Below are 105,109 nucleotides of genomic sequence, written 5' to 3' on the forward strand. Positions count from 1 at the left end.
TACAGGAATAATGCAACTTTTTCAATCACCTTCTTATTTTTATGACAATTTGTGGGTGATCTGTCCAGGGTGTACCCCGTTTCTCACCTAATGTTACCCGGGACTGGCTCCAGATCCCTTGCCACCCTGGAATGATAAGCAGTAGGTAATGGATAGATGAAATCATCTATATTATTTGTACATGATATTTTGTGTCTACAATACTGTACCTTGTGTTTGCATATGTTCACACTGGTTGACTTCTAATGACTATAGAAATTGGACTGTGCTACTGAAAGGCCTAGGTAAATTATGGAATAGGTAAATTATGGAAAAGCAATAGAAAAAAACAGAGATCGAAGGCACCACTAAATAAAACAACAAAATATATTTTAATGAATCACTCCTACTTAACTTGAAGATGCATGTATATATTCACTATTCAAAAATCAGTCATTTACACTATTAATGAAAAAAAATGTATTTTTACAAATGGTTATTTAATTGTATAACTAAAGTGCAAAACTAACAGATGATTTCATAAGTTGATATTTAGATGCAAAAATTAATAGAGATTATAATAAAGAAGTCAGAATGTGATAACACACAAACTTTATTTGGAAAAAGCTTTTACTTTTTATAAGTGTTGCAAAAGTACACTTGTATTGTTAATAAATGTGACAGTAAAATCCATATTTCCTAGCAGCATCGAGCCAGCTTAGTTTTCATTATTGGAGTAGTAATGAGCTAGTAGTGTTAGACTTACTCCATATTTGCTACTGTTATGGTATTTAGTGTTTCAGAATTGAAATATGTTGGTCTGTTTAAGGTGTATGAGTCATTTTCAGATGCTGCTATGTACACCAGCACATAACATTATAAGTCTGACCAAGTTCAATTCTTTTGTCCTGTTTTCCCGGCTGATCGGTTATTATAAAAAGAAATATATAACAACATATATTTAACATCTTCTTTCAGAAGTTCAAACCTACTATTATTATTTTTAGAATAAAAACTATTATGATGTGATATTAAAAATTATATCATGTAATTGGGATATTTTCAAACTAGGCCAATTGTGTGTTATGAAAGTTGTCAAATCATTTCCTGATTGTCAAGAATAACAGCTGATTCAAGAAAAGTCTTGAAAAAGTAAGTCTGCATTTTGCATGTACTTGTCAGATATTCGAATCACTGTAACATTTCTTGTCTCATTATAATATGAACAATGTGTAAAATTGTATTATAAGTTTTTTTTTTGCAGGGACTACTACTCAGCCATTTTTAATCCATATTCAAATATTATATAATCATGTCTGGTTATAGGTTTTTTTTTTTTAATAGGTTTTTTTTATAGGTTTTTAAAACTGACTTTCTGTCTCCTTTCAAATCAACCAAATCATTGCAGAATTTACTCAGTGAGCTCCCAAGCTCGTCTTCTGTGATGCTATGTAGTTAATATTATATTTCTATTATAGATAGCAGATTTCAACATGAGGCCTTAAGTTTGCGTATGGTTTGTTGGGTTGAAATGTCATGCAGGTTTTCCTTGTGATCTTGGGATGAAAGTTAAATGCACAGAATGGTGTAAATATAAAGCGAACATTAAATCTTTAGAGTTGTATGTTGTGATTCCTAAATGATGTGGATGTTGACTTATTGAAAACAGGAGTATGATGGTCATTTTTTAAAAACACACCATCTAAATATATTTCGGACAACACAGTGACAACACAGAAAAGTTCAAAACACTTTCAAAGACATGAGGGAATCTTCTGAACAAACAGGCTGTATAACAGCTGACTGTATCCATGAAATTCTATCACCACTTTTCAGAAATAAAGACTACATGCAAAAATATCTCTATTAATGTATCATAAAATGACTCTAGATAAGTAATTTATCTTATATTGGCCTTTATAATTGTCTACTGGTCATGTGAATTAGTGCAGGATACACACTGGTGCCACACCTCCATGAATAACAAATGTGTCAAATATTCTGAATAAAAACAGACATGAAATCCATGTCATCAGTAATTGTTACATGGCACCATTAATGGATAAACAATGGTTTCTAATGCCTTTTCTCATGTTGCATTTCTTTGGAATTAAAGCAGTAAAAAATGTGTCAAATCTTTTTCTCTGATGTCATGTTATGTCTTGAAAAAGCAATAATAACCTCTGCTAATGAATCTGATCCTAAAATCATTAGCTGGAAGATTATGTGCTGTTTGATTTGTTTCCAAATGTGTTCAGGCTGTTAGATTGACTGTTTACAAGATAAGCAAGATCCTGCCAGAAAGTCATTTTAAGTGAACTGCATATCTCTTTACTCTACATGAATTTCATTAGGCAGCAAACAGAAGGTCATACAGAGAACTTTATACTCTTTCTGCAAAAATGCCTCACGGGTTCCTAGTGTCCTCAGAGCCATACACAGTAGTGGCAGGTGTGCTGAGTTGAATTCAGCTCAGGGCTCTTGGTCACAACCTGCCTGAAGCCAGTGTGATCTTTTTCCACAGGAGGCTGCATTAATCACCAAACCACTTCAGGGTCAATCGGTCAAGAGAATTGGGATGTACCAATTCATTAATGTTGACTGACTTGTTTCAGTATGCAAATCAAACTTAATTCTGATCTTCCTACTGGCATTGCAGAGGACAATATAGAGGTCTGATTGAAAATATTTTCTCTAAACAGTGTAGCACTTTATGCAGATTGTTTCCAGCCCATGATTTGAGATATGCAGAAGACTGTTCACTTTGATTGCATCCTTTGGGACACATAACCCCTGAACTGAAGTATTCCTCAACATAATTCTGGTAAAACAAAACATAAGCCATCTCTAATGAAAAAAAAAACTATTTATCCCAGGTGGTAAAAACCCACTTAAAAAACACAAAACAAACAGTATTATTTTGCATCAGTATGTGAAGTATTAGATTGGATTTGCACTGCATTTTTTAATCCTGTGAAGGGGATACTGGTTCCTGCAGTAGTACTGTGCAGCTTTACAGAATACCAAAAAGTAATAGAAGCTAAGAGAAAAGGTTTACTTAAATAGAACTAAAGTTAAAAGTGCAGATACAGGGAGACCACTTTTGTGCTTTACATTTCCACAGATTTATGCCTTTATATCTAAATAATTAATGATTGACTGCATAGTAATTGTCCAATCATTACTTTGCATGGCAGAGCAGTCAACCTTAATGAATTGGAACATCCTAATTCTCTTGACCGATTGACCCTGAAGTGTTTTGGTGGTTAATGCAGCCTCCTGTGGAAAAAGATCACACTGGCTTCAGGCAGGTTGTGACCAAGATTTGCACACTGAGCAGAGTGATGAACGTTTTGCAATGAAATAAGAACAATAGAAAGTTCAGTTCAGGAGCAGTTTTATGTGTTTTAAGCTTAAAGAAATCTAAATCCCAGTACGGTAAAGAAAGTTAACACAGTGGCATCTGTTTTATCTTTGGTCGTGACAATCTCTTGGTAAACAGCAGAAATATGGTGTGCACACAACAAAGGAATGCACACCTACATGTACTGTATGTGATAAACCAACGCAGGCCCTTGCAGGATCATGTCATGTCGAATGAGATCCGGTGTGTTTACTGCACAACACACTGGTTTTGCCAGCGCCTGGTCCCCACACCTCCTCCCATTCAAAAATTAATAAGTTCTACATTTTTTCACACACTGAACTCTCTGTGGATAAGTGAGTTAAAGTTTAGCAAATAGACAATTGGCATGTCCTTGATACCACAGAGACTCTGTCTGTTCCTCACCCTTTTAGTTTGATAGGAGTATGGCTGTATGGCTTTTTGTAGCTGAGACAGCTTCCAAATGTGTGTTTACTGTTCATAGGGTAACATAATGTCTCAGGTTCTTGTTACCTCTTGGAGTACAAGAACTGAATTCAAAAAGTACAATGCTGATGGTGTTTTTTATAAAAGTGTGAATTCCTTCTAATCTTCTGCTCCTTTGTATGACTGGAGGCATCCGTTAGCTCTTGAATAAGTAAATAACTTTGCAGATAAGACAGCTATATGCTTCAGGTAGCAAAAGATAAAGATGACTGAAACTTTTAGTTCACTCTGTAGCGACGTGCAGGGGGATCGACAGCAACAGCAACATTTCCTATGATATGGGACAATAGTAACAACATGTAGCAGACAGTTTATTGCAATCCAACCCATTACAAAAACTCCACCTTTTAAGCTTATAATGCTCATTTTTATTGACACTGTGGGAGAAAGAAGTTGATTCACTTCTATAGTAATGCTTAGGGGCTATTTGTGATAGATTGGATTAATTTTTGGAAGTGGCCTGTAATTGCATCCACTCCCTAAATAGACCTACAGAGAGACTTCTGCCACTGTGTCTTAAAGATAGAATCCAAACATTATGAGCATATTCAGGCAAATAATGAAGCAGTTTCTCTGTGATAAATATTCAGCTGGTGACAGCATTTATTGTTAGAGGAGGTGCCAGATGCCTTGTGAGACTTGAAACCTTTGAGTTCTTCCTTAGTGGAGTAGAAACATCCCGCCACAGAGTTCTTGTTATGGCATCGAGCTGAAGTATGTCTGGGTGGAGCGATGATGCTAAATTACACTTGAAACAAATGTAATACAATAGGAAGAGACAACAGGGGATAATCATCAGCACTCCTGAGCTTCAAAGCCTCACAAAGCTTTGAAAAAGTTTGTAGTTGTATGTGTATGTAATGGGTAATTTTTAGACCTCTTGGTTACTAGAGCTAAATCAGACAGATTTAAAGCTGCTATCACGTGTTATGATTTTAACATATAACATGACATAGCGAAGGGTGTGACTGATAAATACATACATATAGTGTTGAACATACATTCAATTATCACCAGACTCTGCATCGGTAGCTGGTAGCAACTGTGAGCATTTTTTAGCTCATTGTTGTGGTTTTCCCGATACGCAATTTCACTGTTTTCGTTCAGTTTAATCAGTGTAGCTTTCTATAGCAGCAGGAGGCATGTTAGTGAAAAAGCTCTAAAATAATCCATTGTGCTTTGCCAGTCTTTGGAGAATACAGGGGAGCATCTAAAAGCTTAAAAGAAGGATATTTACTTTTTGAGTGGAGATCAAAAACAGCTAAAAGGAGAGTGAGTACTCGATTAAATTCAGAAATTCAAATAAATAGCAAGGCTGCTCTGCTCTGCTCTGCTGGAGGTATAACTGTTTGCTAGAAAGTTTGTCATGTTAACTTCATTTGTGAAAATGTGTCTGTTTTGTCTACAGCTTCTTTCTGTTGTCCACAAAAAGTAATGTGGGTTTAAAAATGGAAAGGTCTTGCAAGGTTTTATAACAGACTGTAAACAAAAATACCTTAAATTTCCCTTCGAGGATAATATAATTTATTCCATCTCATCATCATCTCAATTACTTTGGAATTCTTTGGAAACTAGCTGCATGATTTCAGACTGTGTAAAACAATATATTGCATTGTGGAAAAGATTTTAGAACTTCAGTGGCCTTCCAGTACAGCAGAGATTAGTAATTTCTGTTAATCACACGATACCCATATCCAACTGCTTTTTATACTCATTATATCTTTGTTCAGGTTTAAAGCACATCACACTAGGTTTAAGTAGGTTAGTATAATTTTAAAGTCTTCTCATAGTCTTCTCATGACTTTCACTTGGTCAGACAGTATCGTATTTCATGCTTTTGGTCATTTCTGTTAGCATATTTTCTGGCACCTGCCACCTTAAAATAGTGTTTTTTCTATCAGAACCTGGATCTAATGGTGTTTCATTTTCCAGACAACCCTCATCATCTTTGTTAAACTTCATCTTTAAATTTAATACATTATACATCAGCTAGATCAAAGCACTGGTCATTAAATAATAACTTGTTTTGCTTCACACACAAGATATGCATGAAAGCATGAATCCAACTTCAGCTTAGCCTAAGTTTCTAACAGTTTCATGACCATCAAACAGGGCTGCTGTGAAATTTGTGCTTTCACACCATGCATATAGGCAGAATATGTGACTACTGTACGCAAATAGGTTTGGAACAGAATTGCCGATTTTTTTGGGGGGTGTAAGGATTGCAAAACCACCTTTGCATGCAGTGTAGTTCTTCAGAGCACCCCTGTGGCTACAACATGCCTCATTCTGATTTCTGAATAGTAAATGAAAAGCTCATTTGGTGAGGCTCAGAGGCGTGGGGTTACGGTTAGGGGGAATGCTCAGGGTAAGTCACAGCCGCTCTATATGATGAGATTTCAGTTGGTTCATTACTCACATTGCTACCTTTGTAATTCAGGCAGCTGTCAGTATCTAGGGGGACTGAGTACTGGGGAGAGGAAGCTGGATATTTTTGGCCAAGCATTTTTCAGGAAAAGAAAAAAAAAGTAGAAGCGTTAAGTCACAATATGTCCATCAATTCCCCAATGACATTTGTTTGTTTTTGTGAAAGTAAAATCTGTATAATAACACTGCAATTTACTTGCTTAGACAGCACATGCAGAACGTTGTATTATATGTTGCATTATCTACCACTGTTTTGAAGTTTCAGCTTTTCTACAAACAAGCATATAAACAAGTCTGACAAGAGACATTCTGCAAGTCTCAAATTCACTTCAATTCAGTTTAATAAATGCTCAGTAAAATTGAAAGAAAACTTCAATAAATGGAAAAAAGCCCCAAACATTCTCCAGCCTAAATTAAAATATCTTTTGGTTATCCCTTTTGTCATCATGGCAGCAATAATATGTCCCATATTGTTCCACCAGCAGGAATGCTGGATTATCATCATCATGAAAACAATCATGTACACGTGTAATTATGGAACCATCATAGTTTGGTAAGATCTAGGCAAAAACAACATGGTTAGGTTAAAGAAAAGCCTGTGGTTTGGATTAAAATAACTACTTATAGGTTATAGGCTCTTTGACATCATGGTTACAGTAATAAACATACATTTAGGGTGGAATAGAGATGGATTAAAAAGAGACACAAGAGTATCACACTGTTATTTTGTGGGAATGTCTGTTCTCACCAATCCATGTTCCCTTAACTCCCCCTAATGTACAATTGGCGCTGTACTTTGCCTGTGTCATAGGGCCAGAAGAGACATAATTGTGTTGGCATCGAAGGCAATTGGCCTCATTTTGAGAACAGTCTCATTAATCCCCCATGACACAATCAAAAAACACACATTTAACATCTGTTGATCAAGAATTCTATCTTTTAAGTAAATTTAAATTCCAGGTTGTATACTGTGGCACACAGTATGGCATATCATGGCATGAGCATCTTTGCATTTTACACCAGTGAAATAAACTGAGATGCTCCACTGCTGTATAGATTATTAGGAAATGGCATTTCTAAATCTGTTTTTGTACTATGATTTAGAAGATATAGCTGGTAATTTTATATTAAACACCTATGTTGAGGATTTGTGGAAAACCCAGTCATCTTACATGCAACTCTTCCTCAATGTCTTGGTGATATTAACCACAAATGACATGCCCACCTCTCAGGATATTGTACTTTTCCTCTGAATGCATTCATGAGTGAGACAAGCTGCATTATGTAAGGAAAAGAGCAGCATGTTAATGGTAATCTGGATGGCATGATGAAGATGAATTGCTATTGTCTCATCATCTGTCTCCTGTGAAACCCAGGAGCAAGAAATGGAGGGGAGGAAGGGACTACTTACTGGCATGGTAGCTCAAGAATGAGTCAAATCAGAAGTGCATTAGTGGCTTGATGGACAACAGGCTTGTAAGTTGTGAAGGGGGATGAATATATAAAACATCTTCCAGTTAGAAGAAGACAGAGCAATACACAGGTACGACATATGAGCAACTAGCAATGCCATCAACCAATCAGTCACAGACCAACAGCAGGCTATTATACTAACCCATTCACCCATCCATTATCCATACCGCTGGAACTAATTCAAGTCAACTTGGGTGAAAGGCACCCTGGACAGATCAGCAGTCTATCACAGAGATAAACACTTGCACTCACAACTATGGACAATTTGAAGTTCAACCTAATCTGTGTTTGGAATGTGGGAAGAAGCCAGAGCACCTAGGGAAAACCCACATGGCCACAGGGAGAACATGTGAATTCTACACCAGGTTCAAACCTTGTTGCCATAAAGCAACAGTGCTAACCACCACCATGGAGACAGTGCTGAGAGTAACACCTCACGTAATGATATTAGTTTCCCAGAGTGATATGGCACATTTCTTCATTATGTTTGGTAATATTAGTAAAGTAATTTTATGAAGTAATTCATTACATTCAGAATGTTTTTTCAATGTTTTAGCAACAGTACTTAATCTAAACAAAGTTTCTTTAAGCATCTCATCTGCTTTTCAATGGTCAGACAAACTTCTATCCATATACATTTTATAATAGACAAGAAATGCTAATGTACCAGTGTGAGTTCAGGCTATGAGGGGAGGTTGATTGAAGAGTGCAGTGTGAATTAACACAATCAACATAAAAAATAACAATGGAAAAATGTCTGTCTAGCTACAGAAACATACAGGAGATATGTGGCAAGTATTTTGGTAACTGTGTTATATTAGAACAGATCTTAGGATACTTGATTAGCAATTAGTAATACGTAATAAATTAGTTTTGATTATTAATTACTCCAGTTGTTTTAAGACTTTCCTGAGTAGATTTAGAGTATGTGTGTTCTTAAACAGCTTTATGAACCCATACAATCTGGTAGAGGTTACCAATAGATTCCTTCTGTTCTTTCTATGTATACTGTACATCATGGATACCAACCAACATTGGCTAGCATTATAACTGCTTTTTTAAATTGCCTTTATAAAGATTTTTTCACCTTTTTAAACAGAAACATCTTATCCATTGCCATGCATGTGTCATTATGGCATCATAGACCTAACTGCAGTGTGTTGACTTGTGTCTGCAGCAGGTCCTTGACATGATGAGCTTTGAGGGCGCAGACACATTCAGTCCCACTGACAACACTTAAGCCACTTGTTCAACTTCAACTGATTGCAGCTTCAGTAATGGTACAATTTCATAAATATCACATGATTCATTTTTATGCTTTAATGCAATTGATTTTAGCAAGAAGATATTCATAATGAGAGGATGTGATACTGTTAACCCTTTATGTGACTTACTGGCCTTTTATGAATTGCATTCATATTTGACTTTTGTGCATCTCACAATGTACAGTGCCGGTTTTCAGTGCCAATGGAGAAATAAAGCATTCTGGAAGGATTTGGAAAGTAACAGTGTTGCTTGCTTTTACCTAAGCCTAAACATAGCTTAATCATTGTTTAGAAGAAATAAGTACTTGCAAGTGAACAGCAATTATGTTTCCTGTGAAATGCAAATGCAAAAACAACTATAAAAGTGTCATTTCCAGGATTCAGGGCTGTTGTGTGGTAGTTTGTGTTTCTCAATATGAAAACATCCTTTTCTATGAACCTGCTATTTTGTTGCATAAAAAAACTGTTGATGATATCTCACCTGGCTCGATGTACTGATGCAGTATTGCAGATGCAAACCTATACACAATCACTAGCCAGTATAGGGGAGGGCAGATATTTATGAGGTGTAAACAGAAAGGGGTCTTTAACAGTGACTTAAAACATAACAGTATATTTGTTTATTAACTATAACTACAATTTGTCTACAAAGTGTCTCAGTCTGGTAAGTTCACTATCTACTCTGAGCTCCTCAGTACAGCAAAGAAGGTCTTGCAGGTAAACACAATCTAGGTAGCAATTTTCACCTTTTTTTTTTGCTAACCATAATTGGCAAAACAAACTAGAGGTATAACAGCATAATTTCTAGAAGGACAGGACTATTGTGTGGTAGCTTGTATTTCTCATATGGTAAAATATCCTTCTTCATAAAACTACACTTTTTTTGCATAGATGAAATCTCAAATCTAATCAGGCTGCATGCACTGGTACAGTAAGAGCTACAAATGTTAATTTGCTACAAGATCATTAAAGATCATTTGAATTTCTTGCTACATAGATGTTTACCTGTGACTTTATATGTTACTATTGAACTTGACAGGAATCAAAGTCATGTGCATATTCCTTTACAGGATGAACAAACAGCTTTGTGTTGATTAGCGTTTTACCTAAGTCTACCTTCAGCGTATTAACATATAACTGCAGTGAAATGTGTTTCATTAGTTTTTGTGGCACTACATACAGCAGCACCTATATGAGGGACAGATATATCAGCATGTGCTTGGTGTTTTTTAATGGCATTTGCTTTTAATGACAAAATATGCGAAAGATCTGCAAAAGATGGTCTAATCTAAAGGGTAGTATCATTTTGATTTAAATGACAGATTTCTCCTTCCCATGTGCTCAGTACTGGCCCACTCTTGTGCTTGAGAGCTCAAAGTGCCTCTTAATCACTCTAACAATCAATGGAAAATGTTCACAAGCAGTGACACGTGGACTGCTATAACATTTTTGAAATCCAGCAATTAATCATGTTCCCTAAGAAAAATTCAACTAAGGAGAAAAAAATCCTAAAGTTCAGTTCAAGTCATTTGAGAGTTTAACTAATAATTATGTGTATTTCTGCTTTGATTGAAACAGAATAGAAACATCTTTAATTGCCGATTTTGGACTTATGGTATTTGTCTGTCTATGAAAATCTCAGTACCTCATTAACGAGAACTATATGCAGTCAGAAGCTAAGCTGGTGTCCTGTCAAAACAGCGCTGCATCATCATGCCTTATTAGAAAAGTCCAGCACTGATGCTCAGCAGACTCTTAACTATTTTTGGAATGCTACAGACACTGACGTAAACTACTATACTATAAAATTAAAATTGAACTAAAAATGCATTTTGCTCTTTTTATGTGAACAAAATCAAGATCACCAGTTTATTACAGGGAAAAAATCTAATCTTTCCCTCTGAATCATAGTGGATTTAGCTGATAATTAAAAGTCGCAAGTAAAATAAAAGTACCTTAAATATACTTGTACAATACTTGAGTAGATGAATTTTTATTTTCCACCAAATCAGATATATATGCTGAATTCTTCACAGAGATGATTTATTTTGACAGTCTTTAAATTAAAAATAAAATGTGGATCTTCTTTATGCTGGGATGTATTAACAGTGGAACAAATTCTTCTCAAAAATACGTTTTTTTTTTTTTGTTTCAATTCTGGATTTATTTGTACTAATACAGCAACTTTAAAAACTCTTACAATAAACTGCAATAAATGAAGCTGTATATAGAAAAGGGAACTGCATTTTACAAAAAATTGTATTTTTTACGATCCACACTAAAATTAAATATTATATAAGAAACTTCAAAAACACATTTTTAAATAAATATGATTATAATGATCAGACATCATTGTTGTAAAATGATAACCAGTGCAGAAGACTCACCTGAATGAATGAGTTCATGGCTTTTCTTTATTTATGGGGGCAGGGCATTATTCTTGACTGTAGGTAAAGAAACACTTCACAGCAGGCAACCACTTACAATATACATTTTTCCACTGGTGTTAATGCACAATTACTCACTAACATCTGCTTCCTAAGGTTTTCATTGCCTCCTGTGGTGTTCAACTCCCATGTTTTCTAATAGGGGCCCAAAACAGTAAGAATCAACCCAATTATACTGTACCTTCTGTGGAGTTATCACTATCACCATACTGTGTTTCAAAAAAGGTACATGTAAATAAGATTGTAAATCAAACTATCTGAACTCACATCCTGTTCCTGTAAGCCGTTATAGAGATGAGCATGTCAGAACAATTAAATCCCAAATCTGGGAGGATTTACTAAATATGCCAACAGCTTTCCCACACAACTACCTCCCTCCATGGCAGCATCTTAGCCTAAAATAGCCTATGGTTGAATATCCAAGATGATGCCCATGTGACTTGAATTAGGTTAATATCAATTTGTAATTTGTTTAAATAAGTTGAATGTGACTTTCCCTCATCTGCTTATGTTCGGTTGCTGATTAACCTTGCTGTTTGTGTGCCCTGTGTGGGATTAAAATACCACTAAACTACTTGTGTTTGGCAGATCACATTACCTTACAGTATCTCTCACAATACAGAGAGCAGCACAGAAAACATGGCCCTGACTCTCTACGCCATATTCCAAAAGCAGCAGGTTAATGTAGCACATAGTTAGATGCCAATATAGACACCCATCTGCCCCGTTGAGGTGTCAGCAACATGCTATACCCAAAACTCATCTCTGTAGAGTGGGCAAACAGAGAGACCTCCCCGCTGGGCCCAGTAACAAATTGTCGGAACACTATTATTATTATTGGCAATGCAAGTGTGATTTGACTCCTACGGTGAAAAACATAATGTCAGTACCACTTGGACAATTTCTTTGTGAAAGCTAGTGGCTCAGCTTTCACTGACAATGCTGTAGTATTTTGCTGTGACTTGATTGCTGAATACTTCATAAGGAAGGTTTTTAGGTCTATAACTGTATGTGTGAGACTGATTTTCACCACCCTGTGTGCAAAGAAGCACACTGAGTGATCACGTGCTGAGATATCTTACATGGTGTAATAAAACAACAACATTATCTACATAAGAATAAAGGACCAACATAAACAGTTTGGAAATTGGCAGCAGAAACTCCTCTACATCTGGCTCACCTAAGCTGCAGAGTGTGCATGCAGGTTGAGTAGGACACTGAACACTGTTATTTACTGTACTGTTGGAAGTTCATTTCCCTGTGTCTGTCTGTAGATATTTATGAGGCTACTGTAGATAAAAGTGTGTGTCAGTTTCACTCTGTGCCACAATGATTCTTCATGTATTTTCATTGCCATTTCATAACTGAAGCACTGATTAAGATCAATTCAAACAGCTGAAATGCTTTCAAGGGCTCTGCCTCAGTTCTTTTATCTCACTGAATGAGTTTGCAGTCCTAAATTTCTGTTTACCCAAACATGGATATATGAAACTTTTTCATAGTACTGAAATTTTTTTGACTTTGATTCTCTAGTGGTTTAATTTTAACTACCTGACAATATAATTCTGTTGGCCGGTTCATCACTTTGGTCCTGAAACAGCTAATGGATTGAATGCCGTGAAATTTTGTACATTGTCCCAGAGGATACCGCCTATTAACCTTTTTTTTTTATCTAGGACAATCATGAAATTGACATTATTGTTTTTGGTGAAATATCTCAACAACTATTCATGAAATGTTATACAGACATTGGTAATTTGATGATAATACAAATCATTGTGTGCATGCTGATGTTAGCACAAAGCACTGCTACAGTATGTTATGTGCTGAAGACCTTTTCTGATGATTATATGGATATTTGAGGCTTTTTTGCAGCAATGCTTTAGTAACATAATGATGAGATTATTCCTGAGATATGTTTGTTTATGCTGGTATAAATCATTATACACTTGAATTTTGTCTAAATATACAATTGAGAATATTTTTCCACTGTAGCAAAACAGCTGAGTGTCTAATCCACAATAAAATCCTAAGGAACAGCAAGATATGAAATATAAAACCTCTCATAACACAGCCCAGCTAGGTTTTACCACTTTATGAACTGAACAAGGCATCAGTCAGTCATGCAGATTGAAGCAAATTTAAGATGCAAGCACCGTCAGGACATTGTGGCTTGTGTTTTTGACCCTGAGGAGGTAATGTGACTGGCGATGCCCCTCAGATGGCAGTTATTTTGGTCTCATCAGCTTTTTCCATAGTCATGAATCAGATGATGGGATGAGAATAACAGCACAGGGACCCTGCTGTGTGGGGGCTACAAAAAGATGCAAGACAGGGAAACTTTTTGGCAACTTGGCAGGAATCACAAACACTGTCCAGCAACAATTAAGTCTCCTGAGAAGGAAGCAGGAGGACGTGCTTATTCAGAGGGTCTCAACTAAGACTTTGCTGCCAAACCTTAAGCTCGTACACACCAAAAGATCCAAGAGCAGGTCTCCTCAGTCTTTCTGGAGCACAAAGAATTAGTAAATTGCTCTCTTTAGCTTGTGTTCAGTCTGCTGGGATGTTGTCTTTGGCTAGCAGGTGGAGGCAGACTTGAGGTGCAGCTTAGTCACATTTAGTCATATTGGTGTGGCGGCTCAGCTATACAGTTGGACACCAGTAAATACTGTGTCAGTAAATGAAGGATGAAGGCTTGTCCACAAGTCTGTGTGCGTGTGTGTGTGTGTGTGTGTGTGTGCGTGTGTGTGTGTGTGTGTGTGTGTGTGTGTGAGACAGTGTGACAAGAAGTTTGTATGTGGGTGGACGGATGGGTGGGCTTTCATGCATTTGGAGAGGAAGACTTATTGCTGCGATGTGAAGCCACTTTCTCCACCATGCAGGATTGCTTCACTGGCAGACTCCAATATTACAGTTGTAAAAATCATTAGATATATTCTGCTGTATCATGTCAGCATATTTGCTTGTACTATTTAAACTGTAAAGAAAAGTTAAATGTGAATGAATGTGATTCTTATGCTCACGCTATCTACAATAATAATTAAGACCTTCAAGTGATTGTGTCATTTAATTGTCTTACAATTGTTTTTATTTGCTTATAGCCCTCTAAGTGGGGGTGGTAATCTCTGATGGCTTGGACAGAGAACAATCTGTCTCTTCATAAGCATATTCAAGTCTCCCAAGATCCATCACTGTCTATTGTTATTATTAGTTTTGGCATAAAAAACTAATTTAGAAATCAGAGTCAGATAATTAAAAATCCAACTAAATCCATTCCTGTGGGAATGAGAGCACTGGATGGTTGAGGCTGCTGCCAGCCCAGCCAGAGAGATGTGAGTCTGCAGGCAAGATACATTTCATTTTCTGTGATCTATTTTCTGTTTTCATGTTTTACTGTCTTACAACCCTGATTCAAATTAGACTCAGTGTAGCTTTTTAATACAGGACAGAAAAACATCCTTTAATGTCAAGGTGTACATAGATCTAAATAAATAACAAATATTCAATTCACTGGTGCAGCTCAAGTCATGTAATGAGTTAAATGGAGATCACTTGTTTGCAGTTAAATGCAGTACAAATACACTAGTAAAGTACGGTTACATTAGCTGTTACATATACTTTTGTTATCCATCCAAGTTACACAGTAACATTCATGTACTTTCTTATATTTTCTTATGTGCCTGAGCTTGAGAATTACAGTATGCTAAATCTGAACTCTAGCTTTGCAGACACTAAACTGTTCAAGAGGTATTTATCCAGAGTTGCATTTTGAAGGAACTATAGAGCCTATTTCTCCAAGCAGGTATGTCTGTGTTTCATTTTGAGAGAAATCCATTTTGGCCCTGTGCTCAAGAAGAAAGAATCCATCCCAAAATGATCCTGAGAGACTCTTGAATTGTAGCGTCCACAACACATTGTTTATAAATATCGTGTAAGGCTGTCGGCTTGTCCAAACATTAATACCCCTGAGAAACAGCATCATGAAAAATGTAAGTTGTTCCTCTGTCTGGGCCTATTAAATCTCCTATTAAGCTTCTAAAGGCAGTCAATATCCAGCGCTTGAACCATTTGATTCACTTTAGAGATCACATCTCACCTTGCACATTCTCCAGTCACAATGTGTTTTTGCCTTGTAGCTCAGTGCAGACTGGGACACCAGACTGAGAAAAACACAACACTTTCCAACAGACACCTTTTAAGATTTATGTACATAAACTGCCCCCTTATGTAGTCAATAATTTACTGAAAGTCAACATCCCATACAATAATAGCTTTAATTTGACACGTTAATTGTCTTTTTGAAATATGCACCAACTGCAAGAATTGTTCATACATGCTGAAGTGGCTAAACTGACTAAAATGAGAACAAGGGGTTTGGTTTTCAGTCCTGAAGACATAAGAAGGTTATACTGAGATATCTGGAGTTATAGAGCCTAAAACAAACAGCAGCATAGGTAATGAATATATCTTGATGACAGCTGGCATGTATGGAGGTATTACATAACAGATGGCAACAAGCTCTCTATAACCAGGAGACAGCCGTGTATCTGTGCAGTTGTTTCTTCGAGGAGAAATCGTAGTGCATAACAGATCTATTTCTCTCACTTTAAGCACAAATCCCATCACCCCAGACTGAGACATTATCCTTTCCTCTTTTCAGTACTGTGACACATGCCAGATATCCTCACTGCAGCACAACTTAATCCATGACTCATTGAATGTGTGTGATAAGGTACTGTCTTCCAACTTTCTTGTCAAATAACTTCAGAAGTCTTGAGTTAATATAGAGATCAATCAAAGCTGGATTTTAATGGTTTCTGCTGGCCATTTGTGGTGAGGATTATTTTCCTCACTTCCTTCAACACCTCTGGAAACTCAAAGATACCATGAAATTATGCTGCACATCATTAGAAATGAATGATTTTCAAAATATAATGCACTGGCTCATGACTTATGCTTGTCAAATGGACTGTACAAAAAGTTTTAGGGGGAAGAATGGAGGTAGAGTTATATTTTATTTCATCATTTCCATTCATAATTTTTAATTCATAATTAAATCTAGATTTTGTGTTTTTAATATACATTTTTCAAGCTGTTTGCCATTACATTAACACAACAATGAAATGCGTAATAAATGTCTGTTTGGCCACATGTAGAGAATAACAATGCTGTCTCTGTGGTAGGGTTTTATTTCCCTCATTAAACTCAACTTTCAAAACCAATATGTCAGTTCAGAAAAACAGGATAGATGTGGGATTATATTATTATTAATGACAGACCATCTCTTGACAGATTGAATCAATTTTCAATTGCCTATAGTAGCTCACGGCATTATTGTTTCATTGCATTGTTTCTGCATCAGTAAACAATGAAGTAAAATGTGTCATGTAGCATTAACCCATGCAATAGGTCCTCCAAATCTGATGCCAAAATACATGCTGTAGCTTGCCCATGATAATGACATATAACAGCTTTTTCTGATCTGATGTCCCTGCATAATTTAAGTGTTTAAAAAATGAATCACTATTATAATATAACAGTGTGATTGTTTGTTTGAAGGTACAGTGTGTAGAACCCCCCCCCCTTTCCAAGTATAGGAGCCTAATATATCTGTTAGGTGCCATGTCATCATTGACGAATGCATCAAGTCGCCATATATTCACAAGGTGAATAACATATTTACTAGGTAAAACTAAAGGTCATAGCTTCCATGTTGTGAGAGAAATTTTCATACAGGTACAACACGATAATCATGTTCACAGACATCCTGACTGCAACTCAGCAAAGACCCTTCGATGTGTTAACATGGCAATGTTTTGTATTTTGTCTTCTGACTTTCTCCTTTGCTCCTGTCACAGCTGCTATAACCATTAGAAGGTCTTTTCTCTTTAATATGAACGTGTCATTTTGGGGTATAAAACAACTGATTCTGTTATTCTTGGGACAACGGTCTCATAATACTCAAATTGGGCATCACATTTTTTTGACAATGATCAATGTTTACAATTTAAATAAGATGAGCAGACAAACTGTTCTCAAATGTATCAGGCCGTAAAATAATATCATTTTATCTAAATCATATTTGTTTTCAGTATCGAGAGTACAGAGGTGGATGAAAACCTTGGATAAGTGAATTGGCAGCCATAGAGCTAGTGTCCATTCTGTTATTCGCTCACTAACTGCACAATTTGTATAACATTTATATTAAATATAGTCATTTACTGATTCAAAATTAAAGCGTGGAGAGAGGTTGTCTTAAACTTAGACAATTGTTTTAAGATATTCTGGTGGCTAACCGTCATGCGATAGCCTGTTCCCAACAGATTTTGAAAGCTAGGCAGGGCTGGTTAGTACTTGGAAGGCAGACTGCCGTGGATGATCAGGGGCTGCTGAACTCAGCCAAGTAAATTGAGACGGTGGTGTCAGGAAGGGCATCCGATGCATTCCCTTAAACATATTCTAGTTAAACCTGAATGACAGTAGTATAGTCATTGTTATTCTGTAAACAATTGAATTCTTGGTTCATTATCCTAAAATATTACAGAATAATTTTAAACAACTGTGTACAACAAGAGGATCACCCTACAGGTATTAGACGCTTGTATAATGGAATGCAGTCATTGTGGCTAACTCGGCATCAAGCTTGAAAGATGAAAAAAATTGATTACCCCATATTTCTCCTAATTACAACAGCTGTGATCAATTTTTTGGTTGTTGTGCTGTCCAATTACTTCCTTGACCAAATCCCCACAGTCCTCTTGCACTGGAGCTGTAGCTCAGCAAACGAGCTGCTGCCTAATATTATCTGGAACATTTATCCACGATGTAGAGGTTCACTGTGGTGTGAAAATATTTAATACCAACTCATTAGCTACAACTAATCCCACATTTGTCCCTGTAATTTGACTTCCAATCTTCTATGATAATGAGACCCTAATTACACTTGCATACATGTTTCAGTGTTATAATGTAAGCTATAATTTAATGAACCCAGTTAACACATCTCCCTTGTTACACTTTTTTCATTCGTCATTGTCTCAAAGTTGTCTAATATTCTTTCCTATAGAAAAACATACTTATTTTTCTTGAAATATAGTGAGTAATTGACCAGTTATTGAGTAACAAGTGCAGATTGTGCATTATGTCAGGTTCCTAAAATGCAGGAAATTGACAGTGCAAGATAAGCTATCTGTTTGTGTCAGTGCCTGACATAGCTTTGTTACTTGGTTTAACGTATTGGCCAGGTGTTGTCCTATGCAGTGATGTTCAGCAGCACAACCAAGCAGTAACTTTTCATGGTGCAACAAAAAAGATGAAAAGTAATTACTCAAGACAGTGGTGAGCAGTGTATGATGATGTATGAACCAAACAAATCTACTTCTGGCTCACACAATATAGCCTGATGCAATTCATCTCCATAATTGTGGTGCTAATATATACAAATAGACAAACCTGTTTACACACAGGCACAGTTTGTAATGTTGATTATTAACTTTGTTACAAGTTTGAATGTGTCATCAAAGTTTGCCTTAAGACATATTAACTCTTTTTCCAATTATAAGCTTGATGGCTTCAATCTCAGTGTGAGACAGATTAAAAACATACAACAAGAAATACTTGATGGTGAGTATGCATGCATGCAGAAATGTGCCAGATAATCCCTGCCCACACACAAACAACACACATGCGCACACACACACGCAGTCCCACTCTGAAAATAGTGGTCAAAGAGATGTTTTCCAATTAGATTTCTTGAGCTCATGCTTTAAAGAGAACCTGGTTATTGCATTGATCTTATATGTTATCTCACATTAGGACCTCTAGCCTTATAACAACAACAGATGGATGAAAAACCCCTTGGTGTTGTTATGTATATCCCCCTATCTAAAAAAAAAGACACAAACAAAACGAAACGAAAATTAAAGGTAAACTTGAACTGCCCTCATTAGGTACTCCAATTAAAAAAATCCAATTATCCCTCAGCTGTTGCATGCATGCATTTATGAATAATGAAATATCACACTATAGTTTGCCTTGCTTGAAAGTTTCCATGTTTTATTGTTTTACAATGTTGAATCAAAGTAGATTTAATGTAGCTTATTTGAAACTGAACAGAAAATGGACCATTTAATATTAAAGTGAAATCAAATCTCTACAGATTAATCTGAATCACAAGTATGAAATACAAATGAGATGTTTGCTTTCTATTATTGCTATCCATAGCATCACACCCTCTAACACAATAAAACCGATCCCTCCCTGGTGCAGCCCTTTGGTTTTAGAAGTCACAAATTAGTTAAATAAAGATTATCTATGTGTGGTTATTTCAGTTGATGTTCATTCATGATTCCAATCTAATTTGACAGAGCTTTAGGAGATTTGAAGAGACTGGCACAATCACAATTTCTCTCCTGGAGTAGTATCATACAAAAAAGACAGTTATACAAAAATACTCAATAGAATCATTTTTAAGCCTAAAAACTTAAATTATCCCCAAGCTAATGCTGCTTTCTTGTCATTCTGAATTACAGTTATTATAAGTTTCCTACTTTTTATAACAGTACTCATGTCAACATGTAAGTAGTCATTATGAAAATTATGGGAAAGTTACACCATAATCAACTCTGAGTTATATCTAACTTTGTGTTATAAATTAAAAAAATGTCAATTCATTTGTAATTAATTTACAATATTTTTGAAAGAATATATCTTGTGTTGAATAATAAGATAAAAGTCTGATTCCATCGTCAATATTATGAAAATAAAAAAATGAAAACGTGTAAAGTAGTGAATGCCTTTTACAGACATTATGACTAAAGCGATTGTGACTTTTGTGAGTACTTAAGGTTTTTCATTGAATATACCCAACAAACAGCAAGTGGCTCATCAGTGTAGCATGTGTATGAGAGGAATTACAATCAAGCTATCATTACCTTGAGGCCAGTTGTACTGGTAATTGTGAGAGGATGACAACAGGTTGGCCAGCATTAAGGCTCTTCTTCCTCTGGCTAGTTCAGCACCTGCCTGCTGGCCACCAGCCTAATTTTTTTCTGACAGCCTCAGCAGGAATGATTGATGCCCGAAGGCCTCTGATAGTATGTGTGTCTCAGTGCCAAGCTGCTCTATCCATACAGGGCTCCCTCTTGAAACTCATTTAAGCCACACCTGTCACTGCACACATTGGCTGCTTGATGTTTTCCCTTATGGGCTTAGTGTCTGTGGACACACACACTTTCAAGATAAGCAGGTACTGCGTGGTGCTGATAGTATTTTGAAAATTGTTATCATCTTTGAGGGATTTCTGAGACGATGTAGGTTAGGGAGTTTGTAAATGTGCATTGTTTAGCTGATGCTACACAATGTTTATGGCCAAGAGTAGATTTATTAAAAATCTACTGCTGGCATTAGGCAGTATTGTTTGCCAGAAGCACCTTGTTAAAACTATTTCAGAGATTCTAGCAGACTGTTACAGTTTTTGGGTTGAAGAAGAACCTTTCACCTCTACTTACCTCAATCCCTCCTCATACATACGTATCATAAGATCACCAATATGAAACTATTTTTCTCCATTGTTTAGTGTGGATAAGCTCAATATTTTCCTTGTGTACGATGACCTAAATGCATTGCAGTATTCTGAAGTCTTTATCCTCTTTTTATGCCACACACACACACACACACACACACACACACACACACACACACCCACACACACACACACACAACTCTTTTAGCTCCCAAGAATTTTAAACCTCCCAGTGCCCTGATACTATTGCATTTTTCATTGGTATTTTAAGCAAAAGGTTGCGAGGTCTTATAAGTCAGCTGGTATTAATTCCTCTGAGGCAAAGGGATTCAACTTTTCCCTGGAAAGAGGCTTAAAAGAAACTTCTAGTTTGAAATTTCACCTTTGTAACATGTTCTAATATATTTCTCTATTCATTAGTGGAGAGGAGAACAATAGGGAGTTGAATTTTAATATAGTTTTGTCTATTTATTGTCCAGTAACTAATGTAATAAAATGTCTTATTATTTTTATTCTTAAGCAAATTGTACATTCATTTGACCAAGTTAATCTCAGCTTTTTTTGTTTGTTTGTTTTTTTGTGGTTGTGAGCAATGGACTGTCAGGGGTGCAGGTGTATACATAATATATCAAGGAAAAATGAAATACAAGGCAACTAAGATCATTAATGCTGCTTTTAGGAAAGATTTATTGTATTTTTTTTCAAACTATCATTATAGTGAAAGGGAGATATGAGTAACCAGGTATTACCGAACAGAAGCATTAATTAGTTGAAATATTCTTAACCTACTGTATCAGATCAAATAAACTTCTCCATTCTGAACACAGTTATTCTGGCCAGCTTGGAGAACCAGTGATTTGTGTGTGTGTTACTGTGGGATGCTGTTTGAACAAAGCCAGACTTTTGGTAGAGGGAAATGGCTGCTGTCTGCGGTGAGCTGACATCAACAACAAGGCGCTCATAACTTCGCTCTTTACAGAAGTCCAAGGCCTTCCATGTCAACTGTGAGCCCAGGTTTTTGCGGCGCCATGGGAATGGAACCACCATGTGGGATAGCTCGCCATAACTCCCATCCACTGCATCTTGGGCAAACTCTGAGACTCCCCCATTCCAGTCATCAAAACTCTCCCCTTCTTCCTCTCCCCTCTTCCCCGTCACTGCCACCATGCCCACCACCTTGGACTGGCCGTTAACGTCTGCCTCTGCCACCCAGAAACCATTATCTGGGTTTTCCAGGTAGCTGGCTTGAATGTCGACCATGTCTGTACTCAGTCGCCTCTTCATGTAGCTTTCGTAGATATCGTGGCAGGAATAATAAATGAGGCCAGCCCATGCACTGCCAAAGAGTAAAGCTTGAAAGTAGGAACTACCTCCCAGCACATAGCCAGCCATACAAATACTCAGGGCAATGCCAACATGGTCTTGATGGCTCATGGCCTTGAAGAAGGCTGGGTATACATGCTCGAGTATCCCATCATGAAAGAGTGACATGACTGCATGTTGATCTGAGGGCCTATATTTCCTGATGGAAAACTGAACTGTATGTTAGAGAGAAGGAGAAAAAAGAGAAAGGGAGCAAATGAAAGTTCAGGACTAATCTGCCTGTTGTTGCAACAGGAAATTCCTGCTGGATTTTACATGCTCATGTAATTTGTTGGGGAAAAAAACAACTATTACAGAATCTCACCCTTTTCATTTTTGATTTTTAACTCCATACCACATGAATATAAAAGTTGGCATTTACGTATGACAATGTGCTGGGAAAATCACAACTGAAATTATTATGACATTGTTTCTCTAAGACTTCAAGAATAACTGACTGAAATGTAATCCAATTTGGTTTCAAAAGTGTTAATGATAAAAATCTAAGCAAAGTGAAAATCCTGAGGCGACAAATAAAATGTTAGTTTTGAAATGTGCTAAATATCATCTACACATCAGTAGTCTCATTCATTTATACCCCAACCATGTTATTAGCGCTGTTGTGCATTATCAAGTATTTGGAAAAAAAACTATTAAAGATTAATGCAAGAACATCAACTTACAGTTATTCTTCTGGGCCATGACGACTCTTTCCCCTTTGTCTGTTACTCACTAGCTGAAGGATGTAACACTGCTGCTCCCCCTGAGCTTACGCTACAGACTGTGATAATCAGCCATTCACCAAAGGAACTGAAATTAGTCTGAGCATGCTCACCTATGAGTACACACACCACACACACAAACTGCAAGTAATTGTATACCATTAAAAATATTGAGATATGACTGCTACACATTGTACAAAACATTGAGGTTAATAAGTTTTACAGATAGATTGAGATGACGATGGTTTGAGGCAGCATGCCTAAAGTTTCATTGAAATTAATCATAGTGTTGCTTTGATTATGAATTGTAGAGTACTTTTTAAAAACTTAATTAGCTTATTCAACAGAGTAAAGAAGTCTATCATTGGATTTCTCAAGGAGGATGAACACAGATCCTGAATATATTAAGCCAGAAAACTGAGCAGAATGTGAATTCAGTGCTTGTTCGAGCACTTCATAGATATTTCCAAGAATAAAATCTTCTTATTAACTTCTTTTTGGGTGCTTTGGTTTTGGTGATGTTTTCTCAGAAAACTGCTGTGGGTCTCCACATTGCTACTTTGCCGCAATATAAGGTGAAAGAAAAATTAATAATGTCTACCCTGACATAAAAGTAACCTATGGCGTCAGTGACAGTGTCTTGTGCAATAACCAGGTGGCCATCTGACATGATTAAATTTCCTCAGCCGGGGAAGGGCCTTTACACCTGTTTAAATCAATAGCACTGCCTCATGAATCCAGGAGTGTCGGAAGGTCAAGCAACTCTAGAATTTGGTCAAGCCATATCTATTGACCATGTGAATCCTGCATTCTGCATCCTGAAAGTGATACCTCCCCAAACCACTGTAATCACATATGCTGAGCATGTGTTTATAGAGGGTGGTACTGTATGCAGCCTCATTTTGTAACTTCACCTGCAGTCACCAGGAGGTGCTAGGACTGTGTGTTGGTTGAATGCAAACAAATATGTTGTGTCAATGAAGACTTATTATATATTAAATCAGACTATCTGTGAGTGGTTTTACATAACCACAGACAAGTTTAACAGTGCAGAAGTAACTCTAAGTGGAATCTGTCTTGCAAAATCAGATTTACATTGTCAGTTAACATTTGACTGATACATTCAGTATCAACATATTTGGGGCTTGCCAGATATGGAAATTAACATTTATTCATTATGTTAATAGAAAATGTAACCCTGTCAGAATAATGTGCCCTTCAAAGCTTCTTTACTGATTAGTTGTAAGGAAATATAACTTCTAGGAGACAAGGTTGCTATACATTAAAAACCATAAGTACTTTTCAGAAGAAATCATGGCCCTTGATAAGAATGAGCAGTATAAATGATGGATGGATGGATGGATGGATGGATGGATGGATGAATGGATGGATGGATGAATGGATGGATGAATGGATGGATGGAAGTCATAACAGCAGTCTCACATGGTTGTAAGTGAAACTTTCAACATGACGCATGTCTAAATTGAATGCTGTCAAATTAACGGAACTGCTGAAGCAGCACAGGTTAAATTCACAAAGATCAATCAACTCAAGACATTTTAAAGTTTTATAACTTTAAAATGTCTTGAGTTGATTGAGAAGTAGGCTTTTCATGTAAGTTATCTCCAATGCTCTAAGAAAATAAAATCAAGTTCAATAAACTTGGAATGAGATAATTTTATATTGTTAGAATTCTTCTCATGTCAGTTAAGTCTATAAAAATCATTTTTTGCAATAAAAAATGTTAAAAACATCCATCCGGCCACAATAATTGCTGTCTCCTCATGTTTTCAGTTTTCATTAATGTCTCAACTGCATGGTTGATTAGTCTACAAGAATATCCAGAAAAAAAGCTTTTGATAGAGCATGTCTCTAAATGCATGATTTAAAAATCAATTCAACATCAGTGTGCAATATTGGCTTAAATCTTATTGTAAGCATCAAACGTCTCTGTTTGACAACTGATAAAACTTGTGAAAACTTGGGAGATTTTTTATTTTTCACAAATGTCATACAGAGACTAAAACCAGCAATGCATTTTGTGTACTTACTGTAATGTCAGTGAATGCAGACCCTGGCATCCAGATCATGATCATGATCACTATGAAAACTTCCTAAAAGCACCTAAACTAAGAGTTATAAAAATTATTTGTAAATTAACATATATAAGCCATTGCATTAATCAAGTGAAATTTGAAATGTGTCATTGTATGAACTGCTTCAGTGCATAATACTTCATTATCACAGGCAACATTCATTTCACTTGATGAAATTAGCTGAGTGCCCTTCAGAGTTGATTGCTCATTGTCTTGAAACAAAAAGTCACAAAAAAAAAAAAAAAAAAAAAAGGTTAAAGTTGCCCTGGAAACTAACCACTGTCTGCAAACTACATGCTCCACTTCTGATGGGCCCATGAGAACCCACTGAACTGCATTTTTATTCATGGACATGTACTAGCACACAGATTGTAAGGGAAAGAGCCTGTTCGAGATGCTTGTCATAGAGCTATATGACATTAAAGGATTAAACCCGTACATTATTGAGTTTTTTTTATTTCCAGCTGACTGCCTCTCCAGAAGCTCGGAATTAAATCTGACTTACCTTGTGACTTGCTGTGCCTCAGAAGTGCATATATACAGAGTTAAAATACTCCCCAGAGATTTCCATTTAGTTCTAGCCATTTTTTATTATTATAGCAATGCATTTGGTCTTGTATATAATAAACAAGAAATACTTCAGCGTTTATGATGTGGTAATGTCTGAAAGTGCACCTGTCAAAGTAAAACATGGATTTTGAATCACATTGGTGATCTTCAGCTATGTAGTTCATGATAGTGTAATCATGCAGTAATACATACAGTATATCTGGAAAACATAAACTCTGCTACACAACACTGACAGTCCCATGGTGGTCACAACAATATTTCCTAAGATAAAGAATTTCAGTGACATTTTTACTGAGACTGTGTTGGGAGTTTCTTGGCCGGGAGCACTAACTTCCTGGCGTCTCCATTGGTTACCGGGCAACTGGTCCTCGACAAGAAGAAGTTTGGCATGCAACACCTTGAAAACTACTACAGTCTACTACAGTTGTTTTTACACTTTGGTTTTGGCTTGGCCAGGTTCTGTTTCCAGTTTTTAGTTAGCTGGGTGTTGGCTTTATATTCACCACACAGATATGAGGGTGGTATTGATCTTTTCATCTAGCACTCAGCAAGAAAGCGAATAAAGTTGTTTCCCAAAATATCAAACTTTTTCATTACTTTTGTGGAAAGAATGTAGTCTTTGTTCACTCAAGAAAGTCAAAGGTAACTTGAAATTATATTTAATATTTTATCTTTCCCATAGCCTTAATGAAAGTGTGTTTGCTGCCTAAACCTACAACAACATCCAGGACTCAGGATGAGGAGAACTCATGTCTAATGTCACTCTTTGCACACCCACCATCCACCCCAGTCACATCCCTGACTGACATTTACATCTCCGGGATCAGACATAACCCAGAGACAGCAAAACAGATTTCAGTATTATGTCTATTATATATAATACATTCTAATACAATTGTACAGTAGCTACATGGTTGGCAAGCAAATTTTAAGCATCTTCAGAAAGTAACAACAAAAAAAGAAAGCAGAGCATAGGGAATTCTCACCTTATGCGTGAAAGTTACTTCTCAGTTGTGTTTTAATCACACATCACAAAGTAATTGCTCTGAGAAACACATTGCGCTTTTGTTGACTCATAATGCTTAGATTATGTAAGTTATCATAATCATAATCAATGTCTAAAGTCACAACAGACCTACCAGGCAGTTTTCTTTCAAATCTTGTTTTATGATAATTAAAGCCTCCTTCTTGTAACTGCAAAGGCACTACACCAGTGTATGTAGACTAAGTGAGAAGCCCAGGTAATTTTCACAGTGAAAACAACAGGATGCTGACATAAAAAACTCCATTAAGATTCTACAGTATTTTAAATTTCTCTCAATAACAGCAAAAAGTTGTTCCTATAAATGGGACAGTGATGATGGGGTCAGATGTAAAGAAGGTGCAAACAAGAGACAGCCAGTACTGGACAGTAAGAAGATTTTTTTCTAAAGCTTACAGAAATTTCATGTTTTTATATGTTGGGTTGAGGATTTTATTCTGAAGTAGAATAAAAGTTTGTCCATCCACAATTATCCCATGAGCTTGTTGACTGCATAAACAATTGGGTTAAATCTTAGTCTTAGCCATCTGTGAAGCAAGAAATGTATAGATTGAAGGAATGGTGGTGAACAGTCAGTATACACCACCCATAGTGTCTCATTCAAAGTTATGTTTGCTGACAACTTTACCTTAAATCATACTCATAACAGATGGAGAAATTTGTTTTCAGGGAAGGACTTATGGGTACTTAAAGTAACTAATGAATGCCTGTTTGTGTTGCATATAATATGTGATAAATAGAAAACATTATCAACTAGATAATGTTTTCTATTTATCACATATTGTACTTCATGAGATGTAGATGTAGCTGTAGATCTAGATCTTGATACATTTTAATATATGCATGTCATTGATCACATTTTTCAAATTGGTGTTTTCCATATGGTCAGTAGTTGTCAACAGTAAAATCAACCTTATCAAAAAAAATGTTTTGCTCTGGTGTATTTGTATCATCTTACAGTGCAGGAACAACACAGCAAACATGTATTTATATCACATTTACATGAGACAAACATGTAATCACTGCCTCTTCTTTGTAAAATTATTAAAAGAAAACAAATACAAATGAATACACTCCATAAAACCAACAAATAAAAAAGCATTGAGCAAGGGTGGTACTTTTGCTTTTCTCTTGAATACAGATTGAAATACAACAAAGGACTTTTCAGCAGAACTATACTGTGGCTCAGGCTCATCCCAGGCTCTCTGGGGATGGCCAGGTCAGAGAAAGAAGCTGCAGCAGCAGCAGCCTGAAACTAAACTCCATCTATCACACTTAAAAAGCTGCCCACCTCCACCTAGCCACAAACATGCCAGGAGATGTAAGGGGATTACAGAGGGATTTTGCAGTGATAGAAAATTGTGAATAACCATTGGCTTGTTTTTCATTAGGAGAAGTTGTTAGTGTTTAAGGTTAATTATTGACTTGAGGACGTGTCTCCAAAGTAGACAAGTCTCTACATGGCTGTGGGTGATATTAAACAGCTGATTTGTCTCAGACAAGGTAGAATTTGACAGGTAGCATTTTAAGGCAACCCAGTTAAAAACAAAGAATGCAGAACAGGGGACAAAGTAAATTAGAAAAGGTAGGTAAAGAAGGATCCACATGTACTAGATTTAGTCACATCCACTGCAATGTGGTAGAATGAAGACAGGAATGTGGTACTACCACTAAACTATTATGTTATGTCCTTCCTAACACTAGGATTCTAAATACAGGAATTACTTGAAATCCCTTGAAGTGAAAACATGGCCAAGGTAAAGGGAGAAAGATGAAAGATTTAAAGTCTTTGTAAAATCCCCTCTTTTCTTATTTTTTTTGTATTTTACTTTTTTTTTTACAGTTTATGAGAATCCAACACAGCACACAGGCATCATCAATTACCAATTACATATATGTAAAGGAGTTACACATCACAGAAGTTATAATTGGACAAACAGGAATCCAGCTGTTATTATTGCACTCACTTGAATTTAACATATTTTACACATTGTGTGCAGCCCAGCCTCATTTAAAGACAAGTTTTTGACTGTAGCTTTAAGCTCAGCTCTTTACTGATTCTAAGATTCTTCACAGAAATTCTGTGTGTAAAATTTGCAACTGCTCAGTTTCATGTCATTAGTATTCATGTGTTGTGTCTCCCCATAAAGTTAAATATCATCATTTTCATTTCTCCTGCATTTCTGATGTTAATGCGTGACAATCTGATGGAACGCCCTGTTTAACATGGGTCTTAATTTTAAACAGCCGTGCTAACAGAGAAGTAGAGTCTGTTATTAGCCCTTTCACTTTTTTATTTTTCCATTACTTGGTACTGTGCATTTAAAATTAAACAGCCTCCTGTTTGACAGAGAGGATTTTTTTTTTTCACAGACTACCAAATTGTATTCCAAAATTGGATTAGATGGGGGGGAGAATTCAAGTGTCAAATGTTTCTATGCATCAAATCATTTTATCTGATATAGCATATTACAAATGCAAATCCCATAAAGCACTATGTATAAAAGCATGACTATTTTGTCTTTTGACAAGGTGAAAGCACTGTTTGAGAATGCAAATTGAACTCTGAAATTGAAAGGATGAGGGGGAAAGCTATTTACTCTATCATTTTTGTACTTTTAAGAATATTCATCAATGTTTAGCTGAGACTCCAGTAGCAGGGCAATATTTTAAAAAGTAAACAAATTCATTCACAAACATTATCATCACAGTATAGTAAAGGTCCTCTAAGTGACCTCCACCTTAGCCAAAGTTAACACTGTCCCTCCATCTCTGAGTTTTATTATAAATAGTGAGACAGCAGCAGCAAAAGTTATTGCTGTCTCATTTTGTCAGATGGTTTGGATCACTAAGGTTATGTACTGTAGATATTATTATCTTGCAAAAAAAAAATATATATATATATATATATATATACCTGTACCTAAAGTATATTTATTGTGCTAATTGAATTTTTGTTATGTGTTTGGGGAGCTGGAGAGAAGAAGGGGAGGCAGGACCCATATGCAGGACAACAAGGTTTTATTTCCCATGAAAATCTCCGGGCTCAGGATAAACACAAAGTATAACCGGATGAAACAGTATCATTAGCTACACAGCGCTCACAACAAAACACCATCATCAATGCTTCGACAACAACAAAGGCAACAGGAGCATATTTATAGAAGAGAATACAAAAGATAATTAAACACAGGTGAAAGAGATTAACATAATGAAAGTAAAGCTGCCAGGGACCAGTGCAAGGGAAAAACAGGAAGTCCCTTCAGAGTAAGGGTCCTGGCAGGAAGTCCAAAAGGGAACTCATGACAATTTTATACCTAGATTTTACAATAACCTGTTGTACAGGATAATCTAGATTATCTAGGTATAATCTATATTTTGCACCAGCATTACTATTGCCTGCTCCTAATTTTAGCTTTCATAATAGTATTTAGATTGTCAGATCCTTTTACACAGCAATGTTAAATATAATCAATAAGAACTTCCTTTACTGATGTGTTAATGTGTAAGCAATATTTTATGTTGTAGTTGCTCAATAAGCAGATAATTGAACTACTTCATATACTCCTGATTTGTTTAATGTGTAATAATATTTGTAACCTCATCGTGGGGCAGCATGGTTACAACAGGCAACAGTGGTTAGCACTGTTGCCTCACAGCAAGAAGGTCGTGGGTTCGCATCCTGGCCTGGTGGAGTTTGCATGTTCTCCCTGTGCTTGTGTGGGCTTACTCCGGGTACTGCGGTTTCCTCCCACAGTCCAAAAACATGTATGTTAGGTTGATTGGTGACTCTAACATTGCCCATAGGAGTGTGTGAGGTTGTCTGTCTTTGTGTGTCTATATGTGGCCCTGTGATGGACTGGTGACCTGTCCAGGGTGTACCCCTGCCTTCCACCCGAGAGAGAGCTGGGATAGGCTCCAGCAGATCCCTGTGACCCTGAGCCAGGAAAAGTGGGTATAGAAAATGGATGGATGGATGGATGGAACCTCATCATGTTTTTATGCAAAATCTTGATCTATAAAAAACTTTGACTCTGTAGCTAGTTTGATATGTGAAATGTATCATGAAATAGTAATGCTTAAGTAAGCATGTGTCCCTTCAAATTGTGCTTAAGCTCAGTACTTGAATAAATATTTTTTGTTACTTTCTGCCACTGTATTTTGCTGACTTCCTATTTGTCCCATATCTTGACTGTGCGCACATCACTACACCTCACTGACATATTCATATACTATATGTAGTAGATATGAATGCTCCACCAGAGACATGCTCATTATAAACAAAGGTGTGTCAGCAGACTCTCTATCAATCTTAATATAATTTATTTATTAAAAACACCATGTTTCCACCCTTTCATTTTACAAGTGAATCCACCAAATTTATTTAGTACACCAAGTGAAACTATATAAACAAAAGGTTTTGATGCAGGCCTAGTCTGTAAGTCAAGGCTAAGTAACAATTTGGCATTTTGGGAAATACATATATTCCCTTTGCTAAAGGGATGGAGTCTTAGGGCAGTTGTGCATTTTGACAGCCTTGTTCAAAAGGTACAAACAAGCATTCAGTCTTTTCATGGATGTTACAGCTATTAAAGGGCAAAATGAAGTGTTCACTCACCTATAAAATATTACATTTCTACTTAGTAAAAATGTCAGTACTTTAAATTGGAGACTATAATTTGTCATCAGACCTTTTATTTGCATTACTTACAATATATGGGTGGTGCACAAATCCCTCATTCAAATACTTTCCCAGAAACTGAGGAGAAAACCAATGTAGGTTTCTTCAAAGAATTTGAAAACACAGCGCGTAAAGGCTAAGGCTGGTGAATTCCTATTTTTTCATATTCCATATGATTCCAAATATGTGGAGTACATCTTATTTTCAAAAATGAAATCCAGGCACTAAGAACAGTTATCATTTTGTACAGTCTGTGAAGTAAGAACATCCAGTGTTTGTGACCTCTATCCTGTTTACACTAGTGCTCTGCAATAACCTCACATATTCCATGAGAAAGACACATGGTCTTACTGAAAACCAATCAGATATCTAATCAGATTAACCGTTATTAGTCTAGTCTAGTCTAGCAATGAGATGCGGTTGATAAATGCATCAGACACAGCATCTTTCAGCATGGTGTCACACCTATCCTGTGATAGATCTGATGGTTAACTGAGATTTGTCTCTTGACACCCATGTACAATGCAGTGAGTATGAATATCCATCTGCTCCAACGCAGATTCTACACTGAACAAACTGAATTTCTATTTACAATAAATATAATTTCCTCCAAACAGGGCACAAAAGTATTAATTGGTTTACACTGTCTTTTCATGCAATATCCAGTCTTCCAAACAGAGATGTTTACATGAGCCACATTGTATCTGAAAGACATTCACAGATCATACAGTGTGGTTTAAACATGACACAAAAGAAAGACAAAGATATTTGTTGCAGTGAAAGAGGGTGGATTTCTAATCCTCTATAGAACTGAAGAAAGTACTTTAACCCAAGAGGTCCATCTGTTATGGTGCAAAACATGTATCTGCCTGATTGAATATCTTCAAAAACGTAGACTTATAATAATGTTTTAATAGCCTGAGTTGCTATAAAAGCCAATCCAATTATATAGGACTAATTAAAGAGACTGCAGTTGAGGTATCATATTTTCTTTTTGTTGGATATATGGTGTCATGGTAAGTGTCAAAAATATTTATGAAAGTCTTACTTATTGCCTACTTAATTTTAATTTTTAGGTTATTGGTCTGTAAAATATCATCCAATTATCCATTATCTATCTATGAGCTCTACTGCCTATCCTATAGAGTGTGGATCATCAGTCTATTGCAGAGAAAGACAAACATCACACTTACATTCACACCTATGGGCATTATAGAGTGACCAGTCAACCCAACCTGCATGTGCCTGGACTGGGAGGAAGCTAGAATTCCTGGAAAAAAAACACGCAGACATTGGGAGAACATGCAAACTCCACACAGAAAAAGTCATCCAGCAGGTTCAAACCAAGAACCTTCTTGCTTATGGGGTCATAGTGCTAACCACTGCATCATCATACCACTCCAATAAGTCATAATACAGACCTAAATACAAATCATGTAGAACATAGTAGAGAGATCGTATCAAAAATATAATCAGTTATACATTACAAATAAAACCATTACCATTATCACCTACAGTATTCACAAAATGCACAATCATACAACTTTTGGTAGGGTTAACAGCTGAATCAGTTATGCTGCACTCCACCTTATTATTCTGCACATACACCTATACATAAGGTTTCTAATCATTGTCTTACCTGTGGCTGCATTTATGTTGATAAATGACTTGCATTACAAATCTTACCATAGAAAATAATATCCTCATGGATTCAGTGACTGTATGTCTTTGCATACTGCTCTTTATACTACACAGCAGCATAGATTCAGGTAGACTATTAACTAGAAAGCCATAAAACAGGGGGGCATTGTAAAAATGTACTTTTACTGTGATATGAGCTGTTCCACATTTTGTTAACACAATAATTTCCCAAAAGCTATACGCTTCATGACTAGTTGCTTCATTAATCTTAACTTCATTCCCTCAATGAAATCAACACCATCATTACTGCTATTCATATTTCTTCTTTCCAAAATCCCTTAGAGGTTAAGTCCAGCTAGGATTAATATAACATTTATTTTACATTTATAAATGAGCTCACCTGCCAGGTTATTGGCAATAGTGCCACAGAGTTAGCCTCTGTAGCCTATTTTATGCGTTTTTTTTGCATCTCTGCAGAGGTATCTCCACAGTGACATTCAAAAGTAGCTCTGCATTTACAATCATTGCAGCAGGTAGATGGTTCATGATTGCCATCCTGTAAAACGGAAGTGTGGGGCAAGCTATGGATAACAGTCTTTTTCCTGACAAAGGTAGCTATAACTGATCTCAAATAGCCACAATTTCTCTCTACTGTAGAGAATTTCATGTGGTTTGGAGAAAAAAAAAATAAAATAAAAAATAAAGTAATAAATAAAAATCAAAATGGCATACCTGAATGATAGATGTGAATAGTAGCTGGGCAGAGAGAAACACTAAAAACACTTAATTCCTATAAGCGATGTACTGTAAATAATAATAACTAAATAAATAAACTTAATGCTCTTAAACTTGTTGGACAAGAAAGTCTGTTGGTAGATTGGTAGTTTCTGTATCTTTTACAATTTGCTGTCAAGGCTGAAAACCTGAAACCCATTTTTCTCAACTTCAAGGTACTGCACTGTCTTTATAGGGCACAGGAATAAAAAAAAATCATACAGTAAACTCTAATACTGCGTCTGTTTTAGCAGGGATATTTGCCTGTTTGACCTGTCATCTAACTTCCATCCACCAACCAATGTTAAGCAAATGAATAACATTTTTTTAGACTGTGTGTTAGTGTTAGACTTTTAGTTGTATCGTATTTATGGATGATTTATCTTGTTTAGTTAGTCATGATTATTTTAAGTTTTAGAAGAAAACTTCACATCTGAAACCAAGTTTTCAGGGGCTTTAGAACAAACAGGCTTTTTATAGTAATACCCAGACATTTTCTGTTGTTAATACTGGTATGGATTCCCTTCCCAATATTACACCACTTTAGCCACAAGTGGCTGACATGCAAGGCATGTGTGCAGTTAGAAGACAAAATCCAGATTTTTTTGTTGTCTGAGCTCTATCCAATTAAAATACCTATGATCAGACTAGACATAACTGAGCAGCAATATTATGCATTCCCTTTTGATGGTATTCTCCTCTGAGCTGGTTGAGTGGCCTATTTGAAATTATTTAATAGAGGGTTTATTAGCAAGATAATATTAGCTTACTGGCGCACATCAAAACCACTTTTGCCAGTTGGAGCCAAGTAAGAGTTGAAACCAAAAATGAAGTGAAAACGCAGCATCTACCAAGGTGGTAATAGAAAAGATACAGTAACAAGGTGTACAACACGCACAGACACAACCCAATGCCAGAAACTTCACAAACCGCATCCATGAGGATTTAGAACTCTTATGATATGATGAGGCTATTACTGTTCTGCCACAATGCAGATCCTGATTTTTTGTTTGTGTTTAAAATTGGATTACATAATGACCATTTATATTTAACTAATGGAAAACAGACAAGTTATAATTCACCCTTGTTTTCCCTCTTCTATTCTCCCCTGTAATCAAGCTATGCATATGTTTCAACTAACAAGGGAAAACATGGACACCAGAATGATTAGAAAAATCACACAATCACAGAAAAATTTCACCCTAAAGGACGACTATATGAAATCCTCTCTGCTGTTATCTGCTGCTGTTGCACCATAAATTTAAGCTAATTGGGCAACAGTAGAGCTGACTCAGTGCAATGCGAATATGATGAAGGATCATTGGTTTAAATTTCTACTTGGGGGAAATCCTGCTGCCGGTGAATGTGGGGCATTTATCCTTCTTCAGTCAATGCCATTAAGGTAACATTGTGCAATAGCTACACAGAACTTTGGATTGTCTGAAGATGCTGAGCGATCATCAACTCAGCATATGTAGTGGACCTTGTATGTGTGTGTGTGTGTGTGTGTGTGTGATTAAAAATAACAATCTCTTAATGGGGTAATTAAAATATTACTCTTAACACCTTATTAGCAATAACACTGAGTTTACAGCCATCCTAGTGGTGTTGTGAGGCTCCAGTAGCTACATGCTAATGTCAGCATCCTAACATAATGGTGATAGCATGCAGAACTTCAGTGGGTTTAAAGGCTACCCTCCTCGCAATCTTAATTTATTAATTAGTTTAGTTAGCATGCTACTATTTGCTAGCTAATTAACACTAAACACACATTGTCAGTGGTGGGCAAACCTTCACAGTGGTCACTGCTCTGTATGAATGATGGCGTGGCAGTCTAGATCAACAGTACTATGAAGCAAAATAACAATGTCTAGATGTAATTCTACTTTAAATAATTGAAATTATATAGCCTGATCAAAATCTGGGTCTTAACCTTAAATCCCAAACCTACACCATGCACCTTTATGGCACAGCTCCCATCAGCTCCTTGCATAAATCCTAAATCCAGTTCCATGAATACTGGACAAAAGTTTAATCAAATGATGATGTTAGAGATAAAAGTGAAGAGCTCGCCAAAATTAAAATTTTGTACCAAACAAAAGCAGGTGCTGAAATAATTGGTGCACTATGAAAAGTCCCCAAATCATACTCTAAGGACCAGCAATATCTGAACCAAATGTGATGGCAAATTTCTGTTGAGACATTTCAGTAAAAACTAAAAATGTCAGCTTCACTGGTGGATATAGGAATGCATTTTTGAAGTAATATTTCCTGATATCAGGGACGTCTGATTAAATATGATAACTGATGGAAATCTACAAGCAAAGACTCCCACACATTTTAGTCATTCTAGACAGAGACTTGATGATACACAAGTGAAAGTTTTAATTTCCAATTCAGTAATTCATAAATTAAATATAAACAAATCTTTAAATAAACAACTGGATGTTGGCTCTGGGATGCCAATTTGTGTTTAAAGCACTTATAAGTCCCAGTTGCTGCACTGATGCCACACACACACAAACACACATGCACGCACACACACACACACGCACACACACAGATGCTCTCACATGCTCACAGAGGGATCAAAGACTTGTTTTCATCATTCAGATGATTCACACACTGCCGCAGTGGAATTGTGCCTTTATTGTCTTGGCTGATCAACTTGACAGACAGTAATCAAATGACTGACAGAAGATATCCCAGCACAGTGCTCAGCCTCCAAACATAAAGCAATTCTGAGTCCCTGTCCAAAGCAAGTGAAGAAAATGAATTCATTATGAAGAAATTAATTCATCTTTAAAGTCTCACACAAAACTTATCAGGCCTTTGGTGCATCTGCAATTTGAACTGCATGCCCTTTCCCTGGTTCCTAAATGATCGCTGATATTTGTTGGCACAGGTGTGACACTGTGTTGGGCCTCTCACAGCTCCTGACACATGATCTCTTCACTGCACTCAATCTTGCTTTCTGCTTTTTGGGCTTTTCTTCTTAATCCCCATGATAGAGCTTACTTGTCATTCTCTCATAATGTGCTGCACTACAGCTGTCAAGGCTAAGGACCCTCATATCCTGTCCAATCACTCACAAACTCTGTAGGGTTTTCAAACCTAGTTGGCTGGGTCATCCAGGTGGCCCAGTGCTTTAAGACTAGGGTTGAAACTGAGAGCCATTCTCACTGGCATTCAATCTGATAAATGTTATGGTTGACCAACTTCCTTAGTCTATGATGTTAAATAAATTAACACATTAAAAAAATACTGAAAAATGTCCATTCCTAATGCCTAAAGTGACATCTGATTCTGAATTTCTCCAATGGGGATGAATAAAGTCTCTGTCTTGTCATCTTCAAATTGTTTGCTTTGTCTTGCTAACAGCCCAAAACCCCAAAATACCCTGATTCCAATGAAAAAAGCTGCAAATCTTCACATTGGAAAAGCTTTGCAACAGACTAAAGAGTGGGTGGAAAATACTTTGCCTTTATGTTCATGGCAAAGTGCTTTCGACAAGGTTTTCTTTATTTTGAAGATATATAGTATTTATAGTATAATATGTTGCTGTAAGAATTGCATGTACTGTAGTATTTGCTTTTGTGTTTGTTCCTCTTTGAATTAACAAAGGCTGGATGAGACAGAACAACGGTAAGTGATGAAGAATGGCTGTAGCTGATACACTTTTTTTAAATTGTCTGGGTTGACTCTCTGACATTTACACTAACTTACTTACTTACACCTAGCAAACAGAATTTTTCACTGTAGCACCAGTGCACAAAATATGCACAAGCTCTTTGATGAAAGCACCAACCACTGGAACAGCCACCACTGAGCGCTATCAAATCAGAGAGTAATGGGTGATGTGATCTGGTGTGTAGTATCGCACATTTCTTTGCATTGTTATTCAACACATTTCTGTAAATCTCTATAAATCTCAATGATAATTTTTCTTGAGAATCTGTGACGTAGGACGATGTTTGACGTAATTGTCCATTTATTTAAAATGTGCAGCCATGTTCAATAAATTAAAAAAGCTGGACTTAATGTAAAATTACTGGAGAGACAGAGACACCTTCTGGTCTAACTCTGCTGTTACTGCAGTAAACTGAGCTGAGCTGAATACCACAGTATATATACGGTACTTCATTTTTTGACAGAAAATCAAATTGTTTTCCTTCTAGTTAATATTGTCTAACATTCCAATATGGACAGTAATGGGCAGATACAGTTTTAGTATCTATAGTGTTTAGTGGATACATTTTGGTCATAATATAGCCCTAATGTTTAAAATTTCTACTGCTGATGATCACTGGATCATCCTATTCTGGCACACTACATGCAAGCTTATATGACAATTAAGTGATACTGGCTGCGTCTGTGAAAATCACACCAATTTAAAAGCTGTCATACTGCTCCAAACACTCACTTCAATTGCAGAGTTGATAAACACGAACATTCATGACACTAGAGGGGAAGTAGGGGAGTGAGAGGACAGACAGAAATGAACAGAAAGAGACAGACAGAGACGATTAGGGACAGAGAGTAAACAAGGCCATCTGGGAAATAAGTTCAGTCGTTTCCATGTGTGTTCCTTTGTGCCAGGGTTTAACAAGCTGTGCATAAAGACAAGCCTGTGTGGGTGGAGTTCCTCTTAATCATAGCTATGAATGTTCAGCAGGAATCCTACCGGGAGGAGAAACTTGTTAATTGAGATCTTGATCCTCCAGAGGTGTCTGCTATAACTTCAAGCTTTCCATTTCTTTTTTCAGAGATTTTATTAGTGCATACAGGCCACAGTTGAGGGCACAATTTAATGAGGATTGTGCATTGTTGATATTTGTGGGAGACACCAACCATCCAGCATACACAGAGAATTATCTGGAAATATGAGGGAGGGAGTGTGTGGGGAAGATATTCAGAGAACAAAAGCTATTGAGGTTTTACCTGAATTCATTATTCTTTAGTGGGACATTTCTTTGTAAAATGCTCAATAATTTCACATTTCATGTGTACACAAGAAACTATTTACCTATGGAGCTCCAAAATGTTAAATAAACAAATAGGACATTATGAAACACCTAATTGTTTGAATAGATGTACACAATTTTATAACATGAAACACATCATTACACTTCAGCTCATGATGAGATGATGAGATAAATTTTATTCATCCCCAAAGGAAGACTTGTAGTGATAGTAATCAGTACTAAGTATTACAAGTATTCAGTAACAATCCAGTTCATGCTAGTTAGTCATCTGCCATTGGCTAAGGCTAGCCTGATGGCAGTGGGGATGAAGGATGTCCCGTATCACTCAGTCTCTTGTATCATGTAGTCCTGTAGTACAGTGAGGTGAGTCGTCCACTGCAGTTGCTTCTCTGCTCCATCAGAATGTTATGAAGGGGATGGTCAGTGTATTCCAGGATGGCCTCTACCTTTTTCTGTGAGCATCTCTGCACCACAGCTTCCAGTGAGTCTAGCCTCATTCCTGTCACTGAACTAGCTTTTTGCACCAGTTTGTCCAGCTGCCTTGCATTCTTCTGCTTTATGCTGTCTGCCCAGCAGACTGTAGCATAAAACAGCAACTTGCTACCATAGTTTGATAAAACATGTGCAGCATCTTCCTGCTGCAAGATTTTGAAAGTACAAATTTGATTATGAAATTATTTTCATTATGATTTAAAAATGTGTTCATTATGGCATAACATTTCATTATTTTGATCTATTAAATTATTAGTTAACCTAAGTCATGTGAGGCCTTATATTTTATCAACTATCAGAATAATGAGTCACAATAACAACTTGAAAAAACCTTGAGGAAAACGACTGTTGACTGGTTTAGTAAAAGTAAAGTAAAAAGTTTCAGGGCAAAAAACACTTAGGTAACCTTGGCATGTCTGTTCTGAGCTTTTTAAACCCAATGACAACAATGGACAATAAACAATTACCAATAACCAATTGACAATAATGAATATCATGAGACTGTTACATACCAAAGTAACATAATTAAATACTCAAATACGGTAGTGCAATTAATTTTTTTAAATTTATTTTGCATCTTCATACTTCTACTCAACTGAATTCCATAGCGAAATATTGTCTTTTTACTACACTACTGCTTTTTATTATACAGTTTTAGTTACTATTCAGAATACTATTGTACATGCAGTAAGACATGTATGATAAAATCTTTAAGTACAATGTATCTTAAAGATTATGCCAATGGTTGTGACCCTCTACTAACGGGCAGTGTGTAGATGGGGTTCTATTACTGTCAACTACCCACTGTGTCAAAGAAAATCACTATTTTGTTTTATTTTCAATGCTATTATCTCCCATCTCCTCTTAGTTATCTTATTTATTTCTGGACTAAACTATCTGATGGTATGTAAAGTAACTTAAGTAGCTCTTCCACAAAAAATTACATTAAGATGTTACTGCTGCCAAAGGTGGTTCAACCAGTTACTAAAACACTGTTGCCATTATTTTTTCCATCACCACTTTGTATTTTTAATAAATAAAGAATAAAGACATAAAAGATAATGAATGTTTGTGTTTTATCAGTCTAAAATTTGTTTGTTATTTGTGACTTTGATGAAGATCAGATAACAATCCATGACCAATTTATACAGAAAAACAGGAAATTGCAAACAGTGCCATCATTTTTTCTTGCAACCATACTGATGTAATACTTTATATAACAATATGCCAGCTAAGAGGCATTGTCTTGCAGAAGCAACATTTAGGAATAGTAAGTTGGATTCTACATGGAGACATTCACTTTCTTTACCATTGTGGTATTTAAACTTCTACTAATCGGATCTAAATGCTTCCTCTATCACTGGTAAAATCAGCATAGTAATAAACAGATACTCTCAATCACCCACATGTGCACAAAAAAAACTACAGAAAATGTCCCAGGTCAGTAGTTTGACCTTTCCCTTTTGAAATGGTAACAACATCAGTTCAACCTCTAAATTCTAAAAACTTGGGGCATGGTTTCCACTTCATTTGTGCAATCATGTGTAATTAGTCTGAATGCATGTTTACTTTTTTCTGACTACATTTCTGACTTACAGTAGTATGTGGCTCTTTATTTGAATAAAAAGACATCTCAATGAAGAAAGGTACTAATTTAATCAGCACTGACTTAATTTGAAATCGAGGAGCTTGAATGTATGACAGATTTTATTTTGAAGGAACCAAGCAGAGTATACAGTTTTGTCAAAAAGAAAACCTGTTACTCTGATCTGACATTTAAAGTAGTCAAACATGCAGCATGATGTTCCTCTTTTTTCAGGGGCAAATTAAAATATATTAGAAATAATGTGCATTTATTTAATCTCCAAACTTTTACCTTTGTTGTTCTTGTGAAACTGAACATACACGCACACACACATCATGTGTGTAAACAAAAGCCAGAAGCTACAATCCTAAACTGTTCATGTTGATGCTTTGTTTGGCCAAGTCCTGTGGATGTGATACTAGAGCCGAGTAAAAACGTCCATGTTTGGGCTGCTGTCAATGTCCATTTCACTGCTCAGTTTTCATCTGCCTCCAGGTTAATGTTGTTACCAAACTTGGCATAAAGCTGGACCTTCAGATCACCCAACACTTGCTGTATTGCTGACACTTGTTCCTCGAGGCCCTTGACCTCCTGCTCCAGTGATTCCTGCTTACACAACATGGAAACTCATTACATGACAATCACTGCAGTTTCCCCATGGCAAGAGTGAACAACGGTGGGTTTAAGACATTTCAATAAAACCACGTATAATTAAAGACTTTCACTAGTTGTATCATCAAAAACACATTCTGAAGGCCAGGGGAGAAAGTCTGATGAGAAAAAGAGGAACTTTAAACTACATATGTATGCTATGTTATAATCTGCAGATATGAGTGAGCTGTTTTCAACACATTTGTCATTCAATGTGTGGAGCAGACTACTCCACAATCATCAGTACATGGCTGTGCAGTGTGCTTTACTGTGTGATGAAGAAGCACCAAACACAAGGACAAACAGGGACATCCTGAAATGACAGAGTGGAGGATGAGGTCTAATCTGAAATCCCACTTGGTTTCTGCCTGACCTCTCTCACTTAGTGTGCAGCTCTTCTCCCAAAGATGCACCAAAAACAATCTCAATAGCCCCTTTGTAAAAACTGCAGTCTGACAAGAATGGCACACACAGTGAATGTTCAAGTTTTCCTTAAAACATGTTTATGAGCAGATTTACAGTGCTAACAGTGTATATGGTAACAAAGTGGTAACAAGATGAGTCAAAATTGCACATTTCTAAATCTGTAGTTATTGTTTTTCTTAGTTTTTGACTTCATTCTGTTAAGGAAAATTGAAAAGATAATTTAAAAGGTAGTAATTCAGTGTTGTGAATCATTGGTATGCAGAAATAAGTATGGGAAAGCTGTGTTTTGCACAGTGATGGCAATGCAAATACCTAAAATAAATTGTATTTCTAATATCAGTACCTATGTACATTTGTGTACAAAAGAAGTGAAATCTGTAATAACACCTAAAAAAATGAAATATATGTGTTTTCTGATTTCTGATGTATTTAGCCTAAGCAATTTGCTGCTATAAACACATTTTGGAAAAGAATGCATTTGATTAAACAGCTTAAAAAATGAAATGTCTCATTTTGACAATGAGTTGTCTACAAAATATCAACCTTCAGGAGGAAAATAATTCTAATACTTGTTTTCAAACTGCATCACAAATAAATAACCTTAGTAGTACTTAGTAGTAGTAGGAGTAAGTCTAAATGAATGGGCGTTAAGCAGTATCGGGTTAGGCTCTAACAGTAATTATGAACTATGTTATAGTCACACTCATCAAACCCACTCAGTGAATGACCTTGGATAGATTGAGATCACTGTACACACCTTAATTTTTTTAAATTTTTTTTTTAAATTTTCAGTACACCTACACATCAACATTTCTTTTGCTCCACTGTGACAGCTCTCTCCATCAATTTCAATATAAATGTGTAACCAGACATCAGGCATGTGAAATCCATTTTCCTCAGAACCTTTTGTTTCAACAACAACATCCTTCAGATGACTGTGACTTGTCTGAACAAACCGACACACAGCATAATCCAGTTCCGCATCTTTAAAAACAACGTGCGACAAATTTTTTCTTTTTAAAAAGATTCTGTTATAAGATAACGGCAGGAATAATAATTAGTAAGCAATTCAGGCCTCACAGTGAGACAAGACAGGTTATTTTTTTAAAAAATAGAAGGTAATCACTGATCTCTAATAAAGTCATTATATATATATATTTCAATATAGCTTAACACAAAACAAGTAATGTGGCTGTTTTTCCAATACAACTTGGTTATGAAAGGAACTTTAATATTTTTATTCTGTATAACTTACTTTACTAATTTAAATAAAATGCTTCTGACTGTCCACATACTGTCCACAAAGCCTTTTGGGGAAGCCTTTTTGCTTTAAATTGATCACAGTGTAATGCCACTTCAAAATAATTACATAAAAAACTAGAAAATTGCATTTCCTGCGGAAGATGCGTGTGAATGCTGAAAGCTGAATGAAGCTGCCCAACAACGCTGAAAATGGCCGAAATGCATTGCTGAATAAGCTGAAGTTTGAAAAACAATGCTGATGAATCCTAGAAGCTGAAATGTAAAACTGGAGTTGGAAGCTTAACTTGATTAGCTAAAAAACCTTTCAACAATGCTGAAAATGGTGAAAAGATGATGAAGTAGAAATAAATTGGCTTTCCGTTTCAAAGACAGAAGTGTTAAACTAATATAAAAAAAAAAGACAGGGTCATGAAGGAAGTAAGAACTAAAGGAATTAAATATATGAGTTTAAGAAAGAAAAAGGGAAGAATGAAAGCAAAAAAGTGAAATTGTAGAAAGACTATAGACAAAGATGTATAGTTTAAAAAACGATAAATACTGCTGAAAAATACAGAAGGTAAATGCTGTGTGGCCAAATCAGGAATATTTGAAGGAAAATTTTCTTAGAGAAAGAAGAGAAGCAGGAAGGAAAGACTGAAAGAAGGGAAGCAGTAAAGCAGTATGAATAAAGAATAAAAAAATGTGCAGTGATAAAAAGGCTGAAAGAGAAAAATGTGCTGGAAAAAAAGCAACTATTAGCATTTCTTAGCTTCTATTTTGAAACCATGAAATAAACAGGCTTTTATTTTGAAAAGGCAGCATGTTGCAGGAGACCTTGAGTTAAGATCTAAACTTTAATTTTGAATATTTGTTATTCTCTGGAACACTGCAGTAACTAAATAACTGTAGACTTTTATTGTAGAAGGCCAGCCATGGACTTCTACAATATTTTAGCTTTATTTTAAATAAATATTTTATTTTGAAAGTCACTCACGTGACCTTCAATTAAAAGCTGAAGTTTAATTTTGAATACTCACTATACTTCAGAAAGGTGCAGTCACTTCCTGTAAATAACTGCAGTCTTTTATTGTGAAAGTATTGTCACATCCTACTTGGAGAAGACAACATGGCCCGCACTGAGAATGGTCCCCATGTGTAACAGCAGTGGACATTAGGCAGCCAGTCAGTCTAATTACCAACCACAGGCAGCTGTGATCCTGCTATTGCTGATTGAGCTGTTGCTATGGTGACCTAAGCCCAGAGTGGGAGGGGGAGTGACAGTGACAGTGCACTTTTAAGCTTGCATAATACAGAAGCTGAGAAAACTTCACCTCACAAAATGGAGGATTACAGAAAAACTATAAAACCTATCAAAATAATTGTTTCACTAACAGTACCAGGAGGCTTCAACGAAGAGACCGATCCATTTTTTGTGAAGATATTCCAAAAAATGACGGATTGGTGGTGAGTTAGAAACAGCCTTCATTTGTGTTTTTCACCAGAACTCCTGGACCTCGTTTGGGAGCAAATGAGAGCACAGTCACTCTCTGTGGGTTTGGCCACCTGGTGGAAAAACTGTAAGTCCTACCAAATAGAGAATAGGATTACCTGAAAGAAGACAAAAATCTCTACTACTTTTGAGAACATGGTGTATGAAGAGGCAAAACTGCAGCCGTGACAGCGAGTTAGAGAGAAAAATTTTCAATAAATTTAACAGCTTCTCCCACTCTAGCTGATGATGTCACCACTCTAGCTATGAACATTCCGCTCCCATACACACCAATGTAAAATTCAGAAAAGGCCTAAAAACACCATAAAACATAAACTGTGATTAATCAAAAACTGTAAGATATCAAAAAGCTGAATACAAGACAAATGCCTTTAGACCTGTTTTAAGGTTTAATGGTGTTTCTAGCTGAAAGTATGGTGACACAGTTGAAGCTGAAAGAGGACAAAGTTGAAGAGGATTTGAACTTTCTCTCCATTCATTTCAATAGGACAAAAACATTTGAAAAAAGCTAAATATCTTAAAAAATATGAAAGATTTCAAAAAGCTGAATAGAAGCAGGAATGTCCTTAAAAACCTGAACATTTTGACATTTGAACAGTCTTTCTAACACAAAGTATGTGGAAGGAGTTAGCGACCGAAAAACATACGGAATAAAAGAAAATAATAAACACACAGGATAACAATAGTGTGGATGCTGATTGCTAATTATTAGAATCAGGAAAATGTCAGCAACACACATGTAGACCGCACGTTTGTGGTGCAGGGATGAGGACAATGACAGTGAGCAAATGTTATGTTATTCTTAATAAGCCTGTACTTACCATCATTTTTGTAATCAGGTCATCTTGACAGTCATTTTCTAGAGTCTAAGTGTTTATGAAATGATTTATAAAGTGTGTCTGATTCTGGCTCCACTGTCCTTTGACTTTATGAGGGTCTTTTAGTGGTGACTGCAAGTCTGAAGAGTATGGAAAGGCATTAGGAAACTAACCTTTGCAGCCTCCAGCATTTCTTGTGTTTCCTCCTGGGTGTGACTGATGAAGACGTCACCAATTTGATAAGGGATCAACAGAGAGTCGTCATCATCTAACATCATCAGGTCATCACTGGCATCCTGTAAGTTCTGCAGTGATTTCTGTGTGGAGACACAAGCAAACCATTTCAGATTCCCAGAGCAGTGAGCATATACTAAATACTGAAAACACCTGTCGGTGTAATGCAGTACAACTCAGCAGTATAACAAACAGTCTCCTATGCTCCCCTAAAACAGTTTCAACCAACACTGGGAATTAAAATATTTATGAAAATAGGACTTCTGTATGCATCAAAACAAGATCAGCTTGAATCGAAAAGTAACATGTAAAGCTAAGACCAAAAGCAAAGCAAATAATTCTGTAAATGAAAACCAGAATTTAAAATCAAGAAAACTACAACTTGCAACCAAAGGAGCATTAATGTAATAATCTATGGTCGATGTATTAATTAAAAGAGCTGGTTTGTATTTTTGGATAGTTTGACTGCTGATCTCATTTTGATAGCATACTTTTGTATTAGATAAGTTATTGTTAGTCTGGCATAATAAACTTACAACTTAATGTATAAACATTATTTTAGCTTAGTCTATTATTAAACAGGCACAGAAGTGTAAGAGGAGTGTCAGGTCTAAAAACAAAATGCTGTGATTTCCAAACCCCATTATGACAATCAAAATTGGACTTTTGGAAACTTAGCTGAACCCTGTAGTCACATCTCACAATACTTACTTTCTTTGTCTCTATTTCACTTTTAAGCTCTGTCATCCGACTTGTGTTCCTAGCGAATTTATTGATCTTCTGCTGATCTTCAAAAGTGACATTCACATCTTCAACTGCCTGCCAACAAGAGGAAATCATGAGTGGTGGCAAAAGAACTCAGATTAGATTTTATTAAATGCAAACACTACAACAATACTCAATTACAAGTAAAAACTCACACATTCAAAAATGTACTGATATAAAAAAAAAAATACAGTACAGTAGGAAAAATCTACTTAAAGTATAAAAGTACCCTTTATATAGGCAACATTTCCTTTGTTGTGTTAAATTCTAAATTCATTGGATTATCATTGATTGCTGTGCAATCCCAATCTATTTTTCTCCTCTTTGTTGGGATTGCTGTGCATTACTGTTCATCCCCAGAGCATGATGCTGACCTCGCCATGTGTCACCCTACCTGTGTTATATTATTGGATATTACTTCTAAGCTACCTGTGGTGCATTATTGCACATTACTTCTACCTATGGTGTTTTATTGCACACTACTTCTACTTGTGGCGTATTTTCAGACATTACTTATACGGGTGGCAAATTATTGGACATTACTTCTACCTGTGGTGTATTATTGGACATTACTGTGGTTGATACTCAGGTTAGCCATTTAACACGAACAAAGCCAGCCTGTGAGTTAGCTTAGTTCACTACAAATGAATGTTGAAATTAGCTAACCTTAACATGCAAACAAACCGGCAGCTTGTGCGCTGTCCTGTCAACGTTGTCAGCTAGTTGGCTAGTTTATATTATATTGTATTATTATACACCCGGGGCAGTTCCTAGGAACCACAGTACAGAGATGAGTAGCATTAGCAGTTAACGTTACTGTGTTAGGCGGCAGCTACACGAGGGTGTAAGGTTTTTAAAACATCGTCAGCACCAGTGAGTGTGGCTATTTTTTCCCTCTCTGTTATAAAACGCGTCTTTACTTGCATTCCCAAACTGAAAAGCACCACAGTACTACCAATACAAAATAAATGTTTTATCTTAATTTGTACTTACTACAGGTCCCTTCACCGTGGCTGCCATCTTGTCTTCCTCGACTACACAAAGACAGCAGAACTCAACACTAATATTATCTACACCGCCACCTAGCGGAACTGAAACTCTTGAGCGTAACAGTAGAAAATCCGTGTAAAATGCTTAAATTGACCAGTGTTGTCCAGTTAACTGCGTATTCAGTTTTGTCGATCGCATAGTAAGGTTTCCAATAAACAAGACAATATAATGTGACAATACACTTGGCTTTCAACTTACTGCTGAACTAAGACATTTAATCAGTTAGGCTAAGTGACAGTTGTGTTAGGTTTGTTTATTACTGTTGTTATTAAATATATTTAGAAATGGGCAAACTGTCTTACAATATATCAGACTAGTTATTATACCAACCGGAACTATTGCTCTGTAAATATTTCTACTGCAAACAGTACTACACCCAAGTTCAAATATTTACTGAATGGCCAACATCTGCATCTGTGGCACTGCAACAGATCAGATCAGATGATTTTCAACATCTTGAAAACATGATGTATTAACATGAGTTGAATAAATGTTAATATTCAATCTTTCCTTCTTAAAATCAGTGGTGTTTTTGTAAGAGTTGTGTCACTTATAAAATTAGTAGGCTGTTATGCATTGGTAGGTCATGAACAGTTTGAGGTCTCTCAGCCAGGCCTTGCATGAAGTCAAAACTGCACAATCCAAACAGGGGGAATCCAACTCCCACTTCAGTGTGCAGGCTATAGGCTACAATTGGGGACATTGTGTTCAGGAATTCCAGTCCTTGTCATAATATATTCAATACATAGTGCATGATAAAACACAGTTAGGCTACTTTGTGGTTTGGCTGATTTACATAAAAAGGCTTACATTAACTGATATTACACGATGCAAAATGATCACAATATAGCTTTTGTCATTATAATCACGGCACGCTTACTTTCAAAGGCAGCATGCAAAACATAAAGATGAGGAAAATAAAAGAAGAAATGTATCATGTGATGATCTATCTGTTTGGCTTAGATTCCTGAATACATCTCAGAAAGACCACTGTGGATTGATGCATTGACAAGCTCACAAAGACATGAATGTAAGGAATTCTTTTAAGACAGATGATTTCATCACTGAGCTTTGTCTGCCTTGATTAACTGTGATTAAAAAACAGATACTTTCTCCTTGCAGATAAAAAGCTCTTTATTATCATTATATCATATTAACATAAAAAAATCTGCATCTAAATCTCAAGACTACAAGCATAATAGTCTAAATGACACAATCCTTAAAGGTTTTGTCCTCAAAATAAAATACCTAGGTTAAGTATTAGGGTTGGTGAAAACATATTTATATTTTGGCAGTATGGAAGTCTGCCAGTCCAATATCCTTAATACACATCCTGTTACTTCCCAGCTCCATTTGTCAACAAACCTGCACACCTTGTCATCGTGTGATTATTGTGTATTCTCATAATGATCTTGTCAGAGCGCATACACAGAGCTTACTATAATGCTAATCTTGTGCGCACTATAGGGCAGGCTTTCCACTGCAGGAAATCCAATTGAAAATTTAAAAACAGTCCCACCCATTTAAAGCACACATAAAGTGTAACGCTTTGACAGAGTGACAGCCACTTTCTATATTATTGTGCCTGAGGAGGATAGTACTTGCTTGACTTTAGGAGGTGTAACAGGTAAGCTATCTGAATGAAATTAAGATGTTACCAAATTGGGAGGATTTTGAAGTAGTTCATTTTTTGCGGTGAATACATTTTTGCTTGTCTACACAACCTAACAAAGTTTATATTTGTACTTAATTTGTTTCAGCTGACTTTGATCCTAAGGTGTAGGTGCTGACTAAGAAAAATATGGGAAATGACAATTCCAAGAACACAGAGCTGTCCACGGTAAGCTGATACTAATACACATCTAACAAACCTGTTACATTACTTTTCATATGTAATCTAAGCAATATGCTTTTTTTTTTTTTTTTTTTGGACCAAAGTTTTATACCCTGATCTTGCTGGATTGCTCAGGTGTCTGTTTACAGTCAACCAGTGTTTCTCTTAAAATGAAAATATTTGTATCCAATGTTGAATAAAAAGAAACAAAAGACATCTATTTTTAATTACCTTGTTCATAGAATGATGAAATTCCTGAGAAGCATGAAAATGGATCAGTGAATGGCCTCTCTGAAAACATCACACCTAATGGACTGGAAGGTGATGGTAAGTGGGATTTAAGTAATTTACAGTAATGCTTAATTTAAAAACTAACTTTCGAAACACTCTAAATCATCAAACATGAATTCTGCGGAGTTAATTCCAATTTTTTTTTCTTTCACTTAACAGCTAAATATTTCATGGTTTTATTTTCAGAGCTTTTAAAAACTTACATGGGACACATGGGATATTTGATATGAAATGATGAGTTGAATGAATGAACAGCTGAGTTCACTCAACTCATTAAATTAAGCTTTTAAAGAAACAAAACTGCATGAATTATTTGACAGATTTCTGTTTTTTTTGGTGATTAGAAAAACACATTAATGATGGGAACTTATAACACAAGTCTTTGCTTTGTTTGTTGTAATAATGAAAACAGTGCAAACCAGTTAGTGTTGAATTGGTTCACCTGGGCGCAGCTACATGATGATATCTTTGAATTGATGCTGGTACAAAGTGGCTGCAACAGGATAAATGTCATCATGTTAATGCTTCAGTTTGAAGAGTTACAACTCTTATATAAATATTCCATATATTAAATCAAATAAATAACACAGACGTTTATACAGCAGGCCATTTTAAATAAGCTTACATAGATTTGTAAGTTCAACATTTGGTCACGTGAGAAGAACAATCTGCATTTATTAACTTGACATAAAAGCTTAAGACAGCTCTTTCATGCAGATTCTTCAGCTGCATGTTATATTTTACAGTTGTTACTTTACATATAAAATGCATGCATGCATGGATGCAGCCATACATGAACGCAGACACACTGAGAATCTTGTGATGTAAGAAGTTTGACTTGTTTTTACTGAACTTTATTCTGCTTTGGTGTAGCTCTATGGGAATATACTTCTCATCACACACAAAATGAGCTGATGTTTTCATTCCATTTGGGATTAGTCCATGCACTTTTACAATACTCTGTAAACACAGTGACTCCCAGCTGGACTGTGCCTTAAGTCTTCCAGTGTAAACTATAGGCGTAGTCTCTGACATTGTCAAAGAGCAACTATTTGACCTGTGATGGTGTGGCGGGTGTACCTGCAGTGACAGTAATGCTTCTGGATTCCCACTGGCACTTGAGTTTGTTTAAGAGCTTATGCGAACACTGGCGATAAAGATAATATTAATATGTTGGACTGACTTACCCATATTTACTTCATGGAGCATTGCATAAATAGATGTCATACATGTGTTGAATGTTGTTTGCAAAGAATTTAACATAATATCTCACAAAAACAACAATGAAATAGAACAAAAATAATTAAACAAGAATTCAGTTTTATTTCTTGCATTAACTTGTTGTCAGTCAATATGGTGATTGCGGGTCCAGTCTTGTAAAATTTTGTACACTGAACAAACTTTTCATTTGCTGTTTGATCACAAGTTCTTCTTTTTTGCAGCTAATGACAAGACCACAATCCACCAGAATGGCAAGCCCCTCTCTTTGGCCCTTGCATTAGATTCAACTGAGATACTGATACTCGAACCAGAGTGTCAACCTGCTGAGGCCAGTGTTAATTCTGAAATCCCAGAAACCACCATCCAAAAGGAAGAAGTGAAGAAAAATAAAGAGGAAAAGGTGAATCTTTTTGGCAAAATGTTCAAAAAGAAAGCACAACCTCCAACTGATGTCAACAATGAGGCTGCAAATGAAGATCAAACTGATGCAAGTCCTCCTATCGAGCCACAACAGGTGAGTCAGGCAATTTGACTGTTGCTGTCTTACTATTAAAGAAGTAGTAGTCAGTTCTAATAGTACTAACAACATTCCAAAAAGGGTGGATGAGTAGACAATTTATGGTATGGTATATTTTAAAAGGGTAAATTTGGGGGCACTATAGTTTTATTTTGAACTGACTCTGGTGATAATGATTGTCTGTGTAGCTAATACCTGATATAGTTTCTTCCTTTTGTCATTTCCTTTGTTTTTCAAAATCTATTAAAAATACATCAGTGAGTAACATCACATAATCACACTTGGAACACACTCTTTTTTAATGATCAACATAGGCACTATTGCAGATTCAGAATCGATCACACATACAGTACACCATCCTTCTGACCAAAATACTCAAACTAAAAATGTGTGACAATTTGCGACTCAAAATAGCTTCTTTTACTAAGAGTCTTCTATAATTTCCATGTGTTTGAGTATCTTTTGCTAAAAATGACAGTGTGCAGCTGTTCACGAAATTATTTACACTTCGGAAAAATAAAACTTTTAGATATGTCACCTGTTTTTAAAAATTACACTTTAAGTAGAAAATAATGGGGCTTAGCCACTATATCTTCATGGGAAAATGCTAACAGACTAACAAATTGATCGTTTGAGACCAGAAAAATACAGATATCTGTAAAATGTAATGAACTGCAACAAACCATCCCCATAATAAAGACACTTATGAGATGTATGTTTTGAAACTTTGGTGGGTTTATATTGGACAGCATTCAATTTAGAGGTGTTTATAACCCACATCTAATTTAAATATATGGAGTCAAAAACAACAGAAGCACCTCATGTTATATAATATAATATAATATTAATATTATATATTAATATAATGCAGTATAACCAAGCAACAACATCAAACCTCAGAGAGTGTTCAATCAACAAATGAAATAGTTTTCTTTGATGTAATATTCACACTACATGGCTTTACAGTGTGACTATTTTGCCAGTAAGTCTGTGTATGCATACTGTGATCAACCACATGGCTATCCTGGAAATGAGAAATAACAATTTCATCTAAATATAAATGTAGATTTTCATGATCAAGGAACCAAGCTCAAATGAAGAAGAAGACGCCACCACAGCTTTTATCGAACACAGAGTTGAGTTTGAATATCCACCTCTGAAAGTCAAAATATCTACACAAAGGAACAAAAGACCTGAAGATGAAATTTCAACACAAACAGGCAACAATGGTAGAAAAACTGCCAGTTCAGAGGACCCTGTGGAAGAGCTGGTCACGTTGGAGACAGCACTGACAACTGAGGAAGATCTACTGAATGAATTTGTTGTTATCACTGGTGAGGCAGTTATTGAGCAGACTGCAGTTGAAGAACACTCAGACAATCAGAGAGCTGGGCTCATCAACAAAGAAATGGACACACTACATGGAAATGTGCAAAAGAATGTAGTGGAGGACAGAGTGGGAGAAAGTCACCACAGAACTAGACCCTAACCCAAACAAATCCATTACCAAAGCTGAAACGGTTGCAAGAGTAGATGAAGTAATAACTGAAGACAATGGTGAAGGAGCTGGAGACATATCATCTGATGCTGCACTGACTGAACCTGAGTCTAATGCTGTCACTCCCGAGGCTGGGGAAGCAGATGGCACACCCTCACTAGACAAACAGCCACTGACTATGGTGATGAAAACAATCTGAGAAGAGTTTGTTGAGGAGGCGCAAATTCCTACACCTACAAAACAGTACATGTCTCTAATCTCAGAGGAACCTGTAAAAGAAAATCCTTGTAAAGCTGTTCTACCTGTGGTGGAAGTGTTAGAATCTATCAAACCAACTGATTCAAGTCCTGTCATTTATGAAAAGCCTATGATAGAAAGGGTTGATGCTTTTCTTGAGACCATCACAGAAGAGGAAGCTGGATGGAGCACTGTACCTTCAGAGGAGGCACCAGTGAAGATCATCAAAGAGGAAGAGACCAAAGGAAGGACAGGAAATGAATTGAGGGCAAACACAAAACATTCTACAGTGCAATCACAAGATGCTGGTATTCATGGAGGTACCTCGGTCAAAAATACAGACATGGGAGATTTACTTGTTAGGTTGAAGTCAGCTTGTACATCAGTTGTCACAGAGTCAGCATTTATGTTACATGGCTTAGGCATATCTTCACTGATATACAGTGTTACTGTTACCATTCATATAGCTCCAAAGACAGAGCAGTAGTAAAATGCTGAAGAATTTATCCAAAGCATTGTTTTTGTTTCATTGTTTTATTTATCACTATACCTAATCTGTATATCATGTGTTTTTATGGTATGTGGCGATGACTGGAACTGATTGTATGATGAATGGTGTTTTATAATAATGCAAAGTGTCTCTGTTTGTATGAATCACCAACAAAAACTCATTTAAAAAACATTTTCAATTAACATTCAAAATAAAACTCATTTAAATTACAAACTTGAAAATAAATTTTCTTCTTCATTTATGATTAGAATGATTTATAATTTATTAGTATTAGTACTGACAAACAACAGTGCAATCAGAATACCGTCACCAAAATTAAATATATCAAAATGCCAGGATTGATCAGTTCTATATTTTAAAGCTCCTCACCATAAGGACACAGGAAGGTATTTGCGTTTCCTGACATTTCTGAGGGCATAACTCTCACACATTTTTGAATATCAATGAGTGAGGGGTGGGACACACACATTAATAAAAGAGTGATTGTTGACAATGCCTCGAGTAGGCAGAGGCATGGTTGGAATTGTGCTCTCATCTCAATACTGAGATTAAGACACTCACTGCTTGCATATCAGCTGTGCTGCTCTAACATAATTCTCAAAAGCTAATTTTTTGTGATGGTGTATAGGAGACAGCTAACCTACAGCAAGAACTAGAAGGTGCGACTTTAGACCTTACCCCAGAGAACGAAAGAGCTCCGGAAACTAAAAACAATCAACCTGTGGAAAAGGAAGAGGAGACTAATCCAGAAGAGAATCCAGTTATGAATTTCTTCAAAACATTTGTAAGTGCTACAATTTGATAAATTAAGTGTGCTTTATGTGCTACTGATATTTCTAATTGATTGCTTGGGAAAGATAAACTAAAGAATTACTGTAATCAATAGTGATAAACCAAATCCACCCTTGTTATCTCAAACTATTACTGAGGGCAAACAGCTGCTCAAACAATAAAAATTAAGTTCATGTATGTTCAAATTATTGCTTATATCCTCTCTGAAGCCAAGATGTTTGGTAATTTGGTTGATAAAGTGGAGACCAGTGATAATAAATTCAACTGAGAAGATGTTGTTTTTCTAATTTTGATATGTCTATTTGTAATTCCTCTTTTTCCAATTTGAGATATTTGAAAGGGAGGTTTAAAAGTATCCAAAACAAAATCTGCAATGATGACAGCGCCTGATGGAAAACCTACAACAAGCAGCTATTGTATTTCCCCTTAATCATGCTCTCTTTTGGAGTCATGCCGTTTTAAAGAGTTACCATTGCCCTAGCCTCATGCTAATCAAGTCTCTGAACATGCGGGAATGTGGTGGCCTATTGTTCAGCCCATAGTGTGAGCTCACAAGGGAGGCCTGTGCTGTTGGAAGTTGAGATTTGTGAAGATAGAGCGAGGGCAGGCCTACGCCATCTCCGAAGCACAATAGCTGTCACAATGACAGCGCATGTACTGTATGTGCCCTGTCAGGGACCTCAGTGTGCACTCTGTGTGCCTTAGTTAGCTTACCATAAAGGCCTATGTCTGCATTTATTAAAGGCTTCTGTTTTAGAGAAATGATTTTTTTGTCCCTGTTACATCACCTACTGTATATCCTCTATTTGTGAACACCATACACTGCAGCTATACTACCAGAACATATTGCACTATGATGCTTATATATTTAAGATTTGAAGGTTCTGTATTATGTTTTTCTTCAAAATTTTGCAAGCAAAAAATGAGTGAAGAGAATTAATTTCCCTTCCATGTTGCACAGGTGACCACTAAAACATCCAAAAAGGAAACAGTTACTCCTGATGCCACAAAAGATCAGGTAAACAGATGTTCATGAAACTACTGCGAATGCAGTAATGTAAGGGTTAATTTTCAAACAAAGGTCGCTACTTCCAAAATGCAAGTGCTCTAACTAGCATTAATTTCTGCTTATTTCTGTTTCTGTTCTTTTTGTGACTTTGAGGGCCTTCCCAATAGTACATTTTTATGTCCAGACCACAATATTATAGAAATCTACACAGGCTTTTTGCCAATTTTCTTTGCTTCAATTTAACTTTATGTTTAACTGCTTTCCTTTCCTTTTGCCAAATAGTCCCCGAAGGAGACCCAACCAGCAGGAACCACTACTGTGAGCATATAGCCAACATAGTGTTTTAATTTGTATAATAGATCTTTCAGTTCACAAGAAAGGTATACATTTACCATGCATGGCTGGGTTGAGTTCACTTCTTGAAATACCATTTTATTTGCTAACACACTAATTGTTAATAGCTGAAATTGGAATGAAAATGTAATTACTGAAACCCCATCTGGCATCATATTTCACCTAAAACTGCACAGCAAACCATTTGTTTAACATCTTCTCTTTCTCTTAAATAGGTTGCACAAGTATCTGAACCACCTGCCGCACCCAAAGGAATGTCTATCCCACCACCACCTCCTCCAGAGCCACCAAAAATGGAAATCAAAGGAGAGGCAGCAGCCAAATCTGCAAAACCCACACCAAAAGAAGAGCCAAAAGCTGCTGCAACTGAACTTGAGTCCTCAAAAGGCAAATCGGCCAAACACAGTCTGAGCAAACTCTTTCGTACAAAGGTAAATAGCTGCAGATTGCCAGATGGGATCAATATTTTGAAGGGTGTTTATTCATGTGAACTGTTCCACAGTGTGTCAGATGATAATGTAGTGTGAAACATACTGTATGTGAATTTGAGGTACTGCTAGGTATCACATCATCCAAAGGCAAGGGTGCTGCAGAAAGTGGAGGCAAACCCCCCAACCAAGACTGCATTAGTACAGTAGATTATATTATTCATTAACTGACCATGGCTCATCCTGTTACTAACTGAACAAGAGCACAGTTGTCTGGAAGTAGGAGAAACTAAACAAAGGTGTTTCCTTATTGAAAAAGAAATAGTGCAGGCCAATATTGGCATGGTATTGTACCTCATTCAGAAGAACCTGCTCATTTAGACAATGAATAATAGACTTTAGTCAGGTTTAAAAGGCTTTGCTAGGGGCATCAAATTAGCATAACTGCTTCTACCACAGCCTATTTTTCCACAAAGAAATCAGATTTCCAACATCAAAACTGTGTTATTGATTGATTTAGGTTTGGCATTTTGGAAACTACTATATGCAAGTCCAAAAATTAGAAGATCCATGCCACGCTCAATGCCTCAGCACCACACACAGAGCCAGAACCAGGAAATGATTAGCTTAGTTTAGCATAAAATCTGGAAGCAGCTAACCTGAATTCCACAAATGTTCCTACCAGCCCCTCTACATCTCACTAATCAACATGTCACATATTGTTGCTTTAATCTGTATCGGCCATTAGGTCATATCCTCTACAGGAAACTAGCCACTAGTTGCTCCGCATAAAACTACAACTTTTGTTTTTTTACAGCTCTGGACATAGGCTATATGTGCATTAATCAGACAGTTACAATGTTTTAATAAGAGACTGTTATAGAGGTGCTGGTAGGCAAATGTGGAGAGTCAGGCTACGTGTCTCCCCTTGTCTTTATGCTAAGCTAAGCTAACTGACCCATGACTTAGTTATCAAACTTCTTTGGGTCCATGAAAAGTGTTTCTTATGATGTTAAATTGTTCCCATAACTAGTTAATGTTAGTCAACGTGCATTGTCATGCTAACATATTAGGCTTTTCATAATGGAGATATATCCTTTGAGGTTTTCAGGACAATTTCTTTTTGCCTTGTTGAATGCCCTCACTGTCCTGCAGACAATCAAGGAGCCACCCCTGCCTGCAGTAGAAGTAGAGGTACAGCCAGTTATAGTGCAGGTAAACTACACTATGCTCAGTCTTAGCTGTATTTACGGTATATTATATTCATATATTCAAATCTGTGAATTTCGGGAGTGTGACTCTAAATGTACGGGATTTTAAACCTCCCACTAACACAGCTAGGTAATTTGCATATGCTCAATGAGTACTCTAATGAGTAATGACAAATTATAGTATCTGTGTTACATAACAGACATGCTCTACTGTAAATTACAGTGTTGTACATTCTAATTTGCATATGTAAAGCAGTTGCACGCTGCAGGAGGCACCAGTGGAGGTGCCAGAGCTAGTTAGGTTTAGTCAAAGGAGAGTTTTCAATCTCAGGATTGGAATAATCTTATAATTCTCTGATGATATCACCTGTTGTAAAATGTATAGCTGTTATTTTTGTACATGTTTTTTGCATCTGCTCAGAGTGAAAATAAGGTTAAACCTCAAGAGACAGCAGAGGAGTTGGTACAGCCAGTTGTAGAAGAGCAGGTAAATCAGATAAGTCAGCCCCTAATTTGCTGCATTTAATACAGCTTTGAACTGATGGGAAAACAAATAAGTTTTTCTTGCCTGCAGGTGGTGGAAGAACTACCACAGTTTGTGATAGATGCTCAGGTACATTAATGGAGTATGACATTTTGGGAAATATGCTCATTTGCTTTCTTGCCAAGACTTAGATGATACCACTCTCCTTTTAATATGAATGCAGGCTTGCTGCATCTAGTATTTATGCCAGGCTAAGCTAATTGTCTCCTGGATGTAACCTCAAATTTAATGGAAATTTGTGCTATCATCCTCATAGATAAAAAGCATTTATCTCCCAAAATGTGAACTATTCAGTTAAAGATGGACAATCTGAGGATTTTCAGTGGCTATTAAATAATTCAATTTTCCCTTTCTCTTTCAGAGAAAATATTTTTTTTTTAATTTTGTGCATGATGGTGTGGGATTCTCATCATATTTTTCTTTCTCCTCACTGCCCTCTCTTACCTCTTCCTTCACTTGCAGGTGGTCAGTCCTGTTCTCTCTGTCAACTTCAATTATGCCTTTAATTTGTAAGTAGATTATCATATACATTTTTCTCTCCGTTATTTTAATAAAAGAAGGTGGATCCCTCGAAAGCTGGCACTCTGGAGGCTGCTGCAAAGCCAGAACAACCAGCTCCTGTTCAAGAAGAAAAGAAAACAGCCACAAAGCCAACCTTTCGCTTTTTCAAGACTAAAGTAAGGATGTGTTTCTTTTTCCAGACTTTAAAATATCTGAAAATCTCTGAGTATAAACTCAAGTGGAATTACTAAACAGAAAGTAACAGATTGATGTGAATTTGAGGTACTGTTAGACCACATGACCACAAAAGTCCAAGCAGTCTCCACAAGTGGAGTTCGACTCCTTCGAAGAACTACTGGAGTGGTAAATACAGTTGCCTCTTGGGAAAAGATGCATCATTAACCAGTTTAGTTACATCTGGTATTATAACCTGCTCTAAAACAACATTTTTGACAGCAGTACATTCCTCAATTTGTTGTTATATCTAAAAATCATACAGTGCTTCTAAGATCATCATCTTCATAATGCGATAAGTGTGACACACTGGATGCTAACAGCAGACCGAGCTCTTAATGCCACTTAAAATGTCATGCACTTAATGATCAGAGCCAATAAGACATTGTTATTCTCTGTTGTTGTAGGGACTGGAGTAATTTATTTATTTTTTTAAATATACCTCAACACTTTCAGGCTGCTGCTCCCAAAGAGGCGACCTCTACCCCAGCTGTAGCAGCAGAGACATCTCAGTCAGTTAAAACAAAGGATGAACCAAAAGCAGCAGTCAAGTCACCAGAGGTGGTTACAGATAGCAAACCAGCCTCAGCTGCCAACCAAGCTGGAGATGACGGAGCCAATGTGCCCAGGAAGCTGGAGAAGAGGAACTCCATCCAGCTGTTCTTTAAAATTTTGGTAAGAAGGCCATCACTTTACCCCAGCGTACAACTGTTCAGCAGAAATGATAGATACTTAAACCTAAAATATTAATCCAGTCATGGCTATCAGGGTTTATTTTGTTTTGCTCTGTATGTTGCAATATGTTCTCGCTTCATTTCCTCTAGATGGCAGCAGCAACTCACTAACTAACAAAAGGTCTTCGCACAGTGAAGCATACATCATGTAACTCATCTTGAGAACTGTTTTTCACAGTTTGTTTTAATAACTGAAATTTGACTTTGTCCCCCGTGTAATCTAATTCAGAGGGCACAAATTTTATGCAATCAAATTTGGTGAAATAATCATAAAAAAAGGGGAAAAAACAAAGACTTTAGTTAGAAACATTTTCATCCCTAATGTAGAGAACAAAGCTTTTAGAAGACTTTTGGTAAAATACACATGAATGGCTCTTTAAAGACAACAGTAGTAAAAATAAAGAATACCATACAATAATTCTTGCTTTAAATTTCAGAGTCAGAAACGTCATTCTACAGATGCCGGGGTCCAGACAGAGCCAGTCACTGTTGCTCCAGCTGAAAAGACCAAATGAAACCAAAACCACCAGTAAAGTCTCCCTGTACAGACTCCCTGTCTCTCCTTAGCTCTTACTCAATCTATATATAGATCTCTCTTATCACCCCCTCAAATTACTTTAACTATGTATTTTGTTTTGTCACTGTTTAAAAGTTGCAATATGAAAGAAAATTTTACTAGAAGGTTAAGTGAACAGTGGTGAGAAAGAGTAGTAAGCAAGTAGTTGAATATATATATATATGTCTTAAAAAGTTTAGCAATGTGAGCATGAAACCTACAGACTTTTATTGTGACTTCTCTTTGGAACATAAGACCTTAAGCAATATACAGTATCATGCTTTGCTTTTAGCAGTTAGTAATTTTAAAACATATTGTCAGATTATATTTTTACAGTTCATGTCATAAAACTGAAAAGAGTAATTAAATGTATATGACATTAAAATGGCCATCTCCTAAGAGGGCTGATAAGAGGACCATGTTCACATAACAAACTGCACTTACAATTTTTTAAACTCTATGCAAGCTATATGTAGACTAAAGCAAGTTCCATGTCACAACATGTATTGTGCCATACAGGAAATCACAATCTTTAGTGTTTTGAGGGGAACCAATTGTAATTATTCATGTTAACAAATGCATCTGAGGTACCAAAATGGTGTCATTGTGCAAATGTCTTCATGTGGTATGTTTTACAGTAGTCATAAATCCAGCCAGTTAACCAATTTAATCTGATAGCAGCACTTTGTGTCATGTCATTTAAATGAAGCCGTCTTATGGTGTTAGTCATTTGTGTCTGGAATATGTGCAATTAATATCATGCTTTCATTTGCCTATATGTATGTGTGCATGTATAACCTCAGTTATCTTAAAGACAATAAATGATCATCATTTATCTGTTTTTCATCAGTGTAAACTGGAATTGAGAAATTTAATATAAGTTGGTGTTGTATTAACCGCAAACATATGGCAAAAATTAAATGACATAATTTTACAACACATCCAAAACATTTTAACACACACCAGTTACTGTACTAAACTATGATCTAATGACATATAAGCCACACTTTGCTATGCTATGTGGTGTGTAAATGTATATGTTGTATGCTTTGCTCAGATATATATTTATTGGTATCACTTATAAACTGAACTTATAAACACAAAACTAAACACATGCTATCAAAAAAGAGAAGTGGCCACAGTGCAGTGCCATCATTTGTAACAGTCAGACAGAGGTGACTGTGGAACATTGCTACTGAATGCCAATTTACATTTTTAGAGTTCAGGAGACACTCCTTAGACATAAAAGGTGTAAAACAAGATCTATGGAATTGTATATTTCAGGTAAAGGAAGGCATCAAATCTTCTTTTACCTTTTATGATGTAATTTCTATGATTGATGGCTGCAGTCTGCAGTCTTTGGAGGGATGTTTTAGATAGCAATGCCTGACACCCACCATGCGCCCTTCATTAAGTGATGAGTGCTGGGCCCTAAAGGCATAACTCACACTGCTCCTTTGTTATCAATGAGACACACTCTTCTTGCATTACCCTCTATAAGTGTGATCATTTTAAATTGTGCATCAAAGTAATTGCTGTGGCACTGAAGGAGAAGAAGTGAGGTATTGCTTGCATAGTTAAGACATGTGGTCCATTCATTGTCTGTCCTTTTCCCTGAAGACTGTTTCAAATTATGATGCAGTGTGACAGTTTTGCCACAAATATTGCTGGCATGTGTGAAGTGCTCATGCTCATTGCTAAACATATAGTGCTGATGGAATTGGAAGATATTTAAATACATATGTTGAAACATTGAAATGCCTATTCTGTGTTTATCAAACTTAATTGGGATATCATAACAATAAAATACAGTGCTCACACAATATTTCAATAAACTAATTATCATGACACTTATCAATTTTAACTTGAAATCAAATCTTTTGAGAACCCACACTAGACTCTGGTGTCTTTACTTTTCCTATGCTGTTATTCAGAAATTTGTCCTGCCATTTATGCATCTGAGTGACAGCAGATAAAGTTCCCTACATGCAGTTAAGGAAAGACTTTTCTGTATAAAATCAGTCAAATTTTATAAGGCCTACACAACCCATGATGAACTGAGAAGCTCATTAAAATACATACAGTTCAGGATTCAGATATGGATTCACAACTGCAAAAACTGTACATACTGAACAAGATTTGCCTGGACACCATGTTGCTTCAGTTCATTCCAGGACAATGCATGTGGCTGTGTGAATGCTCAGAGCTCAGAGCTCAGAGGGGGGTGGAATAAGGGGACAGTGGGCAGCGAGGCCTGACAGGAGGCCTGCTGTCAACACTAATGTTTATCACGGCACTGCATACTAGTAACGTCTCTGTTCTTTGGGATAATATCATGGTGAAACACAATCACTGATTATGATCTGATAACAAATTAATATAGTGACCTACCCTCTAAAACATTGTCATTCACTTTGATCAATGGTGAATCAGCAGGTCCTGCAGGCACAGTGTGTGTTTGTGTGGAGGCATTCTAATGCAGATGCTCTCTACTAATTTTTAGGGGTTTTTTTCAGGAGGATGTTACATCCCACTGTAGAGACAAAAAGCATCTGTTTCATACTGGAAACCCTATCTATGACTAAAGTTAATTTTAATATAATTCAAAATAGTGAAAGGTTAGATTAAAAATTATATTCAAACATTTGTACGATATTCAAATCAGTGATGTGATTATGTTTTAAACCCATGGTCAGCTGTATGTTGAGAAAATCTTTGACCTTACATATCCCAGTGTAAATGATAAGATTTTAAAGGCAAATGTTCAGATTTAATGCTTAGGTTTCTGTTTCTGTACTCGATACGTGATGAGTTTTTTTTCTAAGTACAAGATATGTTAAATACAATTAAGAATGAAATAGTATGTTTAGGTGCCCAAGATATTATATATATATAGTCTAGAAATGGTACAACTGCCAAAACTTTCTCCAAATGTAATGATCAGTCAAACAGGATTAATCGAAGCAATGTCAAATTTTTAAAAAAAATTTCACCATAGGAACATAATAATTGCATTATTGATTATTGATTATTAAATGTTCATCACATTTGCTCATTTCTTTACTTTTGTATCATTTTCTTAATTATTGTATTGTATTTTCTAGTAACTGGGCAGCAAGAGTTGATACCTGCTTACTTGATATTGTGCATCTTTTATTTTCAATGTGCAACTGTCCATGACCATCACTGAGGAGTTACCACTGTACAAAAGTCTCAGAATCAAAAAAGTTTGCACAGACAGCAGGGCACTACTGGCAGGGGTCCTCCTATTCTCAACTCCTCCAACATGAAATACCTTTGATAAAAATTTCTTTGTTGATGAATAACTCAACAGCTGGTTCTGAATAAATGTTAACAGTTAAGGGTAAGAGAAGCGATTATATATTGTCAATGTCCTTCAGAAATGACACCAGGATTATGAAAGAAGCCAGGCTGTGAATCTGGAGGAGAACAATGCAGTCAGCTACTCTTGACACATCAAGACAAAAAGAAGCCACCACAGCCATCCCCAATCCATTCATCCAGTTCTTATCAGAGAGTCTGTGTTCTGAATACATAATTATTCGTTCAAGCATTTGGTTTTTCAGAAATGCTCTCTCTCACTCTAATGAGATTCTACTGCTCTTGGGTTAATGCCAAATGCATACATGTATGTTTTGTTTTGTGAACAAACAATTGGAGACAATGGGTTTGCAGGATTTTAGAAGAGAAATTACATTAGCATAAAGTCAAACAATAGGACAAAGTTAATTAAATCAGTTAAAGGTAAACAATGTTTGCCCACTTGTTGCTGTCATTGCCACTGCAGATGATGGATGCTAATTAAATAACAGCAAAAACAATCTATAAAACAATTGCCATAGTGTTAAAGAAATATTTGTCTAGTTAAACACCAAGTACCCTTCCATCCAGGTTAGGAGGCTTCCAATAATACGCTACAACATTTCTTTGGCAATTTTATCATCCTGAGGCATCATGCTGCTGCTAGATATTGATAACCTTTCACTAAGCCTTTGTGATCACAGAACAATAGGAAATGAGCAAGAGGCCTCAATGTGTCACTTGTGGTGCCTTTCATTAACATACTAGACATGTTTGTGTAACAGGATATTAGAGTGAGGCAAGAATACTAAAACTGAATCAAAGTATTACAGGCAGCAGCTAAATTATTTCATGAGTTTCATTTCATGAGTTACTATTGTAAAACACATTCAAGATATCTCTACTTTGCACATTAGGCACTCGGAGAACACAAGTCATATTTAACCAAAAGTTTAACTACATTTAATGACATTAAATTAACATTTAAAATGTTTTTACAGAATGCACAATATTAGCTTCTGTCTAATACATGTGATAAGCGTATGATCTCCATATTAGTATCTGGCATGGACACTAAACTCAATAATTTAAAACCTAGGAGTAGCCATAATAATAGTTTACTTGCCAAACCTGTAGATCTACTAGTGTTTTCATCACATAGTAAACACCACATTTGTGTGACCTGTTTGGTAAGAACAAGAATTTTAGGATCACTATTACTTTTAATATATGCGCAAAACCGTATAATGGGCTATAAAACAGTGAGGATAAAGCCAACAACAACCCACCCTAAAGTAAGAGGCAAACAGAGTCTGTCAGTCTTCTGTTTCTTAGCTGGGAGTGGTTACTGATAAAAATGCTTCCTCAGACATTGCTGCCATTTGGGGGAGTGTGTGTGTCTTGTTGATGAGTGTAAACAGGAGTCACCTGAAAATCTCCCCTAACTGTATGATATAACTTCAATGCCCAAGGTTTCTTTGGAAGAGGTCAAGTGTGGAGGAGGGGCTGTTATTTACCAACACATAGGCCAGCAGGGGATGGGCTACTGTAGGTCATTGTCTTTATCTTACATAAATCAGCACATTATTTTATATAGTAAACATAAACCAACAGTGACTTTGCCTGCTCCCTGTCATATTTTAGTGTTAGGATTTGGATTATTCTAAGTTTGTATAGACTTTTCCTTCGATTATAGGCTGTGACAAGCCTCCTAATCTCAGGGAGAGTACTTAGGTGACAGCAAATCCAACTGGATATAAAACTGGTATGCCCTTGGGTCTATTTGCATTGTTTTAGGTGGTGAAATAGAAACAACCTGAAACCACTCACGACTCAGCCAACCTGCTTCTGCAAAAATTGTCATGTAACTGTGAAAAGTTCGAGCCGCCCCTCCCCCATGTCCACATGGTAGCAGATGCATGACGTGTGAGCAATGAGCATGGAAGAAGGGCTACACTTTAGGTTCAATACAGCATGACACATTAAACCCTGTTCTGTGCCATTTGGCTCCGATCGACACACGAGCCCACTCTGTGATAGTTCACGTAGATTGCAGCGGCTTTAGCGGCATTGCCAACAGGAAAGTCATACATACAGTAAAGGCAAAACAAACATCACATAATAAACTGTATACAAATGGAACTGTAACGTGGTGATTGAGACTGGAAATCGAGCCCACATGGCAATGATTAAATGGTTGGCATACCTGTCCGAGTAGCCGGCTGGGACTTGGCAGGATGCCATGAAATGTGTTAAACGTGCACGGCAGGTTTTATAGGCGTGTATTTCTTAACATTATGTGTACGATCCTTTTCTGGTATCCGTGACCACGTGACTACCCTATGGGTTTTTGGGGCTGCCGTGCACGCGCTCCATCTTCCCCCTGAGAATCGCTGGGAGCGCGCGCCAGGACTCAACAGCTGCACAGTGAGGAGTCGCCAAGTAGAACAAATATGATTCACATTCAGACAATTGAATAGGTGAGGTGTCCACCAGCGACGCGCTTTCACATGAAGAAACAACTCATTCAGGCAGGTTAGCTCAGTTCACTGCAGCCGCTCGTAGTATCAGTATCAATATTAATCCGGAAATTCAGAGTTGGTGGGTATTGTTTGGTGAGTTTTTACAGCTTTGTCGAAGTCGACACAACAGAAAGTGCAGTTTGCTAACGTTGGTGTCGATAGAATGCGAATGGCCCGAGTTGGAGTTAAGGACTTACCATAACTTGGCGACGTTAAGTTAGCGTGTTGTTAAGTTAAAGTTTCATATTTGGATTAAATTTAAAACCAGCGTTAAACAAACCAATAAGCAACGACGTACGGTTAATGTTGATCTGTCACGAAAATAACGTCGTTATCATGTGTCGAGACGTGTTTGGAGTAAGTTGAGTTAATGCTAGCTGAGTTAAGCTTTTTCCCAATCAGAGCCCAGCAACAGTCACGTTAACATGATTGATATTGATCAGCATCGCTCAAAAAAATACTGAATTCCTCTTGCTCTGCGTGTTATTATGCACACATAGAAATGTAATAGATAATCCGTTAAAATATAACGTTACTGTTGACTTAAATGCAATTATCGTTGAACGAATCTGTAAGCTGTTAACTGTTACTTTGGGAAGCACCTCACGAGTAAATGACGTAAATTGTCTTAACGAAGCCTGTGTTTACTTGAATGGCTAACGTTCACGCTGCCTCGGTCAAAGCATGTGTGTTTTTATAAAAAATAACACACTGGTTATCATCGGGACAGCAGCCTCTGCTCACCTGGATTACGTTACCAGCACACGACTTGTTATAGCTAGGGAAACTAAAGTTGAATGGGCTACCGTCGTCGATAGGTTATGTTTAAAATGCAAAGCTAAGTTCTCGGGGAGAATGAGGTTAACATAGAAACTCACAAACCGGGACTTTCCCTTTTTTCAACTATATTTCCCAGACTTAGCACATATAAGCGGTTCGTTAAACATGCTTGGAGACCTATTATGACAAAGCCACAGTGAGGTCGTCCCAGAGGTCAAAAATCAACAGGAAAACAGCCCAATTATGGCCCTGGAGCAGAGCATGTAACGTTACACATACATCTACAACATTTGAGTTATCAAGATAGCCGTGGATTGTAGCATAGTATACCAACTTAAAAGTATTGATTTTTCATGTGTTGGGCTGTTGTTGAATGCTATTAGAATGGTAGTCAAACCAAGACGATAAATAGAATTTTAATTCTAATTTGGGTGGAGTTCTGAAGCAGATATAAAACAAGCTAAGAAAGCTAAAGGTTGTGTCCAGGAAAAAAGAACATTAACTCCTTAATGTGTTAGTTTTCAAATACTGTTTTTTTTTTTTTTCTTTTCTCAACTTTAGTATTGACTGTTACTATTTACTCTTAATTTGAAACAACGCAGCATATAAAATAAGATTTGTAGCACAAAAATGTGAATGGAGGAATGGCAGTATGAATCTATACAATAATAGTTACCCATATGGAGGGAGTATAATTTCAAGCATGATTATGATTTCCTGTCTGTAGTTGAGTGCTTACAAAGTATAGGTTATATAAAGTCTGTTGGTTCCGTTTATTGTGTACACATAGCTAAAACTAATTAAATCCAATCCAATAATCCAGCAATAAATCTTCCTTCATTAAGGTCATAATGTTGAGTTTTTCAAGTGTTGATTTAACTGTATGGTCATTTTGGAGGCTGTTAAAGCAACACAGTTGTATTGTGTTGCATTTAAAGGTTTTTCTGTTATTTTGTCCAGCCCGTTTATTTCGTTGAGGCGAGGCAAAATAACAAGAACACCTCTTGAAACAGTTTGACCACAAACTGAACATTATCACCCTCATTAAGAAGGATTTATTCCAGGATTACATTGCCTTATTTTTAGATAGGCATACCTAATAATTTGCCAAGTGAGCGGAGGTATTGAAAGTTAACTTCTTATGAGCAGGTAAAAAAATGTTTTTATACTGTATGTTTTATCAGTGGCCTGCATATAGAGGAAATGACTTGTCTGAGCAGTTGATTGCTAAAAAGATACATTTCCTGTTTCAGTATGAGGGAAGGCAATTCTCTGTGTAGTGTGTTTTAGAATGACTATCTTAAGTTAGGTAGTAGGTATCTGATGCTACTTTTATTCTGAACAAAGCCTGAAGAGCCTTTTCTTATTGTTTCCAGGTTCCTAGTAATTTGGAGTATGCATAGCATTGTTGCTCCACCTTAAGAGGACAATGCCAACTCATTCATTAATGCCGTTTGTGGAAAGCCCAGATGGACTTTCCAAAGATATTCTGATAAGTAATAATGCAAGCATCCCAGGGCCTGGGTTTAGTATGACGCCACACACCACTTGTGCAGAAAAGGCTGTGTTGCAGTCTGGAGGAACCATACCACTATCTTGTATGTTCTGTGATCAAACATTTACTCATCAGGATGAATTAGGACCTCACGTATTAACACAGCACCCAACCACTTTCTACGAACCAGCTGTGCTTCGAGTTGAAGCAGAATTCAGGATCCCAGGAGAGAGGCCCCGACCCAAACCAAGCAGCCTCTCTGTTGAAAAAGAGGAGGTTCACAGCTGTATTGTATGTGGCCAGTTTGCACAAGATGCTAGTGAACTGGAGACGCATATGAGGAAGCACAAGGACTACTTTACTTACTGCTGCAGCGTCTGTGGACGGCGATTTAGAGAGCCATGGTTCCTCAAGAACCACATGAAAATGCATGTAAAACCAGGAGCAAAAAGCAAGGCCCACCAAGACCCTGAGACCCCAGCCACGATCAATGGCATTGCCCAAGACCCTACTTCAGAGTCTGTAGTCACTATTTACAAAATGTGCATGGTTTGTGGGTTTTTCTTCCCTGACCATGACAGTTTGGTTGAGCATAGTAAAGTACATAATCGAGAGGTCGACCCTAGCAAAGATGAAGACAAAGAGAACATGGATGCCACTCCTGAATCCCTTGCCAAACAGGAAGCATTTCTTCAGAGTCTAAATCTTGTGCCTTGCTCTGCAGGAAATAATTTGCAACATCAGAGATCATCAAAATGGATTCCCCAGTTAGATCCGTTCAACACCTATCAGGCCTGGCAACTTGCTACAAAGGGTAAGATAGCAGTGAGTCATAACAATGCAAAAGATATTGGTCAGGAAATCAGCACAGACAATGAAGACTGCTCCTCTGATAAGGACGATTTGAATCATATTTGGTCTGAGGGCCAAGAAGATAAGGCTTTGAAAGAGGTTCTTAGGAGAGACCTCCGGTTTCAGCAGCAGACTGTAGTGGAAAACCCAGAACCACAACAGCGGTCTCTAATGCAAAAAGATAGGGACAAAGAAAGACCGACCACTTGTGAAGAATGTCAGAGAACCTTCAGGACATACCACCAGTTAGTTCTTCATTCCAGAGTGCACAAGCGTGAGAAATGTGGCGAAGAGAGCCCACCTTCTTCACTTGATGGGAAGTTATCAAAAGCAGGGTCACTAGAGCATGCAGAGGAAGGCTCTGAGGATGGCTTTGAGGAGGCAGCACTAACAGAAAACCTGGGTACTGGTAAATGTATTAATTGTTACAGGCTCAAATTTCACTGACTGTTTTAATTGTAATATAGGAATTGTTTTTTACAAAGAATTCTTACTATCAAGTGCTCTCTGTTGGCTGAATGGGGTGAGATATTCTGTCATGTATTCATTGTATATATTCATTTATGTATATGTGAATATTTTTAAAGGTGAAGACGGTTTTGATCGCTCAAACGTCAGATCAAAAGGATGCAGTTATTGTGGCAAATCATTCCGTTCAAGCTATTACCTTACAGTTCATCTGAGGACTCACACAGGTATATTTAATATATTTGGCTTGAATGATTTATTTACAAATATGAGACTATAGTAATTGTATGCACCAGGTCTACTTCTGGCTTTGATATTATTAATTATGCAAATATTTTCACTCTTTGTTTCAGGTGAAAAACCATATAAGTGTGCTTACTGTGACTATGCTGCAGCCCAGAAGACTTCCCTGAAATATCACCTGGATCGCCGTCATAAGGACAAACCGTATGTGGAGATCCCCAGCAGACCTGTGCCTTCAATGCCCTCTCCTAATGATGGCAAACATGGAAATGACAATGAAAATCCTGCCCAAAATAAATCAAAACTCTGGGTTCCTCGAGCCAGTTCATGCACCAGTGGAACACCAGATGAGACATTAGATGGCGTGGGGAGCAAGCTTGACAAGCCACTCGTTCAGATGAATGCTGAAAAATTATTTGCAAAATCTGCTTGTACTCCACCTGATGATGTGCTTACAAAGTGCCCTGTACCTGTTAACCTGAAGATAGAAAAGGAAGAGATAAAAGACAAAAACTCTGAGGTCCCTTTAAATCTGTCCTTAAAAGTATCTCTTTCTGTCACAGCCAGTGCAGAACCCAGAAATGCATTAATTCCAATGTCCTGTTCATTTTGCGCATATAAAACCTTGTACCCAGAGGTTCTAATAATGCACAAAAAGCTGTCTCATAAAGACAAGTCAGACAGTGCAAAAAAGATTGGATTCGGAGGCAGTTTGAAACAAAAACGTTATACAGGCTGCCCCCCTGCGCTTGATGGGAAAGATGTCACCCCACTTCCAATAATTGACAAGCGCCACCCTCGTCGAACCAAATCCCCACCACCTCAACCTGCAAAACCACAAGAAAAGACACCTGCTAACCCACCTCATTGTCCTAAACAGACCCCTGTCCATCCACCATCACATGATGATGTCCAGGAGACCCAGCGCCATAGACAGAACAATGATTCACATTCCACACAGGAATCCTCCAGGTATACTGAGCTCATAAGGAAATCCAATCTGAGCAAGTATGTAATGGACCGATCAGCCGCCCATGACAGAGTGGGAATTGGTGAAAGGACTTACCCAATGACAAGTGGTGTCATTTGGCCCTCGGATGCTGCCAGACTGTGCCTGTCAAGCCGGTTTGGTAACCTCCACCAAATAGATTTTGGTGAATCTTCCAGCAAGAGATTAAAATATTCAGTACCTACAGGCCGAGAAACTGATAGTATTGAGAAGCCTGGTTTTAGAGGACCAGCAGGGGATGGATCCAGCAGGCTGATTATCCCAGGTAGGAGTGTGAAAGGCACATCACATGGGTCAAGTCCATCCACAGCTCCTGAGACCTTGTGTCCTGTAAAGAGTACATCAACAACTGTTGGAGGATGTTTGGACACTGAGTGGAGCATGATAAACCTTCTGCACTCCTACACACCCAGTGATCTTGCATCTCTTTATCACAGTGCACCACCTAACCCCAGTCATGGAGGACTGGCCAACTCAAGAGCAGGTATGCATTAATTTAGCTGATTGAGCAAAGTAGAACAGTTTTTATTCAAACTAGACAACTTTATATCTGCATATTCTAGAAATTATAGAGTTGACATTAAAAGATTTGTTTTTCTCAGGGGGGCGAACTGTGCTGTACCAACACTTGCCCACTTTGTCCAACCTGCAGAGGAGAGATCCCCCAACTTTGTCTAATCAACGCTATAGGTCCACTGATAAAAGTACCTAAAGTGTCACCAAGGTAAAACCAAAGTTTTACCTAGTACTTGTGAGTGAAGTAACCTTTGAAAACATAAAGTAAAGTATCAAAGTAATTTTTTTTCTCTTTCTAAATTGAACTGTGCTGCTACCCTTATGGGTTTTTTTTTTCTTTGACTTTTTGAAACATTTGTTTAATGTACAGATTTAAGAAGAGAGATGGTTTGTACTCAGAATTTGTCAAGGCTCCCCTAATTTAATATTTTTTCAACAAAAGAACAATTGTTTCATAAACATTTCAGGGTTCAGGCTTTCAGTGTACATTTTTTTGAATGGAAAATTGCAAATAATCTGTCTTGAAAGATATTCACTAGTGTGCACTGCGATATATTTATATATATCCCCCCACCTAAAATTTGCGTTACCCATCTTTGGGCCACACTAATTTTCAGATACCTGTAACTGCATATGACAAAACAATAAAATGCATATGTGGGATAACATAAGTATATCTGCAAATTTTCAGTACATAAAATTGTATTAAGTAAAAACCTATGAAAAATTGCTGCTCTGTTCACCTGCTGTTGATGTCCAGGCAGTAATTAAATACTAGTCTGTTTTTCCTTTCCAAAGCACTGGAGGGTGGGGATTTTCTGCCTGGTTTCGGCCCAGTGGTTTGCTAACAGGCCACAGTAACAAGTTGTGTGTTTGGTGAAGAGGTCTACCTCATGTTGTGCTCTAAACACTGTTATATTTGTAAAGCTGCTGTAGCTATCATGTCAGCTGAGCCTCTGTATCTAGTTGCCAGCTAGACACTTATGTTTTGAGTATAATTAGATAGGCATGTGTTTGTCAGGCATCACAGTCTTCTTCAAATGCTGCATAAAACACAAGCTCATCTGATGACAGAGCAACTGCTACTGAGGCCATATTGACTAATGGCATATGATTAACTGTAACTGAGTGTGGGTTGTGGATTTTGTTGATCTACTTGGTATTTACAGTCCAGTTTTAAACACAGAACATATTTTGTGGTTAATATTTTCCCTTTTGAAATAGAAAATGGTTATCATCTGCTTTAGTGGTGCCTCAAATACATAAGCTGTAAATGTAGCAGACTTAAGAGTACTCTTTGTGTGTTAAATAGTCATGCTGCATTACTTTGACCAGAAATATTTACTATTCTGGAGTTTTGTTGTACTATGCAATCTTGAAATTATTTTGTTTCAAGCGGTAGCAGTCTTGGCTGCTCATCAAGTGGCCCTTTCAGATTTTGTGACTGCGTGGTTTGTGGAAAGAAAAATGCAGAAGTAGTTATGGTGATGAATAGCCCAGTTAATTGTACACTGAACAAAAAGGTAAACTCAGGTAAACTCATATGTACAAGCAATTTTGTGTCTTCTGTAATTTTTGCCAATTTGAAAGGCTTTGGTTAAGTTATTCATGTCTTTGTTTTTGTATTCACATTACATGTGTACTAACATAAAAAGACAATATTGTTTGAGATTTGACTCATTTCAATAATAAAGTGGGAGGCGAAGACTTTTATGGTATTATTTGTTACTTCTTGATGGGCACCTAATCACTTGCAATCATGATTACTCTCCTTTTCGAAGACACTGAAACTAGATCTAACTGCAGTTTTGAGGGCTGTTTAGTATGAAGAACCTGTCTTTAATTTGAATATCTAACAACTCAAAATAAATAATAAATAAATAACGTGATTATTTAAAGTGTATCATACTTGTTGCAATTCTAATATACATTGAGATTCTCTCTCTGTGTAGCTTCAGTTTTATAGTTGTCTTCCTGAAATTTGTTAATAAAGAAAAACAAAGACGGCTTGAACAGACTAATCTGACTCTGGTTCTGAAAGCATAGATTTGGAACCAGAGCAATTTGCTATTAAACTGATTTTACGTACACAAGCCACCCTTTTCATATCTTCATTCAAGATATTAGCCTTATCATGAGCAGATGATTGTAATACATTATTGTTTAGTGTTAGCCGTTTCAGTGTGAACACTTTCCAACAGAATTTTGTGGTGTGAGAATTTATTCACAGACTCATCAATGTGTGGTCTTTTATTCCTTCTCCCCAGCAATGACTCAGATTGAACACTAGAGGGCATTATATACAAAGTCTAGATTGTAGTCTCTTCAGATTTGGGTTCAAGAAGAGCACTGTATGGTCAGTGTGAATACCAGACCTGCTGTAGCCTAAGTAGTGTAGTTTGCTTTGATAAAACTGCAACATGTAGCCATGTTGAAGTAAGGAAATGCAAAATATGTTAGTTTTTACTACCCTTGAAATTTAATAAAGGTTAAATTACTCATGTATTGTCATTTTTAAAATACACCTCACTACACATGTTTATCAAATACTTATTAGTTCAGTAATAAGTGTGCTGAACTTGTTGCCACACCCTAATGGTGATGTCACATAGGTGTTGCCTGTCAACCACCCAAGACAACACACCTACATCAGTCAAATGGTTTGAAAATTGCAAACAGCAGTGGAGCTGCAGTTGTTCCTTAGTGATTCAGTGAACATTTACAACTTTAAAAATATAAAATCTCCTAAGAGATGTTTGGCAGTAGTGTCTACATCGGCAAGACATGAGCCAACTAATGTTGACTTTCCTCATATCTATAATAGGAGAGGACTGACAAAACTTATCATAGCTGTGCATTCTGTAAACAACAAATTACAAGGGACAATCTTCAGCACATTGAACATTTAAACTTTGATTTTTTTCCTTCCCTCCTCCCTTTTTGACTAGACCACATCTGTTTTCTGTCTCTTCCCCTGGGCCAGCACTGTGTAATCTATTGCATTAGCTCACATTAGTGCATATCGCCCATGGGCCTTGGTAATCACAAACGCAAAATGAGCATTTCACTTAGCATCACCCTCAGATTCCCCCCACACTGTGGCAAACTTAGTGCAAGCGTGTGGCAGAGAACGCAAGTTGACAACAGCTTATGACATGCATCTCATTACTCTCGATCCCTGTGTCCAGAATGCTGCAAGGGTTTACATGTCAGAAGTCCCTTTAATATGCAAAGATCCACTTTGAATTTATCCTTTGTTTACTTCCTGTTTTGTATGTTTTCTCTAGACGTTGGATCCCTAAAGAAAAATTTAATTATGGACATTTCTACAAGAACTGTGACCTTACTTTTACCTACATTTTTACTTCTTGTAGACAAACGACACTGCAGGCTGCTTTTCATCATCTCTGCAACTCAGTATGGTCTGAAAACATAAAATAAGCTTTAATACAGTAATGTTGTAGAAAATAAGTTATAGATTCATATTTTTTTTCTTTATGAGTTACCAAAAAACAGATTTTGATTTCACCTTTATTTACAGGACTCTATCTTAACTTTTTATTTAAAAAAAAAAACATGCCCCATTGCGTTTAATGCAATGTTGAAACCCCAAGACAATGTTTGTGTGTTTCATGTAAATTAACTTTTTTTTTCTTTCAAAACACTTTGCCACAAAACACCTGAGGTCTTACTTTTCGTGTACAATTCATTCCACAAATGGCATTTTATTCTTGTTTTGTCATTCATTCATCTGTTTAGTGTGTTTGGTTTTAGAAGAGGTTATGTTTAGGACTTGTGGATACATTCATCTGTAACTGAGGTTGTGTTTAGCCATTCCACTCTTTCTCTCCCTAGTAGGATGGCTACCAAATCTCTTACCTCTTTCCTTCCTGATAAAGTAAACTTGATGTTTTTATCCTTCCCCTTAAGTGCTCTCTCTTCTTATTTTCAGTCCTTTCATCACTCATAATTGTTGCCTCCAGATTGTCAACTTGCATGAATTAGCAATTGGGCCAACAAAGCAGATATGGTCAATTGTTGAATATCCTGTCAGAATTTGAGGCAGAAAGTCTGCTCTGGCTGTGATTGCTCATCATCGTCACCCCATTCCTTTGAGGAAGAGGAGCAATGTAATGGTTCCCACAAAAACAGCCCCTGGCCTACAGAAAGGGATTTGGGTGTCTGGAGACAACAGAGGCCATATGGAGCAGGCTGAGATAGCAAGGCACATGTACAGAATAATGGATGATGTGTCATGTTTCATGTTGCTGAGAAGCCATCAAGAGACTTGGTTTGGGGAAATCAAAAGGTTCACACACAGCAAAAGCGACTGTTGGAGCATTTAACATTTTTTGCTTATTTTTATGTTGAGACAGTGCTGAACATAGAGCACTGAAGAATGCGTTGCTCAGTTTTCAGTGACTTTAGTCTGTTGTGGTTATTTTCAAGTAAGCTGAGGATTGTGGTTGACTATTTAGGTGTGTGTGACATCACAGCAGATGCTTTACTAATGTAATGAATCAGCCATCTGTTTACTGAAACTAAGAAATGTTAGATCTGAAAGAACAGTGAAGTACAGAAAAGGAATTAAGATATAAGGCTACTTGTGTATTATAAGATATGCAAAGTATAGTAGCTAATCTTTAAATCTTTATAATTCCACTAGCAGATGGAAGTGTTGGTTGGTCGACTACTTTGGTCTGGACGGAAATATCCTGACTGACATGATGACTGACACTGATTTTGTGACTTCTACTTTAACAACACCAGCAGGTCTATGACTTTGGTTTATGATCAGCAAAATGAATGACATTCCCATCAGCCTCAGCTAGACTTTGTGTTTACTAACACAGTAAACTAAGATGGTAAAAATGATCACTAAACATCAGCAATATTGTCACGTTAAGCATGTTAACTTGCTAATGTTGGCATTTAAAGAGCACCACACCCACCCACAAGTATAGCTGCACAGCTGTTAGCCATATATTTCCACTTCTGTTTCAATGGAAGTAAATGTAAAAATTGTACAGTAAACCAACAGATTTGTGGCAAATCTAAAATATCAATGTTAGCCTTTTAGGACAGAAGAGACACACATCAAATGAAATCCACCGCTGTAGAGGAAATAAAAACTCCACTGTCCAGAGCTCTTCTGCCAGGGGGTGGGTATACTTAGCCCACCCTCCCATCTGCTCTACCTGCATGTGAAATAAGTCGAGCACCTCACCTCTGTTTTTCTCCCAGTGTCAGAACTACACTTAAGTGCTGTTTCCGATACCCATGAGTAAGCCCCATAAAAGCTGCCCCATCGCTGCAGCGTTATTGTTTCTTGCGGATGATTGATTGATGGATGAGGGCTGACACTTCAATGAAGCCATTTCCACTGGCATCTCTATCCGATGATGTGCAGCGTATATTTTCCATCCATGCCTCATTGCTCGCCTGTGTCATTCCTGGAACTTCATTTACACCATGTTCCCTGAAGGACCTTTTTTAGCCCCATCTCCCTTTTTCTCTCTCTGGCTCCTCTTTTTATCTGCTCTTTTTTCCATGCCATAAAATAATGCTATTTCTTATCGACTCTGGAGGGGCCCAGAATCATTTGCAGGGAATGATAAAACCAAAGGCATGGAGGGGTTATTTACAGGAAGTGTAACACTAACAGTGTCCCACTGTTCTTTTTTTTCACTGTCAGATCCAAGTCCATGCTGAGACAGGGCAGGGTTATGGTATACATTTCGAATGCACTCACCCCACACTGCATGCACACACATTGATTTGCTGTTATGTCTATGAGCCAAAGCACTGCAGATTCCACCAAGATGATGTCCAAAGCTACCCAAAAAATATGTTTAAGTATATTAGTTCAATGACAGTGTGATTGAGGTGCCTTCTCTGAGACAATTGCCTGTTTTTGCTCATATGGGGAGCAGATGGTAAGCAGGCATCAGTGCGGCAGGCTTTCTGGGATGACAGCCATGAGATTTCCCCTCAGGTGCCATTGGAGCCCCTTTAGAAGGGAGGTGTGATTGGTAGGACATTGCACCTCCCAAGCAACTGTTTTTTTTTTTTTCTAAGTTTCCCCATCTTACAGTTCTCATCAGCAAATTACAGTGCAGTAGGTGTAAAATGTCAGCTAATAAATTATTTGATCAGGTGTAATACAGTAAAAGAATGAACCTCATTGTCTGTCTGTGCTGCACTCCTGTCAGCAACACTTCATTTTAACCACACATATTTAGCATTTATAAACAGTACTTATAGTGTTTATAGATGATTATGTATTGAAGGATATATGAACATTTCTAAATGTTTATTAATGTGTTTATAATAATTGTAACATCAATAATCTATTCAAGCTTAAATCTTCATGTGCATAAAATGTAAAGAAATCTTCAATAAACACTACAAGATATATTTTATTTAAATATTAAATTCGATCCCTAATAAAACATGTACATCCATCCATCCATCCATCCATCACTCCTTTCTTATTTGAAAGAACACATCACTTTACACATTTGTCCACCTCCTAACTATGAATTACCTCCAAGATTGTGTTGTGGAACATTGATTATTTATACAGTAGAATCACTGTGACTGGCGACCTGTCCAGGGTGTACCTCTGCCTTTCACCCGAAGAGAAATGTGATAGGTTCCATCCTCGTGACCCTAAAAAGGAATAAGTGGGTATAGATAATGAGTGGATGGATGGATGTGCATGTCTTACTGAGCGTAGCTGTGTATTTAGAAGCAGGGCCTGTTCCAATAAGCACATTTACTGAGTTATCTAATTTTGTGAATAAAACCGGAATGTTGACTCTTTTCAGGGGGTTGATTCACTCAGAAACCCCAATCTCTACATTAAGAAATACACAGGAATACTGTATTAACAAAACTGTAAATGATGCATTTCACTGAAAAGGGGATTTAAACCATGTATCATCTATTCTTTTTTAATACGAATAAATACGCACAACTATAGATGTGAACTTAAATAGAACTCTATCTCCTTGTACATATACGGCATTCACTGTGATGGTATATTCATCAATTATTACTTAATAAGTTGGATAAACATGCTTGATAACTATTATTCCGATGCCCCGATCCGGATCGGATCAGAAGCAGTAAAGCGGTCAGTGTACCGGTCCGTCGTGGTGAAGAAGAAGGGGAGCCGAAAGGCGAAGCTCTTGATTTACCGGTCAATCTACGTTCCAACTCTCACCTGTGGTCATGAGCTTTGGGTCATAACCGAAAGGACAAGGTCTCGGATACAAGCGGCTGAAATGAGCTTCCTTCTCAGGGTGGCCTGGCGCTCCTTTAGAGATAGGATGAGGAGCTCGGCCACACGGGGGGGGGGGGCTCGGAGTAGAGCCGCCGCTCCTCCACATCGAGATGAGCCAGCTGAGGTGGCTCGGGCATCTGTTCCGGATGCCTCCTGGGCGGGGAAGACCCAGGACACGCTCCTCTCTCGGCTGGCCTGGGAAAGCCTCTGTGTGTCCCCGGAAGCGCTGGAGGAAGTGTCCAGGGAAAAGGAAGTCTGGGTCTCCCTGCTTAGGCTACTGCCCCCGCGACCCGGCCCCGAATAAGCGGAAGAAGATTCATGGATGGATGGATGGATGGATGGATAACTATTGTTCTTAAAAGGGAGCTCAAACTAAAGAATATTTTAAAAATGAACTTCTGAATAACAAATTAAAAGTGCTTTATATAAGAATGTTATTTATTAATGTGATATTATATTTATTTGCTGTTTATATTTGTAATTACTCATGGGCAAACCCCTAAACATCATATATTATTACAACTGTTATCGCCTTATGTTTGCTGCATGCTGTGTGTGTGTGTACACATTAAAAATCATAACTGCTTATAAACCAGTTATAAATGCTTATAATGACTTGTTAACAAAATCAGTAATGAACACTACATTACATGCAAACATTTATCCATCCATCTATTATCTATACCCGCTTATTCCTAATTAGGGTCATGGGGATCTGTTGGAGCCTACAAACATTTATGATTTTTTTCTATACAGCAAAAAATGCTGGCTATGATAGCTAGGATATATGGGAAAAGGGGATATATGGAACCACAATGTTTATGTGAAACACATTTTAGCCATCTGCCTTTTAGCACCCTGAGATGAAAATGTACACAGTAGTAGACTATGAGCAAAATGAGAGACAATGCACAGTTGAACACATGATGCATTTACTGTAGTGGTGTATGTATGTGTATGTGTGGGCCTGGTGTACTTGACCTTGGCTGCTATAGGACATTGTGGTTCATCAGGAAAGATGATTGTTTCCTTTAAAAGATATTAGGAGGACTGTATCTAAAGGAAACTGACATGGCTCTCTGCATCCCTGATGGTTTCCACTTCATTTCTTTTATAGTCACTCAATAGGTAAGGGAATAGTGTCCCACCACAGTATTTATATATTAAGCAAGGTCTCCCTCTGTAGAAACAAGAGAAGTGCAGTGATTGGCCTCGGTGTATAATTTCTCCTGTGTCTACACTGGTGTGTTATCCTTTATCAATAATCACCTTAGAGGAGCTGCTCCTCGTGTTAGAGGAGATTGACCTCTGTGGTGATGAGGGTATGTGGATGATGGTCATCCCTTACCCCAACATGTACTGTAGCCTGCATAACATCTGCAAATGGGAAGGGTGGGAGATCTGTGAGAAATTGTCCACGTTAGAATTTAAGTGGAGCCACCAACAGGAGGTGTGACCTCTGCCACATACCAGGTGGTAAGGCAGAAAACAAACAGCATTGCGTTCAAAAAAGAAAAGTTAAAAGCACAAAGTAGGAATGCTCTGGCCTGTAGCCTGTGTTTTTCCTTTAAATGTGTCTCTTAAAGCCATTATCTGATTGCAGTACATTTACATTTGATTTTTTTTCCATGTGGCATTCTAATGCAAAACAAAACAAAAAATACAGGAAAGAATGAGCAGCTAGATCTGCGAAAGGAGGAGTGTGGAAGTTTCGTATCCATTCCACAAAGCAATAGCCCTCCTTTTCTAATGCAATGTGACACTGAATACTACACACAGAGAAACAAGTAACCTCAAATTGGGTTATTCTTCCTACCTGCCAGTAATCCACTTGATAAGCACTATACATGTAGATTTCTGGGGAGCAGAGAAATCAGATTACCCTGAGCTGAACTGGGATTTTCAGTCTAAATTGTCTGTTGTTCTTCAGGTCTCTCATTCTATCAGGATGAATGAGGGAAAATAAATGATTTGACTTTGCACCGGATAAATTGTCTGCACAGGAGGAACACTGTCATTTAAAAAACAATGCTGGGGTTATTGAGCATACAGAGATGCACTACTTAAATACATTTAATACAAAAATACAAGTTCAGAACTCTACAAAAAAGCTGATTGGATGATTTGTGTTTAGTTGTCTCCATTGCACACAGGGAGCTAAACTAACTTAGAGGCAATGGTTCTGCAGTGTTTCTTCACCCATTACAAAAACACAGGCTTTTCAACTTGTTACTTTGTACAAGCAGCTGCACATCAGCTGGGAAAATGTAAAAAACTGTATCTGTTACTGATGCCTTTACTGAGTAACAAAGACTAATGTGGCATTGTGGATGGATGACCAGAGGGGTGTTTCATGAAGGTGGATTAGAAAAACAGGGTATATTGTAAAAAGACTGTTTGAGTCTAGCAACCCAAGTAAAGTAAAGTACAGCCAAGACTGATGGTAGTGTCATTAGTTTTGCAGGTGTTCATCAAAAACTAATCTCAAAACAATACAAATTGAAGTTTTGACCTGTTGACAGGGACCAAGTGAGTGTATCAAATTTAATGGCAATCACTTGAACAGTGGTAGAGCATGTAACTCAAATCCTAATTGTGACATAAAAGGAAAAATCAGGGGCTCCTTCACTGAGGATCATGAATGTCCATAGAAACTTTCATGGCAGGCCCAAGACACTGTGCATGGATCACCATCAACAACTAGTTAATGAACATGTAAAAACAAAACTGGTATGTTTGGTCACAGATCAAATAAACACACAATCTAAACAATAAAATAATGAAAGGAAAACAAACCAAACCACGGCGGTTGACAAAGCAAAAGAGTGCTGAACGGGCAGAGCAGCAGAAGTAGTGGAGTTTCTGACGAGTGCCTTGAAGCACTATTGTATTGTAGGCTTCACATGCATGTGCATGAGGATTCATCTTACAGGCTTCAAACACAGGTCTACTGATGGTCTCACAGTATTAATATGATTGAAAATTGCCGGAAGTATCCACAGAGGGAGGCAAACATGAATAATCTGGATTTCCAAATGTTTTTTTTTTTAAGAAATACTTTAATCATGTTTATTAAGCAAACCTTTAAATAAAAAAAAACCCAACATAGCTTTAAGTGACATTTAAAAACAAAATAAATTGTAAAATGTTACTTAATATGAGGCTCCAGCCCATGGGTCACCATTATTGGATTTATTTTGACTGCTGGGTATTTAAAACGACATATGTTGGTTGGAATATTGTGCAGACACTTTAAACAAAAAAAAAAAAAAAAAGAAAAGGTTTGAGCTGCAATAAATACAGCCCAAGTCATAACATGTCTAACACGTACTGCCAAATGACTCATGTTCATAACACAACGGATGAGGAGCTGAGTGTTTTATAGTGTGTCACACTGATTTAACAGTGGTCAAGTCTAAAGTGAAGCTCAGCCTGAAAACAGGCTAGTCGTCGATACGTTACCATGGTAACTTAGATCAGACTTATTTAAATCTTTTTCATGAAACAGAATTTCCTGCAAATAACTTTACTGACATATATTGTGCCTGGCTTAACTGATGATCCTACTTTATGAAACACCCTGCAAATCAATGCTCTTAACATATTTATTTAACCATGATCACAAATAAAGATTTGTTTACTCACACGAGGTCTGCACTTTATGTGTGTAAAATTATTTTTTTGGAGGGGGTGGGCACAGAAAAATGCAAAGTGCAAATTAAAAGAGATTAACTTCAAGCCTTTGTTTACCTGTTTGTTTTTGTTAGTACATTAAGTGGTCAAAGAACACAGATTTGAAGATCACAACTCAAGCGTTTATGCAGCTCTTGCATCTGTGTATGTGTGGTTATCATGTAGCGCAGCATGATTTATGCCAGAAACACTATTTTCTTGCATTGCAAATAGCCACACTCTCAGACTCTCTGAGAGAGACTCTCTGCTGTTTTTGTATTTTCTAACATGACACATGAATCCCTGGTGGCCCTGGAAATCAGACAACCCAGGTGCAACACTAATATCCTCCCAGTATCCAAACATTTCCTTTAAAAGTAACTGGCACATTGGGGCCCATAAATTAGAGCTGAACGCTGCTCAAGATGTCTGGCTTCCAATAAGACCGTACCCAGAGCAATAAACTTTGACATTGCTGCTTGAAAAATGCCTGCCCTTTTTCATTGTCAAGTGTTACAAATTGATGAAATGAGTTCATCGATGTTCCCTGGTCATTATCTCTCCAGTGGCACTTTGTTTTACAGACAGTGGGAAAAGGGACAGTGCAGATTAGAGGCCCAGCCACAGTTTATCAAACAAAATCTAATATCATCCATAAGAGAGGAATCTGGAAATCAATACTTCATTACTAAATTGTTAGTGGGGATGAAGAGTAATTGTGTGAGTTCAGAGATGTGTCTCAGCGGCCGGGGCATAGGAAGTTCAATGTCACCCGGGAAGTGATAAGTAAAGGCACTGATGGGAAGAAACATTTCTGTAATGGGGGGCTGCTAGAGGAGGGCAGTGGCCTGAGCACAGAACAGACAATAGACACTGGTTTGTCATTGATTGGTTCAGCTATAAAGATAGAATGGTTTAAAGAACCAGAGAAAGAAGGGACAGGTACAGGGAGAGGGGAAAAGATTCGAAATGAGCCGTACCTTCTGAATTTTACCCTTGTCTTGTCACCAGTTTCTGTGCATTGCATAAAGTCTTCTTCTGTGGTTACTTGGATCAATTGCATTCCATTTGCATCCTGACAGAGATAAGTGTGATGATAAAACAGCTCCTCTGCAAAAATGAAAGACTGCTCAATGACATGGCCATTAATGTTGGCTGAAGGTTTGTCATTGAAATTGTTTTTTGTTAATGAATGTTAATAAATAACTTTGACAATTAATCATAGTCATTGATGAATGTTCTGTAATGTTTATAATACAGTACATCTGGTTATCTGTTAGATGTGTGATTTTAGCAGAGCCCTTTAGCTCCTCTATTGTTCCTGTTGTGTGAGGTCACACCAGTGCAATGAGCACTACACCTCCATGCAGCCTAGCACAGCCTCATCCTTCTAAAAGCCTGTATCTGGAGTCCCTCTGACCTGTTCCCCAGCCTCACCATGTTCAGCCATGCAAATCAGAGTGCCTTCAATTTGAACATTCATAAGCCGAATCTGCAGCTCATGTTTGGAGCAAGTGGAATCTCAGGCAGGCGGGGAAGGGAGTCAGACTTAAATCGGGTGGACAAAAAGCAGAGAATGGCTTGACCTATAATAGAGCAAATGCGGATTTCTATGTTCTATGTGCTGTGCTTTGTGTTTGCTTAATGATTTAGAGTCACTGTGGGGCGATTTGGCAATGCTGGTCTGTTGGTCACTACGCAATGCAGAAATACTATTAAGTCCTGCATTCAAAATGTTACTTAAGTAAAAGAACAAATGTATTATCAGCAAAAAATATCTAAAATACTCATAGAATGACTCAGAATAAAGCGTAGTATACATAATTGTCTTATTAATACAACTGAGTTGTCTGTCAGTTTCTTCAGGGTTCGAACAATTTTATCTTATTATATTCTGTGTTATTAAGCTGAATCTGCAAAGGATCTAGTAACTACAGGTGCAATATAAATGTAGTGGAGTAAAGGTTTGAAGTATCTTAACATAGAAACACTCAACTAAATGCCATAGCCATGAAATTTGCTGCTAATAGTCAAGGTCCCTAAAGAACTCAGTCTAATGGGTTGGTGATTCCATACTATTTCCTATTGGCAAAAGCATCAGGCAAATCTTTCTTTCGTTTTTCTTTTTTTTTTTCACTATTTCAGGTCCAAGTTTCTGAAAAACTATCAACATTTCCACATCTTCAACTCTACCACATGCTAGTGCTAGTTAGCAAATGTTGTTCTATACTAAACAAAATGTGTATTTCTACAAAATATTTTGCTAATAATCAAAACCTTAAGGTTAACCTAACTATACCTGTTAAAAATAAGTTTGTTAATGATATTAATATTTTTTATCATTAATTTGTTTTTCAATTAATCAATTATTTATGTAACCCAGTCACAGTATATTGCAACTGTCATCATCTTGAATACCCAGAAAACCATGGTGATGGCTACAACCTATTTGTCTTATTAGGCCAGATATCTAAAAGTCAAAGATTATAAATCTATATTCAAATATACCTGATATTTAAAATTAGCTAGAAACAAACATTTGGCCTTGCTTGACAAATGATTGGCTAATCCTAAAGAAACTATGTGGCTATTTTGGTGCTAAATGCTCCACTAAGTTCACCTGCTAACACTGTCTGTGTGCTTTCTACTGGTGAGCAGGTGGTGCATGATGGGTATTTTGCTGGTACTGGCTTATTGTGTGTGGGATCACTACTGATGAGATGGATTAGAACAAAATAAAACAAGCTCCGGACTGTAGAACCAAAACAATGCGCTGAAAGACGCTAAAGCTAATGGAAACTACAGAGTTTCAGTTGCAGTTGCAGTTGCAGTTGCATACAGTTGCATGATAATGAGCTGTGTGTTTTTTGCTATGAGTGACTTACACTATGTCATTTGATGCATTGTTAATATCAAAACATTGATTACAGCGGCTTAATGCCTTCAGACAAGCAAACCACTGCTTATAAGTAAGACTAAATATTAGGAAGCGAGTCTTACACTGTATTCTTAGACTTTCAGTCTGCGATACATGTATATATCCACCACTGCGAATTCTACAGATGGAGTGTTTTCTAATTAACAATAAACACCTTGCTTACACATCAAAAACTAGTGGTGGGAGTGATATAACAAGCTGCTTAAATCCAGATACTCTCATTTCATAACATGTTTGAATGTTCAGCAAGTATACTGCTCCATTTAAAAAGAGCCTTTCCCTGTTGTTGACAGAGGTAAACATTTTTTATCGCAGTGCTTTGACGTCGGTGAAGTGGAGTTGACAGTCCAGTAACAGGGGCCGTTTGCTAATGATTTTTGAGCAGCCCCCAACTGAGTCCTAAATGTCTGCAATATCCATAAACAACTCTATACTGTCCAATTAGGCAGACAGAGATGTACTGGGCTGTCAGACAGATTTGCATGGCTAAGCACCTGAGATCCAGAGGATGATGAGGGGGATGGTTCACCGGCCAGGGAGAGAATGTGCACAATGGATGACTTTCATTACAGCATTACCGCTTTACATACACACTCATCCAATTACTGCCTGGATTAATTGATCATCGTACCTTTCTTTTCCCGGCAGCAGAGCAGGAGCTCCTGTGTTTTTCTCACTTCTGTACCAACTACACGACCCGCTGCTTCCATTCCTTCTGCGCTGCAGCTCCTGTCCTGTTTGCAGCCAGAGCTCTTCATAAAAAAGTCTAAGGGGACATTTTGAGAAGGGAGGGGGGTTTTGTTAGAGGCCACCACTGTGAGTACGGCCATTTACAGGCTCGCATACATTGGGAATAATTAGAATTTATGTGTGCCCGTCAATCCGGCCTCATCCTCCTCTCTGCTGTAGACCCATCAGTGGTCAGGAGGGCTCACCGGAGCATGACTCATTCCTGAGTGCGTTTGATCAGAATGAATTATGCCTTTTAGATTCATTATGGCACTTTATTTCTCCTCTCTGTCCTCCTCTCTTGTTCGCTCAGCCCCGGAAATGAAATGTACAAGACAGGGTACATATTTTATTGTATGCATGTTGTCATGCACGCACAGTTAGGGATAAGAGGTAGGCAGTGGTGGTTTAGCCTATAGCTGCCCAGTGTAATGCGCACCACTACACACCTTTTATAAGACACGAGGCAAAGTGTGTTAGAGAACACAGTTACAAAATATGAATATTCCAGGATATTAGTAGTTGGTGCAGGGGCCTGAAACCTTATGGGATCATAAAACAAACAAAAAGTTAAAAAATAAAAGCAGGAACAGGAAACATTCAAATGTTGCTTCATGCAACAGAAACGATGAAAATCCCACTGTTTAGTGTACAGGACTATGACAAGTGCTAATGGGATCATTTAAGATCATTTAAAATACAAACGAGTCTTTACTTTCTGTTCATTAATTACCGCTAATTATACGAACAGCTAGCCTTGGCGGGGCACTGCATTTGGCTGTCTCTGAGTTGTGAACATCAGGTCTGAACAAGAGGATGTCCCATTTCCCTCTTGGCTGGCTCACAATGTGTGGTGATGATAGGACGACTAAACATCACCGTGCTAGACACAATGACTTCATTCACAAAGTGAGTCCCCTATGTTTTTATTTTAGATTTTCTTTTTGTACATATTGCTGCTTCTTAATCTGACTATTCTATTATTACCTTCTGTTTTTGTAAAGCACTATTATTCATTATTAATTAATTAATTCATTAATTATAGCATTATTATTCTTTCAGTGAACTGCATCAAATAAGTACATTTATCTGCTATTATAAAATATGTGCATACTTAATAATTATATTAATATCTGCAATTCACAACTGTTCATTTTCTAAACACATTTTATGAGAAAAAGCCCACAATAAAATGTAGAGTGAACAGATTGCATCAACTCATTGCTGCATTTTTAATTGTTTTCTTTTTTTTAATTCTGTGGCCTCATTCTCCACCAGGGAACGTGCCCAGTCTAACAGAAAGGTTAGTAATCTGTGATGCAAGCAAGCTGCTAGATTTCAGATCATGTAGGGTTTTCTCTGTTAGCCTTTCCAGCCTGGTTAATAATGTAGTTACCTATCCTCATTCATTCATGCATGCTAACATTATACCTATCCAGATTTTTTAAGTGATATCTGAAATAATTACCATTACCAAGTGGTCAATCTTTTTTTAACTGTTGTTTTCAGCCTCTATTCAGAGCTTCATCAGTAATCAAGGGTTAATTTCACACCTCAGTGGATTGCCTGCCTTAATCTCTATTCAGTGTAATTAAATCTGTCCAATAAAGTGAGCTCTTTTCCTCTTTGTTCTCTCCCATCTTTTTTTTATTGTTTTACACCCATCACATCTCATCGTCTGAACTACAGGCCATCCAGCCTCACTTGACAGGCAGAATCTATCCCTAAAATTAAAACATTCCTGACCGAGATTGTAAGAGGGAAGGAGAGGGAGGGTGGTGGGGGCAGAGAAAAGAGGGAGCTTGCTGAGCATGAGAGAGGAAAAGGAAAGGAAAGGGAAGCTGACACATCCAGTGTCTATTTTACTTTTTTCTTCATTTCAGCAGAATGGAATGTGAAGATTTGACCCTGTCAATCAGGCCTCTTGACAAGTTTAATCACAGCGTGCCCTCTGCAAAATCATGGCTAAATAGGAATGCAAATAATAGAGCGCTGGGGCCTCTTATAAATGGTAATCAAGAGGACTAATCAACTGACAGGTCCACAGATCTGGCTTGCTCAAGGAGTCACTCAAACTTCTTCTCTTCTTATTTTAAACCCTCCAACACTTTTTAACAACATTAAAGTCAGGAAAACTTAACAAAATTATCATCTCCTGAACATCTGTCATTTTCTTGTTTTTCAAAAGCATACATATACCGCATATACAATAGCATTTATGATTGCTTTCATCTTCCAGGTTGTATTTTTTTTGCTTTACTGCTCTGTAGAATATGAGGGAAAAGGTTATATTTAAGCCTTGCAAAGGGTACCTTTCTTTTCAAGATAGACCAGCAGCAGTTTTCTGAACAATGTAAATGAGTCTTGCCAATCCACTCCTCTGTGATCTGCCACAAAAGTCAAGGGCTCCATGAAGACTTTGAAATGTTGATTTGGTTGAGTATGGTGACTTCCCTTTGCACCTTTAAAAATACAACTGATCTAAGTTTTATGTGCACTTGGAAGTTGTGAAGGTTGCTTCTCTCCCCAATTGTCAAGATGTCAAAGCTAAATATGAAATTCCGTCTTGCCATGGTTGCATCAAAAATCAGGGCCTTTTTTTTAAAGTCCATAAGATCAGACAGTCAGTACTTTGCCATGTGTCTTCTGGGCTGAATTCATCACATTTAAACTCTTTCAAATAAATCACTTAAAATTTCATCTGCTATTAGTATGACACAAGTTGAGCTCCAGAGATATTCTTTATGAATCATTGCAATTTCTTTATGTTTCTGAATATAATTTCAAAAACCTTATATTCAGAAGAGGTAAATTGGATTTGCCTTACCATAATTATACATGATTTTAGATGGTTTGGTTTGTCACTGGAAATAAAAGGGGTTATATGGCACGTCAGCTGAATCTAACATTTTAAAGACTTACACTTCTCTGCTCGCTAATGATGGTTTACAGGCCAATTCTCTAGGGGCAGTCTGAGTGCTTCCAAGATATCACATCTTCACAGGCAATCCACATAACTTAGTCTGGCAATGCCAAAGGGAGTCTTAAAGACAAGCCAAATGTGTGAGTAAGAGATGTGTCAGAAAACAGCACCATATATAAATCTGTGCACACAAAACATTACAAAATGAAATCTTCTTTCACCTTCTTGCTCCTGCTCTGACTTGTTTCTCTAAATTGTAAACATTAAACGCTAAATGAAATATTTTAGGTTTCCCTGTAAATTAAAAGTCTTTGATTTCTTCTTGTGTTAATATTCATCCACAGAGGACCATCAGTAAGTTGCACCAATATATAATATAACATGAAAAAAAAAAAATCATCTGATATTCACCCCGTCCCGGATTATTGTCCAGTAGCAGCAGGCCGCCTACCTCACCTGCAGACAAAGATCAACATCCAAACAATGGAGCAGTCATGACCAGACATCATTAGGCTTCTTAAAACCTCACAAAACACAGACAGACTGACATCCAGCCAATTTGGCCATGAGCTGAGGTAGCTACTAGTAGTCTGCAACCTCGCTATGGAGTAATGATGGTCTAAGCCTGTCTTGGCCCTTCACGGGCCCATTTGATCAGTTACAGTAGAAATCCGGTGTGACGTGACGCTCACTATACATTCGGCAGTATTTACTTACTTGAATTCCATCATGGGTCTGGCAGATGATCAACATAGGTGTTATTTAAACTGATGCATATCAGCTTTATAGTGCAATACCTGTCGGTTACTTTATCTGTGCTGGACACTGTAACTAAGAGAGTGAGACAGGGAAAGAGCGATAAAGATGTGTGCTGATCAGTAGTATGCTGCATTTTCCACAGAAGACAAATAAAAAGATGGCATTGCAACCACTAGGGTGTGGACTTAACTATGTTGCCCATTTTGATTAAAAACACATAGCACAAATAATTTGAAGAAGACCGTCCCTCAGGTTTGTGGACAGCTGGGTGGATGGTATGAAGGCAAATATAAGGAGGAATGATGCACGGTATTTATAGCATCCAGATAACACTAGGTTGGAAATTGACAGGCCCACCTAATGATGCTCCTCAAAGTGGCATGGATGCAGACGAGTGGACCTCTTCAAATGGGAGGCCAATCCCTGCTGACACAGGGGATAATAGCCCAGCATTGAGCCCATTGTCTGGGCACCCAACACCATGGCATTTGGAACTGAGTGGCCCCTGTTCCTGCGGACAAATGATCCGCACTCTGCCAGGCAATGTCAGCCATCACATCTTTCAGTCAGCTTTTTTATATGAGAGATGATGGCAGAGGCCATTTTCCCTTAACCCTATTAGTTTAGGAATAATTAGCCCTATAGCAACAAATAGGATATGTATGTTTATTTAAATGGCATTCCATCAGTCTATCTATCTATATCTATCTAGCTATCTAACACATTTACTGAATTTATACATAAGATAATATGAAAATTAAGCTTAAATTAAAACAAAGCAAAACTTTCAATGCAGTGGATCAGATGATTTTTAGCATTAGGAAAATATGTCAGAGTTGCATTCAGCTGAGCTGCATGATGGATGTTCTATATACAGTAGAGTATTGGGACGTTTAAATGCAACCTTATATGGAACCGTAGATATTAAGTTATTGTACTACTAATTAGCAACAGAAATGAATGCATTTGCCCAAACTAACTATATCAGTACAATGTGTCATTTCATTTTCCTGTACTATCCAGTTATATCTTCTAAAGCAGTGTTTTCTGTTGTTATGTTCAGGAAATTCCAAGATTCGGTTAAGATCAGGAAAAGATAGGCTAAGATTAGGAAAAGATAATAGCGTTGCTTTAATACAGAAAAATGTTTAATTGGCATGAAGCATAACATGTAATATGTAAACTTGATTAAAATAGCAAAACAAGGATTCTGTGGACACCAAACACACTTCTGTGCAGTATGAAAATATAGCATTGCCTTCACTCAAAGAAACACTCATACAGTCACTTAAACAGGAAAAATAATTTATATTATACAAGCACTGTACACACAATCTTTGACTGAACTTTGATACTGAAGAAAAAGCCTGTTCTCATGCCACCTGTTTGCTGTGATTTCTAAATTGATTTATGTATGTTTATCCTTCTATCCCTTACTGGATACTGTATATATTTATCTTTTTGTTTTTCTGTCTTTCTATTTATCTTTCTGTTTTTCTATCTATCTATCTATCTATCTATCTATCTATCTATCTATCTATCTATCTATCTATCTATCTATCTATCTATCTATCTATCTATCTATCTATCTATCTCATCATGGATGTGTTTTATAATTGCAAGTAAACAAAAGAAACACTCTACAGTCATTATAAACCCACCCACAGCTGCCACTGGGACCCCCATTAAGCCCAGTGTTCCTGAGATGCTCTGGTCTTATCTGATTCATCAACAAGACGTTGGCTGGCATGATTTATCTATGCCACTTACTTGTTTTCATTTTGCCCGAGGGCTGCTGCCAGCATCAGGGGCTTCTTTTTACAATGTGACAGCTCCATCTCAAGAGAAAAGACTCCCCATGCAAAAACAGTGCATCAAAACAAATAAGGCTCGAGCCACTTAAGAAAAGTGGCTGTGTTCAGGACCTATTTTCACTACATGTCAACCAAATGATGCAATGGCACACACAAATCTGCATTACTTCTGTGCTTATGCCCTTTGTTTGAAAATTCCATGCATGAGCCTAAAAATAGGACGTGAATACAAATACATTCTAGCGTGTATTTGTTGGTGCTTTATATTTAGACTACAAACTTGACCCCAAAATGATGCATAATGATTTGTTGATTGATTATCTATATTTTTGTTCTTTGCAAGCATTCCATTTACTCATCATTTTTGTGGAAATTCTCCACCTCCTAGTTTACATCTCCCTTCCCCTTCTCTGCTCCCCAAATGTACAGGCAACAGGACGCTCTTGTACATTAAATAAGAACTGTCACCCTGGGCAACTTGCAGCAATGAAGCATTTATTCTGCCTCACATTTCCTGGCACTTAGAATTATTTCCTTCATGCCTGATAACCAAATTACAATATGGCAGGTCTCCCTGGAGCCACGGGATTGTTAGTGCCAGCTCACAACATACTTTCAACTGATGTGGCATTTCATGTACAGCTGCCAATCAAAGCCAGCAGAAGGGAGAGATGTAAATGAGGGCGGGCCCGACGGTGTTCAATTACCGCTCTGAGCTCTGCATAATCCCCCTTCCCACTGACTGACTGACTGACTGACTGACAGCTCCACATTCTTCCTCATCCACAGCTTTCGCCCCTAATTTCACTACCTAGTTTTTGCTTCATACTGGGACATGGAATCAGACATTGGAGAGAACTTCTGTCATTTCTTATTTCCATTTAGAATAGTGGAAAAAATGTGATATCTGATGGGAAGCACTATAAAGGAACAGCATGTGTATCACAGTAGATTAATGCTTACTACAAATTCCCTACAAATTGTGACCCAAAGTTCAAAGCTAAACAAAGTCTACCATTGGCTGTCAGTGTCTTCCTGTTCTTTTTCCCCATTATAAACCAATAGGAATTTCAACAACTGAGTGGGCCGATATACTCTTAGCTTCCTACTCAGCATCAACCATTGGTAAATACTCAGATTAGGAAGATCCATGAATAGAACTGATATCTTTTGCTCTTTCTGTCATAAAGACACCTTTAGATTCCTCTTAATCCCCATGTTAAAGGTGCGCCAGCCGAATGGCTTAAGCAATGTTCTGCGTGTGACTGAGAAATGATGCTATTAGACCTGCAGAATTCAAAATGCTATGTTTTGTGCAGGAGTGTTTTAATACCACAATGTATCATCAGACATAATTCCATATAGGTCGCCTGGTTTCATTTAATTTTAAAATATCAAATTGTTTATCTCCACAGTCACCTGATTTTGTCTGCCATCGTCTTCGTCACTTTCCTTTCTCATCTGTCTAAAACTGGCACTTTTGTTGCATTCCAAGAGGTTGATAAATCAATCCATCAAAAAATTCTTTGCGGTGAAACTCAATCAAGAAAGGTCATGTCGGCGGGAAAAGAACAGATTAAATTAGCATTGAATTAGACATGGAAAGTGAGCTCTGTCAAAACCATCACTGTGCTCAGCACAATTAGAATATGTTAATTATGCATTTCATTAAGGGGCCTCAGCGCTCTTTGAATGTGAGATGAAATGTCACTGGTGTAGGCAGCCGAAAAATGGAAGATTGCCAGGCACAACTTTCTTTGTGCAATGTGTGACACCTTCATTAACATCAGGGATTGCTAGTCTGATTAGACTTTTTGTATTAGTTTAAGCCTTTAGGCTTTCAAATGCTATGCCTTTTTTCTACATTTTGATGTGGCAGCCTTCTCCATTTCTAAACTGAAATTGTCTATGGTTCAATGCTTTGTCTAAATTCTCCAACATAATGCCATGACATTGAACGTAACATCTCATTGTCTTTGTGTAGATGATGACATTTACTGTGTCTTTGTCTCACATAATCTTGGGTCACTTTCAGCAATCTGAGACTTGAAGAGCCAAATTCCCACAGTGTGCTCGTATATTCACAGTGGCCTGTGTGTTAATGAATGGGATGTTCACAGTAGCCATGGAATTTGCAGTTTTAGCAGTAATACATCAGTACTGTCATTGTGAAATGATGTGGAAATCCTGCTAAGATTTAGTAAGCTATGATAGATAGATAGATAGATAGATAGATAGATAGATAGATAGATAGATAGATAGATAGATAGATAGATAGATAGATAGATAGATAGATAGATAGATAGATAGATAGATAGATAGATAGATACCTATTTCTGCAGGACAGTTATTTCTCTGCACCAGTGATTAACTTCTGAGTGAACTCAGGAATATCCCATACGGTGTAATGCTTGACAGGTCATCATATTGTATTCTGTGGCAATCACAGAGTGAGCAGATGATAGGTAAGTGAAATTTGGACTGCAGCAGCAGCTTACATTACAGATCAGCCAACTTTTAAAACTTCATTAAAACTAAATGAAAGCACTTCCCAGCACACTTAAATTAAATGAAATGCTTTGGGAAGAGATGATGAAAGCTAGAAGTGGGAGCTGTCTGACAATTTCAGCGCTCACATACTTTCATGACATAAGATGATTCTTGTGTGCTGAAAGTGGAATGATTGTCTCTGGAAGACCTCATCTCGCAGATGTAATATAGATGTCTTGAATGAGTGACTACCCGCTGCTCTGTCTTTGTACCCATAACTGAGAATATACAGTACCTGTAGAATAGAGAAGCTACACCACAAGATTGCCTTTTATGCCAACCACAGTAGGGATAAGGAGTTGAGACTGAATCTGGGGATCAATTTCAATGTGTTAATGGTTTGCTGTATAACAGTCATTTATGTAAAATCAATCACTGTATAGATAATATGTTTTAATAACAAGATTTTCTTTTTTAATCAAGGGCTTTAACACAGCATCTTCTGCAGAGCCTTTTATCTTTGTAAGAATGGATGTATTTTGTGATGCTTCATATTTCCTGCGGCTACTTTCCACTTTTTCCACCTCGCATGGTCAGCATTACATTCCACATGAGAGATGGTTCAGAAACATCCACAAGGATGAGGGTCCTGTAAATGATGAAGTTGGATTCACTGTCTCAGCTCTGTTTGAGGCTGTGGTTTATGGGACTCCTGTGCTTGTACTGAAGCCTCTGACATATGCAGGACTGACTGCTCAGGTGGGAGAGATTCAGTGCCTTCACAGCTCCGCCACAGGTGTGTCATTTGCCTTTCTTCTTTCCCTGTCCCGTATTTGTCACATTAAAACCTCAGCAGCTCTGACAGTTGCACTCCTAAGAGAAGTGGAGTAATTAAAATGTATCAATCACTTGTTTTAGCACATGAAGCTGTTTTTCCCGTGTTTGATTTGGTATGGACAGCTGTAACAAAACAAACAATGAAAACCTCATGTTGGAAAATAATCTACTTACAGGTATAGCACTGCGGGGAAGCACTCGATCAAAAGTGAAAAATGGACCTCTGTGTCCAAGGCCTAAATGTATTCCATGGCCGGAGAATGAACTTGCTGCCCATGTGACACATGATTTACACAGGAAAAGGCCTGTGACTCTCTACAATGATAGATCTATGCCTAAGTCTGCCTGGGCTCACTCTATGACATATAATCCTTCTCTTTTAAGTTGTAAGATAGAGATAGATAACAAAGTCCTGTATTGATTTCCCTGTCTGCACAGTGCCTGGGTTTTTAGACTGCACATGTCCACATCTGAATCTTGACCGCAGCGACAACTGGTTCTGCAGCTCATACGATCACCATTGCTTATATTTGCATCATTACATCAATTTTGCTTCTCTGATATTCAATGCATGTTCTGCCTAAAAATGAAATGAAATAAACACTATGGGTTTCTGTAAGTTATTTGGTGTCTTTTCTTTTGCAAATCGATTTCAGTAGCAATGTTTTCTATATGTTACTGCACACTCAGTGTGCAAGACGTACTTCTACACTCACCAGTGTAATTTCGTTTTCCTCTGATCATAGCACTGCTACTCTGGCTGTTATTCATGCTTAGAGAAGTAGCTTTTTCATAAATTCATAAACTGTTATGAATTTATGGTGTTAGCATGCGTGAGGCTAGAGAGGCAGCATATTTCAAATATGCAGAGGACTGAGAACATTTTCAAAGTGATTATGGTTTGCTTGATGCCACATTGCCAAGTGTCATCAAGATACACTTTGCAATGTTCCATCAAGTAAAGAAAAGGTTTCACTCACTGCTCTCTTGGGAAAATATACAGTGTAGCCATATCCCTGTCACAAATATGCAAATGTGGACAAATGAATTATGAATGTGTTAAGATCCTTTTGACATTTTAGATATTTAAATTTTACAAGTCTAATCACTACTAGTAGACAAAATAAATAAATCAAATAAACAAGGAAAATAATTGTGAATGAGTTTGCATCTTATCTGTTGCTTTAGATCTTCTGATAAGGTCACACATTGTCTTTACTCCATGTGGGTATGCACAGACAGCAACTTATTGTGTGTGACTATTTTCTAAGTATTGCATATTTGTTGAACAAAAAACACAAGGGAAAGTCTTTACACAGTGCAAATCACATTGTTATTTTTCTGAGGTAGGAAATGCATTAACCATGTCAGGCCTCAAGGACACAATTTCATATCACTGATAGACAGAAAGTAATATAAAAACTTCTCATTTCAATTATGCATCAAAAATAGTTTCTTATATCCAATCAAAATAACAACTTATAAACAGTTTCCACCTGAAAGTAACTACAGTATTATAGATTAAATACTGTTCAGGTCAGAAAAAGGAAAAACTCTTACACTGTAGGTAAATACTGTCCTCTAAAAAAAAAAATGCAGAAAAAAATTACTTGACAAAATAGGGAACCTGGTTTTAGGCAGAACTAATATGAAAAATGAAATAAATGCTTGAATGCATCTTATAATGTCACTTTCAATTAAAATTTACATGCTATGCAATACAATGTGGTGACAAAAATAAGACTTGAGATTTATGCATAAAGTGCATAGTGAATTAGGAGATCCTGCGCCATGCTCTCTGGGATTGTTGAAAGTTTCAGAAGCTATGGCTTGATTTGGAGCAATGGTTAAGTGCCATATTCTTATCACATCTGTAGTGTGGAACAATGAGCTGGATTATATATTTTTTCTTTGGTATGTAAAAGGCTATTTCTATTGGAAGTCATGTCTGGATACAACAGCTCAAGACTGGAAGTCCACAATGAATTTGAAAATACCTAGGGAGCAGTGACAAGTATTTTGTGGAAGGGGATGGATGTGATGGATTTTATGCAGTTTTTTTTTTTTTTTTTTTTTTTTTTTTTCTTGCCTTGGTCTGGTAATTTTGCCTGCATTTTGTGTGATCTCTCAGATTGGTGTGGTATATTATTTCAAAAGGAGCACAGAAACACTTCTGACACTAAATCTGCCTTATATTATCAAAACAGATTGTGTGTGTCAGATTGATGATTTACTGTCAGAAACCTGTGTTTTTTCTCTCTGAAATTCAACTGGGCCTGGAAAAGAATTGCAGCCACATGTCATGTCAAATTAACACAACCTATTCCATGTTTTAATGAAGCTATGCCACAAAAATATAAAACTTCTCACCGTATTTAGGCTCTTATGGGTCATTAGACAATATTCAGTAGTTTTGGGGTTGGGTGATGAGGGGTATTTTTCTTTTTTTGTGTTGTTTTCTTTGCTGGAGGCCCATAGACCCAGGCTCTGTTTACAGACCGAAAGAAATAGCTTAAATCTGCTGGCGTCAATGCTGATTCATGTCAAATTGAGTGACAGGTGACCCTAGAGCCGGCAGCAAGACAGTGAGACGGATTACAATTGAGCAAAACGCCAACAACCTCTGGCCTGCTGTGGGGCAACAGATGACAGCAGAGGAGGGCAAAAGGTGGAGAGCTCTGTACTCAACCACCTCCCCTCCCCACATCCCTCCATCCATCCATCAACCCATCCCCCTTCTGGCCACTATCCACTCAGCCTGACTGATAGATAAGGGAAAATGAGTGTTCAGTTGTTAAAATAATACAGCTCTGTCAGGTATTATGTTCATATGTTAAAAAAATCTATTTTACTGTTTAAGTGTGACTACTACAGTAACTGTGCTGCAGCTGGTTTAGGATCTAAATGGTGTCAAGTGATGTTGTTACTATATGTATATAAAGCAGCACAATGTAAAATTGCTTGTCAGTCAAAGAGGTCCTTATTTCATTTGTGGCAGTAGCAAGGATAATTACATTCTAGACCAAAATAAGTGAGGAAGAAATGTTTCTGGCTTTAGGGCCAACACGGCTGCAAGACAGGAAGTGATCTAATAAATGAAAGGTGTGAACAATATATGGTCTTCATAAAAAAAAGTGGACAGAAAAAGAGACAGGAAAGAAAAATGTTTCAGCTAGCCTACAATGTTAAGGTAGCAAAAAAAGAGCATTGCTGTGCCCTCACTGATTACTCGCTGCAACAGAGTCAACAAATCCTGAATTCTTTTGGCGGGTCCCAATCCCATCCTCTTCTCATTGTTAGTTTACAGTGAGGACGACCTTGCACATTTTTGACATTCAAATTCTTGAATACTTTTCAGACTCGTTCCACGAGTTTTATATTGTTATGCTTCACTGTGCTGTGGTGTAAAAAGAGTGTTTAAATATTTGTACAGGAAACTAAATTACTCAAACCCTTCATGTTATATAATATGCAAGACAATGTACATTGATGAGACAAAGCGATAATAATCATGTTGTCCCCCAAATGTCCCCTTCTGGGCCTATCAGCAACAAATGTGTCACTTTATTTTGAAATATAATTTCCCCTTGGACCACTCAGTGTAATTCGGAGTGCCAGAAAGTAGCAGTGAGATGCATAATTTTCTAAGTTTTGTCAAAGTTAAATTAGTCATGTCTGATATTGTGTGTTTAACACATAAATGAGAAAGCAGACGTCGCACAGCTCCTTGGGCTCATCTGTGCTGTTCTGAAAAACCAAAATCACAGCTGTCATTTTTATCATTTACCCAAGTTTCTTCAGAATTCAACAAGTGAGTGAAAGCTATTCTGCAATTCTAGTGTGAAACATTGTGCTTTGTGTCCATGACGGTTTAAACCTGAGCGACGATTTTCACCCTAACCCTAAAACTTTTGTGCCCAAAAATGATCACACATCCGTTACCCCTTGGGGTAACACTAGACCCTTTAGCTAAATGCACTCTTTTATTCACCAGCTGGCTGCTAACATTCTCTAGTTTTGGTCCTGGGGAGAAAGCATACCATGAAATTTTTGTTTCCCCAAGCAAGAAAAATCAGCAGAAGAATGAATGGTGAGAAAAAACAAAATGTAAAGCTACAGGTCACCAAAATATAATCTGAGAGACACTGAAAAAACTGAAATACTTCACAGAGCTGAGGGGAACCGTACAATCAGATGACATTTTCCATGCACTTTGATGATACCCTGTGTGTTCGAAGCTATAAATCACCACACCATGATGCAAACAGCACATCCCTAACATAGCATAAATCCCCTGGCTTATAATTGAACATGTTATGATGGTGGTGGAACAAGCATTTCTGCTTTGATGATAATGATATTCCAATAAACACAACACTTGATGTTCAAAAAACTGCTATTCTTTGAGCTAGGAACAGAAAAGATCCGTCATTATACATTGCTTAATACCATTCTAAAGTCCCTGACCTCGACTGCAATCATTGTTTCAGTGTGACTGGTGATCAAACAAGCCAAATTTTCACTGCAGCTAATGTCAAGATGGAAATTATACTAAAAATCCATCTAGTGAGTGCCTGATCCTACTGTACAGAAAGCTGTAGTCAATTGCTATCTTGTTCCTCTTGGCATTGGCTGTTTCGTTCAGTTTATCTTTGAAGAACTTTTAAAGCCCCCCTGTCACCCACACTGGCACTCTGGTATCAGACTCTTACAAAAATGGGCATCTGTTGGCTAGAAACTGACAAAAAGAGACTGGGTTTCTGTTTGCAGCCAGCAGTAAGTCTTTATGGTTCATGCTCAAATATGTTTTATTCTTGAGAGCTAAATGTTTCTGCTGTCCACATGACAAATGTTGTAGCCGAGAAGCTCAATTTCACATATTTAAAAAACATGATAATCCTGGTGAAACACATACCAATATAATAGACACATGTAAACTAGTTCATTAATGTTTTCATTTTTGTTCATCTTTCTCTACAGTTGTTTTATTTGCTATGTTTTAGGCATCCTGTATTTGAAATCCTAGAGTGTATAATTTCTAAAACTTAATTTTTTCCCTCACTGCAACCTTGTGATTAAATAATACATTTAAACCTTACCTTAGTTTCTTAAGAATGGCAGTATCTAACTGACAACTGGTTAATATTTATCAGGTGATTAAAAAAATCTTACTGTTTAATTGATTTCTAGGTTCTCCCAAAATGCAAAGTTGTTACCAGTTACTAGTGACCATTATTGATCTGTTTTTGAACTGAAAATACAAATTTTGTTTTAGATCAGAGAATCAGATTTTACTTGTATTACTTTTCAGTGAGGGGTTACTTTCTGGCTCCCATAAATGGCCTCCTGCTGTAAAAGTCCAGGAGCAAAATATTAAAAATATCAACCAAATAAATAATCCATTGAGCAAAATGGACTCCAACTATCATTTGTCACAACAACAGCCAGCATGAGCGTGTTTCCAGATATAATCTCTGTTTCAGTTTATCTATGGATTATTCAAAGCACAGTCTTGTTACATGCGATGCCTGTGTTCTAAGCAACATATAGGTGTCAGATCACTGGTGTCTGACCATTTATGTTTGCTCAGTGAGTCCAGAGATGCTTGGGAGGCACAAGCAGCCAGTCGGCAAGAATTAGAGCAGCGTCCATGATTGTGCTGACGTCTGCAGGGGGCTGGGCTGGAGATTAAGCCCAATAAAAATGTGTGATTTGTTGCTTTCATATTTGGAAGATGTCAGCTTCAATTTGAGCTAGCATGCTGCCTTTAGGCAGGCTGGGTGACAAATATGAAGGATGCACTGATGAACTGCTGGCGATCAAGTGTTAGTTCCCTCATCTGCTGTATGATGGCAATGAAAACCTTAAAAAAAAGCTGAATAAAAGCAAGTTTGATTTATTCATGTTTTTTTCACATTTTATTTTGAATCAATTATTCATTTATTTGTTTCTGCTAAAGCTTTTTCTAAAGCTACTACTGAAAAATATGATGCTCCACAATGACATATATTCTATTTGTCAACCTGTCAAGTTTTACTTTAAGCCTCGTTAATTAACATTAATAAGCGGTATACAAACATTGAATAAATGGTTTATAACATATAATGTAGCTGTATTTAGATTTAGTGGCATTATTGTTTATTAATGTGCAGGATTTGACAGAAATATACCCAAAAGAAGACATATGAGCATTAGAAGAACTGTGTTTGTTTTTTTGGTTCACTCATGGGTGCCTAGAGAAAAACCTTACCCTACTAACCCCACTCTTATACAGCCTCCAGATTGGGGTATAGAGTGTTTAATCCATTTTAAACTTTTCAGTAAAATATGTATTAAAACCTAACACAAACAAGATGATTTACACATTATGTTTACTTAAAGGCCAATATTAAACAAAACCCGGCTTACTGGTTAAGATCAAGATTTATAACATTAATCAATGACCCTTTTAAAACCATGGCAGTAATGAATATGTGTAATTATTAAGCAATCATTTCAAGTGAATATTGAAAAAAACAAAAAAAGAGGGAGAAATAATTAAAATGCCAAATGTGCAAAGGGAAAGAATCATCTCAATATTATCAGGAGCGAGGGCCAAGATTTTGGAATATCCAAAATTTCTCATACATTATAAGTGAAGCACTAACCCAAGTTCCCTGAGTTTAATCCTTTTTGCAAGTGCTTCATCAACTTTCAGCTTTTTTGACAAGACAGAAGTTTCAGCATGTATGATTAATAAGATACAAATGTGCAACTGATATTTGATAAATGACTTTGGTTTCATATTCATGATGTACAATGAATATGCAGCACCAGGGGCTTAGGCCTACTTGATTGATCAAATGTATTCCATTCATCACTTATTTTTGCTTAATTAGCATATTTGAAGCAACACCATTAACAGTAGAGGACTATAGGCTATTTGGAAGATATGATGTATGTTAGAGAGCAGACATACATGCATTCCTCTTTGTCTTGTAGAGCTCACAACCTCAGGAAGCAGAATTCATTATGAAGCAGAGCTTATTATTTACCAAAAAGAGCAGCATTTCACTTGTACAGCATTTAGGTTCATTGTTGCAGGTTTCTTATATATTCCAAGTATTTGATTTTGTACAGTTTATAGTAATAAACCATCCGTATACCTGTGATTGTACAATAAGGGTAAAGGGACACTGAAATGTTCTAAAGAGTCTGTGAAGAGGCTTGGAGAAATGCAATGCTCTTTCTGGGATATTTCTCAGAGGGATGTAATAACCTGAGGACTTTGGGGAGAATAAATGGGAGAAAAGGGAGTTAGGATGTGGGTCATTATAGCTATAAGTTCTAAAGCCCTTCATTAAACACATGAGCTAGTCATTACGCTGCTGCTGTGTGATGAACATTTTGAGCCCCTCTCCATCCCCCAAGTTTACAGGCCAGATGATGCAGAGAAACAATGCTTGTCTGGCACAGGGCAAAGACAGACACAGTGTAAATGTTTTGTGTGTATCCAAGCAGGCAAATTCTGATGCACATTTTCCCTATTACAGCACATCAGCATCAGGGAGACACACGCTAGTGCAAGCAAGGAATCTACACTTATCATTTTTTGATAACATGTTTAACGACAGATTGACAAAGGATTTGCAAATGCGAGCTGGCGTCAATTTTGCTAAGGTCAGGTTTGACTGCGTCTGCAATGCATAAGTGTACTTATGTGCATAATTTGATTTTTCAACTAAGCTATTAGAACTGTTTTAGAAAGTCACTCCGAGCTGGGAAAAAATGCAAGCACTTCTCATGTTTTAGGTCAGACAGTGAGACATTTCTAAAGCTTAATACAGCTCAAAACATTTTCACAGCTAGACTTTAATAAAATCCATGAGACTAATACTGAAAACAACATGTAATATATGTGAAGGCTTTATGTTTTTCTTTTCCGTCATTTATTTGAGAGTAAAATGTATTTTCTCTTATTAATTTTATTTCATTATTAATGGGAGCCAGGTATGCAGTCAAGCTTTAGCATTGTGTCAATGTTCCGGCTAGTGTAGAATACTGTAAAATGTGTACTTTTTTCATGTAAAATGTGTTCACAAATTATCATATTACTGTCATGTGTATCATAATCACCAAAATTTGTGTGTGTGAGTGTATGTGTGATGGCAGAACGCTGACTGTAATTTGCTATGACATGTTAGATTTACAATGTGGTTAACAGTGTTTTATGTAAACATCCAAAATGAACATAAAGCATAAAAAATTATAGGTTTATTAAGTTAACTACCCGACATGCTTCACCTGAAGTACATCAGTATTTAACCTCTTCCACTCCATCTGTAATTTTTAGTAAAACCCCCTAAAATGACAAACTCAAATTTAAATGGGTGTGGGTCCATAAGGCCTTGTTGTTTATTGTAAAAGTGTGAGAAACACTAGGTGACACAGACACAGACCAGCAGGTCTCTGAATTCCACTTAAAATTGAAATATTTGGTCTACTTAAAAATATATACACGGCATAAATATATTGCCTGTGGCTTTATATACCCTGGGATAGGTAATTGCTCTAAACAAAATGCCAACAAATAACTGATTGAAATATTAGATATTATAATTATTATTAGTATTAAGAATATATAATTAATATTTATATATACATTACATTTTTTCTTAGAATTTGGATATTTTAAAATAGAAAATGTGGCAAATATACAACAATATGCAAGAGCCTCTTAACCCCGCCCACCATCCCCTCCCTGTCATTTACCATGTAGAATAGCTAGCTGGTAAACTGGGCAAAACATACTGTGCACAAATGCTTCCATCGCAACACAAATTGTGCATACTGAAATCATGACTGGTGACTGTTCGGCTACTTCAGCTCAGACATATTACTAAACAACACATACGCACAAAAATTGGAAATTACGACCATGTGTTAGTGGAGTGATGTCATTACAAAAAACGTAATCAAATAGTAGAAAGCTTGCCTCTTCCTGCTTGTGCCAGGACCCAAATAACGTCACAAAGTAAGATTCAGTTTTTTCCTTTCGCAAGTTTCAATTCCCCATTCACAGTGGTCAAAACAATTTTTAACATGTCAAATTTAAAAGACTCTATTGTGAAGTTTGTTTATAATACATTTAATTGAACGCATTTCTATAACTAATAGACTTCAGCCAGATTTCAGTGAGACTAGATGGGTCCAGCTTCAGTCAAGGAGTGCAACATAGCAAGGCGAGAAACACAGAGGGTTAACTAGAGGACAAGGGTATCTATAGATGAAGAGTCTAAACAACACATGTAATGATGTTAGACCATTATATTAATGTGAAAAAAACCAGCATGTAACAAATTTCAATCTCAAACCACTACATTAATTCTGGACCTTTAAATGGGGCATGCTTGAAGAAATTTATATTATCCTTACAAATCTGCTTTATTTAGATCACAGCTACCCAGCATTACGTGTACTAATAATAAATCCTACATTGACTTTGAGTTATTGGAGCAAATTATGGTCAGAAACAACTAATTTCCTTCTGTGATTGCACTGATGATGGCATTTTTCTTTAGTTAGCCTCGGGTGAACCTTTACTAAGTTGTGCTGAATCCTCAAAATGTGCTTGTAGCCTCTATATGATCTGAATAATGATTTGGATCTACATATAGGGAATTGAAATGGAAAACCTTAAGTAAAAATAAAATACATTTCCAATAAAAACTGATAAATTCTGTGTTGCAATGTGTCCCCTGATGTCAGTAAAAACTCTTCCTTTAAAAAATAAAGACAAACAGTTCTCCATTTTTTTTCTGCAAAGCATTCTGCTGCAGCTTAAGAACAATGCTTGCTGCAATTTGGAGTAAGTTGCCCCTTTAAAACATAATGGCCTAACAGACAAATCAAAGATCCATCGGTGAAGAAAGGCACTAAATAATTTATAGCTTTAATCTGCTCACTGAGGTGTGTGGTCTTTGACAGTAATTATAAATGCAGGGAGAAATTATAGCTGAATACTTTAACTGCATTAGGAGTCATCTGATGAACAACGTGATTGCCTGCTCATTTCCAACAATAGGGGGCAAGTTGGTGTCACAGCATTCAAATCACCACAGTGCTCATGTGCTTTTCCCCATTTACCATCAAATGTCAGTTGCCCGTTATAAAATAGAGATTTGATGGGTGGAGGTAATTGAGGACTTGATTGCTTGAAAAGAGATGAATTGCATAAAATGTTTATGAATTTAGAAGGCAATTATTTTTAATAGCCTTGAAATAATAGAGCTGGAGGAAATATGTTTAATTGTTATGATACCATCTTGCAGCAACAGCAGCAGCGTTTGCAGGAAAGCAATAAAGTATGAC

General features: G+C 37.1%; 4 protein-coding genes across 12 annotated transcripts; 2 read left to right on the forward strand and 2 right to left on the reverse strand.

Annotated features, from left to right (window-relative positions):
* Positions 1–21,783: 21,783 nt before the first annotated feature.
* Positions 21,784–23,049, reverse strand: LOC113146224 (probable N-acetyltransferase camello). The gene is made up of 2 exons (XM_026333576.1): positions 23,031–23,049; positions 21,784–22,523 (listed from the first exon to the last, which is right to left on the reverse strand). The coding sequence occupies exons 1-2, from the start codon at positions 23,047–23,049 to the stop codon at positions 21,784–21,786; spliced, it is 759 nt and encodes a 252-aa protein (XP_026189361.1).
* Positions 23,050–40,407: 17,358 nt separating this feature from the next.
* pfdn4 (prefoldin subunit 4) lies at positions 40,408–47,646 on the reverse strand. Its single transcript, XM_026333479.1, has 4 exons — positions 47,575–47,646; positions 46,528–46,635; positions 45,756–45,899; positions 40,408–41,541 (listed from the first exon to the last, which is right to left on the reverse strand). Exons 1-4 carry the CDS (start codon positions 47,599–47,601, stop codon positions 41,410–41,412), a joined length of 411 nt encoding a protein of 136 aa, XP_026189264.1. The 5' UTR covers positions 47,602–47,646; the 3' UTR covers positions 40,408–41,409.
* Positions 47,647–49,056: 1,410 nt separating this feature from the next.
* Positions 49,057–60,938, forward strand: bcas1 (brain enriched myelin associated protein 1). 4 transcript variants are annotated; one of them, XM_026333696.1, is made up of 14 exons: positions 49,057–49,258; positions 49,392–49,471; positions 49,708–49,792; positions 51,199–51,491; positions 54,369–54,524; positions 55,494–55,550; positions 55,824–55,859; positions 56,111–56,326; positions 57,479–57,538; positions 57,956–58,021; positions 58,109–58,147; positions 58,636–58,755; positions 59,270–59,488; positions 59,985–60,938. In XM_026333696.1, exons 2-14 carry the CDS (start codon positions 49,433–49,435, stop codon positions 60,060–60,062), a joined length of 1,464 nt encoding a protein of 487 aa, XP_026189481.1. In that variant the 5' UTR covers positions 49,057–49,258; positions 49,392–49,432; the 3' UTR covers positions 60,063–60,938. The 4 variants fall into 4 exon arrangements, with proteins under 4 accessions (XP_026189481.1, XP_026189483.1, XP_026189482.1 ...); XM_026333698.1 differs by lacking the exon at positions 57,479–57,538; XM_026333697.1 differs by lacking the exon at positions 55,824–55,859.
* A 4,871-nt stretch (positions 60,939–65,809) lies between these two features.
* znf217 (zinc finger protein 217) lies at positions 65,810–73,021 on the forward strand. 6 transcript variants are annotated; one of them, XM_026333303.1, is made up of 5 exons: positions 65,810–65,904; positions 68,103–69,482; positions 69,661–69,768; positions 69,895–71,277; positions 71,396–73,021. In XM_026333303.1, the coding sequence occupies exons 2-5, from the start codon at positions 68,156–68,158 to the stop codon at positions 71,503–71,505; spliced, it is 2,928 nt and encodes a 975-aa protein (XP_026189088.1). In that variant the 5' UTR covers positions 65,810–65,904; positions 68,103–68,155; the 3' UTR covers positions 71,506–73,021. The 6 variants fall into 6 exon arrangements, with proteins under 6 accessions (XP_026189088.1, XP_026189089.1, XP_026189086.1 ...); XM_026333304.1 differs by having other exon boundaries at positions 65,836–65,959; XM_026333301.1 differs by having other exon boundaries at positions 65,878–66,025.
* Positions 73,022–105,109: the final 32,088 nt, after the last annotated feature.

This window comes from Mastacembelus armatus, chromosome 7 (assembly GCF_900324485.2).
Source record: "Mastacembelus armatus chromosome 7, fMasArm1.2, whole genome shotgun sequence".
Taxonomy (NCBI): domain Eukaryota; kingdom Metazoa; phylum Chordata; class Actinopteri; order Synbranchiformes; family Mastacembelidae; genus Mastacembelus; species Mastacembelus armatus.

What these genes read in the sequence shown, in the direction of transcription:
- pfdn4 (XM_026333479.1), bottom strand. Translation starts at nt 47,601, where the DNA reads ATGGCAGCCACGGTGAAGGGACCTGTA. An exon ending in CCACGGTGAAGGGACCTGTA is followed by an intron (nt 46,636 to 47,574) that starts GTAAGTACAAAT and finishes TCTTGTTGGCAG; the next exon opens with GCAGTTGAAGATGTGAATGT. An exon ending in AAATGCTGGAGGCTGCAAAG is followed by an intron (nt 41,542 to 45,755) that starts GTTAGTTTCCTA and finishes TTGTGTAAGCAG; the next exon opens with GAATCACTGGAGCAGGAGGT.
- bcas1 (XM_026333696.1), top strand. Translation starts at nt 49,433, where the DNA reads ATGGGAAATGACAATTCCAAGAACACAGAGCTGTCCACG. An exon ending in AGAACACAGAGCTGTCCACG is followed by an intron (nt 49,472 to 49,707) that starts GTAAGCTGATAC and finishes CCTTGTTCATAG; the next exon opens with AATGATGAAATTCCTGAGAA. An exon ending in TTCGCTTTTTCAAGACTAAA is followed by an intron (nt 58,756 to 59,269) that starts GTAAGGATGTGT and finishes CAACACTTTCAG; the next exon opens with GCTGCTGCTCCCAAAGAGGC.
- znf217 (XM_026333303.1), top strand. Translation starts at nt 68,156, where the DNA reads ATGCCAACTCATTCATTAATGCCGTTTGTGGAAAGCCCAGATGGACTT. An exon ending in AACAGAAAACCTGGGTACTG is followed by an intron (nt 69,483 to 69,660) that starts GTAAATGTATTA and finishes ATATTTTTAAAG; the next exon opens with GTGAAGACGGTTTTGATCGC. An exon ending in ACTGGCCAACTCAAGAGCAG is followed by an intron (nt 71,278 to 71,395) that starts GTATGCATTAAT and finishes TGTTTTTCTCAG; the next exon opens with GGGGGCGAACTGTGCTGTAC.